Source organism: Bactrocera tryoni, chromosome 4, assembly GCF_016617805.1.
Source record: "Bactrocera tryoni isolate S06 chromosome 4, CSIRO_BtryS06_freeze2, whole genome shotgun sequence".
NCBI lineage: Eukaryota > Metazoa > Arthropoda > Insecta > Diptera > Tephritidae > Bactrocera > Bactrocera tryoni.
In genome coordinates this window covers 45572402-45716580 of record NC_052502.1, presented here as the reverse complement: position 1 = coordinate 45716580, position 144179 = coordinate 45572402, and the positions used below count along the sequence as shown (strand labels likewise).

Sequence of the window (144179 nt, the reverse complement as noted above, 5' to 3'; positions counted from 1 at the left end):
GTTTTGCCTCCCACGCCTTATAGCCCAGACCTTGCCCTTCCTGATTATCATTTGTTCCGGTCGATGCAGAACGCCCTCTCTGAATTCTTCGCTGTCAAGCCACGCATTTCTTTTGGAATGGAAATTCATAAATTGCCAGTTGGATTGCGAAAAAGTTATAGCTTTTGGTGGACAGTACTTTGAATAATACTATTCTACGCTCACGCATATACTCGTAGTTATAGGCTCGACTAACTTACAGAGATCGTAATACTCTACCATCAATAACCTACCACTTATTTGCTTGCTTTGTTTGAGTTCTGCTCTCTTGTGAAAAATTAACACGTGAAAGCAAAGCCGAAGTTGTCCAGTTATATTCAATATAACAATATTCAATATTGGCTGTTCTATCTCCATTTGATTTCTAATAGTTATCTGTTCGTTTCGACACTCTCCGAACAAAGGTTAATATTATATAACGGCTGATATTCATATCAGTTAGCCGAAAAGCAGTAGCTTTAACCCCTTACAGACAAAGCTTTACTCGTTTTTATTGTTGTTGTTATTCGACCATCAGTGTGACCAAGTCTGCTGCTGACAGCGGCAAATTAAAACGTTCTACTCGATTTGGTCGAAACGGAAGTGTCAGCACACAGACAACAACAACAACGGCAACCGCAGTTGCAGAGGCGAAATTTCTGCTTGGCCACTGTCAACGCCAATTTTCGTCCCGCTGAGTGTTCGGTGTCAACATTTAATGACCAATTTCGCCACAACATCGAGTCGAACAGCCGGTCACAGCCAGTTATCCTGCATACCCTTGATTAGATGAGTCAAACCTTGCGAGTGGGGGTACTACTCCAACGAGTTTTGCATATGTGTGTGAGTGTTTCGGGTAGCAGGACTTAGTAGCATTTGCGAGGGCAATTTTTCACTGCTTTACAGAGTGTGTGTGTGTGTGTGTGTGAGTTAGCAAGCATTAGGCTTCTGTATTCCCCTCGTGCTGCCACATTTTGCCGACTGCCGCACGCACTTTTTGATGTGGCATCATAAATCTTAACGGTCTCATAGCAAATCAGATAAAACAGATAACAAACTTTTGCTGTGTACCGATACGCGAACAACAATAACCACAACAACAACAACAGGCGAAGTAATGAGACGACAGCGGAGAGGCATAAACAACAAAATGTCGCGATTTGTTGCAAATACAATTTGAATAATTTGCTTTTTTAATGGCTGTCGACTTTAGCGACGACGAAGCATGAACGCGAACGCAAAAATCTCTCGCTGTAGCCAAGGGGGTGTGGCAAGTCACACACACAGGGTGGTTGCTTGTTTGCGAAACTCTTTGTTGCTTGCGGTTTTGCCATTTTGTTGTTGTTGCTTCATTATTGCTAATGTTGCGGTTGTTGTTGCAACACTGTGTTTGTTGTTGTTGTAACTGCCATAGCTGTTTGCTTCAATTAAGTTTTAAGTACATCGCGACAAAGATAAACGCCGCGGCAAATACAAATACACAAGCAAACAAGGAGAGACTTCAAGGATTGACAAAATGCAGAATTCAAACAAAAGTCGAGGCCTCGAATGGCTTCCCCCAACCGTTGGCTGCTGCTATGCACGGGTGTTTGTGCTTTGAGCGCGTCACAAGCATGCCACACAATGCTGCTGTGGCAAGAATAATTTGCAGTAATTTATCATGTCACCCTGGCAGCGCGGCGGCAGAGTCTGTGGCAGCCACTTGCCTTCAATTTTTGTCAATTTCATTTCGCAAAGCGTGTAATAACGATGGCAACAACAACAACAACAGAATAAGCAGCAATATGCAAACAATCGAGCGGATAACCGCCGCCAACCGTGTGGCTTCCGTTTCCTGAGGCCAAGCGACACAGATAGCAACGCAGCTAAGAACGCCCAGTTGCAACATGTTGTGGCACTTTGCATACTCTTTAGCGTGACCACGTAATGCGCGTGGATTTTTGCATATAAGCCACACATACCAACCCACTCACAAGCACGCGCACACACATGTACACACACACTTACATAAGCTCACGCTCGATTGCCGCTATAAATCGTCCTTCATTTATCATATTTAATGAAAATCGCCAGCGCTACCAACTCCAACCTCAGCCAATCACCACCACCGAATGCAACACTCACAAGTGGCTCACGCTTGTTTTTGTTGCTTTGTTGTTGTTGTGCATTACCGTACACAAGTGCATATTCCCATACGCTTTGCATGCTGCTGCTTAGCAATTTTCATCATCAATCGTCCAGCTACTCCTCTTCTTCTCTACTCCTCACTTTCCACTTTTATCATCACAACATCTCGCTCTCTCCCACGCTCAATCTGACTCTCGCTCGATTTCATCAGTGCGGCTTTGTCACAGCTGTCACGTGCGTAATTAAATTGACGCATTAAAATGATTTCATTCAAAACGCTCAGCATTCGCCGCACAATGCTTGCATAAACGGTGTCTGGGGGATTAAGTGCACCAAAGCTACGGCCGGACAAGCGAGGAAGCCAATTTTCACTGATTTTTCACACCACCCAATGTAGGTATGAGTGTTTTGTATTTAATGTAAAATTGGAAACGTCATTAATCAAGAGGTGCGATGAGCAGGGATTTCGTGGCATTTGTGTTGCTTCATTTTTTACACGAGCGCTCCATGTGCAGCACTTCGTAAGTGTTTCTCTCTTAACAGCCGAAATCTACTGTGCAGTAAATGTTCTTGCCATTTCCATTAACATTTTATTCATTAGTTGAAAGTTCTATGTGGATTAAGGCAATAGTTTTTAGTCAATAATGGGTTTAGCTTAAAATGTAGAAAAGTAATTGGTGATCCAAGTAGAGGTACCTTTTTCAATAGCTGAGAATGTACACGAAGACCTGGCAGAGTCCATTCTGGGCCGTTCGCAGCAACTATGGAACGACTTAAGCATTTTGCTTCGAGATCTTAAATTGAAAGCGTACAAAATACAGTTTGTGAAGGAACTGAAACCGCTCGACCTTCCCAAGAGACATCACTTCTCTCCATGGGCTCTTGAAAAGTTCCATGAAGATCCCACGTTTTCAATCCAAGAAGCAAAATTGCCGCGTTTGGGACGAAGAGCAACCTGAAGAGGTTCAAGAGCTGCTATTTCCTCCAGAAAAAACAACGGATAACCGACTATTTGATACCTGAATTGATCTCGGTGACGTTTGGTTTCAACCAGACGGCGTTACTTCGCACTCATCGCATCAAGTATTGAATTTATTGAGAGAACACTCGGTGAGTAGATAATTTCAATTTTTGGACCGGTTGATTGGCCACAAAAAAAATATGATATCACACCGTTAGACTTTTCTGGCCTTGGAGCAAAACATCACACATCCAATTCGCTAGTTATCCCGCAAAATGCTCAAACAAGTCATTGAAAATAGGATTCAACGGATGGATCATCTTAGACGTAGCCGCGGCCAATATTTGAAAGAGATAATCAATGATACCAATGAATGTTCTTTCGAAAGATAATAAGTATTCCCCATTTAAATTGAAATGTCTATGTATTTCTTTTAAAAATTAAGTAATCTCAAAACGGATCATCCTTTCTTTATATGTTACAGAAATGTATTATGTGTATGTGCAATTTTGGTTTCGTAGGTTTATTTTCCTGGTATATCTGTCCATGTTAGATATATTTACGATACATTTCTGGCAATCCGAATTAATTTTCGGCGTAGCCGTTACATCGAAAAGTTCCATATACCATAGAGAATGACCCGAAGAGCTTTTGTGTATATATGATGTCTTGTTATAACAATCCTTTAACGTTTACATACCGATTCTATCAAATTTAAAAAAAAGGTTATTTTCACCTTGAACTTTTTAATTGAGTGAATATTTCTTCAACGAATCACTGTTTGAGCCTGGAAATGCGGAAATAATTGGTAGCGATCGCGATAGGCGTTGGACTAGTTCATAGAATTCCTTTACTACCGATCGTATCATAAGCAGGATGGGCTCATATTTTTTGGTATTACTACCTCTTGTGGTCTTCCTGAACTACTTCTTTGTACAAAACTACTTTCGAGATTAGAGAACAAATACAAATTATCGAAAATTGCCCTATTATTTTTCGAAATATTCTCCTTTAAGATCTACAAGGTGCATTCCAAAGTAAACAGGACTTTTTGAATGTAGCGCCCCCTGGTGGCGCCATCTATATGTCGACTGGTGCGTTAAAATCTGCTGTTTTTATCGATTGTCCAGTGAGAATTTCATGACATTTCATTGATCGGAAGTGAAGTTATTGCGTTTTAAGTGTCAGTATGTTTGTGTTATCGGTGCGAAAATGAGCTTCAAACAAAGAGCCAACATTAAATATTGTTTGAAAATTGGTAAAACTTTTACCAAAACGTTTCAACTGATGAAACAAGACCAAAAATTGCTCAGAATCTAACATTCGACGGACGATTATCTGACCAAAAATCACATTTTAACCATTAACCACTCCCCGTATTCACCTGATATGGCACGGTGCGACTTCTTCCTTTTCGAAAAAATGGATTTACCCATGAAACGAAAGCGTTATGCAGACGTAGAGGCAATTCAAAAGGCTTGCACCGGCATACTGGCGGCCATACCGGCCAACGAGCTAAAACCCTCGTTCGACATGCTTTTGTAGCCTGCAAAAAGTTGTATTGAAGCAGAAGAAGACTATTTTAAATAAAATAAATTGATTTTGCCGAAAAAACCATTTTACTTGTTTTTTTTTAAGTCCTGTTTACTTTTGCATGCGTTTGAACAAATTGTCGAAGCACTTTTGCCACTCTGATTGGAGTATCTACTCGTACAAGGCATGCATTCTGAATACATTAATAGCCTCTTCAGGTGTCGAAAAACGTTGATTTCGTAGATTATTTCTTAAGTACAGGAATAAAAAGAAGTCAGTCGGCGCCAAGTAAAGACTATACGGGTGTGAGAGCTCGCATTATCGTTGGCTTCGGCGGTTGGCTTATTTTTTTAAAAACAACAGGCAAACAAGCAGAATTTACTGTTCTGTGACATGTCCAGTTTCTCAAAAAACAGGCAACCATTTCTATGAAAGATCTTAGGGCGTGAACTTTTTTGGATTAGGCTCATCTGGACTGCTCTGTACTTTCGGGTACGTATGTTTAAATCCACATTTCAGCTTCTGTCACGATTTCATACACAGCTAACGTAGTTTTGTTTTTACATTTCTCTCGACCAATCGACACGATCTCTTTTGAGCGATTGACGGGAACACAATGTTCTTGCAATATTACATTTACGTCCCATTAATGCCTGTAGCGGTCTTAGGATAGGGCACATGACGATCAGCTTGCGCACAGCAACAATAGTTTCCGGAACAACAACTGATTTTGGACGACTTTCATTATTGTTCTTCGAGTGATAAATGACCTTGATTGAATTCAACATACCATCCATAAACACTGGCCCATGTTATTGTTGTTGTAATGATTATCTAGCCCTCGTTAGTATGGTGAGTTGTCATCGAGGTCATCCAATGGAAGACCCAGGAAACGTGCTGTTTTGACGGTGTCGGACCATTAGGATAGGGGTGTCAGATATGTAGGGCTAGCTGGGCATGCAAAGAGGTGGTTAGTGTCATGCGGAGACTCATTGTTCGCTGGACATATATTTCATATGCCGTGGTTGATTCTGGATAAGTAGGAGTTTAACTTGCCACAGTATCCAGAACAAAGTTGCGCATTCACTGAGGGGGAGTCGGTGAAGGTGTTAATGGCTCCACTCTGAGTGGCGGTCAGGGCATGTCTGAAGTTATTTGCGTCCGAAGTCTGGTTGGTGTATTGTCTTATGTCGTCGGCGTAGTTGAGGAAGGACCTCTTGATGACGGTTCCGCTTCAAGCAGGTGAAAGCGCTATGAAAGCACTCCAGCAGAAACTCTTTGGAGAGGTGTTCATTATGCTCCTTAACTGGGAACATACGGCACTCATTGTGCAGATGTTCGATGGGTGACATCAAGAGGCGTTGTAGTCTGGAATGCAGTGTTCTGACATGTCTGTAGTTTCCTAGACTGCATTTCACTGCAACCAGGCGACCATATTGGTGCAACGTAGTTAAGGACCGGCTGGCCGATTGCCTTGCATGTTGCCCTCGATTGAACTTCATCGGCAAAAATTTAATTAATTTCATTGATGCACTGTTGTTGACCAAATCCACGTTAAAAGTCATTAAAAATAATCACGTGAAAATGTTTAATTGCATTTTTTGGACGAGATGAACATTTTAAGTTACTGTAAATAACACAAATAACGTTCGTATGTCAAAACGTTATGAGCATGGATAACATCAAAAATGTCAAACTTTACGATAAAGATAAAAGAGCAACCCGCGTAATGAGGTTAGTTATTTATCTTTCTGCGGATGTTTCCTGTTGTTAAACCTGATTACTTGATGATTAGTGAGTCGAAATGAAGTGAATGAGTTAATAATCTACCATTTCCCCGACGATCGGGTATACATAATTGGATTAGATTCGGCTTTGTATTCGACAAAGTACTGTGAATTTGACATGATCATTCAACTGGAAATAGTGTAAATCAGTTTCTAAATTTTTAGCTGAAAAATATACCATATGTTTTACTTAAAGTAACTGCTTTATTTATTTATTTAATAGCTTTGGTATTTTGTTAAAGCACGAGACATTTTCCATGAGCATTTCCATCGACTTGCTACACACATATCCATATAAATGTCAATGTATGTACATTAATTTTATATAAGCGACATTATTTCTCCGAATGTATTAAAATGTCACATTTTCCACAAAAGCAACAACATCAACATCAGCACAACAACTTCTCATTGAAGGCAATAAATTCACATATCCTTGCTAATAAATTAGAGTATCAAAGGATAAGTTCACATGGGTATTTAACTCACAACATCAACGTTAGTGGATAGCAACAAAAGCAACAACACTATGCAAAGCTACAGAAGTTAAGTGAGTCAAAGGTGAACATAAAGGGAGAAGGTGCACAAACGCACTTTAACCTGGGAAAATAATACCCAAGGACACAAACGAAACTTTGACATGCTCTCGTGCCCCGGGGACCGACACAGAAGTCAACGTGCGTGCGAATTAACAGTAAGGTAATATATCCGAAATGAAGGCGGCACGCAATTCACTTTTACTATGATGTGGTTAACCCATTAAAAAGGTAAAAATCAAAGAGCAAGCGACGGCAGCAGGCAAGCAGGCAAGGATATGCCAAATATTCAACTCGAATTCCATAAAATTTACTTTAATCAACAATTTTTGTGCGCAAAAATTTAAGAACAAAGCTTTTCGAAAATTATTAAAAGCACAAAGCTGGATAAAAGCGATACACGAGTCTGAAGTGGCATAGAGCGAAAGGATAGCAATAGGCACAAGGGCTATAGCTTGAGGCCGTGTTGACCTTAGAAGGATGCACAAGCAAATAGTTGGCGGAATTGTTTGTTTGCCATTTGTTGGGATTAACGCTGAGATTGGAAGCACATCACAGACGCTGCCAGCGACCAGCTCAAAACAATCACCACAACAACAGCAATACAAATGAAGTTGTTATGTTGGCATTAGTGAATGCCGGTGATGGCTATGATGATGACCACGATAAGCGCCGGCAAATAGAAATGAATGTCACTGAGTAATCAAAATAAATGTGTTGCTGTTGTTGTCGCACTAAAGCGCCAAAGCGCAGAAAAAAAGGTGAAGGCAAAGGCAAAAAATTACCGCTATAAGAACATGATGAAAAATAAATCAACACGCATGACAACAGCGCGATTAAGACACATACATACATATGTGTTGTTGCTCTTATCCTTCGGCCGACGGCTAACAAATTTGCTGAAATGTGCTGGCGTGGCGTGTGTGACGAAGCAGCAACGTTAGGCAGCGCTGATAGTGTCACATTGGTGAGCTTCTAAGCCCTTGAGCATTTATTTTTATTAACTTGCTAGTCGCCTATCTGTAAGGACATACCAGGATATCACATGGATAAATTGCTGGGATTTGTGCAGTTGGAATTACATACATACATATATATCTTCATATATATATATCTATATCTATCATTACCAACTTCAAATAATAATGGGAATCGGGGGCTGGATGTTGAACCAAACTGACCAAAAAAAATCACAATATTTTCACGAAGCGCCTTCACATTAGGCTCCTTTTGGGCTAATATAAGAATGCCAACGCTTATTTCGATTTTCCATACACTTGTTAATAGTCTCGGCAGGGATGAGCTTTAGAGCTTTCAGTGAGCTTTGGCTCCTTTGGTTTTGGCTCAATTTTGGAGCGCCATTCGCTAAATTGTTGGGAAGTTTCGACATCACATTGCGACCTTTACTCGACATTGTTTTTGCAATAAATTCAAACCTAATTGAGAGCGCTGTTTCTTTAACTTTTCCGATTTTTTCGTCATTTATATAAAAATATGGATGGACGGTTGCATGAGGCGTTACGACTGTGTCCTTTGTGCCACTTAAATACCTGTGTTCGCGCTAAGGTAGACTCCCCAAAATACTTCTGCAACATTTTCAAAGCCTCCGAAGTCGTGATTCCATTGGAAGCACAAATTGAATAGCAAGCAGACGACAGTCCAAACTTTACAGACTAGAGGTATTTGTTATGTGAAAACTTCGCTTCCTTCGACCTTGGATAAAATTATCTCCCTATCGATGACTCGTTCGAGCATTTCGACTAGTAACTGACGAATGATACGGGTGATGTTTTGCTACAAGGCCAAAATCGAAGCTTAATTGTCCGCATATACTTTAAATTTTATATATCCTCACAGGAAAAATTCTAACGATGCGATATCGACCGGCTCAAAACGCGAAATTATCTGCTCACCGAAGAGTTTTCTCAATAAATCCATTGATGCGACATGTGAGTTGTTTCTTGTTAAAACCAAATGTAGCCGAGATCACGAGCTTCAATTTTAGGTATCAAATACGATTGCGTTCTCAACGGCATCATTTTTGAAGAAATATGGACCGATGAAATGCTCTTGAATCTCTTCGGGTTGCTCTTCGTCCCAAATGCGGCACTTTTGCTTGTTAACATATCCATTGTGCCAGAAATGAGACCCATCGCTGAACAAAATTTGGCTCGAAAACGTCGGATCTTCTTGGAACTTTTGCAACAGCCGACAGAGCAAGCAATGTCGCTTGGGAAGGTACAAATTTTTCGCTAAAAACCTTGGTTTACAATTTTTAATGAAACTTGCGGAGCTGGTAAACCTTCTTATAAAATTAACAGCGGGTATAGTTGGTTCAAAACTTCTACATATTTTCAATTTCAATTTTCGCGGGTCATTATTTTTTTCTGCTATAACAGACATTTGGAAATCTTTCAAAATATTTCATATTTATATGTATATTCTTACAAAATGCAAGATTGTCTAGCATTCGGTTCTACCCGAGCTTATCTTTCTTTCTTGCTTACTTCAAAAAATATAGCTTTTAATTCTTTACCTATCACTACTAATTGTTATCATAAATTCATTTACCACACGCATACGAATGTTTTACAAAAAATAAGCAAAATGTTTCTAAAATTTTTTATATTCACAAAAAATCGCAAAAATAAATGGTCGCATATTACAAAGCATATAATGGTGGGGGTAGCATAAAATAGCCATAAAGAGTCCTTAAAGATTAATTAATCTTCTGCACATGTTACAACTCCCCTCCCACTGTATTCACTCTCAAATGCTTAGTTGGTTAACTGTCTACCACTTTGCCGACGCCTTCATTACCCTAATCATGCATAGTGACCATTAGACTGAGCAGTGAGTAAGATAAAATAAGCAGGGTTGCCATTTGTACATTGAGATCTTAGGAAGAAAAGCCCGGTCGCGAACTGAAAAAGTAAAAATAGATATGTGACTATGCTTGCTTATATAACCCGAAATTATAATAATCTACATTTACTTTGTTCTACAAAGAAAATAAGAGTTTAAGGACTATCAGAAAGAGGTCCGCCAAAGTATGTTGGACAACCGTTACATTTTCGTCTTCTCAAGAAATAGTTCGTGGTTTAGTGACAGCTTTTCTTTGAGAAGGGATTCTATTCTAAAAATTAAAAAAAAAAATTTTTTTTTGTTATATTTCGATAGTCTAGATTTTCGAAATTGCATCCCTCGTAATTCAAATTAGTTTCAAAGTTATAACTGTTCTTTGTGGTACCGAAAACTCCTGCGAAAGTGATCACAGAGACCTCATAAGTCGACGTAGCGTTTTGAGCCGATTACACATTTGTTGAGGAGGCTAATGACTGTTTCAGTAAGTTTCAGTTATGTCTCTTGGTTCGCCGAAGTTAAGAGCGCCGAAATGTTTCAAGCTCAGTCTGCAAAAGCTGGATAATAGATGAGAAAGTGCCTGGATGTTTCCACCTTACCTTATTCCATACAACTTTAGCAGTTTGCGCCCGACTGGATTTTAATCCTTACATCATGAATGATTCTTGAACAATGGTCAGTAGGAACCTCTAAACTTGCAGCAAGATAAACTTTGCTAATTGAAAGTTGCTCATTAGATCTATTAGGTTCAACTCTAGGCCAGAAGGATCTTGCAGTCGCGAAGAGGCTGGTTGTCAACCCCCGCCTGCTAAGTGCACGTGAGGTCCATCTAGAATGCATTAGGACAAGGGGGGTCCAACTCGTTCCCGTTTTTATGTGCGCGGGACTTATTGGCTATGCGGTTTCCAGCGAATACTACAATACATTAAGCAGAATACTTTTTTTTTATTTTTTACCTCAGCAGGTACTATTCAAAGGAAACTCCAACTTAATCCAAATCATCTGGCAACCCTGCCGTAGCTCAATTATTTACATACTACATTTCCAAGTTACATAAGCTTTTCGACGCTCAACTAATGACACAAAACGACGTAGCCTATCCGCTTGTTTATGTATGTGTGTATAAGCAACAGGGTTAATTTATCTCTTAACTCGTTTAAACACCCGTACATGCCCAACCCCCCTCCAAAACTTTAGCTGTGTTCTACGCTTGTTCAGCTATAACTGTGTGCGGCTGTGCGTGGTGGCCGAAGGTTTGCTTAACTGACCGCTCGGTCGGCTGGTCAACTGAGCGGCTAGCGGTTTTCGGGCTTATCTCTTGGTCGCCTGCGCGTCGTTTCGCGAACGAAAGGCCACTTTGAAGAAATAATTAATGACCATGTTTTTGCCACTGTTGCCCATTGTGGCAACAGCCGCCATTGGACGACCGAGTGCGCGTGTACTCGACAACTTGAGTGTGTGTTTATACATATAAATGAGAGTATATGTGTGCATATGTGTGTGTGTGTTCCATAGCTGGGTGTATTTGTGTCAGGCACGTGGTTGGAATATGTGCGCGGTTGGTAGGACGAAGATCCAGCATTATCCTTTCGACTGCCACATGCAGCGCTAAAGTAGGCATTTAATTGTGGTTCGATGTATGCGTGTGTGTGTGTAAAGCTTTCGCTTGTCTGTGTGTGTTGTCCAGGGAGCTGGGCCATTAAAAATCGTTTATTTCGATTTGATTTAATCCAAAATAGATTGCCGGCGATTTGCTGCGACCGCTTCAATACGCATCGTTAACTACAACAACAACACGCTGCCATACATATGCCCAATATCGGACGATGGAGTGCGCGCTGTGGTATTATTGGCATACGAGTTGCCAATTTATGCAGTCAATTTGCGTGCGACGACAACAGACTTCCAGCTGTGTGGCATAAACTCGCTGCCATATACCACACAGACACACATATAGTGTTTGCCGGGCGTACAATACATTGATAGAATGCAACAGCGAGCGCAATTTCGATATCCTTGCCAGCATAATATGCCGCAATAAACAAAAAACGTTTATAAATTTTGCTTAATCCTTAATTTCCCATTATGGTTCGGCTTCGGCAGTGCAACGTTTGCTGCTGCGCTGTCTATCGCAGGCCATTCTACTCCGTTGCAAGAAGCAATATTTAGCTTTGGCCATTCGGAGCGCCTTTGAACATATCGCAGTGCCTACCGGATCTGGACACACAAATGCAAATCGAAATTCCTGCCAACTTGCCACAAACTAAGCGCTGAATAGCGCGCCGGACCCTGCCGCACGCAATAAATACGCACAATGGGGCATAGTGGCGATAAATCGACACTTTCGCAACAGTCAGAGGCGTGCAGATCTCCATCGATGCAACCCAACAGCTGCGCCTCGTTCGATGCATTTTGCTGGCAAACTCATCGCTAGGCAATTTTTGCGCGTTCCCTGCTCTCTGCCACCAAGCGGCGTGTCTCACTGGCTGCGTTGCCACAAAATGGCAATTAAACTAATCGCGCGCCGGGATTAAAGTGCGATTTTGTGGTGGCTGGCCGTGGCGTTGGTGATTTTCATTTGCGATTTGTTTACAATTTACGAGCGCTGGAGGGGTCTGGCGCATTATGCGCTCTCCACGCGTATGTATCGATGAATGTACCTTTGCAATTTTTGCAAGCGAAACTACACTACTCTGGGCCTATATCAAGTTGCATACTAACAGCCGTGCTGCCTGTGGAAGGGTCTGTTGCCATGTTTACTCTGCGGCAAATTAGGTATTTGTATTTACCTTCATAGTTTAGTTTTAATGTGCGACTTTTCGCACTTGCCCAGGCGGCTCGCGGTCAGGATAAAATCACATTAAAATAGTTAACGGTATAGGTATATAGAGAGAGCTCCAGGGGCGGTTTAAGTTAATGGGCAACTTTGATCACATAATTGCCTTAAATACACAGGATGGGTTAATATTGCACAAATTAACACTAATCGGTAATTATTTTTCGCTAACCGTTCCTTAGAAAAATCATTTCAAAACTGTTGAAGCAACCACTTGGTAAAAAATATTTTTACATATTTTCATGAGTTTCATAAAAATTATGTTAGGTAATCTTGGTCCCGGGATTATTCTATATCCGCTGCCAATTTTAAAATATCAATATTTTTTTACTTTGGCATATCCTGAGTGTACATATATTTGAGAATATACATACAAAGTAGGTGGCATTTGCATGTACGTATGTTAAAAATGCGCTAAATCAAACCTTTGGCCCCCAAACAGTATTGGCCAAAACTAAAGCACCCCCTAATGTAGTTTGTTTCATCTCATATATTTTCCAAAAAATAACATCAAATAGAAGCAAACTTTTGACGTTTTTCATTTAGTTGCTTATGAATGTTTTTTGAAATAAACAAATTTTGTTTCAGTTTTTTAATTTAAAATAGTTTTAACAACAAAGGCATTTTCATTTAAAAACTTAAACGGACAAAACTAAAGCACCCCTTTTATCAGCATCATCATAATACCTAAAACATTAATATTTTGTTGCAAATCCTATATTTTGGATAACTGAAGCGCATCTTTTATGCATAGAAGAAATTAAATTATTTATTATGTCCGTTGGTATACCATTCCAAGCCATTTGTAGCGCTTCAAGTTCATCCTTGGTTTTACAGTTTTCCCTATTTATTTTAGAATTAACTATCTCTCATAGGTTCTCAATGGGGTTGAGCTCAGGTGTTTGCGCCGGACATTCTAAAACATCAACAATGTTTCATCGCATCCAGGTTTTGCAACCTTAAGCTATGCTTAGGATCTTTGTCCTGTTGAAACCTCCATTTTAGTAGCATTTCCTCTTCAGCAAACGGTAACATCAGGTTTTTAAAATGTCAGTGTAAACAAACCGGTCCATTATTCCGGTCCATTATTCTATGAATAGGTCCAATCCCGAGCCCAGAGAAACAGCCCCAGACCATAACATTACCACCTCCATACAATACTTGGTGTTGAGTCTCTGCCCTTTTGGCCTTCTCACACGGCTTATGCCATCTGAAAATTTGAAGTTATTTTTTGATTCGTCTGAGAATATAACTGTATTCCATTTCTCAATGCTCCAATCGAGATGAGTTGTCGCAAATTCAAGTCTGGCCTTTCTACTTTTAGCTGAAATAAAAGGCTTTCTAGCTGGACGACGACAAAACAACTCGACCTCAACAGCTCGTCTTCTAATTGTTGTACTCTGCCAGTTTGCTGAAATTTCTTTATTAATCGCCACACCACTGATCTATTCACCGAATATTAGTTTAGTCTTAAGTTTTGTCCAATACTGGATATCTAATAAAAAAAATTTCGAGCTTCCGCGTGACTTTATACTGCATATAAGGGCCGATATGTAAAGGAACTCTATGAAAATGAGAGAGCGTGTTTTACTCATAACGGTGTATCTTTATACCTAAAATAAATATATTTGGGAGAAAACGTGACCTTGTCCCTATATAACTAATATCAGGGTTTTAGAATATTCGGCTGATTTTACTCTATATGATTTTATTTTTAGTATGTGACATGTTAATAGTAGATAAAATCGGGTCGATACTACCCTAACTTCCATTTAGCCCTATCTAATTTGTTGTTAATAATTTCGTTTTTAAAACCACTCTGAAGTGTGAATTTTTTCAAAAAACGCGTTCTTTCTCTACTCATCCCGATAAAGTTGATTTGTTTTTAAAAAGAGTATCGCAAACAGGTCTCTTTGGACAAGCTTGCTTGTGCGAATTCCAATCGCACATTCATGGAAATTTTGACATGCAGACAAGTCAAAAATCATCGGAATGGAAAGAAATTCAGGGTTTGTCCAATAAGTAATAGAATTGAGTCGATTTAAAAAACATTATTGAACAAATCGTTACAATTCTTTAAAAACTTTCAAAATAGGCTCCATCTGTGTCGATGCAGCGTTGCCAGCGCGATTTTCAAGCATTGAAGGCGTCACGGAAGGTATTCTTCGGAATAGCCTTGAGAGCCGAGGTCATGCTGCTTGGATCTACTCTGTCGTCTCAAAATGTTTGCCTTTGATCGGAATCATACTCAAAGGTCCATGACTCGGCACCTGTGAGTGCGTTATTCAAAAATTCGGGTCACTTTCACACATGTTCAAATTTAAGCTTTCTTTCTTGGCACACTTCCACTCGCCGCAATTTCTGGTCGTCAGTGAGCTCTTTTGGGACCTTCTTCGTGCACACCTTGCGTGTGTTCAAGTGCTCCGTCACAATGTCATGAACCACAGGTTTTGATAAATTTAACACCTGGGCAATGAAACAAATACTTAGTCGACGATCTGAGTTCAAAACTTTGCGCATACGTTTAACATTATCGGTGTTTATTGAAGTCGTAGGTCTCCTAGCACGTTCTTCATCAGCGAACTCTTCCCGGTCCTCCAAAAGGCCTGCTGCCAGAGAAACACACCACTTTTTGCTAAAGCAACATCTAGATAAGCCTGCTCGATCATATCAAACGTCTCTGTCGCAGATTTACCGAGTTTCGTACAGAATTTAGTCGCGTACCTTTGCTCTAACGAACGCTGCATTTGCGTTTTGCACCACTCACAGAAACACGTCGCGCGAAAATATGTATTTGTCCTGACTCTCCAGGTGCTGGGAGACAACTGACCAGCTGCTCGTTCGTTAGCTAAGAACGCTCTCTAGCGAATCCAGTCGGTACGCGTAGTACATTCGCGGCGAAAGAAAATCAGTCCTATTACTTTCCGGACAAACCCTGTAAACCAGCCGAAAAATCAACATGATACTGGAAGAAAAATTCATGGATTTTACACGATGATAATGCACCATCGCTTCGAACCTCGATTCTGACTGAATTTAAAGCCATAAACGCAATGAATTCCATCGTTCAACCACCGTATTCACCAAATTTGGGTCCGTATGATTTTTCCTTGTTCCCCAAACTGAAATTGCCTTCCCGTGAAACCCGTTTTCAGTTGTTTGAAGAGATAAAACAAACTTCACTGACTGAGCTGAAGGCCATTCCAAAAAGGGTTTATGTAAAGTGTTTTCAGGACTGAAAATACCGGTGTCATAAGTGTAATACATCTGGTGGGCATTACTTTGAAAGCGAAAAAATAAATATTGATGAATAATTATATATTTTGCGTTTTTTTTTTAAATTTTTTTAATGTTTGAAAGTGGGCGTGCATTCGTCATTTGACTGGTGGGATGCATGGTTGCCATCGGGATGTACCATTTAAAGCTCTCATATACCGCTTATGAGAATCTCCATGTTTCTGATTGAATTAATATGGAATATATCTGTCAATATGACAGATATCTTAATGATACTAAGTGCGTAAGTTATCCTAAAATATTACTGACTCCAAATACGGCCCTGTGCACACTGTGATTAAATTTAGTGATAAAACAAACTAGACACATTTGTTTGCTAAAATACGCTCATTAGTGGATATGCTATCCTACAATAGAAAACAATTAGGGTAATTAGGAACGCTTGGCTGAAATGTAAATGTTTTGTGTCTGTGGCCAATTTTGGTGGTCAAACAGAATTCCACAAAACATTTTAGTTAAAAAAAGTTTTTTTTTTTTATAAAAACGAAATAAATATTATTCTTTTGTGGTTTAAGCCGTTTCACAAATGCTTAGGCATGCTTTGGGTGAGAAAAAATTAATGAAAAAAGTGTTTAACGATAAATGGTCTGTGGTGGTAAATACTTCTCAGTGAAAACAAGCAATCTCTGCCGCCACAAATGATTAATCATGTGTGATGTAACAGCACGTTGCACAAACACACAGACATAAACGTACGACCGTTCGCAGAAAGGTGCAATCAACGCTTCAAGGAAGCGCCTTCACACATGTCCGCTGAAATTCACGCCGCTTCGCGTTAACTACACCAGACACACAAGCTGTTGAATGCCATAAAAGAAATCACTTCCAAAAGGGTGGGGCGAGAAAGGTGCGCGGCACTGCTTGCCATGTCATAAATAAAAACAACGGTGAAAGCTGGCGAAACTCGCTCGCAGAAGGACCCTTTCCTTCCTATTCCTTGTGGCGCATAAATGTGCTTGTGGGGAGTTGGACGGCACTTACTGCTTTTGCTTGCGAATTTCCTTAACATGTTAATGTATGCACACATCTTGACATATGAACCGTTAACACATATCCACGTTCGTCGTAAATGTATGCGTGTTTGAGGGCATCCCCTGCACCGCGCTCATATGCTGGCAGTCTGTTTAGGCCACATTAGCGTCAAATAATGCGCATAAATTGAGTTAGTTGTGAAAATTTATGAACTTTGGCAGCGCAATGACTTGGTGGCGGAGTAGCTTATGTGTGTATGGAAGTAACCCGTTGGGCGTAAAGAAATGCTTTTAAGGTGGAATTTATGGGTTGTAGCATTTTTCGAATATTTCTAAAATAGTAAAAAATGAATTTGAGGAGGAGGTAAAATAGCACAATTTACAACCAAAAAGTCTTTTGTAATTTTTTTTTGTCTAAACATTAATTTCAATGGAATAAATTTATAAAAAATGTTTGTTAAAAATTATTAATTAGAAATATGTAGATTGTATTCTTCAGCTTCAATTTTCGTTACAAACTCCATCAGTTATCAGTATTAGTTCCAACTAGTGATATTGAGAATTTTAAAATATTATTTTCAATTGTTCAGCTAAAATTCATATATTCTAATCGCCGGGTAAATATGCTTTTGGCCTCCGCTGCTATGTTGTTTTTCAGACGGGCAATTCCTATTCGAACTTCTTCATTCATCGATTGAGGAATCTGGTTTGCCTTCTCCTGGCGTTATGCTTTCACTGCCATTGATCAGGCTGGTGGAGTATTCTCTTCATGATTTTAGTATGCTCTGGGCATTAGTCACTAGATCACCTCTGGCGGATCTATAAGAGTAAGCTCCAGTCTTCAAACCTTCTGTTAGTCGCCGCATCTTCTCGAGCATTTCGTTTGCAGCTGTACGTAAGGAGCTAGAGATGCCGTCTCACCGTTCCCTTATACCGAGTTGTTGATGAGTGCTCTCAGAGAGCAAGTCGAATAGAAAATCTTCTGGCTGTTGTGATTGCAGCTTCTTGACGTCTAACCTTCTTTATGATGGAGAATGTGTATCTTAGCTGCAACAAGGTAGTAGTTCGAGTCGATGTTAGGATCTCGCAGTGTACGAACGTCTAAAACACTGAAGACGTGTCATACGTTTATCACAATATGATCAAGCTGGTTGGTGGCTTTTCGACCCGGAGACAGCCAGGTGGCTTAGTGAACTTTCCTATGTTGGAATCTAGTACCCATTTCATCATACAGGCTGAATTTACCAACCGTAGTGCCAAAGATATCTTCTTTGCCCACACTGGTGTTAAAGTCACCAAGCACGATTTTGATATCGTGACGGGGGTAGCTCTCATAGGTGCTCTCCAACCGCTCATATAAGGTATCTTTGGTAACATCGTTCTTCTATTCCGTCGAGGCGTGGGCGCAAATCAGCGATATGCTGAAGAGCTTCGCCTTGTTGCGGGTTGTGACTAAACGTTCATCCACCGGGATGAATGTTAGAACTCGGTGTGGAGTCTTCTCTTCTGTCACGAATCCTACACCAAACTTGCGTTCCTTTATATGGCCCCTGTATAAATGCTACAAGGACCTACTCGCCTCAATCCTTGTCCCGTTCATCGTATTTCTTGGACAGTTGCGATGTTAGCCTTCACTCTAACGAGGACATCAACAGCTGAGCTGCAGCATCTTCCCAATTAAGGGACCAGACATTCAAAGTGCATTAATCGAAATCCTTAATGCTTTTGCCGTGGTTGTCATAGAGGGGTTTCTCATCCGAGGCTGTTGTGTCCTTTTCATTGCGAAGGGTTTTTTACGTGGCAGCTTCCAAACCGAGACCGGAAGTCGTGAACTGCTTGACCCATATGTAAAATAATCGTTTCTGACCACTCCCATGTGAATGGCACTCAGACAACTTTCTTCACTTGCGTAAACTTTTGCACTTGGCTCCATCCTCCCGTAGCTCAATCTTCCAGTCGAAAAATAATGTTGATGTATTAAGGGAAATAGTGGTCGGTTGTCGGAAAAAGCCGACGGTTGTCAGGTTATTGTGTGTCAACAATTTCCAAGGCTATAGTTATTCATCTATTGAAATGACTAAGTATCTTTTATTGTACACCAGTTAAACATAGAGAAGTGCTAAATATAATGACATACATAGAAATCCACACACCTACATACTTTCCAACTTTTAAGATTTCACACCATCAATATTTACATCGATGGACACGTGAGATTCAGGTTCGTTTTGATGCAGGAACCGTGGTTTGATTTGATTATATCGATGGCTTCTTCATCATAGCAAATATCAGAAGTTCTATAGTAGTTGGCACATTTTTCCTTAAACTCAATGAGAATTGCAAATAAATTTTTAAGTCAAATAAACAAGTCGAATATTATTCCTTGAATAGGGCTATTGGTTAGTTAATTTTCGGATTTGGAAAACAATTAAGAAATCATTTATATGCTTCGAAAAAAGCGTTAACTTTTATGCTCACTAACACCGGGTCATCGAAGAACAATAATGTATTATACACCATCAAAAAAATTCTTCATTTCACTAAATCACACTCTTTTACTCAGCAAACATGGTTTAAATAAATTTTTTCCGAATTTTATTTCTGATACAATGACCTCCGTCGAATTGGATATCTCTCATATATTCGCACTATCATGTTCAATAATATTTTCGCCTCGCACGAACTCCTTTAACCAGACAAATATGCATAAATTGTTTATGGCAGATTAGCGCCATAGAAAGTGTTGAGTTGGCAGTGAAATTGGCAGCAAAAGAATCGGCAATCGAACGAGCTAACGAGCTGCAACCGCACAAGCGGAAGGATGTAAGTCAGTAATACTTGGAAATGAAAAAAGGGTGCATATGAAAAAAATGAAAGGATATAAGAATTGTTGCGAGTGGAGAGGAAAAACTTGCAACATTTACATTTTCGCAACGCACAAGCAATTCAAATGTAGACAGACACTTTCGGTGGTATCATAAAAATTTTAAAATGCTTCGCGCCAAAGTTTGCACAACTAAACGCCAGACAATCACACAATAAGTTGAATGTGAAAGCAGTTTGTAAGTTTCATACGAGAGAGAGAGGGGGGGATAACGAAATTTCGACAGGAGCGTGAGCAAAAGTAAAGGGATTTCGTAGCAGTCAAAAGCCAAACAGCGCCGCAAGGACTTCGAAGCTAACTCACACGCCCTCCGTCTACCTCAGGCAGCCTTAAGAGCTTTTGTGAATGAATGTAAGTTTTATTTAAATTATTGCTATGAATTTATCTTGGTGAATGCGAGCGATGGCAATGAGAAGTCAAAGCGCAATAGCGCGCGAACAATGCCAGCGATTCAAATAATTTCGTAGGCAGGATAAGCGCCTAGGGATTGCGTATCAAGTGGTGGGGCGCTGCGTATTTGAAATGGCTTATGGGAAATGTTTGCTTTTGAGGGTTTGGAATTCGTAGGTACGAGCGCGGCCCGTTATTTATTTGGATTACAGAATGAACACGAACATTTCTCACATATAGTTAAGTGGTTTAATAGCCCCTTTTTTATTCAAAACACTTGACCCAGCGGTGCTCAATAAACACAAAAACTTCCCAAACATAATTAGAGGTCTAAAAGCCTCCTTTTGGCTCGATATACTTCATCTAGTTATACTTCGAATACGTTAACCGCTCTAAAAAAATCGTTACCAGAAATTAGTGAACACGTCATCTTGATATTCCGCTCTGGATATGACCCACGAGGTTTAGACAACACCAAAAGGAACTGTGTGCCGCGGTGTCTGAATTTGGTATCCCCGCAAAAGTAATACGGCTGTGTAAACTGACGTTGAGCCATACCAAAAGTTCCGTCAGGTTCGGGAAGGACCTCTCCGAATCGTTCGACACCAAACGAGGTTTTAGAAAAGGATACTTCCTATCGTGCGACTTCTTTAATCTACTAATTCGAGCTGCAGAGCTGAACAGAGAAGGTACCATTTTCTATAAGAGTGTACAGCTACTGGCGATATCGATATCATTGGCCTCAACAACCGCGCCGTTAGTTCTTCTTTCTCCCGACTGGATAAGGAAGCGAAGCAGATGACTCTGGTAGTGAACGAGGGCAAGACGAAACATCTCCTGTTATCGAACAAACAGTCGTCGCACTCGCTACTTGGCTTCCATTTCACTTTTGACGGATGCTACTTCGGACTGAGTAGGCAATTGAAAAGTAAAGTCCTCTTTTGACGAACAAAGTCGAAACTCTACAAGTCACTCATCATCCCGGTCTTGCTATAAGGTGCAGAGGCATGGACGATGACAACATCTGATGAGTCGGCGTTACAAGATTTCGAGAGGAAGTTTCTGCGGAAGATTTATGGTTATTTACGAATTTGCAACGGCGAATACCGCAGTCTATGGAATGATAAGCTGTTTGAGATATACGATGACATTGACATAGTTCAGCGAATTAAGAGACAGCGGCTGTAGATCATGTCGTCCGAATGTATTCGCCGGGGGAACCAGAGAAAGAGGAAGACCTCCACTCCGTTGGAAAAACGTGCTCTTGTAAATTTAGCTATAACCGCGTAAGCAGGGTCAACGAAAATAAAGAAGGAGACCATCTTTGCTATCTCTAGAAAATTTAATAGACTTTTGTCGCCTTATGTTGTTGTTGTAAAACATTCCTGAAGAAGTTGCGAGGAATGATGCCGAGTTGACAATCCTTGGTTGAATAAAAATTCGGATTCGTTCCGGCTACTTTGACCCGGCTGACGTGGGAACGAATGTCGGATTGTCGCGACTTTTGTGGTAGTCCAATTCTCATCCGCGGACACGCTCGATTCCAAAGGCGACCAAAATAATGTTACGAGTCCGGTTTAGCTGAAATTTTAATCCTAGACATGCGCTGGCCTACACAGTCGAATGGTAAGGCTAAGTGCTTATCGGATCTTCCTCGTATGCAGCCTAGGCGTTTACGTTTGTATTTGAAGCAGGTAATTTTCGGCAGTGCTTCGGTGTTCGACTGTAAAATGCTTTGCGCAAATATTTTGATTTGTTGTAAATGTGTTTGAGTGCTTGCTAAAGGCTTATTTTGTAGTTGAGCCAACAAACCATAGCGGTATTTTTTACATACATACATATATATAGTTAATTTAGTTATCATAATGCCAGGCACGTCTATGATTGCCTCATGAAGCTTGGTCTCGCTCGTTAGCATTTCCACAATCGTTGTTCTTGTTGTTGTGACATGTAGTTGATTTTATTTCGATTTTCGAAAACAGCTTATTGCACACATCAGACGACGTGCCACATGTATGTATGTTCCTCCATAAGTATAAATGATGGGGGCTTCGGAAATGTTACGATATTGACAGGATTTGCTCCATTGACTTACATAACTGTTGTGTGTTTAAATATTATCAAGTGCATATGTTTCAACTGGCTTTGTGGTTATGTTCAGGCACATTAGCGGCGAAATCGTGCGGAAGTTGCGTTACGCCTTTGTGGCATGCCACGCAGTACTGCTGCGACTAGCCTTCGCTATTTGTGGCGCGTAAGCAATTTACGCAAGAAATCCTTTGCTTACTTAAGCGCTGCTCAGTTGGAATTTAAATATTTTATTACCTTATTTCACATTTTTATTTTCTTTCCAATTTTTTTTTTTGCTTTTTTTCACTTTTGTTTCGTTTCGCTTCACATTTGTGCGAATTGTGTGAAATAACGCTACTTACACGCGCATTACGTGCTCGGTTGGTTGCACAAAAGCTCAAGCAAACGTTTGGCAGCAAAGCTATTTGCCTTTTTCCACTCATTCGTGTTTTTCTCAGACCCTCTTAGCGTCCGTGCGCAGGCAGCAAGTGGCCGCGGCGCTTTTTTTTGGTTTGTTGATTAATGTGTGTGTATGTAAGAAGCTTGCATTACATATGTCGTTATTTAAAAAGCGCTACACACTCAGCTTCTTTTTTATATTTTTTCTTTTTCGCTTTTACCTAAAATTACCAACCATATATTAACCCTTCTAAGCCACCTTCCTTTGCTCCTTGTGCATATTTCGCGCTCGCTGCACAATTTCCACATGCTTCGCAATCGTTGAGAACGCAGTGTTGCATAGCAATGCCTCTTAACCAACAATCCTTGAGCTAATCTTTTACGCGTTATGCATTTACAAGCGCATTCAGCGCGAGCAAAGCGAAGTGTGTTCGTGAAGTGCAATGTTTTCTTGTGAGCGATCGTTGGGAAAAAAATTTCGAAAAAAACCAAAATGAGGAGAGGATTTTAAAAAGTTAATTAGCTAAAAACAGCTGATGTGTAGAATATGAATTAGATGAGCAGAAATGTCCTTGTTTCATTGAACAACCAAGACTTGTCGGCCCATAATTTCGGCCTCTTTTTTTACAAATAACTTATCGCAAAAGACCCATAACATTCAAATTGTATTCCTTGTAGACAGTTTGGCCAGTCGGCACGAATTCGGAGTGCACCACATCGCTATAATCGAGGAAAACTATCAACATAACCTTTGTATTTGACCTGCTTTCACGTGGTTTTTTCGGCTTCGGCTCACCTTTGCCACGATATTTGCCGAATTGATAGTATATTTCTATGTCGTGAGCATAGATCGAAAACTCATTGCTAGGAATAACACTTTTCGTTACATCCTGGTAGTCCGAAACCGTTGTTACACAAACGTTAACGCGACGCTGTTTTTCGAAAAAACTTAGTGATTTTTGAACCAATCTTGCTTTCACTTCTCTTAGGTTTAAATGATATTTCAAAATGGTTTTCAGTTATCTAAGTAAGATCTCTGACAGTTAAACGTCGATTCTCAAGTAATAATTCTTTTATGTTATTGACGTTTTGATCAGTTGATGTTGATTGCCGTCCTGGACATGGTTTGTTGTCAACGCGTTCTCTAGTTTTCACGCGAAATATAATATAAATTAAAAAGTCTTACTATTTTTTCCCACAGTATTTTTTCTGGACTTACTTCACTGTTAAAGTGACAAGTAGGCAATACTTTATAATAAATACATTATTTCCTCATCAGCCGAGTGTTCGTCAGCATTACATGTGTATAAAATTGGTGATATATTGGCTGATTGTATGGAAGAAGAGCGAGCACATCCTTCTCCTCCTCCATTTGAATAGAGTGGGTCCGGTTTAATGTTGTGCAAGAAGGCTTATCATTCTTGCTGCTCTTTCGAAAAGTCTGCTTTAAAGAATCCAGAAACGTCGTTGAGTATCTCTTTGAATTGAAATTCATAAGAATGATTTCTTTCAAACCTCTGCCATTTTCCATTAAGCCAGTTATAAACTTTATCCATTGTGCCAGAATTTAAATTTGTCCATAATCTCGAATTCCCCGTCATTAAGCAAGTAGGAATGCCCTTAAACTAAAACCCTTCACAGGTGCATTTCTGTTAGTAACTGTGTGTTCAATTTGTATGGAAACGATATGATATAGTAATCCGTTCTGAACAATTTTTTGGAGATTATATTGTTACCTTCAGCAGTAATACATGTCAAATTTCTTGAAGATATATCGACAAATGAGGCAGTTTCCCATACAAGAACTTTATTCCGACCTTTCAGTTTATATGGCAGCTATATGCTATAGTTAACCGATCTGAACAATTTCTTCGGAGATTACATTGTTACCTTAGAAAGTAATCTATACCAAATTTCGTGAATATATCTCGCCAAATGTGAAAGTTTACCATACAAGAACTTTATTCCGATCGTTCAGATTGTATGGCGGCTATATGTTATAGTAGTCCGATATCGGCAGTTCCGACAAATGAGCAGCTTCTTGAAGAGAAAATGACGTTTGCAAAATTTCAAAACGATATCTTAAAAACTGAGGGACTAATTCGTATATATACAGAGAGACAGTCGGACAGGCAGACAGACATGGCTAAATCGACTCAGCTCGACATACTGATCATTTATATATGTATATACTTTATAGGGTCTCCGACGCTTCCTTCTGGGTGTTAAAAACATCGTGACAAACTTAATATACCCTGTTCAGGGTATAAACATGTGGTCTATGGAGGTTAGACTGGAGGTAACTCGAACTATTGTCCGGGTATGTACAAGGTGTGTTCCAAAGTAAATCTGGGTTACCCTGGTGGCGCAATCTATATGTCGACTGGTACGTTAGATTGTGCTACATATCTTTATCGATGGTCCAGTGAGAATTTCATGACATTTCATGGATTTCAAGTATGTTTGTGTTATCGGTGCGATAATGAGCTTCGAACAAAGAGCCAACATTCAATTTTGAAACGTTTAAATTGATTGCAACAAGTTTATAGCGATGATTGCCTATCCCGTGACAGAGTGCACGAGTGGTTTCAACGTTTTCAAAGTGGTCGTGAGGACATACATAAATGACGATCAACATGTGGGCCAATCAAAATCCGTGATCATCGGAAATTCCATCGAAACTGTGCGTGAAGTCATCAAAATCAGCCGAAATCATCATTGAAATTCATGGAAATGGAATTGAACATCTCCAAAACATCGATTTATCGCATTTCGACTGAACATTTGGGCTTACGAAAGGTGTGTGACCGGTTTGTTCCGCACAAATTAACTGACGACCAAAAATTGCTCAGAATCCGTCTCATCGAATGACGCTTGTGACCGATTATTTGACCAAAAATCACATTTTAATCATTAACCTCTCCCCGTATTCCCCTCATATGGCACCGTGCGACTTCTTCCTTTTCGGAAAAATGCATTTGCCCATGAAAGGAAAGCGTTATGCAGACGTGGAGGCCATTCAAAAGGCTTGCACCGGCATACTGGCGGCCATACTGGCCAACGAGCTAAAACACTCATTCGACATGCTTTTGCACCATGCAAAAAGCTATATTGAAGCAGAAGAAGACTATTTTGAATAAAGTGAATTGATTTTGCCAAAAAACCCATTTGTTCTCTCTTTTTTAAGTCTGTTTCTCTTGGAACGCACCTTTATCAAGCTTTAAAAAGGAAAGGGTGGTCTTAATGTGTCGGATTTTGTTCAGTGTTTCTTACACCATGATGTAGTGATTTTGTGTTACAGCGTCAGTTTTTAAATGTTTTACGGGACAGACTGCAATTACTTGAGACCAAGGCTCTCCATCTATTTCATTCCGGACCTTCATTGAAACATTGTAAACCCAAATTATATAAATACAGATTTCGTTTATAACATGCTACCGAAGTTATTAATTTTGGAAAAGCTCTATTAAATGTAGATCTAGAACAAAAAACAATAGTTTTGCACTAAATTGAAGGTTTTATTTATTTTACTTATATTAATCCGACTTAATTGAAATATGTACCGATTGATATAACTAGGACTGTGTCTGCTACACAATCCGGCACCGCTTATATAGTATTTCTTTAACAAAACTTCGCCACTCGAACATTCTGGCATCTACGAATTTCGCTGTCTATTTGATTCTGGCAATTTATCGTCGTTCCATTTTGTTCCATCATCTCTATTCGTCATAAAATTTTCGTAAGTTGCCTACTTTTCATCACTTCAAAAATAGTTGGTGTTCTTTGCATATCAAGTATGTGAAAAAGGAAATGTTGACGCGATTTTACCTATTTTAGACTTAACTTATAATTCGATTTTGACAGTTTTTGAAGTATCTTGACGGCACTATTTGTGCAAAGTTGTATACTTCAATGATGTTTGATTTGATATTGTAGATGGAATTTAAGAGTTTGATATAGAGGCAGCGGGCTTGGTTGTCTTCTGGTTTCATTAATTTTCACAGTATCTTATAGGATTGTTTGGGTAACAATCTAAATTTGATTAAAATTAATGAAATAAATCGTTCCTGAGATATACATATGCTTTCTCCTAAAGGTGGGCGGTGCCACGTCCATTGTCAAATCCTTGAAGCTGCGCCTGTTAAGCCTTTCCTTATCATCTTGAATGAATGAAATTTAATGCGTTTATTCAATGAGTCATCTACTGATAATTTGCAACCGATATACTTGTAGCAATAAACGTTATATGTGACCTGGTCTACGGAAAGGGGGCTTAGGAGTCAAAAAAGGAGAACAATTAATGAGATAACGAGAAAGTGTCGATTATTTTTAACAGCTTTTCCCAGAAAACTAGCTTTCGCACGTTAGCTCCCTTTTCGTAGACCAGGTCACATATGGAGAGTGGGTGTGGTAATTATCTGGTTTTACCATTAGATAACTCTAGATCTTTCTCCATTAGTTTTAGGTGATACAAACAACTGTTCGGCGAACAAAACTATTTTACACTCTAACAACATGATGCACGAGTATAAAAATAAAAAAAGTAAAATTTTATTAATAATTTTCCTTAGAACTGATTGATGTGTGAAAAAATAGCGACTTCTCAATCTTTCGTTTTCAGAAAGATCCAAAAAGCCATGCTTACATAACTCACGTGATCTGAGTTGGCTTAAAATATTTTCTAACGCCATAATTCCCACAATATATACCTGCACATTAAAATGAACTTCACAAAGTAAATATTTATGCAGAGTATACACAAATTTCACGCCACATCGCGGCAAGTTGCAACAAGTTCCAGCACACTTGATTATGCAGAAAATTAAATTTAATTAAAATTACATTAAATCAATATTTGCGCAATGAATTCCGTTACGGCCGCGTCATAAGCAAATATGTGCATTTGAGATTTTTTACAGCTGCTGTGGAACATGCAGCATGTCAGAAGCATAATTTCACGCATAAGCATTTGCGTATGCAAGTGTGTGTGTGTATGTCATGTGTTTGCTAGTCACACACTCATTACTGACCAGAAAATTAACGCCTGCGTGACCACAAAATCTGCAACTGCCACTGCAACCGCAAACAAAACGCTGCCATTGCATACCAACAGGCGCACCAAACACATACACACACAGAGGCACTCAACTATTTTCGTTTTTGTTGTTTTTCAATTGCCAACTGACCGACTATAGCATACATCAGGGCGTTTGTGCGGGTGGACACTTTTAATCTGCAATTAAGCTCATCTGCTTTGGCGTGCGTGCGGCACGTAGGCGCTGGGCGGGAGTGTGTGGCGGCAAGCAGCAAGCAGCAATTGCAATGTGCCAATATTGATACTATTAATTATAAAAACATTAAGCGTCCGCAATTGCCAATTGCCAATCGAAACACCCGCGCGCCACACCTCAATTCGCCGGCGTTGCAGCACATTAAATGTAATTAAACGCAATCGAAGCAATGTTGCAACAATAATGGCAAAAAGTACATGGCTGCAATAAGCCAAGCCAATAAAATGTGGCAGCCATGAACGGTAAATTGTGACCGTTAAATGACTGCGTTGCAACGGTGAGCCAGCTGTGGCACGCTTGATGGCAGCACGATAAGCACGCCGCTTGGCGGCAATTGATTTTGCGAGCGTGGACAGTTGCAGTTATTCGGCGTGCCACTTGTGTCCACCGTTAATAGCGAAATTATTACGCAAAATGAATTTTGAATTTTTTTTACTTTATTTTCGCTTTTCGCTAATTGCCATTTGATTGAGGCGTTGCATGAAGGGCGCAGTATTTATGCAAATGTTAGAAATTCAAATGCAATCGTGGTCATTAAGCTGAAGGGAATTTGAATAAAGAGTGTGAGAGCAGGTGAACTAGTGTTAAATTCTAGTCTGCGTAATAATAAGAATATTTAATTGCAATGAGTCAAAAAAGTATTCGGAAATATAATAAAAATTAAAATATTTAAAAACTGTATTTCTAATATTAAAAAATTTTTTGCACCCTTACAACATGATGTTGCAGAGTATAGTAGTTTTACTACCGTGCAGTTAACGGTTGTACTTATCACCTAAAAATAGACGTGATCAGAATGACGAGATGACATGAAATCTAGGTGATTCTGTCTTTCATCCATTCGTCCGTCCGTGCAAGCCTGAACCTTTTTAAAATTGACATATGTATCTTGATCAAACTTGGTTTGCGCGTTCCGTTATGATTTCGGTAGCAAGGGGCACCTGTAAGAAAAACTGTTGTAAAAGTGGGCGTGGCTCCACTCTCTAATAATTTTAATGTACATATCTCCTAAATCACTAAAGTTAAAGCAACCAAATTTGAGTAGCACAAATATTACAAGATTTCCGACAGTGTGAAAATTGATGAAATCGTAGGATAAACCCGCTCAATCCTCATATAACCGTACTATTCAAAACTACTAAAAGCGCAATAAATCAATAACTACAAGGTGCGTTCCAAAGTAAACAGGACTTTAAGAAAAAAACAGAACAATTGGTTTTTTCGGTTAAATCAATTTATTTTATTCAAATTAGTCTCCTTCCGCTTCAATACAGTTTTTTGCAGGCTACAAAAGCATGTCGAACGAATGTTTTAGCTCGTTGAAAGGTATGGCCGCCAGTCTGCCGGTGCAAGTCTTTTGAATGGCCTCCACGTCTGCATAACGCTTTCCTTTCATGGGCAAATGCATTTTTCTGAAAAGGAAGAAGTCGCACGGTACCATATCAGGTGAATACGGGGAGTGGTTAATGGTTAAAATGTGATTTTTGGTCAAATGATCGTCCTTCGAATGTTGGAGTCTGAGCAATTTTTGGTCGTCAGTCAATTTGTGCGGAATAATCCGTGCACACACCTTTCGTAAGTCCAAATGTTCGGTCAAAATGCAATAAATCGATGTTTTGAGATGTTAAATTCCATTTCCATGAATTTCAATGATAATTTCGGCTGATTTTTGATGATTTCACGCACGGTTTCGATGGAATTTCCGATGATCACGGATTTTGATTGGCCCACATGTTGATCGTCATGTATGTCCTCACGACCACTTTGAAAACGTTGAAACCACTCGTGCACTTTGCTATGGAATAGGCAATCATCGCCATAAACTTGTTACATCAATTGAAATGTTTCGGTAAAAGTTTTACCAATTTTAAAACAAAATTTAATGTTGGCTCTTTGTTCGAAGCTCATTTTCGCACCGATAACACAAACATACTGACACTTAAAACACAATAACTTCACTTCCAATTAATGAAATGTCATGAAATTCTCACTGGACAATCGATAAAGATAGCCGATTCTAACTCACAAGTCGACATATAGATAGCGCCACCAGAGGGTGCTAGATTCAAAAAGTCTTGTTTACTTTGGGATACACCTTGTACATACGTATATGGAGTTCAGAAGGGGGTTTAGAAAGCTCTAATTCTATGATAACTATATTTTTGAATCTCATTATCTTCATTCATTTACCTCTAGTACCGTCAGAAAGACTAATTTTTTCCGCTTTTATTATGGGAGAATAAAAACAGATCATATCCGATTTTATTGCATATATATTGAGAGGTATTATTGAACTAAAAATTAAAATTATTTTATGTAAAAAAAAAAAAAAAAAAATGGCGGAAATATCAACGGTACCGTTAATTGACATTTTTTGCGGCTATCGACTTCTTATCTGAAACAAAAAAAGATTTTTTTTAATCAAGAAGCTTTTATCAGATGCATAGTAGAGGGGTTTTGAGAATTTCGAAAAATTGGATTTCTAAAAACTGCCATTTTTGCCCTTGGTTTTCGACATCTAAATAGTTAAACCACTGTCAAAATGCCATTTTTCTCGGAAAACCGCTCTATTACGCACTTGAGTATAAAATTGTCTATAAAATGCGCTTTAACTTCAAGTAGTCGGTTAAATAATTCGCTCGCAATTTTGACGGCCAGATAAAAAAAAATTTTCGAAGAAATGATCCTCAAAGTTTTGGGACCTATAAAGCCGCTGCATGAAGTGCAGTGGTTCTGGGGCCTATTTCTTCTTGAAACTTCGGGAGTATATTTTTGAATTGTTTTTCTATTGATTAAGCGAAAAAATTGTTTTTTTTTTAATTCTAGAGGTATCTCCCCCCTTAAGGTGTCTATTCATCTGGTGGGTACTTTAAAGAAAAAACAGTTGACCAAATTTAAAAAATAAACGGCATAAAGAACGTTTTTCGATCATTTTCCGTTTGTTATAATATTTGAGTTTTTCTAATTATTAGACCCTTTTTGCTTCAAAGCAATGTTTATGCAATAGAGACATTTTCATAAGTAACCTGGCTCTTAGTTTTGTATGTAGTTGGACATTCTCGAAACTTTTTTTGGTGATCGCAAGCTAGAAAAGTCCATTTATCTTCTATTTGATGCTCTCAGGTGGATATTGGTATAAGTATATAGTATATAAAATACCAGTAAATAATACAAAAAAAAATAAATAATAAAAAATCTGAAAAATATAATTTTTGACCTACCAGTTTTTTTTATCTGACTATCACGAATTTTGGCACGTTTTGTTAAAAAACCGCCGCTATTTGTCAATTTTTGATTTTTTCTACCGTTGTTCAAGGTTGTTATACGCAAGCTTGTTAAGTGCCATAACTATGCACTAAATGAGGATATAACTCCAATTTGATAAAGGAGATCGCAGTAGCAAGGGGCACCTTGGTCTAAAAATATTTAAAAAAAAAATTGGCATGGACCCGTTCTCTTATAGTAGGTTTAATTTACATAGCTTCTAAACCATTCAAACTATTTAACCAAATTCACTCAGAACAAATCCCATAAGGGGGGAGCCTGCTTTAGAGGCTTAAAAAAATCGATGTTTTTGAGAATTTTTTTGGGAGGGAAAGAAATAATTGATAAAACGAAATTTCTAGGGCTTATAGCAATATATTTGAACATCATTCACAAATTTTTTGGAAGCGAAATCTTTGATATTCTGCCTTTGAGAAGCAATTGCTCGATGCATGTCGGACGGCGGGCAGGATGCAGGTCGCAATTTCTATCGGAAACAAAAAATTCAAAGAGATTCGTATTTTTTTAATAATTTCTCTTCTAGTTAAACTAAAAAAAATCGAAAAAAAAGTGTAAAATTAAAAATAAAAAAAAATAAAAATTAAAAAAAGTGGTTTTTGAACAAAAAAGTTTTACAATATGCTGTTTAAAAATATGTCCAAACTTGACTTTTCTTAGTTTTTTTAGTTTAAATAGAAGATAATTAAATGCCAAAAATAATAAACCTTGCCACAATTCCATACGACGTTCAGTTTTGTTTCTATCCTGCCCGCCAATTAAGAAAAATCGTAAAAACTAAAAACAGAGAAATCACGCGTCAAAGTTTTCGCTTTCTGCCCAAGCGCCAATATACATATCTGCTAGCCGTTGGGTCACTATTTCCGTTCTAGCTTCGAAAATATTTCGAACTCTCATCTATAACTTTGGGGATATATTCTTAGATTATTTTTAAAGAGATTTAAGCAAAAAAAAATCGAATTTTTGAAGCTTCTAAAGCAGACTCCCCCCTTAAGCACCCACACCGCTGTGAAAATGTGTGATACTGGATAATACGCCCACCCCCCATATATTCATTGATTGAGGTACATATGTATATCCAAAACATGCATACTGAACTCATCTACCTCTCTCCAGGTATCGAAATTAAATTGTTTCAGACGATGTGTGAGAGATCGCATCGTCGTGGTAAAGAGTAATTCATCTTCGGGGGTTGGCTTTTCGATTTCTTAAAAGCCAACTGGCAAAGGGTTATGTATCACTAAGAATTGCAGTTCTGCGTTGTTCTAGTGGTATGGTTGCGATATGTTCAGTTTTTCGACAAATAAAGACAACCATTTGCTTGGAAGTGCTTCATAGTCGAAGAGCTTTTGCTAGATTCGGTTCATTTTGAAACCCTTATACAGTCGGCTGCTGTTTTTTGTTTTTTCGAGCTCATTCTCATAAATCTATGACTCATCATCTGTCACGTTGTCATCGACATGTTTCGAGGTACCGTTATGATTATCAGTAAAAATATGGATGCCAATGTTAAACCGAATTAAGTTCCCAAGACATTTATCGCCCAGGCTCGTCGTATTACGTTAATGTCGACTTGACTGCAGCGCGCACGATCTACCACGCCGAATCGAAAGGTGATGTGCGAATTGTGTGTAACGAATTGAGTCTGCCATCCCGATGTCCATCCTTTTTGTTGTGTGAGTTGGCGTATAGATGTGGTGAGTTGCGTTGGAGTATCGAGCTGTGTTTTGTAAGGGTGCGCCAGTTTTTTCCGAGTGGAGTAGAAGGAGGCTTAACTCATTTAAACACTACGTGCAAATTTTTTTATACAATGTATGCTACTCCCACCAATGCCAATAGTTGTCTCAATACCAAGATATCACGACCTTGCAATATCAGTTTGCGCAAAGCATCAATAGTTTCCGGAACAATAAATATTAAATAATATAATAATAATTTTGACGACCTCTACGAAATTCGTCTAGGAGTGATCTATGACCTTGAGCTTCATCACCAAAAGTTGAATTAAGTTGATCAATGCATTGTTGCTGAGATATTCCATGCCGAAAGTTGTAAAAAAAAAACCAAATAATTAAAAATGTCAAACTTTACGATAAAGTAATCAATTCCGATCTTCTGGTTGACTTTTTGAAAATTTCATGAGTTTATGTCAGATATAGCTTATTTGAAGACGATTTTAATATAGTTTGCGCTGACGGGAAGTAAAATATAGTTATAAGAATAACTAAATCTTCTACGAAACGACATTAAACGAAAACCCAGCACTAAATTAAGATGCCTAACCGGAATTCTATACACAAGTACAGTGAATCGCGATAACAAGAGACACCTGTTGACTAATTTTTTTTTTTAACGTAGGCGTGTCTTCGAAGCTAACTCAGCTAAACTTGCTGGAAAGAAATCTCTTAAGCTCTCCTTCATACGCTGTGAGAAATGGTTTAAATCAAATACTAACGACGCCTATTCCTCGTATAACGGTTATGTTGAAAACCAGTAAAAGTCTTAATCATGCTTAATTTCACAACCAAGATGGTAGGGAAGGGCTTTATAGAAGCAGGTATAAATTTGACAATGGGCGTGGCACCGCCCTTGTTTGGATGAAATCTTATATCTCGAGAACTACTTGTCTGATTTCAACTAAATATGGTATGTGTTATCCCTGTTGAAATGAGCAAAATCGTAGGTCATTGCACAAACAGTTACCTCAAGATGTTCCCTCTTTCGTTCAAAAATTGTCGAAACCGACCTATAATTTTTCAAGGTCCTAAGTAGCAAATATGTGGACTCCAGTACAAATGGCTTATCCGTTATCAAACATATCGCACAATATCTGAGGTATATAGTATTGAAAACTAAAATTTCAAAAGCAGAAAATTTTTAAACATTTACTACAATATTTATTATTTACATTATTACTAAATTTTTAAATCATTCCTGTGCAGTAAACTCATTTTAAATGCAAAATTCGTGTGATTTGATGATTGTTGTTTTTATTGTTCATTAATCGTAGTGGTATTTAAATAATTAATTGCCTCTCCATTACTGCCGCTCCACTTGTGCCACATCAACAATTGTTTGGCCGTTGTGGCATATTATCTGTTTATAACAGTAAATGTGTTGCACAATAATCATATGCACACAAATACAGAATTGAATGTGAAATGCTTTGGTGGCTATTGTTGCTATTTTATAACTGTTTATGGCTGTTAGTTGTCAATAAAATTATTATCAAACGCTAACCAAATATCCATTGGCGGCGACACAATGGCAATGTGGTGCAAAATTAATTCAATTGCCACTGTTTATTCATGTAATTAAAATGAGCGCTGTAAAAGTCAGTGTTAGAGTTTGGCGAATTAAATTTGTAATAAATTTAATCGCGTTTGAGCAAAAAAAAATGAAGATGAAATAGCATCCACAGCAGCCTTGCGAAATTCTCACAGAGCTTAGCCAACATTTGCTCACAATTTGTCGTTTATGGCTCAAGTACAGCTCTTCTTAGCCTCTTCTGCTTGGTAATTGTTGGTTGCTTGGCAATCAACCACTTGAGCAGCGAAAATATTTCATTATCTTCATTAACAAGTGAGTGCAGAAAAATCCATTAAATCCTTTTTTGCTTGAAATCGAATATCCGTCGCTTAAGTTGCACACGCACACACATCCTCTCGGCAACAATTAAACTTGACACCTCCGGCGCAGCTAGCAGTTCTAAAATACCACTACTTAAGTACTTATGCTTTTGTTGCTACAGTTGTGCTTTTAGTCTCGCATATCCCATGCCAACACTTCTACTTGCTCTTCCCGCACCATCAATACAATTCAGATTCCCCACAGTTGAGTTGAAAATTTTCGTACTTCTTGCATAAATTATGAGCTTCTTAAAATATCTGCTTCATCCGCATCTTCCAACTTATTTCGGGTGTACTTCATCTGCTTTTGTTTGTTTTTGGAAAAATTTTATCCTTCTTCTGTCTCATCATTTCGCACATATTGCCCTTTCTCACCATAATCAACCAGGAAGCTCACTCTGCAGCTCATCAATGACTTCCCAAGGCATGTTTTCTTACTAGTGCTGCTCAGCTTTGACTTGCAAGCTTCTTTTCCTTCTCACTCCCTAACTTATCTTCCAAACACTTTTAGCTTTTCATATTCTTGCAACATGTGTCGGTAATAATTGACTTTACTTGACTTAAGTGGCAAATTGAAATACCATGTTCGTTACTTATTTCATATCTTCGGGCAACCACACTGCAGCTACTTGAGTCGATATCCTTTCGGTAGCTCTTAACCCGGTGTGGTGAGGTTAAATTTATTTTTTGGCTACTGCTATTTTTGGTAATATTAAATTCATCCTTAAATTTGTTTAAGTAATATATAAATTGAATTATATATGTAATATATTAAGGAGGAGATGAGACAATTTTCGTAAATTAATTATGTAGAAATAAGTACATGACTTTAAACAACCTTAATTTTCATCATAGCAAAGTCACCTAGCAACTAAACAATATGAATATTATAACTCTCTAAAAGCAAATCGGTTTCCTTTCGTCAAAATTGATACTTTTTCACAACGTGATTTTTCACAGAATTGTTGGAGGAAAGAAAAGTCGACCAGCAGAGTTAAATCGGGAAGAACAACTAATAATATATTACAGTCACATATAATACGAATGTCCTTCCTTAAAAAAAGATCTTTTCGTTGCATTGTAGCACTTTCGCTATCTTGACAATTCTTTTTATTGTTTAACCTAAATGGAAGATGAAAATTTTAGAAGACTTATGCCTATTTACCAAATATCCAAAAATTTAATTTTTTGGTTTTGAAACATACCTTATTTTTAAGTGTCCCACAACCTTACCTTGCCCTTGTTATCTTATTGAAAAGCTGCTTCTAGAATTGAAGGGCTTATGTCCAATGTAACAATGTGGCCTAGTCACTGCGGCATATTTTTATTAAAAATAAATATAATATTTCTCCTTCCTGACACTGTGACCATCACATTTCTAGTCGATAGAAAAACGAAGACTTTCCTTCGGCGCAAGTTTCACTATTGTACCATTCTTATAATAGACATTTTTAGACTGATTCCAATTGTTTCAAAAATTAATAATTTTAGCTTGCTCTTCCGAATAATCTTCAATATTATCTTTAAATTTATCTGAATAAGACATTCGGCATCTGATGATGGATAAATTCGTCAATCAGTGATCAGCTCGTCATAATTGTAAGCTCTATGGATCACAAGAAAATCCTGCACTACTGATTTAAAACTTTTACAGGCTTTTTTATCCCCCTTGCTAAGTAACTTCAGGAAAATATGGCATTCATAGTTTTTTACTAGAAAGCGTAAAAAGAAAACTTCTATTTTCTCCTCTGAAAACTTTGGAAACAAATTCTTTAAAGATTTCGAAGATTATCACCTGGTTATCTCCAAATTCTAGGCACTGCAAAATCCATTGCATTTTTCACCTAGGTATTAGCCTATAATAAAACGTAACATATTATAACCTAATCCATATTAGAAAAATAGTTAATAAATATTTAGAAAAGAGAAAATGACGCCACCATCCAAAATATATCTGCAAGAATTACATCACACATGCAGAGCTCGACTTTTGTCCTAATTCTTAAGGGGGTACTCTCATGTCAACGCATACATTTTACCACTTTTTAGGAAAATTTTTTTCATGCGCCAACAAAATTCAATCATTTTAATTTTTTAATATATTTTTATTTGTATTTTGAAATGTACAAAATTTTTTTTTGCGTTTTTTACATTTTTAATACATATTTTTTTTTTAAATGAAAGTAGTCCCCAACAAAAAAAATAGTTCACTGGTCATGGTGATAGCGGCTGTTCATGTTGTCTGAAATAAAAAAATCGAATGGATTATTATTCAGTAGTTCTGCGACTATCGTCCCTACCAAATATAATCAACTTCATTAAAAAAAATGTCGAATTTCAAAAAAAAAGTCCCGAAAATCTTGCTTTTTTTGTTAAAAATCGTTTAAAAAAAATGAAAATATTTTCGAAAATAAACAATTCTGGTAGGGACGGTAACTATAAATGAGTAGAAGACCATATGTAAATTTTATAGCAATCGGTTGAATAGTTTTTTTTTAGGACCATGACAGTTTCAGAAAATGATGATTCGAGAAAAATGCGTTTAGAAAGCAGCAGACTTGTCATGGCGCCTGGTAGACAGTCGCTTACGACACGTTGGCGACTATGAGCTGTAACTTATCAAATACTATGAATTTCGGTCTAAATTTTTCACAGCATGTTTTCAATAGGTTTTACTGTCAAAATATAAAAAAAAAATCATTTTTCGAAGTGATTACATGAGAATACCCGCTTAACAGGTACATTGAAGTAAGCTTTTATTTTTACTTCAATTATACTTTTTATCTCTCATTTTAATGAAAACTAGTCAGGGTTTCATTTACAACTTCTCGAAGTCATTTTGTACTGGAAACAAATTATGAAACACGTTATTTTTCTCCAATTAGCAAATACATTATGTCCTACACAACGAACGATGCAAGCCACACTCTTGTGATCTTCCCTCGTTACCTTTATCGTACTTTGGTACATACATATATGGACGTGAGAATCAAAACTTGTCAATCGCTATAATACTATTTACTTACTTACTTGAAAAGCAAATATTTTCAAATTGTAATCGTTCTTTCCCGCATAAATTTGCTTATAAAGAGTGATCCATTTCGAGGTTCCCTACTTTTTTAAAGAAAAAACACAGAAACTTCAAATTTAAAGGGAAATGTTTATTATCAATCGAAGGCACTTTTTTAGAAATAATTCTTGAAGAGTATCGTTTTTCAAATGTTGGCCGCGGCTAAGTCTCAGTTGGTCTATTCGCTGAATCCAATTTTCGAAGACTTGTTCGAGCATTTCCACTGGTAACTGGCGAATGACAAGCGTGATGTTTTGCTCCAAGGCCTGAATCGAAGCAGTCCGCATAGACTTTAGACTTTACACATCCCGACAGGAAAAAATCTAACTATGTGATATAGACCGGCCCATAAACCCATTGATTGATGCGATATGAGGGAAGTGGCGCCTTCTTGTTGAAACCAAATGTCGCCGAGATCACGAGCTTCAATTTAAGGCATTAAATAGTCGGTTATCAGGCGGGATAACGGTCGCCATTGACGGTTACGTTCTCATCGGCATCAATTGTGATGAAATGTGGTTCGATGATTCCACCGTCCCACAAACCGCACCAAAGCTTTGTTTCTTCTGAGTAAAATGACAGCTCATGAATCTCTTCAGGTTTCTCTTCGTCCAAAATGCGCCAATTTTTCTTTTTTACATACCCATTGAGCCTGAATAGACCTCATCGCTGAATAAAATTTGCCTCGAAAACGTCGGATATTCCTGGGAATTTTGAAGAGTCCATAGAGCGAAGCAATGTCGCTTAGGAAGGTCGAGCATCTTCAGTTCTTGCACAAGCTGTGGTTTATACGCGTTCAATTTAAGATCTCGACGTAAAATGCCGACTCACCACGGTCTTCATGTACACTCTCAGCTACGGCTGCTATATTTTCTTCACTGCCTGATGGACGTGGTCTACTTGGTCGAATATTATCCAATAATGAATGCTGGGTCTCAAGATGGGTGATAGTGTTGCGAAAAGTGCCCCCAGTATGCCAATTATGTTCAACATAAGTTGAGCTAAAAACACATTCTTTACAGAACGTGAATTTTCGTAATATACAAGGTGCGTTCCAAGGTAAACAGGACTTTGAAAAAAAAAAACGGAACAAATAGTTTTTTTCGGAAAAATCAATATATTTTATTCAAAGTAGTCTCCTTCTGCTTTTGGTTTTTGCATAGTCTAAAAGCATGTCGAACGTGTGTTTTAGCTTGTTGGCCGGTATGGCCGCCAGTATGCCGGTGCAAGCCTTTTGAATGGCCTCCACGTCTGCATAACGCTTTCCTTTCATGGGCAAATGCATTTTTCCGATAAGGAAGAAGTCGCACGATGCCATATTAGGTGAATACGGGGAGTGGTTAATGGTTAAAATGTGATTTTTAGTCAAATAATCGTCCTCCGAATGTTGGATTCTGAGCAATTTTTGGTCGTCAGTCAATTTGTGCGCAACCTCTCGTAAGCCCAAATGTTTGGTCAAAATGCGATGTTTTGGAGATGTTCAATTCCATTTCTGTGAATTTCAATGATGAAATCGGCTGATTTTTGATGAATTCACACACAGTTTCGATGGAATTGCCGGTGATCACGGATTTTAATTGGCCCACATGTTGATCGTCACTTATGTCCTCACGACCACCTTCCAAACGTTGAAACCACTCGTGCACTCTGCTACGGGATAGGCAATCATCGCCATAAGCTTGTTTCAACAATTTAAATGTTTCGGTAAAAGTTTTACCAATTTTAAAACAAAATTTTAATGCTGGCTCTTTGTTCGAAGCTCATTTTCGCACTGATGACACAAACATACTGACACTTAAAACGCAATAACTTCACTTCCAATAGATGAAATGTCATGAAATTCTCACTGGACAATCGATGAAGATAGCAGATTCTAACGCACCAGTCGACATATAGATGGCGCCATCAGGAGGCGCGTGATTCAAAAAGTCCTGTTTACTTTGGAACTCATCTTGTATACTAGCCCCTTTAGATTCGCAGTTAATATGTACAGTTAGTTCATGCAACACACAATTTAAAGCACCAGTCGACATATAGATGGCGCCATCAGGGGGTTTTTGATTCAAAAAGTCCTGTTTACTTTGGAACGCACCTTGTAGTTGAACGATTTGTAAACGTTGTTAAGTCTTTTCATAAGGAAATGCCAAACAATATGAGCAAAAAAAGATATGACTTGACGCGACTCACGCGTGATCTGTCAAAAGGAGAGTGTTGAAAAAAGTACCTATGTATACCTGGATCACCGTAAATAACAGGAATATATCACCTAAACCCCAAGCTCAAAACAATTTTTTTCCCCTGTGTTATTGTTTAAGGCAACGCCGCAATCGCCGAACAAATTTATTAAATTGAATCATAGCTTTCATTTAAACTCATCGATCAAAATTAACGCAAATTCGGAATGAAGATGGCTAGAAAGGACTAGCAAAACGTTGTTCGTGTAATGTGCGGGGTAACTTCTATCAAAAATATTACAACAAAAAATCAAAAGAATAATTTGAGTGAAGTCGTTGTTGTATTATGATTATGTGGTTGGAAGGACGGTATTGTAATTCGAAATTATTCATAAATGCTTCGGAATATTAAGTACAAATGTTTACAAAAAAAAAGCTTAAAAAGGTATTTCCCTCGACGGCTTCATTTCATCTGGACCATTGCTGTTGCCAAGCAGCATAAATGGCAATAAAATGGACATTCGATAGCTGGTTGTCAGGTTACAAATTCAAGTTAATATACAATCTTTTTTCAAAAATTTCATATGAAATGCTACCGTTACTTGAGATATGTAAAAAATGCCGTTGGATATTTATTCATATAAAATTAATGTTGCAAACATACCTTTGCATATTATTGAGATAATCAAATGTAGCATGTAATGGAAAAAATATGTCAGCATTTGTGAAAAACACTTCGACGAGTTGTGTGGGAGATGAGAGAAGAAACTTCAACATAGCTAAGTATGCACATTCTGAGATATTTATGACATATACTTATGTACATATCAACGTTTGTGTGTATGAGTATTTATAAGGACTGCTTTCAGCTGCTGGACATTGGTCAAAGCAATTGACAAATTACTTAAATGCCACACGAAGTTATGAACGTTACTAAGTTATTGTCATGTTGACAATTCAAAGCCAGCAAATCAGGCACAAACACATTCCCAGTGTTGCATATGTGAAGGGGGCACGTATGAAGGTGGAGGAGTGTTGAAAGTGGCATTTGCCCGCCTACACTTCACAAATCGACAGCTTGGCTGAGCTTGTGGCACATATGTGTGCCCGCCGGCGCTGCTTTGTTGCAAGAAAAAAATCGCTTTCAGCAATTTCTCATAAAAATGTTGCCATGACAGGGAACGCTGCACACACAGAAACATACATATTAGTGTTGCATGAATATGAGGCACTTATGAAAGTAGTCGAGGTAAAAAATCACGTATTTTTCTCTATTTTGCCTTACAAAGTACATTCTTGCATTTTTCGCTTTTGCTCCGTAGTTTGCGGCAAGAAGTTTGATTTGATTTGTGGCATGCAACTTTGCCGACAGTCATATCAACAACACAATATTTTCATTTTCCTCTTTATATACCCTGCACAGTGTATATCAAGTCTGCCATTAAGTTTGTAAGACCTAAAAGGAAACTTTGGGAACCCTATAAAGTAAATATTGGGTAGTCGAAAAAGTCTTTTCGCATTTTGTCGAACTATCGTTGAAAAAGTCGATGAAATTATGGAAAAGATTGACCAGATATTCAGCCATGACATCGCTAAGGAACTTAACATTAATCATCAAACGGTTTTGAACCATTTAAAAAAGCTGGCTACAAAAAGAAACTCGATGTTTGAGTACCACATGAATTGTCTGTGAAAAATTTATTGGACCGAATCAACATCTGCAATTCTTTGCTGAAACGAAATGAAACCGAACAATTTCTGAAGCAAATGGTAAGCGGAGACGAAACGTAGATCGAATACGACAATAATGTGCGAAAAAGATCATGGTCCAAGCGTGGTGAAGCTCAACAAATGGTCGCAAGGCCAGGATTGACGCCTCGGAAGTTTATGCTGATGTTTGGTGGGATTGGAAAGGAATCATCCACTATAAGCTGCTCCAGCCTGGTCGAACGATTGGTTCTACATTGTACTGTCAACAACTGATGAGAATGAAGCACGCAACCGAAAAACACGGTCAGAACTGATCAACAGAAAGGACAACGCTAGACCACACATATCTTTGATGACTCGGCAAAAACTGCGAGAGCTTGGCTGGGAAGTTTTGATAGCCCTGACCTTGTACCAACGGATTACTATTTGTTTCGGTCAATGCAAAACTCCCTTAATGCAATAAAGTTGGCTTTAAGAGAAGCCTGTGAGAATTACTTGTCGCAGTTTTTCGCCGAGAAACCAGAAAAGTTTTACACTGATAGAATAATGTCGATAGCAGAAAAATGGCAAAGAGTGGTCGACCAAAATGGTACATATTTGGTTCATTAAAGTTCATTATAAATATAAAAAAAATAAGTTAGAAATACGAAAAGACTCTTTCGACTACCCAACATATAAATGATCAGCGGGACGAGCTGTGTCGATTTAGCCATGTTTGTCTGTCTGTTTGTCTACATAAACGCGAACTAGTTCATCAGCTTTTGAGATATGGATCTGAAATTTCGCACACGTTCTTTTCTTCCTAAGAAGCTGCTCACTTTACGGAAATGCCGATATCGGAGCACTATTGCATATGGCTGCAATACAAACTGACCAAGTCTTTATATGGAAAACTTTTTTATTTGATGAGATATCTTCTCGAAATTCGGCACAGATTATTGTTCAAGGCAAAGTTGCAATCTCCGAACTTTGTTTTTTAAATCGGTCTACTATACAGCTATATGCTAAGCTGCCATACAAAACGATCAATCAAAATCCAGCGCTTATATGGACAACATTTTTATTGGATAAAATATCTTTGTGAAATTTGGTATGGATTAATGTTTTATGTAACGGAACAATTTCCAACCATATAGTTCAGATCGGACTGCTATAGTATATAGCTGCCATACAAACTAACCGATCAAAATCAAGTCTTTATATGGGAAACTTTTTTATTTGACGAGATATCTTCACCATAATTAACACGGATTAATATTATAGATAACGGTACAATCCTATAATAAATTGTTTAAATCGGACCACTATTACATATGGCTGCCATATAAAACAACCGCTCCTCTCTTTGTACGGAAAACTTTTTTTATTCGTGAAGGGTATTATAGCCTCGGTACAGCCGAAGGCAGACATTTTTTTTTTATTTTGTAGTTTGCTTAGCACGTTCATTACGATTCGCTATGCTTGCTTTGTTTTCGACTCTCCCAGCACAGCTGCCGCTACGCGTGCAACACTTTTGCCAATTGCAGCAAAAACGCACGATTGTTACGCAAGTTGCCGGTTGTAAGTTGCAAGTTCTTTCGCAGCTACTAAAATGATTTGATAGTTATGACGTGTTTGCTTTCAGCAAGATTAAAAAACTTTTCTTTCCAGCGCCGCCACACCCATTGTGGCACATGTGGCACGCAGCAGCTACTTGAGTAGCACTTAATAGATGTTAGTATGTGCAACCTGCAGCAGCATCCACGCGCAAACATATGTATATTATGTGCGCACATTAATCCCCATTTAAGGACGCGTCATTCGCCACACCTACCGGTTAAATAGCCGGTAAATAATCGATCCCCATTGAGTCATTAAATGACTCTGCAACGCTGGCGGTCAGCACTGGCAGTGTCATCATAATTTAAAATCTCGTAAAGGCACATACTCACTGACGCTTATGCAACTACAGACACATATGTACATGCCATTTTTATGTATGCGTATGTGTATGTGTATGTGTGTGTTGGGTTAATGGCTGAAAATCGCATTTAAGTTCATAACTACCGACGCTCTCGCTCATAAAGCAATTATCTGCATGCGGTTAGCGGTCAGCAGTGGCCGGCAACGCTCATATCTCGGCTAACGGTTGTTCGCTTGCATGCCACATCCCTGCTTTGGCCAGCTAGCGGACAGCAACGAGCCAGCAAAGTTCTGCATGTTGCAAGGTGGAGATATGCTCGAAAGGTTGATGTATGTATGTTTCTCAGTTCGGAAAATGCTAAAAATAAAACAATATAAAATAAAAGTCTGCAAAAGGCAAACATGAATGAGACATGCCCTCAAATATGCAAAAATTCCAGCCGACCGTAAAACATACATTTTCCTACATACAAATCGCCCGCTTTATCCCTTTATTAATTGCTGTGGCCCACACTTTTGATTTGATTTAGCGTTTTAATTGAAACTATTACTGTTATGAGATTCTGTGTACCTACGCTGTAATCTCTTTTTGGCCATTTTCGAAAGCAAGAAAATAATTAATTTGTTTGAGTTTCATTTTAAGGATGTGTGTGGTCATGGGGGATGGGGTCATGTGTAGTAGTTACGCAAGTGAGGAAAGTTCTCTGATCGCCATTCACTTCGGAGCGGCTAGAAACGATTCTTTTACATATGGCTCAAGCAGCTCACGACTTCCGATCTTTGACCAAGTATCCCCTACATAAGGTTGTGCGCTGGGTTTGGACCTCGCCACGTAAGAAACCACCCCTAATGAAAAGAAGCCAAACTCTATAAGTCGCCTCGGATGAGTAATTCAACGCAGGATAATTCTTGCCAACAGGTGCTACTTCGGACTGAGTAGGCAATTGAAAAGTAAAGTTCTCTCTCGACGAACAAAAACCAAACTCTATAAGTCACTCATAATTCCCCTCCTGCTATATGGTGCAGAGGCTTGGACGATGCCAGCAACCGATGAGTCGACGATACGAATTTTCAAGAGAAAGGTTCTGCGAAAGATTTATGGTCCTTTGCGTCGATGCATTCGATGGAACGATGACCTGTATGAGTTATACGACGACATTGACATAGTTCAGCGAATTAAAAGACAGCGCCTACGCTGGCTAGGTCATGTTGTCCGGATGGACGAAAACACTCCAAGTGGAGAAGGACCTGGCTACGTTTGGAATATCCAATTGATGCCACGTAGCGAAAAGAAGAAACGACTGGCGCGCTGTTGTTAACTCGGCTATAATTGTGTAAGCGGTGTCTACGCCAATTAAGAAGAAGAATATTTATTAAAGTTTTTCAATATTTCCACCTAATTTTAAAATTTTTTATAAAATACCGCTTTGTCTAACCAGCCGGCATGTGAAAGGTGATCCATTTCGAGGTAGCCTTTTTTTTTTTAAGAAAAAACACAGAAACTTCAAATTTAATGGGGATTGTTTACTATCATTCGAAAGAACATTTTTTGGCATTTATTTTTTGAAGATTATCTCTTTTAAATGTTGGCCGCGGCTACGTCTCACATGATCCGTCCGTAGAGTCCAACTTTCGATGACTCGTTCGAGCATTTCGACTGGTACCTGACGAATGACACGCGTGATGTTTTGCTTCAAGGTCTGTATCCCCACAGGAAAAAGTCTAACGGTGTGATATCACACGATCTTGGTAGCCAATCGGCCGGCCCAAAACTTGAAATTGTCTGCACACCGAAGTGTTCTCACAATTAATCATGGCGCGATAACGCTCGCCATTGACGGTTATGTTGTCACCGGCATCATGTTTGAAGAAATATGGACCGATGATTTCACCAGCCCACAAACAACAACAAACTTTTGTTTTTTTTTTGTTTAAATACTCGTTGAGCAAAATTTTGCTCGGAAACGTCGGATCTTCATGGAACTTTTCAAGAGCCCATAGAGTGAAGCGAAGTCGCTTGGGAAGGTCGAGCGGCTTCAGTTCGCTTTCAATTTAAGATCCCGACGTAAAATACGCCAACTCGTTTCTTACGCCAGTCTAAGTTGCCGCGAAAATTCAGGAAAAAATGGACCATCATTTATTTTCAAAATATTTATATTTACTTATATTGACTTAAGACCGATTCACTGACCTACTATAAAGGAGGATATCCTCTTATTCGATACAAGAGTACTCACTTGTCAGGAATGTTATTTGTGGTAACTTACTTATTAATGTCGAAACTATTATTGGACGAAATAATAAATCCTATTTCATTTAATGACTAAAAAAACTCTTACGGAAAGTATGAAACGGTTATGGTCCTTATTACAGTAATCCAATCTTTATTTAGAAACGTTTGAGCGCAAAGATTAAATGTCGATCCATATAAAAAATTGTTTTACAAATTAAGAGTCAAATAAGAGGTAAACGATTTCAAAACTATTCTCTATTTAAATCCGATATTATTTCAAAAATTCTTTTATCATAGATCATCGGATGGAGCAATATTTTGCAGCTAAGTGCTTAGGAAAGCTTCGGTTTTAATTTTTGATGTGAGTATATACTACAATGTTACTGAAGAACAGCAAAAACCAAGCTCGTTTTATGGTGTATTTAATTTAGCTTTGCGAAATTACTATTGAAACCCACTTACTCTCATACATGCATACTACTCATACATGCAAATACACACATCTATTTGGTTTTCCGTTGTGGCGCAGTTTGCGCACTGATAATTTCCTGCACTCGACTGATAACATTTAATTTAATGCCCGAGGTCAGAAATATTCCATTTGTTATTGGATTAAGTGTGGCAAGCAAAGTTTTTTGTATGAACTCACGCTGAAGCGATGAGACGAGTCGTTGGATGGCGAGTATTTTGAAGAGATTTGTCGGCAGGATAGCGCTGGGTACTGGTGGAAACATATACAGACTGAAGGAATAAGGGCTAGAAACACAATTGTATACGCAAAATACAAAAGAACACTCGGAATTTTAATATAGCTTCTGCATACCCCTTTACTCCTCCAGAACTGACTTCTGAATGTCTTATTTTGCGCGTATTTAACATAGAAATTCATTTTAGGCGCAATCCATCTAAATATTTTGCATACAAATGGCCACATTGTTACGCTTGTGCAAATTTTCGTATGCATGTTGCATGCCACACATCCGACGGTCAACTACAGCAAATAAAATTAAGCAAAAAGAATTGCACACAGCCCTCCCCGCTTGCAATAAAACACATGAAAAATCTATTTTACTGTATGTTCATCTGTAAGTCCAGCAGTTACCTCGTCGGTCAGCTTCAGCCTGTCGTTCAATTGGCCTCACCGCTTTTGCCTTCTGGTTAGTCTAGCTGAGAAGAAATGTTTTTTAGTATGTTAATCCCACGAAAAAGGATAAAAACGCAAGCAATGTAGGATGTGAAGCTGAAATTTGCATGAGTTGTGATGCTGTCACTGATGCCACTCCCACCAGCGGCCCATATAAACACACACACCGTCACAGACATTTACAGCGACGTGTTGCTTTTCGTTCGTGTTCATCTGATGGCCAGTTGGTGGCAATAAATTTAGCACGAGGAAAAAATCTGGCTACAAAATGCCCATAAGGGATTAACTGTAAATCGTTTTTTATGCTCCCCACACAGGCGCTTGCCGGCGGTAAATTGTCGGAGTACCAGCAAGTCAACCAGTCAACCAGCCAGTTGTTTCCACATTCCGCTCCACACATTCATACACATACTCATATATTCCGTAGAGCCTGGCGTTTAGCTTTTCGGTTTTCGCCGCTGCGCTCGCATTTCACCGATGATTTGTATTTAGCCGCTGTCACTTTGCCGCCTTTTTATTTTGCATTATTTATTGGTGTTGTTGTTGTTAGCTTGTAAATTGTTACAAAACTCGTTTAACTCGTTGAAGTTGGCTCTTATGGCACACATTCTCACATTTACATATACGGTGCATATACAAGTACATGTGTTTCCTTCTCGCATGAGCGGCGTATGTAAATTGTTTTCAAGCGCTCGCAAATATCATCCGTTGGCAGTAAGGCGCAACAACCACCACTCCGTCCGAGATTTACTGACCCATGTCCACTTGTTTTGTTTATGTTTTGCTTGTAGTCAAATGTAGTTATGCGAGAATGTATGTGTTTGTAGGTAGTTATTTGCTTACATCGAGCTGTGTGGTTAACCGGTAGCCCCGGGCGTATGAGTGATTGTGCTTTTTAATGATTTCTTAATTGTTTTAGACGAAAATTATTTAGCCCCGATAATAATAATTTGAATACTTTAATCTCTTTTTTTAATATATTTATGGTATATTTATTCATAAATATTGAATAAATCGTCTTTACCACCAATTTAAGTATGAAAATGCTTATGTCAAGTCGAGTGAAATACTTATTGAATATCAAAAAGTCACAATTTTATAACCCGGGCAGGTTATATTAAGCTTGCCTCGAAGCTTTTAACACCATATATAAAAGAACAACGTGGTGAGCTGAGTCGATGTCCATTTGCTTAGCTTATATAAGCGAACTAGTCCCTCAGTTCTTAAAATATTGATTTTTATCTTTGCTTATATCCTTTTCTCTTCATGAACCTATCCATTTGTCGGATTGACCGATATCGAGATAAGTGGCGGAGACCTAATCTGTTAAAAACGTGTCAGTTTTGTCATTATGAATCCTGCCGATTCGCTAACAGTTTTGCATTTCTCAGTCGACTATCGTTTAATTATCGACCATGAAACTACCACCGAGTCTTGTTTTTAGTTTTTGTCTTGTATTTGAAAAGCTATATACTCCGTACAAGGCGGACAGTTCGGACTAATGTAATTGTGGCATTTGTAAAGGTAACTTCTAGGGCAGCCATGTCCACTTAGTATTTGGGCCAGATACAAATCCAGTTCCCCCTGTCGTCTGTCTATCCACGAGTGGATGTCTGTGGTCCAGCGTTCTTTGGATGAGGAATTCCACCGCCGCTGCCACATTTTGATGGGCTGGTTGCTCTCCTCTGTCTTTGCCGATTTTTTTCATATTCTTATATAACGGTGTGAAAATGGCCGAAATCAGACTACAACCACGCCTACTTCCCATATAACACAATATATATATATATTGTTTTAGTGACCTGCAAGTGGCACATACCGCTGCTGTGACGATAGCACCGATGATGCGGAAGGCAAAAAAAAAAGGCCAAAATTTGTCCAAATCCAAACAGAACTGTTCAAGCCCCTAGGTACCGAATATGGGGACCACAGTATCTATAGTTGACTTTTGACCAAAAATATCGGTCAATGTGTGATCTATACAATTGAAATTCAGACAAAATTCTTTCCTGTCAATAGTATTTATGTCTATCAAAAATGGCTTGACTCGGGTCAATACTTCCATGAGCCCCCATATACCTAACATTAACATTTTCCAAATTTCGGGTGACTTTAACCTGCCCCGACCAATATTTGAGTTATCTCTATAAAAATGAGTGAACTTGTTTTACTCATAACAGTATTTCTTTGTGCATAAAATAGATAAAATGTGGCGAAAATTTGACCTAGCCCCCATACAACTAATATCAGGAATTTCTGAGGTATTTCTGAGGTACCTTAGTGAAAGCCAGCCAAATTCCATATAACACATATAATTATTTTCGTTTTTCTGACAAATTTTATGCCGAATTTGTCGGTCAGTGTATGAGTTGTATAGGACGTGTATACATATATAAAAAGATCTCGATCTCGATGCTGGTATTAGGGATCTCGATGCTGATATTAGGGATCTTAGGGTATTTCCGTGGCGCTGATTCAAGTTGCAAGAGTATAAAACGTTCGGTTGAACACGAACTTAACCCTTACTATACTTACTTGTTTCTATTGTTTCCATATTTTCCATATATTATATTATATAGTATGTATATTAAAATATGAACCGACGTTTCTTCGCAAGTATTACTCTTTTGACTCTATAAGAAAAAGTTATGAATACATGAGATTTAAACACTCTCGGCTAGACCCGAGATCACCTGGGTTAAAATTATTATCAAATAAAGGGTGATTTATTTCGAGGTTCCCACTTTATTGAAAAAACACCGAAACTTCAAATTTAATGGGCCAAGCCCTGAATTGAAGCATGATTGTCCGCATAGACTTTAGACTTTACATTTTCCCACAGAAAAAAGTCTAACGGTGTGATATCACACGATCTTGGTGACCAATCGACCGTTCCAAAACGTGACTTTTTAAAAACCAAATGACGCCGAGATCACGAGCTTCAATTTCAGGTATCAAATAGTCGGTTATCATGTCGCGATAACGGTTCCCATTGACGGTTACGTTCTCGCCGACATTATTTTCGAAGAACAAACCACACTAAACATCTGGTTTTTTCTGGATGAAATGGCAGCTCTTGAATCTCTTCAGGCTGCTTTTCAATCCAAATACGGCAATTTTGCTTGTTGCATACCCATTGAGCCAGAAATGAACAAAATTTAGCTCGGAAATGTTTGATCTTCTTGGAACTTTTCAATAGCGCATAGAGCGAAGCAATGTTGCTCGGGAAAGTCGAGCGGCTACAGTTCTTGCACAAGCAGTATTTTGTACGCTTTTAATTTAAGATCTCGGCTTAAAATGTCCATACGTCAGTCCGAGTTGCTGCGAACGATGCCGAATAGACTCCCACGGCCTTTGTGTACACTCTCAGCTGGAGCTGCTATATTTTCTTCTGCTGGACGTGATCTATTCAGTCGAATATGAAATAAAATAATATACATATATCTGGCATAACTAAATTTCATTTTCACTTGTGACACTGTTTTTATATTTATAATATTCAATAAAGTCAGTCGCCATTTTACATTGAAACAGCGTCTATTTAATTCCACTCAAAAATAAAACTTAACTGAAATGAATTTAAACACACAAAAAATAAGTATTTTTCAACAATACTCCCACAGCAATCAAAGCAAGTAAAGCACGAGGAAATTTTATTCAAATGTGACTAAACCATAACAACTATCAGATTACAAAACTAAACCCCAAACAGTAGTGATATCAGCAGGAAAGTAATAATTTCGCCGAAGGATAAACACAGAAAAGAATGAATTTGAATTACAAGCGAGGCGTCAGGCAGCAAAAGGAACATTTACAGTTATCCTTACTGTACATTACAACATTTGCAACAAAAGCAAACTAACAACAGCGGCAAAACTGATAGCCCCAAATGATATGTGTGCTAAGAAGGAAGGACACTCACGCTCGCCGCTTGTGGTGTAAATGCCAAACAAACCATAAATGCTTAATTCAATCATCTTTGTTTCAACACTGTTTACAGTTCAGGCTACTCAGTGCTACATATGTATGCATGTATGTGTTTATGTGTGTATGGCTTGCATGTGTGTTTGCATGCCGAGTGTTCGGACTGTTTGACTGGTTAATATGCGGGTTGAATTACGTTGGCATATCGGCATTTACGGTGAATGGGGTGGCAGCATGCCTTACAGTTACACACACACACTCTACGCATACATACATACATAGTTGTATCAGTATCCATATGTAACTGCGCCTTTGATTGCTTTCACACTCAATCAGATAAGAACTTTAAATGGCGAAAGAAAGTTGGCATGCCTCAGAAATGTGTGTTTGGTTGCATTGCTACATATATACGTGTGTGTGTGTGTTTGCTTGTGTGATATATACTAGGCATAAGAGGTTGTATTGTTCACCAAACAACTGTTGGACTGTGAAAATATCAGTTGAACGTCATTTATGCGGGCTTCACATACTAGCATATGAGTACATATGTATATATGTATGTACATTTGTGCGTGATTTCGCCACAGTGATTCTTCTGAATGCTTACAGGCCACAACCTATCGATGTCTGGCATAATTTCACTGTTTTAACCACATTTATTTATCGGTTCAAAGAACATTGAGACTCACAGTGGCAATGCGGCAATGGCAATGTCAGTAATAAGACTTTGCAGAGTTCTTGCACTGCTGGCATGCGGGGTGAATGCATTTAAATTGGTTGAAATTTTAATTGAGTCAGTTGTATGCCGAGAATGCTAAACTGTGTACACTTCAACGCCAAGGCAAATAGAAATTCATTAATTTTATTAAAGACTTGAGCTGAAATTTGCTTTTGCTCAAGAATCGGAGTGTTTTAATTAAGGCTAGCGTACTACGAGTATAACGGTACATATGAAATCAATAACGGCGCGCTCTAGTGAAGCCATACTCTAACCCTTTGATAGTAATTGTGTAGCGAGTTATCTCAATTAAACTTGTGTGCAACAAATTAGTTACAGATTAGTGGTTCGCATGTCTGAGCAGCGCAGGAGTTTGGCGCTCACTGATATGTAGCGCCACGCTACTCGTTTGCCGACAGTGGTGTATCCAAATAGCTAAGTGTAGAGGCCCAGAATTTTGTGGCGCATAATTAGGTATAACAGTTCTTCTCTTTGGAATAATTTTCTTTGCTTTTGACAGATTCAAAGCGCTGCGACGATGGAGAAGGGGAAGAGGGATCCATACATTAGATGGATTTGACATCGCAAAGAACTGATGTTTGAAATATTCCAAGCCTAACCTAACCTAAAATTTTAAATATTAAATGTAAACTATTTTTGTTTCCGTTCTTGTTACATGTGTAGGTAACGAAAACAAGTAAGGAAGCGCTAAGTTCGAGCGTAACCTAATAATTTATAGTCTCTCAATTTTCAAGTATTAAAATCAGGGGCATATTTTCAAATACATATTTCGGTGGTTCATTGGAATTTCGAATAACTTTATTTTAAGTACATTGGGCTAGGAAAAGTAAAAGTAAAAAAAAGGATTGACCCACTTTTATCCATTTTTGATATGGTCGCAAAGGCCCAGCACTCTGAATAATTCTAGATAGGGCCCGACTGAGGTGATATGATCCCTCTCCGCGTAGATGAAACGTGGGGCATTGAGCCTACTTCTACAAATTGTTGGGCAATCTAGAATCAGGTGTTCTGGAGTTTCCTGTTCCATGTCGCAAAACCGGCAGTTTGCGCAAGAGAATATGCTACCTATATTGGACAAGAGCTTCCTGAGCCTGCAGTACCCTGTACAGAGCGCGACAAGGAGACGGAATTTGTCTCGGGGAAGGTTGATCACATCTCTAAACCTATCTAGGTTGTAACCTCCCAAAAGCAGCTTGGCATGGCGCATTCCTTTTGTCTGCTGGCAGTGCACTCTCTCCTCCGTTCAGAGCAACTCTTTTATGGTATGGAGTCCCACCGCAATGCATGGTTCTGGCCCCCTCATCCTGGAAGCTGTCACAGAGTGGGCTGGTTCTGAACTTCTGCTTGAAAGATGCTCGGAATACGTCTCATTGGTATGCGATCCTGCAATGCCTACTCCAATGTCTCTTTTCTGCCGATAGTAACTCTAAATTTATTTGTAAAGTTTACCCTCTTCGTAACCCTGACTTTTGGAAGAAGGCCAGTGATGTGTCTTCCCCTAAGGACTTCATTTGTTGAGACGACATTATCTTCCCTTTACCGAAAACTCTGTTACCATGAGCAGCATGATATGTTGATCACTAGATGCAGCGGTGTGATCTCCAGCTTGACTTCAAGTGCTGCGGTTGGACAAGTGCGCATTGCACCTGAAGCGCAGACGAGCCTTTGCATCTGAAGGCATTCCAAGCAACCGCTCCATAAGTAACAATAGGTCTTACAATCATGGTATACAGCCTCCTGATGATACCTGGCTTGCAGCCCCGGGATCTTACGGCTAAGCGTCTGCATATCATAAGTGCCTTTCTGGCTGTGGACAGTATTAATTCCACGTGCCTATTCCACCGTAAGGCTGAGTCTAAAGTGAGCCCTGGGAACTTGACCTCTTTAGACTCCTCCAACTCTCTGACACGAAGTGTTAGGGGTCTCAAGGCCGGTAGAGATCGTCGCTTTTTAAAAGGGACAACGGGCGGACGATTTAGGAGTTACTATGGACCATAAGCTTTTGTTAAATGCTGGTCTAAAGAATTCAAAGAATCGTTTAGTACTTAAACTATTTTTACAACTTTGGTTAAGCCAATATTGGAATATGGCTCTATGGTGTGGAATCCAAGTTTCCAACTCGATTCTGACAAGAAAGAATATGTTCAGAAACAATTTGTACTTTTAGACTTATGCCCTTTTCAATGGGATGCTGGATTAAATCTTCCTCCATACTGTAGTCGTTTAAAAGTTATAAATCTACATAATCTTATTAACCGTAAGGAAATGTTTGACATATTATTTTTAAAAAATGAAAGTCCGCGCAGTTCTTTTCTCCTTTCCGAAGTAAAATTTAATATCCGACTCGCTTGTCGAGCCACTTAAGACTCTTACTGTAAAAATGTTGTGAATTTAGATCGCTTATTGTGTCCATTGATGGACCCAGGTCCCGAAATCCATTTACAAACATATTAATTGTACCAAGAAATATGTCTTTGAGAGTGTCGGTTGCGAATTATTCATTTTTGTATGATTTTGCGATTTATATTTTGATAATTGTTTTAATTATTTGAACCTTTACACAATTTTACTGGAATCCGCACCTGCATTTCCCCTTCAAAACTCCAACTACTGCCTAGCCGCGACTAAATCAGTTAAAAGCGCCATTTTCTAACTACTTGTTAAGCTTATTTATGTCTTCTGTCCAACTTGGAACGAATTTCATCTCCACCCTTCGCCACACATGGTTCGGCGCAACTATCGCATATTGTGCTAAAGACAAAGGCCCGTTATACGCGCCGTAACCCTTTTCTGTCTGACACGTCCATTCAGGCGCAAAGCATTAAATCGCACACAACACATTTGTTTTGTCAGCTGTAACAACGGCGATCCACTTCCGTCGTCCCTTACCACACAACCCACCAACAAGCGAACTTCGTAAGCGACGCACTGATAACATCGCGCCACATACACGCACACATCGCTCCCCACCAACGGGCGCAGCCTTACAAAGTCACTAATTCAACAAGCTTTCGCACTTGTGCCGTTTCTTGCTCGAGCGTTTATTATCTTGCGACCAGCGTCACAAACTTTCCGAGCATAAGAAAAGCAAATTTGTTGCATTCGAAGAACATAAAGGTTACTTGTAATCATCCTCACATGTTTCTGCCAACGGTGGGGGTACCGTATGTGACTGTCGGTTGAGTGTAGTTGTTGTGAGCTGCAAACTTCTTAATCGACAGCGGCAGTGAACCCGCACGTCTTTTGGTGTGTCGTGTAACTGTTGTTTGCATTTCGGTCGAGCGGCCGAAAGAGTTGTAAGCTGCTTAAATTTGTACAGCCCTCTCTACTTCGCTGTCTTTTTTTGGTAGCGAGTGAACGTCTTGATTTTGCGTCCAGAAAGTTTGCGCCACATTTGCTTCCGAGTTGCGGTGTGCTTTTACCCGCTGTCACACTTGATTTAGTGCTCTCTGACCTCAGTTTAAATATAAACAGTTTCGGCTAAGAAATCTCAGCCTCGGCCGAAACTTTGTCAAGAGAAGCTGCTGGTTGGAAAGTGCACACAAAATCGGACTGCAAAGTAAGCCTGAGGTGAAGCGGTGGGTTGGTCATCTTATTGCGTGCGAACGCTTTTATGTGGCGTAAATTTGTAAGAGTTTTTCACCAGTAACGCTTCTAAACCTCATAAACCATAAGACACGTTTTTAACAACGAAGACGGCTTAAATGGCCAAACAGACCAAATTTTTTAATTTTACGATTTCCAGTATAATATGACTCTTTGGACACATATTACGTTTTTATTTCGAGTTAATCTCGTATTGTCTAGGTTTACTCACCGTAGTGCAACCTCCTTCAAAGAACGGCCATCCACTTATATAACAGCGGGCGATACTAACCTTAAATTTATCAACAGTGTGTTCAGGGTTGGTCAAGGAATGCCTAACCTCGTTATCAATAACATCAAGTCTCTTTGTGATAAGACTGGCTTGAGTGCCAGGCCACAGCGGCATCGCAGGCCATTGTAAAGCCGTTGAGCTAACAAGGAAAGGCACCCCTGACCCGCTATCACTAGAATGGGAGCTGATCGGTGCTCCCTTCCTCTTGTATCCTACTTTAGATAGCTGTGCTTCGCGGAAGCTTGAGAGGCGCTGGGCCACCATCGGTACAAGCGCTACCGCAAAATGCTTTTAGCCCAAGATCAATCGCAAGACATCTTGTGATCTCTTTGTCCTCAGTAAAGCTAGCCTCTCCCTAGTTGTGAGGGTTTTAATAGGCCATTGACCCATTGGCGTCCATGCTGTAAAGCTTACCAGACGCCATCTGCAGAAGCTGTGTGGAAGAAGACGAGAAAGAAGACGAAACAACACAACACTTAACACTTGACTGTTCCGCGATTGGGAGGTCAAGGTTTAAACACTTGGGAGCGCATATCTTCAGACATCCTACCAAACTGGCGGGAATGGAAATTAAACGTCTGTGCAAGCGTTCTGCTATTTTATGAGTTCGAACACACAAGTTCTTCTTTTCTATGGCTTCAAAAGGACTACATATAACAGTTATAGATCAGCCGTCTAACCTAACCTAATCCTAACCTAGTTTTACTTAAGTATATAGCCATCTGATGGAATTAACTCGGACTGAAAAATATAATATTTTCAGCTATTTTACTACAAATCTTTATGATTGCATTCAAATATGCTCTTGCTCCAATACAAGCATGCCAGTGCTTAATCCAATTTTTCGTATTCTTGTTGTAAGCCTGAGTACCTTCAGTACCTTCAGCAAAATTATTTTTTTTGGTTTCGGCTCATTTTTGGAAACTTCAAAACACCAAAGCTAGTCATCAGTAATGGGGCATTGGATGAATGTAGGATCCACAGCGACTTCTACTCGCCGTCGTTCTTGCAACGATACAGGTCTTTCGGAATGAGTCTACCATTGACACGTCTTCTACCCAAAATATTAATCAAAATGTGTTGAGTCGATCTAAAATTATGTGAACTTTGCATGAGGTCGATGACTTCACGACCTTTCGCCTCGTGCCATTCAAATAGTTGTGTTGGTGTTCTCTAAAATACTTCTGCAATATTTTTAAAGATTCCGAAGCCGTGAAAAAGAAAAATACTCCCGTAGTTTTAAAGGACCAGTCCGGGTCATTTTTGATCTTGAGTGAATAACCAGTAAAGAGTCCAGAGTATTAGTACTCGTATTGGGCATTATGTTTGTATGAAATTATTTGTACTTTCCAATGTTTTCATATTTCGCTATAAAAGACATTTAACTCACATCACATTTTGGCTCACTGGGTTATTTGTTATAATGACTTAGTTGTCACAAGCCGAAGTAGACCCATACTTCAAAGGCGACTATATATTTGTGACTCCTTTGAAAGAGGAAGTTTTTAGTCAAAAAAGACATAAATGGGATTATGATCTTATCACATGGTGAGCAGACAAAATACTGAAATTGTTAAGGGCAAAAAATAAATACATTCTGTATATGTAGTATGTCCTGTACAAAAACACCTTCGGAGAAAATTGTTTGTACCGAAAGACAAATAAGCCCACAAAGTCTCACTAGTTGGCTGCTGCTCTGTCAAGATTTATTTCTTAAGTTTAAACGCCAGCAGCTATGGCGGCTGGCTACGTCCACTAATTGATGGAGGAAAGGGTTATCAGCACAGACCAACCAATATTTACCCTGCAGCACACACTACCAACCACTAGACATAACAAAAACCAAACTATCGAACTAACAACTTAAGTCTAAGAAGTCATAGTAAAATTTTCAATAAGTTTTTGGAGCTTGTACGCGTATGAAAGGGGGAATGTTTGCTCTAGCCTAAGCATATTAAAACCAACCATTAGCTACTCACGCTGGTTTTTGTGCATACTTTAATTAAGAGCGGATTAGTTGGACATGGGTTCACTATGGCCAACTTGTGTGTCTCACCAACTCTATATACTTCTTATATACATACATACGTTTATTATAAGAAGATTTCTAACCGCACTTTTAGTGTTGCCCGCGCTCACTCCCACTCCATCTCTCGTTCTCTCACTCTCTCTCCAGTCTTGCCTTGTCGCTGATTTGCATCTGTGGTTTTTGGCATTAACTGAACTTTGTGCATTTATTTTCCCTCGACCACAATCCGACGCTCTGCATCTACATATCTCTGCAGTTGCTTTAGAGGTTTTGTCGCCAACCTTATCGACGTAATGTTCGATTCCGATGTAGACATTTGCCGTTATCCATAATTTCTATTGCTTGCTCTCTCCCCACCCGGCCGCCGTTGCGACCATTGAAGCACTTTTCCGTGTCATTCGCTGCCAACTAGAGAATCTCATTAAATTTTAATGTTTTTCATTTTCTTGCAAAGTATTCGTGAGAATGAATGGTACATGTAGGAGGGGTGAGCAGAGAGTGTGTGGTTGGTGTAGATCAAAGATTAGAATGTCGATTTTTCTTTGGAAATCACCGCCTCGAATCCGCTGGCGTCTGATTTCCACTCACTTTCTTCTTCATCATTTTTGATGTTTGTTGAAAATGTGTTTCTTAATGACATGCGGAAGTTTCTTGGCATTCTCTTGATTGAATCAACTTTCAAATGGTTGTTATTAAATTTTTGCTGAGCGTTGGTACGGTTTTATTATAATAAAAAGAAAAGGAGTAAAAGAAATAAGCTTTCATAGTGGAACTTGTTTCCCCAACTTCCAGGCGAGGATACTTTCTAGACGTTCAGTATCGTAGGAGAGGATAATACAGTTTCTATCTATACCGATGACCCCATAATAGGTTGCGGAGTAAGTGCGGGTGTACTGCTGTGATCAAATTGAAGGGTGAATTTTGTCCATTTCATTTCCTTCAAAGTAATCCCTTCGCGCTGTAATACACTTATGGCAACGAATTTTCCAGTCATCATAGCACTTGGAAAAGTCCTCCGTCGTGAGAGCCTTCCATCAGAGCCTTCTTCGATTCAGCTTTTATATCCTCAATTGAGTCAAAACGGTGTCCTCGGAGTGGTCATTTGAATTTGCTGAGTAGCCAGAAGTTACACGAAGGTGAATCAGGCAAATGCGATGGTTGCGGCACGATATTAGTTGAAAATATGGAGAAATGATCACGAATAACCAATGCACTATGAGATGTTGCATTATAACACTTCTTTGTTCAATAAATTCAGACATAGTAAAAATCAAAGAATTCACTTTTAGGGTCTCACAAATCGACGCGTATCTCATATACTAATAAATATTTTGACGTGAAATTTAGCATAGATGTCACTACTAATTTACAGAATTTTACCGATTCGAAAAACACGCGAAGTATAAACTAAAAATTCACCCTTCAATTTCATAATCTCTCGCTAACTGACTACCAAACTTAGCCAGCATCTTCCAAGCGGAAATACCAGGTATATAGAGGTTCCTGTGGTGATCTATTGAATAACTAAGAGAGGATACAGAAAGCAACCATATATGTACCTGTCCTTAATGTGGGTTTCTGCCCACAAGAACATTTAAGACGTTAACGAAAAAGCAAATGAGTTGGACAAACTAGAAGCCTCTTTAGATGAATCCATAAGTCACATTGCTAATGACCAATTATCATTACGACCGCAATTAGCAGTTGCACAATGCCTTGGTAATTACGAGCCGTCAAACGAATGCATATGCACACACACACATCCGATATTCTTTTGTAAATATGTTTAACTAATTGGCGGCGTAAAAATTTGCATTTCCTGTTGTGAAAGATCGTGTATCGAATAAATTTTTATGTTTTGGATTAATTCTAGATAAAATATTTGATTTAATACTTTGGGCAAAAAATAGTAAGACTTTGTTCACAATTTTAAAATTCTTAAAAATTTCTTCAAAATCTATGTTTTTCTACCTCAAAGTAAAATATGGTATTCCATAGAATTTATGAACTGAACATTTGCCAACTTCTAATCATTATTTATTATTTTTCTCTTTGCAGGTAAGCAATATTCAATACTCATTCACTGAATATCAGTTTGTGGTTATTAAATCCGAAGTAGAAGGTGTATGCTCCAAACAAGAGGTAAAATTATTATTCATAACCTCAAAAGTACATATATATAGATAGTACAAGAGTACATACTTGTACCATATTTGCATTTGACTGCTTCGGTGGCAAAAGTATCATAATACACACGTGGACAGATAAACCGATAAATAGAGGCGACTTTATTTTGCTAGATACTAGATCATATTATTTATTATAGAACAAGTAAGGAAGGGCTAAGTTCGGGTGTCACCGAACATTTTATACTCTCGCATGATAAAGTGATAATCGAGATTTCATTATCCGTCATTTACATATTTTGCTGTAAAATTAATTAGATTAGTAGTTCCTGAGATATGGTTTTTGATCCATAAATGGGCGAAGCCACGCCCATTTTCAACTTTAAAAAAAGCCTGGGTGCAGCTTCCCTCTGCCATTTCTTCCGTGTAATTTAGTGTTTCTGACGATTTTTGTTAGTCGGTTAACGCACTTTTAGTGATTTTCAACATAACCTTTGTATGGGAGGTGGGCGTGGTTATTATCCGATTTCTTCCATTTTTGAACTGTATATGGAAATGCCTGAAGAAAACGACTTTGTAGAGTTTGGTTGACATAGCTATAGTAGTTTCCGAGATATGTACAAAAAACTTAGTAGGGGCGCCGCCACGCCCGCTTTTCCAAAAAAATTGCGTCCACATATACCCCTCCCTAATGAGATCCTTTGTGCCAAATTTCACTTTAATATCTTTATTTATGGCTTAGTTATGACACTTTATAGGTTTTCGGTTTTCGCCATTTTGTGGGCGTGGCAGTGGGCCGATTTTGCCCATCTTCGAACTTAACTTCTACTTCTTATGGAGCCAAGAAATACGTGTACCAAGTTTCATCATGATATCTCAATTTTGACTCGAGTTACAGCTTGCACGAACGGACGGACAGACGAACGGACGGACAGACAGACATCCGGATTTCAACTCTACTCGTCACCCTGATCACTTTGGTATATATAACCCTATATCTGACTCTCTTAGTTTTAGGACTTACAAACAACTGTTATGTGAACAAAACTATAATACTCTCCTTCGCAAATTTGTTGCGAGAGTATAAAAATATATTTAAGAAGATCGTGTTAAAATTGTAGACTAATCGGTGTAGCCTTTTTCGAGTAATGCTAATGCTTCTTCCAAGAACTCAGAAACGCATTTTCATATCTGCGTATAACTTCGAAAATAGTCTCCGGAACAATATGAAATTTTCTGTGCATATTCTTAAATATGTATATACATACATATGTACACTTAAATAAGTAAATTATATATTTTTTTTTTTGAAAATTCTAACTGTATATAACACCTTAAAGTAAACTGTACGGTTTAAAATTAGGTGGAAAGTCGGAAGTCGAAAATCTTTATATTAATTGTAAAAGGGCTGGGGCAAGTGTTTAACTGATTTTATACATTTTAGGCAACAAGATGCATTGTTATTATCAAAACACGCTTTCTAGTCTTCACTAGAAGTAAACTGGCAGTTTGAAAACCTTTGTATTAGGTATATGACGGCCAAGAGAAATCCTCCTCCGATTCAACCCATTTTTCACATACAGGATATCCGAATGTTTGTAATATATCTCACACATTGACATATTCGCTATCTAGTATAGTTGTGGCCCGATTTGGACAATTTTTTATCATAAGGTGACATATTTCAAAGGCATTATTTTGTTTATCCGGATTGTTGATTGGTTTTTTGACTCGTATAAATGCTTAAAGTTTTGTTATATATGAATTAGGTGTCATTTAATTATGGTTTCCTTCCGTTTTGCACTGAAATAAAATAATGTTAATATAATAATACATATGAAATTTAGTCGATCTAGTAAGTCCTGAGCTATGACTTTTCTCCTGAATCTGGGCGGTTCCACTTTATTTAACGACGTTTTGAGAACGTGACAGTGGTCCGTGGACCTGTATTCATTTTCATAACAATATTTAAATTTTTACTCAAGTTACAGGTTGCACAGACCTACAGACAGACAGACAGTCACTCGAAACGTAGTGATACGTACAACCGTTAGGTTAACAAAACTTATTCTCTGTAGCAACATGTTGTAAGAGTATTGACTTCGGTTCCACTGAAGCTTTAAGGGGCTATACCAGTGTGACACTTTCAAAAAAAAATTTAATTTTTTTTTTTGCTTTTTCGATAGTTTTATATTCAAAAATATCCTGTGAAATCGGCGAGGTCTTATCTTCAATAGTTTTTGAATGGCAGCGTTCTAAATAGCGACCGCTCAGAGGTGCAAACATATACATACATATACGTGAAACTTTAAACGCGTTTTTCTAGAAACGACATTTTTCCAAATTGCTGACATCATAACTCAACGAGAAATTGACCGATCGACTTCAAATTAAAACTGGATATAGTTGAATACATTTGCGATACAATAGACTTCGATCTTTTTGATTGGTTGAAAATTGTCAATTTGGCATTAAAAAAACCACCATTTTTTCATAAAAAAACGATTTTTCTTTCAAAATTACGCCATTTTCTTAATTTTTGATATTTTTCAAAGATCGTAGTTCATTGTATAGAAAATATATTTAAGTTTAATAAACATTTTGAATTTTTTTGATTCAGCTACTCATTCGACCGGAATCATGCCAGCAGTTGAGGCACTTTTTTTTCGGCACTTCCGCAGACAGCACATAACTCCGTTATTTTTCAATATTTTTGTAAAAACAATTTTTTTCATATAGCTAAAAATATACTTTATTACGTCCATAGAACGTCGAAACATTCAATCTAGTACTTTCTTTTAAAAAAATTCACGAAAATCGCCTAATTTTTCATGCGTCACACTGCTATAGCCCCTTAATATATTTCACAAATAAAAAAGTTTCCATACAATGACTTGATTTTGAATCGCCATATTGTATGGTAGCTATATACTATAGGACCACTGATCTGAGCAATTTATTCCGAGATTATAGTGTTTCTTTGAATAGTAATCCAAATTGTTTAGCTTTTAGTGTCGATCATTACACAGAACTATTCATTGATGAATATGATTTCCATATGATTTCCCAACAAGACTTTTAGAAAGATATAAATTTTGGTACTAAGTAGTAGTCCTTAATCTATTTCTTTTTTATGAGAACTCCCATCTCTTTCAAAAACATTTTTATATATTTTATTTTGGTAAACGCAATAAAAAAGTCCAAAATTCACTCAATTAATTTCTAATGTCAATCAACCATATCTCGAATGCGCACATACTTTTTAAAATCCGTTTCTTTTACATTCACTTAATTTATTTCTATATTTTCGAGTTCTTTCGAAGGCAATATCTCCAGGTGAGTGGCATTTGTTTACCAACTTATCGCATAACATAAATTCAAAAAACTCACAATACAAACACATTCCCACCCACACACTGACGCACTTATCTACATTAACAAAACAAACCGTTAAATCCTCCAGCACACACACACATACATACACCCACACAGCCTTCTAAGTCTGACCATTGCTTTGGGCCGTCGGAGCGCACGCTTTGGTCAGTGATTTATGCAATGCCTCCACAACTGGCCATAAATATGCCAAAACTGCTCGGTTTGTGGAATAGCACTTGAGCGCCATTGCTGGCTCCGCTTGTTTGCGCAAACAGCAGCAGTGGAGCAGTAACACGTAACACCTGCCAGAGTTGTTGCAAAACACACTCATACACATATACGCCATAAGTATTTAAGTAAAATGTTAAGTAAAGGTAAGCGAGCGAGCGAGCGAGTGTGTGAGTTAATAGATGGAGTGGTCCCCTAGGAGTAACTGACGACCACAAAAAGATCAAGCATGGCAAATATTTAACCCATAAAATACAGGCTTACACACCAACATGGCTTCTGGTATGCCTGTGTGTGTGTGGTCTGCCCAAAGCTTGCAATTTCGTATGCAGACAACTCAATTAATTTGAGTTGTTTTTCCTTTTTGCTTAGTTTTTGGTAAACCAACTGACCAACTCGCATCACACGCTTATTTACAGCTATGTTTATCTATTATTGTTGTTATTGCTGTATCACTTTAATGTGCGATATCTTCTGTCGTATACAAGCATATACATAAATGTAATGCGCTCATAACAAAAAGTTTCGCTATCAAGAAGTTTTTCTTTATCCTTTTAATGGCGCTCATTGATATGCCTGCGCTGCTTAATGTCCTTTGTTCACTAGCACTAGCTAAGATATCATGAAGTTTATTTTAGTATCACTGTGGAGTGTGCCATTCCAATTCATTTAACCCCCGCAAATCCTGTGGCATCAACACGCGTTATTATCATTATCCTTCGGCAGATGAATGAGCATTATTTCTATTATGATTACAAAGGAGAGCGAGAGGGCAGTAATGCAAAGAGAAGCCGCAGCTGAACATGATTTTGCGGAACTGTTGCTGAAATAATAACTATAAAATGAGGCAAAATAAAAAATAAGTGATGATAAAGTTGTGATGAGTTGGCAAACAGAATGTTTTCATTGGAATATATGATATATGTATAACAGGTTCCATGTCGCAAAACCGGCAGTGCTCATGTTGGACAAGTGTTTCTTGAACCTGCAGTTGCCGACTACCCCATTATGCTCCGGCACCCAGATCAGGTGTATACGGTTGCAAACTAATAGGCGATTCCTTCCTATACACTCCTCGACTAATAGAGATTTGACTTCATTACCAGAAACTATCGCTAAGTATGAGGATACGCAGGTTGTAATAGTTGCGTTGTAGATAAAATTCTACACACTGACTTAGTGCAAAGACTTCTGCTTAAAAGATGCTCGGAAAACATCCCTTTGGTATGGATAGTTTGGTAGGCGATCCCGCATGCCCGCAAAGCTATCCGGTGTTTTCGAGCCTTTTGTGTACCACTGGATAGTACTGCCTGTCAGTAGTAGGTCGAGCTTGGAATCACTCCCCTCTGCCTTACTGCCGAGAGTAACTTTAAACTTCTTTGTAAAGTTTACCCTCTCCGTAACGCAGTTTCTTGGAAGAAGGGCCAGTTATGTGTCTTCCCCTAAGGCCTTTATTTGCTGAGACGACATTATCTTCCCTTTGCCGAAACCCTCTGCTGCCATAAGCAGCATGGTATGCTTCGGTGCCTGTTCGATCACTTGATGCAGCGGTGTGAGCTCTACCATGACTTCAAGTACTGCCGTTGGTCAAGTGCGTATTGCGCCTGAAGCGTAGACGCAGGTGTGTCGTTGCAGCTTCGATAGTTGAAGGCTTACCGAAGATTGCGCTGCTTTCGATCATAGTATACAGACCTGATGGTGTCTCAGCATCTACCGGCTAGGCGTTTGCATATCATGAGTGTCTTGGTAACTCTGGACGGTGTTAATTCCTCAAACCCATTCCACCGTAAGGTTGAGTCTAATATGAGGCTTAGGAATTTGACCTCTTTAGACACTTCCAACCCTCTTTCACCTTGCATTGTAAAAAAGATGATGGTTGTTTTTGACGGGTTGATATTTAACCAACCGTTTTGCACCATCCCCTTGCTAGATTTAAGTCCCTTTGGACTATGTGAATATCTTTAAACTGGTTAGGTTTACGAAAGAATCGTAAAAGACGTTTTAGTAGATCATTCAATATTTTAGGAAATCTATGAGCCAGATATTTTTCAAGTAGTTGGAAGCCAATTTTTAATATTTATACCCTGAACAGAGTATATGTATTAAGTTTGTCACGAAGTTTGTAACACCCAGAAGGAATCGCCCCAATAAAGTATATATATAAATGATCAGTATGTTGAGCTGAGTCGATTTAGCCATGTCTGTCTCTCTGTCCGTCTGTCTGTCTGTATATATACGAACTAGTCCCTCAGTTTTTAAGATATCGTTTCGAAATTTTGCAAACGTCATTTTCTCTTCAAGAAGCTGCTCATTTGTCGGAACGGCCGATATCGGCCCACTATTACATATAGCTGCCATACAAACTGAACGATCGGAATCAAATGCTTGTATGGAAAACTTTCACATTTGACAAGATTTATTAACGAAATTTGGTATATGTTATTTTCTAAGACAACAATGTAATCTCCGAAGAAATTGTTCAGATCGGTTAACTATAGCATATAGCTGCCATACAAACTGAACGATCGGAAACATGTTTTTGTATGGACAACTTTCACATTTGACAAGATATATTAACGAAATTTAGTATATATTATTTTCTAGAGCAATAATGTAATCTCTGAAGATATTGATCAGATCGGTTAACTATAGCATATAGCTTCCATACAAAGTGAACACATAGTTACTAACGGAAATGCACCTGTGAAAGGTATTTCGCTTCGGTGCAACCCAAGTTAACGTTTTTTCTTGTTTTATCTGATAATAAGATAAATAGAAAAGGTGGGGGGACTTTCTTATAGGTATCTACGAACCTATTTTTCTGAGTACCAAGCAAAAAACAAATACATATTAGGTTGGTTTTGGCAACCCTAGTACATATGCGTGTATATTTGAGATCGCTTTAGATTAAATGGTCCGTGGATTAATATTGCACTCACTAGATGCTGATGAATAGAATTATAATAACGATACTAACTCACCAACTCTATATTCAAGAAGAAAGCAACTACATATATGTAGTATGTATTCCTTTTGTTTCGCTCACCTGTCTTTGATACGTATAGTAGGTATATACCAAATTTCTAGATAATGAAAGGTCATTTGGAACACTACTAAATATCGTTGGATAGGTGAATCTTTATCTATGACAACGACCAACAGAAATTCGAAAGTATATTTGGAAACCATTCTTATCCAGCGTAGAATTTCTTGGTTTAAATTGGATATGGAGGATGTAAATTGTTGGAATATAGATAGTGTTTATAACATCTGATCAAATTTTATTTATTTTCATTTTTTATTTTGGTTTGTGTGAAATATAATCTCCCTTCGTCGATTTTTTTTAATAATTTTTACAATTAAGTACGAGTTTGCTTGAAATTTTATGTTTGAAATAGAATCGTGGCTATCTTTGAAAATGTTGCAGAAGTATTCTGGGCAAAAGTACTACTTTGTTACTTACACAAGTACGAGGGTTGCTATTTATATTTCAGGATTAGGAAACAAAAAAAATATTAATCGTCGATTTATTGTTTTTCAAAATATTCTCCATTAACATCTATACACTTTTGCTGGGGTTAGAACCATTTTTCAAAGCACTTTTATTGTTTGATTGAGGTATCTCCAAAAAAAACAAAAAATGCAGCTGTTTCAGGCGACGCAGAAATTACTGTTCTGCGTTGCTCACTATACCACAGGTTTCGACATGTCCAGTTTTTCGACAAGAGCGATTGATAAATGGTGTAGGGTACGACGAGAACAAATTTTTTTACAGTAAAATGTTCATGCATCTTTGAATGTATGCTGGTTCCACTATTGCCCATAATTGTCTCCATCAGTCACACATGACGGTCTTGTAATATATCAGTTTGCCCAAAAATTAATAATTTTTTGTTCGAGAAGAATATTTTCAGTTACTGTAAAAAGCGCAAAGCGCTCGCATGTCAAATGTCAACATTTACGATAAAGTTTTGAGTTGCCAGATTGCAACACTAGGATTGCCAAATCTCCAAATATAGTAAAAGGCAACTTACTTATTAAAGTGACACAAAGAATTCATTGAAAGTCGTCATCGAAAACATGCCTCATACAAGTCGTTCATCGTCAAAGAGATAATATTGAAATTAAGAAATAACGTAGGATCTACATAAATATCTCTTGTGGATTAACTTAACACATTTTGGTTAATGTTTAGGGTATGAAACGCGACAATGCTAACTTGTACCCAAAGATCTGAATCTTTTGCAAAAATTACTTCGAGCAAAAGCGATGCTTGACAATGTTGCAGAGGGGCATACAATCAGGAAATACATCACCATTGGTGCCGAGAGGTGAGTTTATGAATATAACCTCTAAACTAATCAACAGTGAATGCCAGTCCAAAAAAGAGCCGAAACTAAAAGAATAAAAATTGAAAGTCAGCCCAACTGCGGTCTATAACAAATGTATGGAAAGTATTGGCCCAAAAGAAGCCGAGTTGGCGATAAGAAGATTGTTTGTGATATACTATATGTACGTGAAAGTGTTGTTTTATTGTCTGTCAGTGAATCTGTTTGCATTTTTGGGAAGCCATCATTAACACTTTTCGCTTTAATGCACATTCCGATATTGCAATTATGGCACAAAAATTGCCAAACTATTTTCGCACTTGAAGCAATTTCAGGTCTATGATATCCAGCGCTGCTTCCCCATACCCCCAACTCACCTTTAGGGAAGTACATCATTACCGTATTTGTCGCCCATGGCCAATGGACGCTAACTGCCAAGTCCATCGTTTTAGCGCGTTGATGGTAGTTACAAGCTCATTAAACGATTTGCAGCATTCGTTGGACAAATGCGAGTTACAGAGACTCGGTCTGAGCATGGAAAGCTTATAAAAGTTCCGGCAAGTAAACTAAGAAGAGCCGTTAATTTCTTTTTATGAACCAGCTGGGAAACATTTTGCTGCAGCCAATTCGCACGCAACTTAAGAAAGAAAAAGTAAAACGGAAAATCCAAGAAAAATGTAGTTAGCAACCCAAAAAATACCGTAAGATAAATATCATCAACCCCGCTGGCACCCACATCACCCGAAGCAACAAATGTGCTGTAATCAGCAGTTAACAAAATATAAAAACAACAAAATAGATAATCCTTGGGAAAAAAAATAACGAGATAGTAAAGGGACAGTCTAACGAGCAATTAGATTTCATTCCATGCTGGGGAATTAATTGCCTTTCCTGCTAATGTGCCTCGGCGTGGCCGCACGAAGATGCTGCTTATTTGAAACAGCTTGTGTCTGCTGATTCATTGACAATTGCCCAATTGTTATGGCCTCCATTCGTGCCTGTAGCTGCCCAATTAAATACATGGGGCAAGTAGACACTTTGTGGGTATGAGTGGCACTTCTAGAGGAATGTTGGCGCTCAGTTAATTTTCTCTCTACTTGGCGAGCTAATATCGACTACAACTGTTGCAATAATATGCAACTTCACAGCAATTGACAACGTAAGCACCTTCTCGAGCTTCGAGGCAATTAAAGTCAACGACCGCAGGCGCTCCTTCCGGTAGACAGTTATTTATATAAATATGTATGTTCTAGTATAGTTTGGACGAGCTTCGTGATTAATTTTTTATTGGAAAACGTGTTGGCATGTGAATAGCTTGGGTGGCACAAGCTTAAGAAACAATATTTGCTTTATTTAATATATTTTACTGATAGGTTTTTGGCTTTGAAGCACTCTTTTTGAGTTTTTTTTTGTTCGTCAACATAAATGTGGGAGGTTGGTGGAGGGGTTTACAACTAGGAGCTCTCCATCAACTCCAGCTTCTGAGTATTGCAATGTCTTCCAAGCCAAGGTTGTAGCCATTAAGGTAGCAGTAGATTCGCTGCTCCGGAGTGCAGCCTCCTTCAGAGAAGTGACCATTAACTCAAATAACAGAGCGAAACTCATTTACAGTGCCTTCACGGTTGGTCGAAGAGTGTCTAACCTCGTTATCAATGGCATCGAGTGTCTTTGTGATAAGACTGGTATGGGTGCCGCGGCATAGCGTAGTCGAAGGGAATTGTAAAGCGTGTCGATGATCCCGTATCCCCTTGTGTTCTACTATTAGATAGCCTTTTTGCGCGAGATTGATCGCAGGAGATCTAGTCATCTCTTTGCCCCCAGTAATGCTAGTCTCTCCCTAGTTGTGGGACTTTTATCAGGCCATTGCCCAATAGGCATCTATGCTGTAAGCTTGAGAATCTTATCAGACGCGATTCGCAGAAGTTTTATGGAATGGAAGATGATGAGCTCGAAACAACTCAACACTTCCTTCCTGACTGTCCCGCGTTTGGTGCGTCAAGACGTAAACACTTGGCACCGCATACTTTCAGACATACCACCGAACTGCCGGGAGTTAAAATCAAACAGCTGTGCAAATTTTTATTGGTCACTAAGCGATTTGTTAATTTATAAAATCGAACAAAGGACTTCTAACCTAACATAATGCACATCTCACGTTTTTATACTCTCGCAACAAAGTTGCTAAGGAGAGTATTATAGTTTTGTTCACATAACGGTTGTTTGTAAGTCCTAAAACTAAAAGAGTCAGATATAGGGTTATATATACCAAAGTGATCAGGGTGACGAGTAGAGTTGAAATCCGGATGTTTGTCTGTCCGTCCGTCCGTGCAAACTGTAACTTGAGTAAAAATTGAGATATCATGATGAAACTTGGTACACGTATTTCTTGGCTCCATAAACAGGTTAAGTTCGAAGATGGGCAAAATCGGCTCACTGCCACGCCCACAAAATGGCGAAAACCGAAAACCTATAAAGTTTCATAACTAAGTCATAAATAAAGATATTAAAGTGAAATTTGGCACAAAGAATCGCATTAGAGAAGGGCATATTTGGACGTAATTTTTTTGGAAAAGTAGGCGTGGCCCCGCCCCCTACTTACTTTTTTGTACATATCTCGGAAACTACTATAGCTATGTCAACCAAAGTCGTTTCTTTCAGGCATTTCCATATACAGTTCAAAAATGAAAGAAATCGGATAATAACCACGCCCACCTCCCATACAAGGGTTATGTTGAAAATCTCAGAAACACTAAATTTTACGGAAGAAATGGCAAAAGGAAGCTGCACCCAGGCTTTTTTTAAAAATTGAAAATGGGCGTGGCGTCGCCCACTTATGGACCGAAAACCATATCTCGGGAACTACTAGACCGATTTCAATGAAAATCGGTATATAATATGTTCTTAACACCCTGATGACATGTACGAAATATGGGTGAAATCGGTTCACAACCACGCCTTCTTCCAATATAACGCTATTTTGAATTCCATTTGATGCCTTTTCTGTATAATACGAGTATATACATTAGGAACCAATGATGATAGCGGAATAAAACTTTACAAAAATACGGTATTTGAAAAATATGTAAATGACGGATGATGAAATCTCGATTATCACTTTATCATGCGAGAGTATAAAATGTTTGGTGACATCCGAACTTAGCTCTTCCTTACTTGTTTTTTTTAGCTAACATCTAACACCTGTTTGACGCTGCCATCTAACAACTGTGATCTGATATACCCGGTTTCTTGATCATTCAAGTGATTGGATTATCTTCGGAGAGCTACGAAGCCTGACTGAATTTTTCATGTCGAAATCGCCAATATGTTGTAATTTTCGAACTCCTTTTGTATAGAGCCATCTTTTGAGTAATTACAAATACGATTTCTGTTACCAAGTGATGCTTAAAGCACCCTTAAACTTCGGGAAATGAAGTGTTAATAAGCCAGATGCTCGAGTTACGGTAGTTTGTTTCGGCGCTTAACTTGAAAGTTCTGATATGCGAAAGCAAAAATTTTTCTGACATTTTTAAGGTATCCTGGAACTCGTCGCTGTTACCTTAAATTTTGAATTAGAAATAAAATATGTTTATTCAATGCATAGGAGATATTGGGATCCTCGGCCATCTCTCTGATACCAACAATATGAGTCTCAAGCACTTATTTATTTTCGATGTTATCAGCATTAATGGAGGCTGATTTCACGACCTTCACTGAATGCTTCTTATCCCTCAAATATTTTTGTTCGTGATAAAGCAGAAACACTTCTACCAGATTTTCAGTGTTCCATAGACGAGATTTTATTAGATAAAAATTTCGGAAAACTTCTTGTTAAATGTTTTCTGTGGGAAACATCGCTAGACAAACTTTTCACGTCGAACGCAAAAACATAAAAAAGGTTTATTTATCGGTTAAGTTTGGGCATGTGGTTAAAATGGATCAGTCCAGGTCATTTTTGATCACATGTCATGAGACAATAGTACAATGAAAAAACCGGCTACTCTACGATACACACCCCCATATGTTGCTAGTAGAACCACAGAACGAATATCATCCACTATGTTCTCATGAGCTTCATGAAAGTTTCGACTGAAGTATATTTGAAATTTTTGAATAATTAACAGTTGAAATTAATTCAGAAAAATTTACATAAATTGGCGACTTAAAAACTTTTTAGACAGTACAACATGGTCGCGCATGTACTTGCATGAGAGTAAAGATAGCAAAACAAGTATTCCCCCACCGTTGAAATGCCAGAACGCTACGCTTAATTATATTCTTATTTTGCCTGTGAGTCTTATGCACAAAATTTAAATAAAACGATGTTTTTAACACTAATTATGCCAGTAACACCCACACTGAGGGACGAGGGAGTACAGGACGCACAGTCTTTTAAAAGAAACTCATGTCGGACGAAGCAGTTAAAATTCCACTTGGCATAAATATCACAGCGGTAAAGTGGGTTTCTATGAGTGCCACACGAACACAGTTTGGCTAACATACATACTTTTTATATGTGTCTTATTTACATTAAAAGGGTAGTTGGATAAGTAAGACTGAGAATCAGAAAAAATCATAATTTTACCTATGAAATGTTATTGGACAAGCAGAGATCTAAAGCTGTTTGGTAATACTTTAGTGACCACCGCCCAGTAGGAGATTGGTAAGATGTGGCTCTCGATAACCATGCACTCAGAGAAAGTTGCTTTGAGCTTGGGTCGCCTCAAATGTCTGTGGTATCAATGGATCATCTGCGCCAGGAATATCCGCCTTGGCAAAGCTTAGATTCAAGTACAGCTCACATTTCAATTGCATGCGTTTCTTATTAATATTGTACATGGGAAGATTTTTTTTTTATAAAACATAATCTAAGGATCAAAAACTTTTAGTTGTGCACTCTTATCCAAGGTGCATTCCAAAGTAAACAGGATTTTTTGAATTTATCGCGCCCTGGTGGCGCCATCTATATGTCGACTGGTGCGCTAGATTTTGCTATCTTTATCGATTGTCCAGTGAGAATTTCATGACATTCCATTGATTGGAAGTGAAGTTATTGCGTTTTAAGTGGCAGTATGTTTGTGTTATCGGTGCGAAAATCAGCTTTGAACAAAGAGCCAACATTCAATTTTGTTTTAAAATTAGTAAAACTTTTACCGAAACATTTCAATTGATGAAACAAGTTTATGGCGATGATTGCCTATCCCGAGGTAGAGTGTACGAGTGGTTTCAACGTTTTCAAAGTGGTCGTGAGGACATAAATGACCGAAAATTGCTCAGAATCCAACATTCGATCGACGCTTATGACCGATTATTTGACCAAAAATCACATTTTAACCATTAATCACTCCCCGTATTCACGTGATATGGCACCATGTGACTTCTTCTTTTTCGGAAAAATGCATTTGCCCATGAAAAGAATGCGTTATGCAGGCGTAGAGGCCATTCAAAAAGCTTGCACCGGCATACTGGCGGCCATACCGGACAACGAGCTAAAACACTCGTTCGACGTGCATTTGGACCGTGCAAAAAGCTATATTGAAGCAGAAGGAGACTATTTTGAATGAAATAAATTGATTTTGCCGAAAAAATTATTTGTTCTGTTTTTTTTTAAACTCTGTTTACTTTGAAAATCACCTTATAGAGGATTGTACCTTCTTTATTTACCTTCGCAGCTTGAATTATTTTCTCCAGGAGGAAATTGAAGAGGTCGCACGATAGCGAGTCGCCTTGTATGAAACCTCGTTTGCTTTCGAATAACTCGAAGTGGTCCTTCCCGATCCTGAGCAGCTTTGAAATCGACGAAAAGGTGGTGTGTCCTTTCATTGGGGTGTTTTTTACGTGGCGGGACCCAAACCTAACGCGCAACTTTAGCTCGCCTTCAAACGGCTGTTTTTTGGCTACCCAGAGAATATTTGGTCTAAAACCGGAAGTCGTGAGCTGCTTGAGCCATATGTAAAAGAATCGTTTCTAGCCATTCCCAAGAGAATGGCGCTCAGAGGACTTTCCTGACTTGCGTTTACTTCTACACATGACTCCATTCTCCAAGGTGCGACTACCTCGAATCAATTCCGAGAAGCCTAATTTTCCGCCACCTTCTGCAGCAATTGAGGCTGTATAGCAGCAATAGCGAGATGAATTCTCTTTCATGGCGTCACTCGTTGCGGGCTTTTCTTCAATAAATTGACGGTTTCGTTGGCCGTATGGCAAGTTGCATCTTTTTGGAAGGTTGTTCATGTCAACATCCTTCAATCCATGTACGAAAAAGTCTTTAACCCTAGCTCTATTGCGTTACCCCTTGACTGTGACTTTATAGCCGCCTCGGTAACCATTCTGCCAAGCAGTGACTCTTTTGAGGATGTAGTCTTTGAACGAGTTGAATTTTGTAAGCCCGCAAACCAAGATCCTTTTGCAAAATCTTCCATAAAGTGGACTGGCACAGCTCCAATTGTTGCGCTTATTAATAATGGCTTCTGTGCGCACTAGAGTAAACGTGGTGCCAAATCGATTTAAGGTTGCTCGAATTATAGACTCTACTGGGCGATTATATCGACCGCATATTGGACGCAGCTTGCGATGTTTCGCGTGAACCGAACCATTATATTGCAAACGGTGTTATGGAGTATGGAGGTGGCATTATGAAATGGCAAGCCAAACTGAGTGTAAATCAAGCCACAGATGAAGTCAAACTCCGAAAAAGTATTGCCTTAAACTACGCGTCTAAAGAAAACACCCTATATTTATGACTTGCCAAAACTCTTAATACGTGTATATTCCTTCATCGGAGGGAAGGGAGTGTTCTTTGTTTCAAAAGTTGGGATATATTTAGTATCGAAACATCGAGAAAAGCTCCCGATTCCCTTGAATTGATTGAAAAGTATTGAATACTCGGACGTGGAGTTTAGCCGTTTATCGTGGTAGTTGTTAGAAGACTCTAAAAAACTATGAAAAGAAGATTTATCTAGCACCGCTCGTTAATTTACAACAATTAGTATGTAAGTCTCTAAAAAAGTTGAAACTGTTTGGCAGAGATTGTCATTGCTGGGATTAACATGCATAAAAATAAGTTAAAAGTTGTGCTGATGAGCAGCACCAAAAAAGCAGCAACAATAAACTGAACTCAACAGGAACAACAACTTGAAGACAACAGGAAGCCAACGTAGAGGAGAAGACTACACCAAATGAGAACGCAAGCACTAATACGAAATTGGTGTCACCACACAAACAACTATTTCCGCTTCCTACGCACGTTCCGTCAGCTAAAACCGGTGAAGAGTTAAACGAGAGACACTCTCGAACTCGGAGTGGGGCGACGGAGACAAGTCGGAAGAGTTCATGTTAATCAAGTTATGATAATTATTTGTAACAAATTTGTGCGACTAACTGGATGGTGGCACGTGGTTTGATGAGGTTGCATGATGGGGTTGCCGGAGCACCACACAAATTCGTATAAGCACTGATGATAAGAGCAGAGCGCGAGGCTTTAAAGTGTTTAAATTAACATGCAAAACAGCTTTGTGTCAGCGGAAGAAGGGGTTGTGCGACACAAACAGGACATCGGCCCATATACAGACAGCACAGGAAGTGTAGCGAGTTCCAGCAATTTCACTGAACGCCAGTCATTTTACATTTAAACAATTAAAATTTAAACTGGCGTTAAATTAAGCAGACATTAATGTTGTTCATGCGAGCGCTGAGTGTAATAGGAGGGGGAGGAATATACATATATATGCTATACTATACTTGTATATATATGTATATGCGTATGTCAGTGGCTCGATAGTTAAATTTTCGTACTCCGCTTCCACTTTCTTTGCTTATCGCCTGCGTCAGTCAGTTGGAAAGACAACTTTCATGACAAATTCAGTTTCATTTCGTGTCGCTTTGTTCCAAAACTGAGAAACTTTTTCTTATCACTCAAGCGAGTCTGCGAAACTTGCTAGTTTTGTGCGTATACTTAGCTCTCTGATATTCTTCGTTGCATATTGAATTATTTATGAAACAAGGTTACCGTAATGGACACCTTACTTGTTTAAGTTGCCGAATTTTCTTGTGATACTCGTAAAGGGAATATTTATAGTGCACAGTGTTTAAATTCACTGGTAAATGCTCACTAACTTAAATAAATAGATATACTTGTATCTTGCAATAACTTCCAAGAAAACGAAATGACTTAATTCTGGAAAACCGTTCTTAAGGGGAAGTAGTTTTTTACTTCGAGATACTCTAAAATATGTCTTAGTATCTTAAGCGTTTTAATCAGTCTCTGTGACAAGAGTCTTAAATGCTTCAGTATTTGATCTACAATTAAAACACTATGAACGTTGAAAGTTAGTAGTAGCTTCCTTTGGTTATAGCAGGTTGTAAAAGTGGTTCCATCCTCATAACCATAATTTCTCGTAATAATTACAACGAACTGAATTTTGAAGTCAGTAAATGTACCACCCGAATTTAAAAAATGAAGGAAGTCGCAAGTTCCATGAACCAGATATGCAGTTGCATATCTATTCTATGAAATAAACAACAACAACACTTCTATTCCTATGAAATAAACAAGGATCAGTATTGTAGTCGGTTATGCTTAAGCTTACTTCAAGTTCAAGTGACATAAGGCTTGTAATATTTTCATAAGAACCACTTAGGTTAATGACCTCATTAAATGTCGAACATACAAGGTCTGTCGCAAAAGAAACAGGACTGTTAAAAAAACAACAAAAAATTAATATTTTTCAAAAGTTATATTTTTTTTTATTCAAAGTAGTTTCCTTGTTCTTCGATACAGCCTTTAGCCTGTTCAATTAGCATTTCAAATTAGTGTTTTAGGTCATTTTTCCAAATGCTCTTGAGAATATCTGTCGTCGCCTTTTGGATAGCTGAAATGTCCTGAAACCAGTGTCCTTTCATGAGCAAATGAAGTTTTCCAAATAGGTAAAAATCACAGGGTGCCAGATCAGGTGAGTAGGGTGAGTGATTAATGGTTAATATGGAGTTTTTTGTCAAAAAATCAGTGACAAGCGTCGACCGATGACACGGCGCATTATCGTGCAACAGGCGCCAGGACCCTGACTCACGGTATCGTGGTCGAGCACGACGAATTCGTGACAAAGGACGCTTCATAACAACAAGGTAAAACACAGCATTAATCGTTTGGCCAAGTGGGACGAACTCTCGGTGTACAATACCCTCGGAATCTTTATTTTTGACTTCCGAAGACGACCGACATCGTCACAGAGGTCCTCACGACCTTCTTGGAATCGCTTAAACCACTCATGCACATTACTACGGAATAAGCACTGCTCACCATAAATTTTTTCATCATTTGAAATGTTTCAGTAAACGTTTTCCCAAGTTTAAAAGAAAATTTAATATTTGCTCTTTGCATTTTACGACCGATGCCCAAAAACTGCTGTCACTTTTTGATCGATAACATCGATTTTAGTTATCCAATTATCTTAAAATTTTTACGAAATGTCAACAAGAAATCAAACTTTTTATTTCATATACCCACCAATAGGTGGCGCCACCAGAAACAGTTATGTTTAAAAAGTTCTGTTTCTTTTGCGACAGACCTTGTATAAATGATAAGCGTGACGATCTGAGTCAGTAACGCATGTCCATCTGGGTCTTGGTATGTCTGTAGAAATTTAAGCGAACTTGTATCTCATTTATTTACATACCGATCTGCAATTCAAGACACCTTCTGTTCTCCCAAAGGAGCTACTCATTTATCGGAAAAGCCGTTATGGAAAAACTGTAGCATGTAGCTGTAGTAGAAACTGAACGATTTGGCGAGGTATCTTCAAGAAATTTGGCAGATATTATCACAAAAAACATTGCTATAATATTTTGAGAAATTGTTTGAGTCGGATCACTATAGCATATAGCTGCCATACAAACTGACCAATGAAAATTAAGTCCTAGTATGGAAAACTTTTTAATTTGTCAAGATATCTTCAGGTAATTTTAATAATTAAAAGGAAATTGTTCAATCTCCAAACATATTGTTCGGATCGGACTAGTATAGAATATGTGGTATATAAACTAACCGATCAGACTCGAGATAGAGATCATTTTATACCCTTTTATGTAATAAGAAATGCACCAGAGGAGATTTTTGATAACTATTTATATCGGTTCAACATCAAACATAAAAAGAAGCTCTTAGAAAAAATCATTACATATTATTGAAAATCAGCAAACCATTTATGTTCTCCATACTTTGTAGTACATAAACATTCCTCGAGAATAAAATTTCAATAAAAGACATATACTTTTCGACACACTGTACACTGGAACGAGTAGTAAATTTATTTTGACACTTTCTTAAGACTTATTACCACACGATTTTTCGTCTTATTTACTTGTGCCACTCAAAGATAAGTTAGCAATTTAGCTGCGGCTGTAGCGTATTTGAATGGAAATTAACGCCGCAAACCAAACGTTGACGGCGGCATAAAGAAACCGAAATTTGACTTTTCACCCCCAAAAGACACACAACCGCGCTGAGGCCCCGCCGTACACTTTGTCATTTAAGATAGTTGATAGTTTACAAAAGTTTCACGCCATAAAACTTTACCTTTACGCACACACACATTGACAATTAAAGAAATTAAGTTGCCACTTAAGCGAGCTGTCAGTTTGATGGGCAGACATCTTGTTTAATGTTTGCATTATCAACAGTCTAACACCTTAGCGTCCTCCGCGTCCACCCTCCTTCAACGCGAGAGCACTATACATACTACTTACGGCCACATATGCTTCTTTGTAAGTGTGTGTGCATATGTGTTGGTGGCAGCACATCCTTAGCGCTCATTGTTGTTGTTTTGTTGTCGTGGCAGGATATGTACCTGCCACATTATAAATGCCACTCATAATTAAATCAAATGTTTGCCTGCCTCCAAAGCGATAGCACACAACTCGCTCTCATACGCTAGGCTACTCGCAGCTCGGCTCGAAAAGGTAAAGTTTGCTGTCAGTTGCGTCGCGTGAAAAGCTGGCATTCATTTCGCAAAGCGGAAAACTATTCACAACCCGCATACCGCACCACCCCATACAAATACAACACGCAGGCAGTGAAACAAAAAACGTTTCACTCGCACACACACACACATATACATGAGCCGTGATCCTTTGGGAGTTCTGTGCATTTAAGCACTAACGCAAGTAAGCATATCGCTGACTGTATGAAAATATGCTTAGCTTCGCAGCATATTCGCTCACATTTCACGGACTCACACACACATACATAAATGTATATATGTATAGTATGCATCCATATATCTAGAACTTTATTCATTTCAAATTGTGGCATTATTATTGTATTTCGCCAGTTGTTTGCTGTTTGGTATCATTATCACTTGTGGCACGGCAGCGCCGTTATGCCAAAGTGATGCGCTTATACGCACACAAACATACAAATTAATATATGTTGATGATACTTTTGACTTCCATATAAAGCACATACATATGTACATGCCCTGCATCATTTCGTGCCGCCTCGGGCGTTCCATGCCAAATGCACATTAGTCAAACATTAAGTGAGTTTCGTTGAAATTCATTTCGTAATTTTGGCGCAGCACTTCAGCTGCTTAACTGTTTAATACGCACAACTATCTGATAATAAACATATTTAGATAAGTATGCTCATAAGCTTATGTTTAAGCCGCCATGCAAGAATACTTAATTAAAGATATGTACGTTTGTATGTGTGTGTGAACCCACGAGCATGAAATCAAAAATATATACGAATCTAACACTGAACACATGATTTCTGCTAATGTTTAGCTAATGAGGGTTATTTAAACGTTAGAAATATGTGGTATCTCTTGAAGAGATTAATTATTTAAATCCTATAATGTAATTGTAATATACTTGAGGCTAATTACGATAAAAGCTTTAAAGGGTAAAAAGCATGAAAGACAGCCGTGTTGCAGATTTATTTATTTTGTTTTTTTAGAGAATTGCTGCCAACTACAACAAACTTTTTCAAATATAAGGGATTTCAAAACAGAAAAAATAATACCCTTCGTTGGTGCTTTTCCACCCAGAAAGAGATGTCGGAGACCCTTTCAAATAAAGTGGGATGCATTTCGAGGTTCCCTGCTTTGTTAAAGAAAAAACTTAGAAACTTCAAATTCGATGAGGAATGTTTATTATCATTCCAAAGAACATTTTTATACTCTCGCAACAATGTTGCTAAGGATAGTATTATAGTTTTGTTCACATAACGGTTGTTTGTAAGTCCTAAAACTAATCATATAGTCAGATATAGGGTTATATATACCAAAGTGATCTGGGTGACGAGTAGAGTCGAAATCCGGATGTCTGTCTGTCCGTCCGTCCGTCCGTCTGTCCGTCCGTCCGTCCGTGCAAGCTGTAACTTGAGTAAAAATTGAGATATCATGATGAAACTTGGTACACGTATTCCTTGGCTCCATAAGAAGGTTAAGTTCGAAGATGGGCAAAATCGGCCTACTGTCACGCCCACAAAATGGCGGAAACCGAAAACCCATAAAGTGTCATAACTAAGCCATAAACAAAGATATTAAAGTGAAATTTGGCACAAAGGATCGCATTAGGGAGGGGCATATTTGGACGCAATTTTTTTAGAAAAGTGGGCGTGGCCCCGCCCCCTACTAAGTTTTTTGTACATATCTCGGAAACTACTACAGCTATGTCAACCAAACTCTACACAGTTATTTTCTTCAGGCATTTCCATATACAGTTCAAAAATGGAAGAAATCGGATAATAACCACACCCACCTCCCATACAAAGGTTATGTTGAAAATCACTAAAAGTGCGTTAACCGACTAACAAAAAACGTCAGAAAACTAAATTTTACGGAAGAAACTGCAGAAGGCAGCTACACCCAGGCTTTTTTTAAAAATTGAAAATGTGTGTGTTCAATGAAATTCGGTATATAATATTTTCTTAACACCCTGATGACATGTACAAAATATGGGTGAAATCGATTTACAACCACGCTTTCTTCCAATATAACACTATTTTGAATTCCATCTGATGCCTTGGATGGATAATGAAATCTCGATTATCACTTTATCATGCGAGAGTATAAAATGTTCGGTGACACCCGAACTTAGCTCTTCCTTACTTGTTTGACATACATTTTTTGAGGATTATCTCTTTCAAATGTTGGCCGCGGCTACGTCCATCCATGGTCCATCCGTTGAGCCCAATTTTCGTTCGCGCATTTCGACTAGTTACTGGCGAAAGACTGCGTGATGTTTTGCTCCAAGGCCTTACTCGAAGCGGGATTGTTCGCATTGATTTTAGACTTTACATACACCTATAGGAAAAAGTGTAACCACACGCTATTGGTGGCCAATCAACTGCCCCAAAACGTGAATTTGTCTGCTCACCGAAGTGTTCTCTCAATAACACTTACTATTGAGATTTCCATGTAAAATGCGCCAAGTCGCTCCATGCGTCAGTCCGAGTTGCTGCGAACAACGCCATGTCGACTCTCCACGGTCTTCGTTTACATACTCAACTACGACTGCTACATTTTCTTCACTGTGTGCTGGGCATGGTCTATACGGTGCAATATTATCCAATAATGAATGATGGGTCTTCAGATCGGTGATTGTGTTGCGAAGAGTATGCTCAGTATACCAATTATTTTGACCATAAGTTAAGCGAAGCGCGCGAAACAAATTCTTTACAGAACGTGAATTTTCTTAACGATATGTAAACATTGTTCGGGAGTTAGTCTTTCCATGATGAAATGCTAAACAATACTGAACAAAAATATCAAAAACATCTACATACATTTACTTGAAACATGAAGATTATTATATCAAATATAATAGTCTATACAGCTTAATATCATGATGGAAAAATTTCACATTGATCTTCTAATATCAAATCCAACTAAATTGATAAAAACTCGTTATGAATCGTAGACGGCGAAGAATCCAAAAAGAGCGTTCAGAGCGAAGAAAACTATGAGTTATGGTGTATAGCTATACTTCGCAGTTCTTCAATGTTTTCAATGAAGGAGTCGGTAACTTGTTGTCTTTTGACTTTTGCTTCTACCCCCCATGGCACTGCCAGTGATCAGGTTCAATTTTGAGCTTCGAACGTCGCATAACGTGTTCATTATACAAAAGGCCTTTGAATTTAGTCAATAATATTTTCCATTTATTTGGTTTTCAATGCACATACTTTTTCTGGAAGCAGCCAACTCTGTTGAAATTCGTTCAATACTTCTCTAGAAGTATCTTTGCGTCTTCAAAGCTTTGCCAATTGTATCCAACAGCGTACATGTACACTGACACCCTGTATTATTCTTCGCAAGTTCTCACAGAAATTCATCCAGAAATTTTCGCGTTCTGTTTGTCGGCCGCAGATTCTTTGTTTTTCTCCGACAACTTTCAGTTCTGCCGCTATTTTTTCGTGTCTGAATAAATGGATCGAAAATCTTCCTCAGTTTTTTGTCTTCGATTTCGGCACGTTACAAGCAGCGTATCCATCATATTTAATGCGTATTATGTTGGAAAACCGGGAGGATAAACCACGGAAAATGTATCAATCGAACAGCAGCATCTATATCAAGCTATTTCAAGTTCTCTATCGTGCCGCAGTGCTCAAAATTTAGCACTTTCAGTTCAAATCTGATTGGATTTATTAACAATTTAATCTGCATACGTTTCTACATTTTTTAAAACGTGTTCTTGCTCGATTCGTCCAGATAAAGCTGAGTTTTTTTTTCAAAAAGAGTACCGTAAACCTATCTCTTTGGAGATGCTTTTGTTACTTCAATTGTGCATGCGTCAGTTGACATGTGGTATTATCTCAATGTTGCAACGCAAGTGTCGCCAGTCTGTTTAAGCAGCTGGTAGTGTTTGTTCGATTCGCTACTTTCCAAAGCCTTGCTTATCGAAACTAATATTTTTTAGTATTTTCTAAAACAATATTTCGAAGAACTCTTAGCTCGAGATTTAGTGATATTAAGATATTTTATTAAACGTTTCTTATAGTGAATGTAGTAAGATAATATGTACTTTTAGATATTCAGTTTTCTTTTAGATGGAATTGTGGGCCAACAACCCATTAAGTAGTAATGTGACATTCGTCTGAAGTAGCCACTAAACAAAACAGAATAAAACTGCGATTCAAACTATTAACCAAAAATAATCGTTCAATAAACCTATAAACACTTGTATCAAACAACATTTTTTATCTTTACATACTCTCTGCTTATCTGCATCCTCCAAAAGAGACAACGAGATTCCCATATGCTCATAAACTTGCAGATTTATGTATATAAATGCATTGGCGAAAAGCAATCGTGTAGAACAGTTTACAAAAACAAAGAATAATCAAAATAGAGCAATGAAGTAAAAGCTTTGGCCTTCCCAAAGCGGCGCAGCGGCGGATGCGATAACCATGGTCAAATGGTCAAATGTGGCAATGGCCATGCATTGATTTCCGCCTTGACCGACCAAGGCTATAAAATATGCCGACTGCACACACATAAATGCAAAGCCTATACTCATTGTGCATGTGTGTATGTATGTATGTATGTGTACTACGATACTTGCCATCAAAAGTCGGCTGTTCGGCGGACGGTAGCTGGTAGGCCGCACTGCCTGGGAAATCGCGATTTTCATGGTCGCAGTCATGCCCTCTGGGACCATTAAATGGGAAATCTGGACATTTGCAATTTATGAGTAGGCAAACATAGCGGCCAGATAGAGTGAGCGATAGTATTTAAATATTTGACGGTGGTTGGGGCGCTGACTGAGCTAAATGGATGAGTCTTTCGGTTGGCACTCGCATTTCCGGTCGACGCCGCTGATGCGTACAATTGGAAGTTCCGAATTTGTGCGCTTTAAAAAAAATGAGAGTATTTTGTCTTTTGCACTTTTATTGTCATCTATTATTGACTGAATGCAAAAATTTATAGAAACGCGCATGAATGAAGAATATGGCATGGGGTTTGAGGCATGCCGCGTGAAGTTGCCTGGCGTTGCAGCACAGCTGTCGCATATTACGTGCACAGGACATTAAGCAGAATGATTTTTTTTTGCTCACACAAATATTTACTCTTGCAATTTTCACATATTTTTGCATTTTTAATTTCGCCGACAACATTTCCATGCAATTTCCTCTGCGTCAATATTAAGAATATGAAAAAAGTGAAAACAGAAAAAATAGAAAAAATAGAAAAAATGCCTCACATGCAAGGCAGCAGCTGCCGCAATGGTCATTGACTTTGCGCTGTTAACACAAACCTAAAAAATGGAAAAAGTGCGACAAAAAAATAGAAAAACATCACAGTTATGTAAGCCAAGGCGCGTCCCTAAGGAGCTCAACAAGTGCGTTCAAACAAAAAAGCACATAAATAGAGCCCATAATACAGGGTTTGTAAGGCTTCAGTCGAGCGTCCGGAGTGCTGAGTGCCAGCAATCGAAAGAAGCAAATCCCGGAAATATTTAACGGTACATAGCTCAGCTGACGACGAGCGGAAATAACAAAATAAGCAAATTGTCTGGCGAAATAAAAATTACTTCCGTGCGTAAGTAAACACTGAGAAATAAGAAAATAGGAAAAAATGCGCAAAATCCACACAGAAAATTACAAAAAAAATTTGCTAAAAGTTGTACCCAAGAAGAAGCTCTTATGTAAGTGCTTTTTAAATATGAACTGCTCTCCCGTCCTTAATGGAGAATTTCATGCAAATAAATCACAGCAAGTGAAAGCCTAACGCTTGTTAGCCACTTGCAGCGTTTGCTTTTCCTGCGCCGCCTTCCTTCCTCTCAAAATCAATATACTTAAAGGACACCACAACTAAAGCACTTGCCTCGCGCCATGCTGCAACCTGTTGATTTGTCACTTTTAATGTCTGTTTGAAAAAAAAGAAAAATAAAACAGAAAAGGGACAAATTTTTATGGTTCTTTTCTCAATCGCCAGCCTTGAAGACAGTGTGTGGGGGTTGGCGATAAATTATGCAGGATTAAATGGGTATTAGGAAACACACAAATTTCATTCAATATTTTAGCGGCAATTTTTCTACAGATTTTTAAGGTGTCGTTCGGTAAATATTTGCCTCAAACAATTTTCTGTAATGAATTATGATAATTGTGGGTCAAGTAATTTATTGCTCCATTAGATGCTTGTTTTACTTCAATATAAATTATGCTAATAAAATTCATCGATGATCTATGCGGTGCTTGGGCATAAAAAATAGGTCGGATGATTTATTTATGAGCTGCAAGGTCAGAAAATGCACGAGGGGCTAGGCTTGAATTTTTTGTTATATTAAACAGAAAAAGTAATTAACTAAAATTATAAAAAATCTTATGAAACCAAAAGCAGAAAAAATATATAGTTATATATATATATTTTTAATAAAATAAATTGTAATACTTTCCTATATCTAAACATTTTTAAATATTTTTTGTTTATAATTTCAGATATAAAAAGTGAACTATATTTAGAAGCTGGTGAGTGAAATATTTAATAATATACATTTATATTTAATTATATGCATTTAAGATTGCAGCAATTTAAATAGAGTCCAATTAGCATATTCTTCTATGGAAAATCAAGACTACGTCATCGACTTACGCAATTAATTAAGTAATACGTAATTTTTGATCAATAGAACAACCCAAACTTGGTTAATACATATCATGCATATCTTTATTTTTATATTGTGACAATATATGAAAGACATTAGGTTGGTGTAGACTTCTTTACAATTCTGTCATAAATAAATATGTATGTACATATATTGGAGAGATAGTTATTGTAATATCAAAAAATCGTTCTCACCGTTTCTTTTCTCGGAGTTTTGGAATCGTACATTTGACATTTGTCTATGTAGAAGATCTTCATCGTCTTAGCCGTTTCGACATTCATCTTTACTATATGCTTTCATATGCGAAGCCTTAGCTTTTCTTTTTGAACACAATGACATTTTTTATATATAATTGCTCGACATCTGAATATTGGCTTTTTTTTTGCTTAGAAATGTTACAAAGATTGTTTTTTTGAATCTCTTAATTCGGCAGCAACTATGTATGTAAGCCTCTAGGGTCTTGTTTCGCAATTTCTAGAAAGCTTCATGCATTTTTCTGAATGTTTCTATACTTGGTAGTTTGCGAATTCGGAGTCTCTCTCCCACCACGAATCCCATACCGAATTTGCGCTCCTTTATATGGTTACTGTAGTAAATGCCACAGGGACCTACTCGCCTCAGTCCATGTCCGGTCCATCGCATTTCTTGGACGGCTGTGATGTCAGCCTTTATTTTTGTGAGGACACCAACCAGCTGGACAGCGGCATCTCCCCAATTAAGGGACAGGACATTTCAGGCGCATGCCGTTAAATCGTTATCCTTAGTGCATTTGCCATGATCGTCATCAAAAAGGGAGTCTCTCATTATGCATTTTCATTGGTAGTCGTTTTTTACGTGGCGGGTCCCAAACCCAGCGCTCAATCCTGCGGAGGGAATGTTTCGCCTTCTCACTTTAGCTCGCCTTTAAACGGATGTTTTCTGGCTACCCAGAGGATACTTGGTCAAAGACTGGACGTGGTGAGCCGCTTGAAACTTATGTAAAAGAATCATTTCTGGGCATTCGCAAGTGATTAGCAATTAGAGAACTTTCCTCATTTGCGTGAACTTCTACGCATGGCTCCATCCTATTATAAATACTTATTATTATTTTTTATAGTAGGAGGAAGCATCGAAAGCGGGAGGTCAAGACTTTAATCCGCTAAACTTAACCTACTCCCATCTCATGTCTCTCCCACCGGACCACTGGTCAAAGTATTACTTCATGGGAGAGAAGAAGACATTTACTTACTGACGAATAAACTGTTGTTAATATCTCAATCTTGTCATAATTAGAGGACTCGCACATAAGTGCAGTCAAATTTTCCGCCATGAGACTACCCCCAAGTGTGGTTTTCTCTTATACTTAAAACCCGAGTGCAGTGTTAGAGAACGTTTTCAGAGTTCTATATACACTACAAAATGGACTAAAGTCATGACAATATTTGTATACGTAGCTTCTAAAGCACTCATTGCCACTGAGTATTTGGATCAGGTGTAAATATATCTTGTCTATTTATACAGGAATGTATGTCCGGAATCAGTCTGTTGGTTCACATTTCTTTGGATGTTGTTTGCCATCATCGCGATGCTTTTGACTCTCTCCACCCTTTTTGCTGTGGTAGACGTCTTTGACAAGTTATACCTGTATATTCGAGCGAATTCGTTTCCCTGATCTAATTTCTTTCGCTTTTAAAAGTTGTGGAATATATTTTATTTGCTTTACATGTCGTCTTTTCCCAAGTGCTTCTTGAATTTGAGACTTGAGTTCACTATTACAGCAAGGTTCTTCAACTGTGGCTGTGAAGTAATCTCACATTCACCTATGGTGAGGGATATCTTTTCTTCAATTTTCCTTGAGGTTATAAGCAAGACATCTGTTTTCTGCTCAGCCAGCTCTAGATTCATGGTTGCAAACCATCGGCGCAAACCTGATATGTAGTCATTGCATTTGATCCGGTTGTCATTCAGATGTTTAGCCACTGCTACCACCGACATATGCGATTGTGGCTGATGTATTCTTAGCACCCCGTCGTGCATCAGGTTTTTAAAGTCATATATTTTATTGAATTTTATCTACCTATTTAGCAATTTACATGTAAAGTTTAGCAATTGAATTCAGAGACACAAAAGCGCTTGCTAAACCATTCAATTAAATCAACCTAGTTGCTAAAAGGCTTCCTTTATCATTGCGAAATGCGAAATAATATTTTCTAATGACATCGAAACCATTTCAACGACTTTGATGTGCGAAAATGTGCAAAAAACAAACAACAAACAGCAATAGTAAATATAATGACTGAACGAGCACAGCTATTTACAAGGATATCCATTTTTTGAAACACACACACTCATACATATGCACACATGCGCCTCTAATTTCCAATTAAATATTATTCATTTTTACACTCGTTGTACTCGATGTTGCTACATACTTAAATATACATATGTATGTATGTTTGTATGAATGTGTAATTTTGTTCAATTTTGTCACATTGAAATCTACTACCCTTATTTACATACATACATACAATACTTGGTAATGAGCAGTAGCTTTGTTAGGCCAAATAAGCATCTGCATGTGTATGAGTATCTGTGTGTATGTGTATCATTTCGATAATGCCAATTCATGTGCAAAAATCCCAGCGCTTTTGAAAAATACACGCATATACATATGTATTTATGACGCCTAGATGTTTGTGCTAATGACAGTATGTACAAGGTCTGTCGCAAAAGAAACAGGATTGCTAAAAAAACAACAAAAAATTAATATTTTTCAAAAGTTATATTTTTTTTATTCAAAGTGGTTTCCTTGAGCGTCGATACAGCGTTTAGCCCGGTCAATTAGCATTTCAAATGAGTGTTTAAGGTAATTTTTCGGAATGCTCTTGAGAATATCGGTCCTCGCCTTTTGGATAGCTGAAATGTCCTGAAACCAGTGTCCTTTCATGGGCAAATGAAGTTTTCCAAATAGGTAAAAATCACAGGGTGCCAGATCAAGTGAGTAGGGTGCGTGATTAATGGTTAATATGAAGTTTTTTGTCAAAAAATCAGTGATAAGCGTCGACCGATGACATGGCGCATTATCGTGCAACAGACGCCAGCACCCTGCCTCACGGTATTGTGGTCGAGCACGACGAATGCGTGACAAAAGACGCTTCATAACACCAAGGTAAAACACAGCATTAATCGTTTGGACAGGTGGGACGAACTCTCGGTGTACAGTACCCTCGGAATCGTAAAAACAAATCTGCATTGTCTTTATTTTTGACTTCTAAAGACGACCGACTTCTGATCATCACAGCGATCCTCACGATCTTCTTGGAATCGCTTAAACCACTCATGCACATTACTACGGGATAGGCACTGATCACCACAAACTTTTTTCATCATTTGAAATGTTTCAGTAAACGTCTTCCCAAGTTTAAAACATAATTTAATATTTGCTCTTTGTTCAAAATGCATTTTACGACCGATGACCAAAAGCTGCTATCACTTTTTTATCGATAACATCGATTGTAGTTATCCAATTATCTTAAAATTTTTACGAAATATCAACAAGTGATCAAACTTTTTATTTCATATACCCATCAATAGGTGGCGCCACCAGAAACAGTTATATTTAAAAAGTTCTGTTTCTATTGCGACAGACATATTGTACATACATACGTATGTGTGTCTAACAGTGCGCAAATAGAGTCATTTGTAGCTAAGTGTGTTTGCAGGGCGAAATTGCTTTGGTTTCCAATTATATTCGTGGTTTTGCGGCTGAGCGATGGCATTGGCAATTCGGTCAAATAGAACATAAAAACGCTTACAGCTCATTGCCGTACGCTTGAATGCCTGTGGATACCACAAAAGTATGGCATGCCTTTGTAAGTACACAGTTATACACATATATGTATATAAATATCTATACGTATGTGTAAAAGTGTGTGTTTAAACACCGATATCGACCAGTAAGGATATGTAAATGAATTCATGGGCACACGCCCGCCCCGCCTCTCAACACAAGCTGCAACAATTGGGGAGTATCATTATCCACCTACACATGTACATATATGCATCGGCGTGTGCGTGCGTATATCGAAGTGTTTACAAATGTGTCTTTTTGTGTTATTTTTCTGGTTTATTGGGCTAATTCAATAACCAACAAAGCCAGAAATGGCTACCACAAAAGCGAAAAATAACAACAGCAACAACTCACATATAACCGAATATCCTTGAATACCGATGAAGCATACACCAAATTACAATAGATACACATGTGTGTGTATGTGTGTTAGATATATCAGTTATCAGCAGCCGGAATAAACAAGAACAACAAACAACTCACAACCGGAAGGGGCGAAAGCGTTTAGGCTAAGCAGGCGATATGAATATTTTGACCACCTCTATACATGTGTGTAAGTATGTACGTCTGTATGATATGCATGTGTTGGTTCGCCCACAGGATATCCGTAGTAGATCAACACGACACGACAGAATGCTAGGCAGGCGAGCGAAATGAATGAAGCGGCATTACGCAGAACCTTCGACCATTTATTCATGAATGACTGCGCCAAAAAAACACAATGCGTATGTGTCCGTGTGTGTATGTGTGTAAGTAGAGTTTATGCATGTATGCAAGATTCGGTTTTCGCATGCGAACTTGTTAGACAGTTCACACTCAATCAGATAACTTTGTTGTGGTGTTGCAAGCGGAAGGAATTTCATGCCGGTGCGAATGAATAGCCTTGCAAGGGACACTGCAATAGATAAAGCAAAGAATAGACTACAGAGGTACTGTATAAGTTACGGAATGGGTGAAAAAGATATTTGCAAAACCGCACTCAACAGTTAAAGCGTGGAACTTTGTAGGCATAGTTCTTCGGTATAAAGCTTAAACTGCAATATTTCATATTATGACTTTGGTGGTTGTGGAATCGAACGATTTATTGAATCTTTAACCAAATTTTGACTTCAAAGATTCAAAAGAATTGATATTTTCTAAGTAATTTCTACTTCTTTTCAATCAAGAGTGAGGTTATTGAGTAAGAAAGCTCAAATTCAAACTTAACCCAACTTTAGGAGCCCTCGTCGGTTGCAACAATATAAGAAAAGTGAAATATATAGAGACATAAGAAATTGGTCTTGCCGGTTAACTTACTTTTTATCGAAGGCAAGACAAAAATACATTCAAATAGTTCATCCATTGAGTCCATTTCGACTGCTAACTGGCGAAAGGCAGGCGTGACGTTTTGCTCTAAGGTCGGAATTGACCGCATAAACCTTAGACTTTACATATACCCACAGGAAAATGTGATATCATATGATCTTGGTGCTCAATCCGGCCGAAAATATGAAATTATCATCTCACCGAAATGTTCCCTCAATAAATCCATTGAGTAATGCGATGTGTGAGAAGTGGCAAGAGCTTGCATATCAGGCATCAAATAGTCGGTTATAATAGCGCGATGACGGTTGTTGTTGTTGTAGCGGTAGAATTATGCCGAGTTGACAGTCCTTGGCCGAATAAAAATCCGGGTCCGTTTCGGTTACGTAGGCTCGACTGTCGCGGGAAACACCAGCATAATTTTTGAACAAATATAGATGATTCCACCGGCCCACAAACCACACCCAACCGTTGTTTTTTCTGGATTTCTTGAATCTCTTAAGGTTGCTCTTCGTACCAAATGCGGCTATTTTGCTTCTTTACATACCCATTGCGTAAGAAATAGGCCTCATCGCTGAACAAAATTTGGCATGAAAACGTCAGATTTTCTTGGAACTTTTCAAGACGATGTCGCTTGAGAAGGTCGAGCGACTTCAGTTCTTCCACAAGCTATATTTTGTACGCTTTCAATTTAAGATCTCGACGGAAAATGCGCCAAGTCTTTTCATATGTCACTCCGAGTGTCTGCGAATGGCGCCGAATCGCCTCTCCACGCTCTTCGTGTACACTTTCAGCTACGGCTGCTGTATTTTCATCACCGCGGGCTGAAGGTGGTCTATTCGGTCGAATATTATCCAATAATGAATGCTGGGCTTGAAGATGGGTCATGGTGTTGTGAATAATACGCTCAGTAGACCAATTATGTTAACCATTAGTACAGAGGAACTCGCAAAGCACATTGTTTACAGAACGTGAATAGTTGAACGATTTGTAAATTTTTTCCAGGCGTAAGTCTTTCCATAATGAAATGCCAACCAACACTGAGCAAAAATAATATGACAACTTGACACAGCTCACGCGTGATCAGTCAAAAAAAAGGCTATTGAGAAAAGTACCTCTACCTTAGATATGTTTACTTAGTTGTTACTTATCAGAAAGGATCTTGACATTTATCCGACAAAGACTGTCAGTTGACTTTCTCAAAATCATTTAGGGAATGTTTTTGCTACTTACAACAACAACATAATTAAGATGTACTCTTTCATAACAACAAGAACAATATGATTAAAACCAATTCTGGAAAAGGGTTGCCACATGTCTTAAGTTTTCCTTGGAAGTTTTTGCACAAATTTTAAAGATTTTTCATCAGCTTTAAAAATCTAATAAGGTGAGTTACAAATAGATATATGAAACCAATTTCGACTTTTCATAAACCAAAAGGTGACGCAATTAGGTTAACATCCCTAGGTTACAAAATTTTTAACTGATCCAGAAGTAGACCAGTTGTGTTTCTTACACTATTTGGAGACTTACGACATTCTAGTGACTTTGGGAACCGATATTTGAAAGATGGGTGTGAGTCCGATATTTTTGTCGAGTTGAGTGATTAGGATGATATTAGGTTGTCAAAAAAAGTCTTGCGGTATTTTCGCTAGTTGGCGCGTAGTTCTAGTTTTATTCGTCGCATCGGGTCATGCTATACCTTTTTGGAAAGCTCATTTCACGCGCTAACATGTGTTTGATTGATTGTTGTTTCTTTTAGGTCGTTCGTGAGTTATAGCGTCGCAAACATGGAGCAAAATAAAGAGAAAATACGGCATATTTTACAGTACTACTACGATAAAGGCAAAAATGCATCTCAAGCCGCCAATAAAATTTGTGGAGTTTATGGACCCGATACAGTTTCCATTTCCACCGCACAACGATGGTTTCAACGTTTTCGTTCTGGTGTAGAGGGGCTCCGGAAGGCCTGTCGTCGAAAATTGCGATAAAATCGTTGAATTGGTCGAAAGAGACCGGCATAGTAGCAGCCGTAGCATCGGTCAAGAGCTGGGCATGAGTCATCAAAAATTCATTTCAATAAAAAAAAAAATTCAACAAAAATACCGCAAGACTTTTTTGACAACCCATTATAAAAATTAAATAATGGGGAATGGTCCGCTTACATTTCTCGAAATGTTCTAAGATAATTGCCTACAAATTAACATCTGTATGTTGTATATAAGTTCCTTTATATGTGTGATAGTGGTTCAAAAAAAATTCGTTGAAATATTTAAAAACTAGATCCATTTTTGGTTTTGCGAGAACGGATGAAAGGCCGTTTAGTCGATCTGATCATAAAACTATTTAAGTTTCTACAAAATAGTATTTTGGTGGACAAACTTATTAGACCTGTGCGCAACATGAAAAAGTGCACAAAATATAGTACTCAAAAAATACGGTTCAAATTTTTCTTTAAATAAAAAAATATTCTTAAAAAATTGATCAAATCAACAACTTTACAACATCCATATGTGGACAAATAAAACAAACCATACTACATACCCACCTCTTCGCCTAACAACTAACCACAAATGTGCCGTTATCTAACCACTGTCATCGCGCTTTTGTAGTCGCACACCTGCGTGAGCCCAACCACCATTTCGTCTCCCTGCTACAATTGTGAGACTAACTGAGACTAACCGTAAAAGCCGATACACAGACTAATCGACTGCTCGTTAAATATCCACCGCCCCACCAGCCTCATAGGCTCACCCACCCCACGATACTTGGCCTACTTGCACTCAGGCATTCACAGCGTCCGCATTGCTAAATGGTTTCAACGTGAGTTTATAACTTTATCAGCATAACGACTCCATTATCCTGTCTTTGCTGCTGTTATGCTATTTAAGGATATATCGCTACACTAACCGGAGCGAAGCGCCGTATGAGAATTCCTTTGTTCCTACCTCTCCTCAACCTCTGAATGCCTCGTTGGTTGGCCTGTTTTTGTGGCATTTAAAAATAACTTTAATGGGAAATTTATCGATCATATTTTTGCAAAAGGCAAACGCAAGTCACACACACCCACAGCGCCATAGCCACTTTGCCGGAGAGCGTACGAAGGCTCGTTTGCAGAAGGCGATGATCCGAACAGGCAGATAAGATGAAGCGACAAGCGTAGACAAACCAGGAAAGAAAGGATATCACTTGCCCTGTTATGTGTCTCCCTCCTCCTGCCTCCTTAATGCGCACAGCAAGGGATAAGTGTTAAGAAAACGAGGGTAGTCTAAGCACAAGGATGGCACAACCGACGGCACAATGTAAGGGAGAAAATTTGAACACAAGCATATTAAATGTGTTTGCACACGACAAAAGGATATTAAGACACTTTATAGACGTTTTCACTTCATTAGTTTTGATTTAAAGTAGCCGAGAGCCTGGCACAGCGTCGGCGTAAGTGCATGAGCAGTCAGCTATGTGCCGTTGGAGATATTCAATTTTTAAATACGATTTTGCAATTTCCCCGCAAATTCACAAATTCACCTAATGTAATTAAGTTAATGCACTTGACTGGCTGTTGCGCAAAATATGGAAATTGCAAATTATATTTGATTCGCAGCTTTAGCCACTTGCCTGCGTCATTTAATCGGATATGACATGAGGGAATATGAAATTTAAGGTAAAGAAAGAAGACAGCGAAAGTTAATCAAGAAAGCTTGCAAAACCGTCAGTTTAAAGAAAAACACAACGAAAAGAATAAATTTATGATACTAAAATTTTTTCTCAAAACTATAATTCTTTTTGTCTGAAATATAAGAAAACAGTCGAAGGTATGGTCAACTCAACAACCAAAATATATAACATAATTAGTTGATATATCAATACGTGAAATCTCCCACATTAAATTATCAAATGAGAGAAAAGATCAGTGATGGAATACTGATGGAAATACTGATTACATCTTAAAGAGCTCAAAATGTAAAGGATTATATTTGCAGTGCCTTACAAAAGTATTCGTAAACAAATAAGAAAGAGCTAAGTTCGGATATAACAAAATTTGTGATTGGAGTTTGGGAAGACATTTTTACAAACAAAAATAAAATTTCTGCGAGAATTTCGCCACATTCCGGGTGCATGCCCTTAAATCGTAATCCTCAATACGTTTGCAGAAGTCGTCATCAAAAAAGGGTCTCTCATCCGAAGCTGCTTTTTTCTTTTCAGGTAGTGTTTTTACCTGGCGGGACCCAAACTCATCACACAATTTTTCGGAAACCAAGGTAGTATTATTAGAACATTAAAGTGATTTTTTTATGGCTGTTGAAATGATATTGAATGAGCCCATATATTGGCTTCCATCAGTTCATGCATATTTAATACAATTTCATTTTGAAATTCGAAATTCGACAATAATCCCTCGCCGAAACCTTAGCCTGGGTGCCGACTAGTAATAGATACCACAGTATCACGAGATGGCGGGGATAGACCGGTAACGTTCGCCGCTATTGCAGTTGAAAGCTATAGAACTGATGTCTGACTTCTTATTTGGGAATTAGTTGCTCCTCAATAGAACAGCACTCACATAAGAAGTCTTACAATGGTTGTGGGATGGGTCATGAGACCTGCGATCAAATCAATCTGCCGGGGGGCCCTTAAATAGCCGAATCTCGAACGAAGTTTACGGCTAACTGGCGCCCTCCGTAATATGATATCCTGATAACGTAGCGGGGCGTACGGCACGCAAAATATAGCAACAAAAAAAGGAGGGTTAGATATGACAAAAGTGAGCCTGCCAGTAGTGCATTTATAAAATAACGGTTTATTTTAAGGTCCATGACCCAGCGAAGGCAAGATATGCCCAGAAGCGTCGTGCTGCCCAGCTGCCCAGGAAGGTACAACTGCAACCGGTAACCAATGTGGAGCTGCAAAGAAGCTTCTGGACTCCGTTGATCGCCCGGAAACGGTTCTACCCAAGTTTAAGCTTGAACCGCCAGGAGTGGTAGTCAAAAAGCGGAAGACGATGGGTATGACACCCGCTAAATCATTTGCTGATGTGGCCAGGTGTTCTGGATGAGGAAGATCCAAAAGGAAAAATTTCTACAACCAAGTGGAAATGAGTGCAAGCTACTAAGCTACGAAGTTGCTACTAAGCTATTCGGATACGCCACTATCATGCACAGTTGCCGTCTAGTACCACATCAAAATGATTGCTTGCGACGACGTGAAATCGGTCGATGTTTACAAAGCCGAAATAACCAAGTGATAGTTTACCCCTGAGCTAAGCTGATATCAGTAGACAAAGAAGACATTCCGTTCAGGCCAAGAGCAAGGGTCTTAATCGCAGCTGGAACATCGCAGCTGCACCAGATAATGCATCTAACTAGAGCCTGTAAGGCAAATTCAGAGAGCAGAGAATGAAATTGGTTAAGGTCTTCGAGGACCCCGTAGCTGAATCTGGCATGAAGACCAAAAGATTCACAAGGTAGATCCTGGTGCTGCTAATGAAGGAGTCCATCGAACCCCTGGCGAAAAGTTGGAGCGGGAAGATTAATGATGGGTTTACAAAGGTGAGAATCGTAACCTTCAAGTCCGATGCCGATGCCGCAGACCCCTTACTTCCGAAAACGAGATGGATGAAGTTGAGGAAGATCATGTGGTATCCTCGAAAGATATTGAAAGCATTGAGCAAGGTGAGCGTTATTCAGGGTCTGAGCTTGCATACAGACTTTCAGAACTTTACTCTGAGTGAGAGCTCTTGAGCCACTCTCAGAAAGATGCAAATATCACAGCAACCTACTTTCAATAGCCCTAGTTAACCGGTTGGCCATACAACAGCCTGATTTCGTCCTTATTCAAGAGCCATGGATTAAAGAAGGGGAGTATCTGCGGACTGAGGACATTGAGCTACAAGTTGTACTTATGTCTAATGGCACAGAAAAGCTCTACACCTTCTCTAGGGCTAAATGCGTTCTACTACTGATATCATCGAATCTCTAAACATACTTAAAGATATTAATCTCAGATATGTATATATTTTTTGAATGAAACAACCGGGACTGCTCGCTAAATATGAAAATTAAGTTGGGCTCAAGGCGCAAATACGTTTCGCTATTAAAAAGTCTCTTCAGCGTCATTGAAAGTGATCAAGTAGGATTCACAGTTTGTAAAATAACATTTATTGGCTTAAGTAATGCTTAAAAGGCAGCAAAAACACAAATAACAACAACAACAAAGGTTGACAAGCAGCACAGAGGGGAGAATAAACAAAATTTCGCTTTTGCAACACGCGCACAAAAGCGAAGTCAAAAGGACAAACCAGCGCAGAAGAATAGCTCAGGGCGTTCATGTCTTTTCTTACATCGCAAAAAAAACGGCAAAGTAAGAAAAGAAAGCAGTCCATGCTGGCGCGCGACGACCGTCAAAGTGAACAAATCACACCCCATTATTCCCAAATGCCGCACAGAAAGATTGCGGCCCTTACCACCATAGCTTCGCCACCGGCAGCAAGCTGAAAATCTTCGTCTGCGAAGAAAGGAACTGCTTTGTGGCAGTGCGAACAGGGGGCAGGAGCTGCAGAGAAGGGCAGCTGTAAGTAAAATACCGCTACGTCACTTTTTCACACAGATTTTCAGCGGCTTATCGCGACTTCATTTGAATATTGCGCCGTTTTTTTCTTCTTTGCACACCATTCGGTCGGTGTCTTTCGTGGGGGCCAGCGCTGCTTAAGGATTTTTTATGTGTTTGTTAATGTTGTAACGGAGATTTGTGTCGAGTATCTTTTAAATAAATGAAAATGGCAATAACAACAAGTAAGGAAGGGCTAAGTTCGGGTGTCACCGAACATTTTATACTCTCGCATGATAAAGTGATAATCGAGATTTCATTATACGTCATTTACATGTTTTTCAAATACCGTATTTTTGTAAAGTTTTATTCCGCTATCATCATTGGTTCCTAATGTATGTATATATTATACAGAGGAGGCATCAGATGGAATTCAAAATAGCGTTATATTGGAAGAAGGCGTGGTTGTGAACCGATTTCACCTATATTTCGTACATGTCATCAGGGTGTTAAGAAAATATTATATACCGAATTTCATTGAAATCGGTCTAGTAGTTCCTGAGATATGGTTTTTGGTCCATAAGTGGGCGAGGCCACGCCCATTTTCAATTTTTAAAAAAGCCTGGATGCAGCTTCCTGCTGCAATTTCTTCCGTAAAATTTAGTGTTTCTGACGTTTTTTGTTAGTCGGTTAACGCACTTTTAGTGATTTTCAACATAACCTTTGTATGGGAGGTGGGCGTGGTTATTATCCGATTTCTTCCATTTTTGAACTGTATATGGAAATGCCTGAAGAAAACGACTGTGTAGAGTTTGGTTGACATAGCTATAGTAGTTTCCGAGATATGTACAAAAACTTAGTAGGGGCGGGGCCACGCCCACTTTTCCAAAAAAATTGCGTCCAAACATGCCCCTCCCTAATGCGATCCTTTGTTTCAAATTTCGCTTTAATATCTTTGTTTATGGCTTAGTTATGACACTTTATAGGTTTTCGGTTTCCGCCATTTTGTGGGCGTGGCAGTGGGCCGATTTTGCCCATCTTCGAACTTAACCTTCTTATGGAGCCAAGGAATACGTGTACCAAGTTTCATCAAGATATCTCAATTTTTACTCAAGTTACAGCTTGCACGGACGGACAGACAGACATCCGGATTTCGACTCTACTCGTCACCCTGATCACTTTGGTATATATAACCCTATATCTGACTCTTTTAGTTTTAGGACTTACAAACAACCGTTATGTGAACAAAACTATAATACTCTCCTTAGCAACATTGTTGCAAGAGTATAAAAACAATAATAATAATATGAGGTGGAGGGGGAGAAAGGAGGGGTGCGCAGTTATGTCATAGGAGGTGTACAACAAGCAGTAAACAAGCAACATAATAACAATAATGAAAAGCTATTATGACGCTATGAAAGTCGAGAGCGTTCGCCGTTATCCTTGTGGCATGGCAAGGACCTGCTGACGCGCGCAGTGAAAAATTATGGGCATTCGAAAAGCTGGCACTTTTATTAAGCTACTATTGACGCATTACAAGCACTTTTAAGCCGCTGATCTAATTCTTAGGCGATTTTATTTCGGTATTTCCTGCGCATTAGTAACGCCACTTGCGTCCTATTTTTCAGCTAATACTTATTTTATGCGATTACAAAATGGCGAATAACTCTGAGTAAGCTGAGGACTTAATTTTACTAACTGCTTTCTTTGGAAGTACATAAATGAACTGCAGTTTTTTATGTCTAAATGATAACACTTAAGTCAAGGTCTCGCTCATCATTGAGTGTATCCAAAAGACAGCCAGTTGTTAGTAAAAAGTACTTAGGAAAATTCTACAATAGTTCTTACAAACCAAGTTCTGGATATTTTTCTTCTTTACTGGCGTAGACACCGCTTATGCGATTATAGCCGAGTTAACAACAGCGCGCCAGTCATTTCTTCTTTTCGCTACGTGGCGCCATTTGGATATTCTAAGCGAAGCCAGGTCCTTCTCCACTTGGTCCTTCCAACGGAGTGGAGGTCTTCCTTTTCCTCTGCTTCCCCCGACGTACTGCGTCGAATACTTTCAGAGCTGGAGTGTTTTCGCCCATCCGGACAACATGACCTAGCCGCTGTCTTTTAATTCGATGAACTACTATGTCAATGTCGTCATATATCTCATACAGCTCATCGTTCCATCGAATGCGATATTCGCCGTGGCAAATGCGCAAAGGACCATAAATCCTTCGCAGAACCTTTCTCTCGAAAACTCGCAACGTCGACTCATCAGTTGTTGTCATTGACCATGCCTCTGCACCATATAGCACGACGGGAATAATGAGTGACTTATAGAGCTTGGTTTTTGTTCGTCGAGAGAGGACTTTACTTCACAATTGCCTACTCAGTGCGATGTAGTAGCTGTTGTTAAGAATTATTCTGGCTTGGATTTCCAGGCTGACATTGTTGGTGATGTTTATACTGGTTCCGAGATAAACGAAATTATCTACGACTTCAAAGTTATGACTGTCAACAGTGACGTGGGAGCCAAGTCGCGAATGCAATTTACTGCTTGTTTGATGGCAGGTGATATTTCGTCTTACCCTGGACCAGACCATGTGCTTTGCTTCTTTGTCCAAACTGGAGAAAGCAGATATAACGGATCGGTTCTATACGCCAGCAGTTGTACACTCTTGTGGAAAATTCTACCCTCTCCATTCAGCTCTCAAGCTCGAATTATTTTCCTCAGCAGTACATTGAAAAAGTCGCACGAAAGGGAGTCGCGTTGTCTGAAACCTCTTTTGGTATCGAACGGCTCGGAGGGATCGTTCCCGATCATGACGGAGCTTTTGGTACTAATCGCTCAACTTCTGTTTACACAGCCGCTCCTTTTCGTGCTGCTTTAAAATCGACAAAGAGGTGGTTTATGTCGATCTTCTTTTCATGAGTATTTTCCAGTTGTTGATTTTAGACTCCTGAAGCCACACTGATAAGGTCCAATCAGTTTGCTGACGGTGGGCTTTAATATTTTATACAGTAAGCTCGATAAATCCCTATATGCGATATTGAGGAGGCTTATACCACCGTAGTTGGCGCAGATTGTGAGGTCTCCCTTTTTGGATTGGTTCAATCGTCGGACATGCCTTCACCCGACCATATTCTGCAAAGAATCTGAGACATGTACGCTATCAGTTCTTTAATATCGTATTTGAAAAGTTCGGCCGGCAATCCATCGGTCTCCGGGTTTTGCACTGGGTTTGGGACCCGTCAAGTAAAAAACACCCCATTGAAAAAGACGCAACAGTCTCAGATGAGAGACGCGCCTGATAATGAATTAGCTTGATGTTAATTGTAGTGAGGACAGACACTTCTTAACTAGCTTTAGCGAGCGCTAGTATCGCCGCTCTCCTGTCACATCCCGGAAAGAAGCTGAATTTCATGGCAATCTGCCGCCAGCTTGATAGCAGCCACTTTTACTGAAAAACACTACAGTGGTCCGGGAGAATAAAGCTAGTATTGACGAAGAGAGCCTTGCAAAAAACTGCGCCTACAAGCTTTTCTCCTAACTTCGACCCATCCGTGAAAAAGCTCGCTGTGCTTCTTGTTCAGCGACTTTTCCCCATCATAAATATGCTTTTAGAAATATGTTGACAACTGAAGTCAAAAGTCTATAAGTATTTGAACTTTCCTATGAAAGTATATCACCTTTTATTGAAAAAATGTTTTGGTTTTTTGAACGAAACCGAGTGAGTTTTAAATCATCATGGCTTTAAAATATCATTACTTCATTTTTATTTGCCTAAATTTAAAATAAAAACGGTAAACAATTAAAACCTCTTTCTCCAACCCATCAAACCAAAAAGTTAAACACTTGAACCTTAACCGCTGAAATAAAGCAGAAGAACAATGCAAACAAGCAGAAAGGAAAACAGGAGAAGAACAACCGCTGAGTTCCACTACTTGGATGTGGCAACTTCCATAAAAAACAAAGGACTTACTCGCAAGAGTAGCCAGAAACAAGCAAGCAGGAAAAGGAACAGGAACAGGAAACAGTGACTTCACGCGAAAAGTAGCAAAAAACAACAAAGCAATGTCGATGAAAGAAAACAAAAGAGGAAAGAACAAAATTCAGCTCGAGAACTAACAAACATTAAAATATTTATATCCAGTCGCTCCACCGCAAGCAAACGAAAGGAAACAAACGAATGCGACTAAGGAGCAAACGCAAAAAACGAAAACAAAAACAAATAGTAAAAATGTTAAATCTGCAAAAACAACAAGGCGAGCAAAACAAATTAGACAACTTAATTATGAATGAAGTGGAAAAGTGCGGAAAAGCGCTCACGAAATAAGGAAACCGCTTATGCTCCAGCTGTCGTCCGTCGCGGAGTGATGCCAATTGCAAACAAAAGCAGTCAAAGCAAATAAAATGCAGTAATAACAAAAACAATGTTCTCAGCCGATTGCTAGCAAACCAAAGCTAAGCAGGATGTCTATAATAATGAGGTTAATACTGACAAAGACAAAAAACAAAAGAAAACGAATTATTTACTTGCTTAAATGGCTTTTGTCGCGTGTAAGGGTGTGTGTGTGTTTGTGTGGGTGTTTGTGCTGCTTTAGCCAGAAAGAGTTTGAGGTTCTCACTTATTTACTCTTTTTAATTTCATTTGGCTTTTGTTTCTGTTGACGCGTCTTTGACAAACACAGCGAGAATATAAAACAGATTATCAGCCGTCTTAACGGAACGCAGTGGCGGCACTTAACCCCTTCTCTGCCTCCTTTTTAGTAGATTTGTGTATCAAATTAGGCATAAAAGTCTGCCTTCGCGTTTAATTGAACGTCTATTCGGCGCACTTTACTCGGTGCAACAACAATAAAAAATACTCATACAATGCACAAAACGAATGGTAACGAAGAGAGCACAGAGCAGGCTTCCGCGAAAGGCTAGAAACAATGAAATTTTCCAATTACTTTGGCGCTTATTAAAAACTTTTTAATTTCAATGCGCCCCGAGAAGACAATGAAAAATGTTTGCTGCTATTGTTTTCGGTCTAAGTGCTAGTTCTGGTTTTGTTGTAGACAAACCGCACACTTGATCTTGCACAATGAAAGTTGCTGGGGCTTGTGTGGAAGATTTGGGAATATTGCGGAACGACTGAATTAAAGCTTAAATAAAATATGTATAGGTATGAGCTCTGATGAAAAATAGGTCTAATGAAATAAAAAAAAAAAAACAATTTAGCTATTTTTTCCAGATAAAGGAGTTTCTAAAGCGTGATCCACTTCGAGGTGCTCTACTTTTTCACGAAAAGACATATAAATTCAAATTTAATGAGAAATGTTTATTATCATTCGAAAGAACATGCTTTGGCATTTATTTTTTTACAATTATCTTTTTCAAAAGTTGGCTGCCTTTACGTCTCAGATGGTCCATCCATTGGTCTAAGTTTCGAAGACTCCTTCGAGCATTTCGACTGGTATCTGAGGAATTTGTGCTTAGCTCTACTGTCTTAGTCAAAGCGAAACTGTTCACATAGACTATAGATTTTACATATTCCAATAGGAAAAGGTCTAACGGTGCGATACCGCACCATCTTGGTGGGCAATCTACCGGCCCAAACAAAAAAAATTATCTGTTCACCGAAGTGGAAGTGGCGCCATCTTGTTGAAGCCAAATGTCGCCAAGATCACGAGCTTCAATTTCAGGCATCACATAATCGGTTACATGGCGCTGTAACGGTCGCTATTAACGATTACGTTCTCAACGGCATCATTTTTGAAGAAATATGGATCGATGATTCCACCGACCCACAAACCACACCAATCCGTTGTTTTTTCTGGATGATATGGCTGCTCTTGAATCTATACACATTGCTCCTTGTCCCAAATGCAGCAATTTTGCTTGTTTACATGCCCACTGAGCCAGAAATAAACCTCATCGCTGAACAAAATTTGGCTCGAAACGATCTTTTCGAATCGATGTTGCTTAGGAAGAGCGGCTTCAGTTCTTACCAAAGCTGTACTTTGTATGTTTAAAATTTAAGATCTCGACATAAAATGCGCCGTCGTTCCATACGTCAATCCGAGTTGCTGCGGACGGCGCCGAATCGAGTCTCCATGGATTTCCTGTACACTCCCAGATAGTTTTACCACTGCGTACGTTCGATCGAATATAATTTAATAATGAATGTTGGGTCTCAAGATGGATGATGGTGTTAGGAATAGTAGGCTCAGTGAACCGATTATGTTGACCATAAGTGGAACGAAGCGTGCGAAACACATTCTTTACAGAACGTGAATTTTCGTAGTAAAGTAACGGGGTTTTCAATAAGAGAACTACAAAGGTTGTTTTAAAATCAAACAAAAAAGATTTGGGATACCAATGAAATTCTTTATTCCTGTGATATTTTGCTGGGCCATCACGTACACGCTTGCATAAGTCCAGACGCTTAACCCAATTTTCGACGGTTTTCAAGCATAAATCGGCCGATACTGATGAAATTTCACGTTTCACATTCGTATGAAGTTCATAGACCATAAACTTAACGTAGCCCTACAGGAAATAGTCTAACGCCATCAAGGCGTCAAGTCGCACGACCGTGTCGGCCAATTGATTGGGCCATTTCGTGAGATATCACCTTCACCAAACTTGGTTTTCAAATAATCAATATTGTGACATTCGCTGTGTGGCCTGTAGCGCCGTCCTGCTGGAACCACTTATTATCCAAGTCCATATCGTCCAATTCGGACCAAAAATATTCGGTTTTCATTGAGCAGTAGCCATTCCCATTCATAGTAAGGTGCCGGTCTTGATCAACACGGAAGAAGTACGGCTCAGTGACTCCGCCGGGCCATAAAGCGCACCAAATCGTACTTTTTTCGGGTTGTAATGGTGAATCATGGAGTCTGTGTGGATTACTGTCTGACCAATAACACGTATTACGCTTATTGTAGTTGCCATTCAGCTAGAATTGAGCCTCATCGCTGAAGATGATTTTTTGATGAAAATCAGGATCATTTTCAAGTTGTTGCTCAGCCCAATTCACGAACATACAACGATTCTGGTGGTCAAGCGGCTTCAGTTCTTGCGTCAATTTGATCTTGTAGGAATGTAGGCCAAGATCTTATCACAAAATTCGCTACAACGACATCACAGAGATGTCAAACGCTTGAGAACGACGTGTAGGAAACTAATTTGGGTCTTCTTCATTTGAAGCGCTAGCGGCAACAATATTCTCTACACTACGGACACTTCTTTGCCTCACTGGCACAGGAAAATTTTGTACTGTGCCTGTGGATTCAAATTTTTCCACTAGACTCAATTTTTGACCTGACAGGAAGATTATGAGGACCATAAATTGGACGGAGTGCTCTTAAAGTTGAGGGCACTGACTACGAATTTCGGTAAATTAAATTGTAATAATTTCGACTCGTTGTTGGGCCGTCTTCCTATGATGAAATGGAAAATCTTACTGAAGAGAAATGTTTAAAGAGTGGGAAAAAATATGGAGTTTTTTGCTACCCTTTTCGGCCAACTTTTGTAGATTCCCTATGAAAAACCCTTTACAAGCTAAAATGTGTTTAGTCTATCCATAAAAGATGATGAGATCCTTTGCTATCTCCTTGATTATCTATCTTCTCTATCACTGTCCTCATTATCATTTATCTCTATTATTAATTCACGATATGTCAATTAGGTATTTATTGTATAAGAATTTGAATTCTTGTGTGGTTTCAATACAGTAAATATTCCAAGCTAAAAATTTAGTTTTTGAATAATCATAATTTTTGGTATGACTAACTTTCCCAACGTTTTTTCTTTATTTTCTGATCACTATCAGTATTATTGAAAATTGCATTAATAAATGAAAATTAGATCGACTATTCTCAGAATTAGTAAAAATGGATATCCAAGCAATAGGATGAAAGAGGTCACAGATTTTTGTATTTTGTTTTCACTTTCCTTATAATCAGCATTATAAATGTTTATTTTTCATATGCAAGCCATAATTTTTCATATACAATCCAATTTATCAAAGTCAGTTATTGATATCTAAAAAGTAAAGTTTCAACATAATCTCTATAAAAAAATAGTTCTAAACATTAAAGCTCGCTAGTTCAACTTTGTCGACATTTTTTCATATGTCGCATTAAAAATATATATTTACTTTATATGGCACTCCTGTTTACCAGTTTACTTATATTCATTCACCAACCTCATCGTATCCACAGCTTATGTACAATTATGTACTGCAAAAGAGATACATAAGTACATTTAGTTGGGCGGAGCCTCGTTTAGCGAATGGCGACGCCTACACGATGTTTTGTTGTTGCAGCAGGTAAAGTGTGACACGAGTGCCTAGCAAAAGCTTTAAAGCGTAGGCGGAGCTTTTTAATGCTCATAGTTAGGTTTGCTAGGAAAACTTTCACACATACAACCAGCTATGGTGGCGTGTGTGTTACTGCAACAAGATAAAATATTTGTAGGTGGTTACAATTTGTGTGTTAGCAGTAAAAAATATATATAATGAGGGAATAATGGGTAAAACATAGAGCAAAAATAAAGCAAAAATTAAATTTTCTATCTGTGTGTTAGACAAAAAAGTGTGGGATATTTGGTATATATGTATGTATAACTACATGAATATAAACTTAGCTACCTGACTAAAACTAACACATAACATAACACATAAATAGTTATGTGCAAATGCTTGCATTTTATAAATATGTCTGTACAAAGGCATGACATCATTTATTATTTGTTCTTTTGAGCTTACTCTCTCATGGTTGCGTATACGCCCTGCTGCACAAAGAAGTATGAAAACATTTTAAATGGCACTTTTGTGTAATGCTGCTTGGGTAAACTTAACTTGGAACATATTTAAATATTTCTAAGCGGCATACATTAATATTAATTTGTTTTGTAACATTATTTGAAGTAGTTAATGCATGGCCAAGTCATATTTATCAAATTATGCTTAAAAATTATTTCCATGGACTTTTAGCGCATTTGGACTCATAGTAAATATTTTCAAATATTAAATATTTTACATATTTTCTAAACTCCTCTTTGTTCAGACATACCTGGACTTCAATGGTTGAAAACTTATTCAAAAAGGTTGTCTAGTAAATAAATTCGGCCGTAGTATTAAATCTCACAACCAAAATGGTATGGAGAGGTTGCATAAAACTCATGGTAAAACTTGCCAATGGGTGTGTTACTACCTACTTTTAGTAGAAATTTGATATCGCAGGAACTTCTCAACCAATATCAACTAAATTTGGTGCATAATATTATTTTAACATTTGTTCGGTCGAATGAATGGTCGAAATTTGAAATTATACTGCAATATTAAGCACATGTTAACTACAACTGATTTCTTCACTATACAGTATAGATACATATAATGGGTTGTCAAAAAAGTCTTGCGGTATTTGTATTGAATTTTTTTTTTTTATTGAAATTGAAATGAATTTTTGATGACTCATGCCCAGCTCTTGACCGATGCTGCGGCTGCTACTATTCCGGTCTCTTTCGACCAATTCAGCGATTTTATCGCAATTTTCGACGGCAGGCCTTCCGGAGCGTGGCGTATCTTCGATCACCTCTACACCAGAACGAAAACGTTGAAACCATATCCGTATCGATGCATTTTTGCCTTTATCGTAGTAGTACTGTAGAATATGCCGTATTTTCTCTTTATTTTGCTCCACGTTTGCGACGCTATAACTCACGAACGACTTAAAAGAAACGACAATCAATCAAACACGAGTTAGCGCGTGAAATGAGCTTTCCAAAAAGGTATAGCATGACCCGATGCGACGAATAAAACTAGAACTACGCGCTTTCAGCGCCAACTAGCGAAAATACCGCAAGACTTTTTTGACAACCTATTATAAAATCGTAAAACAAGTTTTCAAGCTTCAGATGCCTAACATATGGTCCTCAGTGTATATATTTGACTTTATGCAGAAAATATCTATCAATGTCTGTGATATATTAAAGAAATTCACAGAGCATATTTTCCTCAAATTAATGTGCCTTGAGTTAAAAATCAATAAAAAAGTACCCCGATTCCCCATCTTTAGGGCTAATATAATAATTTTCAAACTTCGGGTTGACCAGTGGATCCACTAAAAATATTTCTCCGTCTTTGATCTATGAAAATTACGATAATTTAAAATATTCGTCCTTTCTTACATGCTATTTATTGCCATTTTGTCAGCTTGACAATGAACTAATTTGTTTAAAGTTTAAGTAAATTATCTAATTTCTATTCAAGTTATCCTCTTTAAAATATGTTGAGTTATTCTGGCAGACTTAGCAAACCCAAATGGATTCGTCATACATGACGGCAACGCTTTTTGCGAACTTTAAGAGCGACTTGATATATAAGTTTGATATCCCGTCTAGTCCTTTGAACTGCGAAGGTACTAGATATTTAAGACGGGTTCTACACAGTGCTAACCAAGGCACAGGAGGTGTTCTAGCGTCCTTCTCATGCCTAGTTTTTTGCACTTTCCATATGTATCGTCCTCGCATTTGATGCCAGTAGTTTGCGACCTGTCAAGAGGCTATCAACCGCAAGCTAGTGCTTTCGAGATGTTTCATGTAAAAATCATGAAATTTTTCGTACGGAGCTCTTGTACATTGCCTTGGAGATCCTGTTTGATCCTGATTCTTTCGTTTTTTCTGTATTTGTTCGGTAGCCAAACGGATGGTGGTTTTGGCAATCTCATCAGTTAATTAATTTCCAGAAGTTCCTTTGTGGAGTGGAATCCTGTACATATGCAGCCAACTTCCGACAGTCGCTACATCTACTGTTTCTAAGCACAGTTTCCGACGTAATTCGTTGAAAACTTATCTCCTTGATTGCCGACTGGCTTCTACTTCTTCTTTGTTGGCGTAGACATGGAGTGTAAGTTGGAGTGCAAGACGAGCACATCCAGCACGATCCGGAAGCAGCCAGATACCTTACTGAATTTTCCTATGCTGGTATTTAGTGGGGATGTGTCATCATGGAGGCTGTATTTAGCTACCGTTGTGCCAAATATACTTTTTTACCCTGCCGCATGGCTATTTTTAGCTATTTCCGTCGCTTTCCTAACTTCAAATACTTCCGCTTGCAAGATACTGCAATCTTCCGGTAACTTGAATTGTTGAAGATTCAGCTCCGTGCAGAAGATTAATGTGACCAGGTACCTTCTCTCCCAAATAAATCGCGAGGGTATGTGGTCCAATTTGTCCATCTACCCCCTGTTTATTGAGCTATGCCCGAATCTTCTTATAGCGAATTCCCCTAATACCTCTAGCCTTGCAGCTGATTTTCCTCCAGAGCTTTCCACTGCAATTTTGATTGGTGGTAGATTAAGTAGCCTTTCTAATGCATACTTGGAAGTAATTCTTAGCGCTTATGCTTTGAATAATGAGTATTTATATCTACTCCAATGGTATTCTATATTTTGTTAGCAGCGGTCCACCACCACAAAGCACCGTAAAGCAAGTCAAGCCAAACTTCATATAGGTGCTTTAAATTTAGAACGTTGGCCTTCGCGTTACCGATTGTATATAAAAACTCTCATCACTAGTGTACTATGTCGTCTGAAAAGGCTATCATTTTAGCTACTTTCCTTTAAAGTTTTTTCAGAAGCTCATTAGCTCCAAAGGACCATAGGTCACTGGTAACAGTACACCTCCATGTTTGCGCTAATCTGAGCAGTCTTGGTTTCATTCCGCCTTAATCCTCCGTTTCTCAGTGGATATTTTATTTGTATCTGGCCCTATGCGGGTTGCTTCCAGTCAATAAACGATTGCGCTATTAAAGACATTGTTAAATGCAACCTATTATGGTAGGGATTATTTTGCGAAAATATCACTATTATTTTATCATAAATTTTATTTTCCAAAAATATATTTAAATAGATAAACAAATGCAAAACACTGCACGAGTCGGTGACAACAATGTCAAAACAATTCCGAGTTACACAAGCATCTTTAAGACTCAGACAACCATAATAAAGCGACTCTGACAGCAATGACTGAAAATGTCTGCAACCAACATGAATGATTTAATAAACAAATAAAGCAAATAAACACATCCATTAAATGTGACTATATATCTACAAGTATGTAGTTATATAACACATAGCACTAGCACTTATACATACACACCCACATGTGAGCTGAGTACTTGCAAGTCACATTATGACTTAAACGCCACAAGAACAAGAACAAAAGCGCTTAGGCCGACCACAAGATGCCTTCGCAATCAAGTGAGACTACATCATTCTTAAACTCAAACAACAAACTTACAATACCCACTTACACACATACACACATGCACCCAAACAATGTCGGCATAAGTTGAGGCCACAACTAGAGAAGACAACTGGCAAAGCAAACATTGCCGACTTCACTTGGCCAAGAATAATCGGAATGTCAGGCTTGAATGACTGAAGTGCTGCAGTAAACACAGACGAATTCGCACATACAAACATATGTATTTATGGGAGGATACACATGTGCTATGATGACTTAATCTCTGCTCTTGATGACATCGTCATCGTCTTGTTGAAGTCTTCTTGCGCACGCAGAAGATTCTCCTGTTGCATAACGCCTAAAACTGTTGCACAAGACTGAAATTACTTGTTAATACAAGTATATATCTATGTACTAACATTGATACATATGCACATTGTATATGTATGTATGTGAAGTACTAGGCATCCTAAGAAACCTGCAAAACCAAAGTGACTTGAATCCATTGTTATTTACATAAGTGACTTGATTTGATTGTGATGCCGATTATGTCTTGTATACGAGGTGTTTATTACGGTAAATTACAATTGTGGAAATAAAATGTTCCACATTCCGAAATTCCAAATGCCTGCTCGGATCAATTTTGCTCGGACTGGTTCATTTAAAATGAGCGCACAAAATAATTCTACAAGATTTCTCAAACTATGTAACCTAAGTTCGAATTTTCGAAATCCGATTTTAATGTATGTTTGTAAGTTGGTAGATTGCCAGAACTCCAAATGAAGGTTTGTGAAATAGCTAGGCAATAGGTATCCCAAAATACAGTATCATATTTTGTTAGAAATATTGAACATGACAAAGTTGAGGTAGCAGCAGATCACAACAAAGTTGGACGCGGCTTAAGAGAATCGGATCATTTATTCTATATTTAAAAAACAATTGATTCATTTTTTCTTTTTTTTTCTTAATCTTTCTAATCTAAAATGATTTTTTTAAACCCGCTTATTCGTAAAGAAAATCAAATGTTTTTGTTTTTTATTTAATGTGTAATCGAAACAATTAAGTTCTGAATAGAGCATCATTAGGTAAATGTAGCTACCAAAGCATCCATGTCCACTAAGTATTTGGAACCAATGACTTCAAATAACCAAATAACCCCACAAAATGGTCTAATTGTTTTATATCACAACATCTTGGAGGACAATTTCTTGAAATAATCTAAATTCCAAACTTCTCGGTCTTCTTGGAACCAGATGTTGTCAAGAAAAACTCATTCAACTGCGGTCATAAAAAGTTGGTTATCATGAATCTATATCGCTTACCGTTGACAATAATGGTCTCAACGGCTTCAATTCGAAAGAAATTCGGAGCGGTGATTCTAGCAAACCAAAAACATGAATAATTTGTAATTTTTTCGCACCAGAATCGACAGTTGTATTTATTTACCGCACCACTTAGTTGAAAGTGAGCCTCATCGGAGCAGACGATTTGCTTGAAAAATAGTTATCATTTTCAATTTGTTCCAAAGCAAAATCAGCAAATTCTAGACTTATGCGATGGTTCAATGGTTTCAGTTCTTGAGAGAGAATAATTTTATACGAATGCAAGCCCAAATCCCTTCTAAAAATCCACCAGGTTGCGCTTAGAAGCGACAAATTGCGCTCTTCAGATATACTTCCCTGAACGGTAGCAATATTTTCATTTCTTCGAGTTCTTTGTCCTATTGGCTCTTGAAAATTATGTAATTAAAAATGACCGAAACGACACTTAGATCATCCCTATTGAAAAAGCTGATGTTAACTTTGATTTTGAAGTGGTTCAACATATACTTCAGGACGAGGGCGTCGACCACGTGTCAGTCGTATATTCGAACTTTGATATGTTTGCTGAAACCCACCTAAATACATGGTGGGCCATATAAAGTTTTAAATGTAAAAAGTCAATAAAAAAAACGACTTGATATTTTTCAAAGGTCTAACATACAATTAAAAGGTTGTTTTATGAAATTTATTTGTGGAAAACAATTTCGGACAAATGACTACCACGGCTGAGTTTACAGTAGCTTATCCGATCCTCCCAATTTTGGAGTACTTTCTCGATGGTTTCAGGCCTTATGGCAGCTACAGCAGCTTGAATCGCGTACTTTAGATCTTGAATTGTTTCTGGATGGTTGGCGTAACATTTATCTTTAACAGCTCTCCACAGAAAATAGTCCAACGGAGTTAAATCGCAGCTTCTGGAAGGCCAATTCACATCACCTCTTTTGCTGATTATGCGATTTTCGAAAATAGGGCGTAAAAGATTGAGTGTAGCGTTTGCTGTATGGCACGTAGCGCCGTTCTGCTGGAACCAAATGTTGTCCAAGTCTTCCTTTTCAATTTGCTTGAAGAAAAATTCGGTTAACAGTGCGCGATATCGCTCCCCATTGATGGTTACGGCGGTTCCTTATTCATTTTCGAAGAAACATAGGCCGATGATTCCACCAGACCAAAATCCGCACCATACAGTGATTCGTGCTGGGTGCATTGGCTTCTCGACGATTATGTGCGTATTTTCTGTGCTCCAAATGCGACAATTCTGCTTGTTAACGTAACCATCGAGGTGGAAATGAGCCTCGTCCGAAAAGAAGATTTTTCGGTAAAATTGACCATGCTCGCTCAAACGATCTTCTGCCCAACTTGGGAACTGTAGTTTTCAATATTTCCCAGTTTTCTTCTAGTGAATAGCGACCCATTTCGTAAATTTTAGACTTTTTACTGAATATCTGTCACTTTCCGAGTGGTATTTGACGTTTCCAATGTCGAAATATAGATAATTCAAAATTAAAACGTTAGATGGCCCACCCGTTATAAATATCATAATTATATTGTGTTTTGAAATTTTTTAAAAATGATTTCACAGTTCAAATATTGGTAGATTTATTAACTACCAAATACTTTTCAGTTTTCATTATTTTTTTGAGGTGCATATAGAGTCAAATTTAGAAGATATTTATATTCATTCTTACAGTAAAAAAGGAACGTTAACTTCGGCTACTTCGAGGTATTATCATCTGTTATAGCATATAAAGGTATGCAATTATTTTTATGCTTAGTTTTTGTGGCAGCTATCTGTTATAGTAGTCGGATTTGAGCGATTTCTTCGGAGATTGTAGCGATGCCTTGAAAAGTATTCGGTGCGGGTTTTGAAGAATAATTAAAGAACAGCTCATATACGCATTAAAATATAATCTCAAAACGATTTGTTGACAGCGTTTCTTACTCTAAAAATAAGAACATAAAAACTAAAATTTTTTTGGCTCTAAAGATTCCAACGCCTTAAGCGCAAACCAAATAAGTTTTTGTGTTATTCCATAATCGCCTACGAAGCATAAATCCAATGTTACAATTAATGAACAGTCAAAATAGTCGGACTAAAAATCAATAAATAGAGTAGTTCCCATTGAATCTTATCTGAGACGCATCCGTAACATTATACTTAGGACTGATTTTGAAGACTATTGGTAAAAGTCCAAAATCCGTTGCAAATCCTTCTGTCACCAGTCCTGATGTGGATAGTGAACGATATAATAAAAGAGCAGAAAAGCTATTACTTATTGTAATGTTTAAGGCTAACTATTTAACTAGATTACAATCAGATGACGAAGAGACGATAAAGTGATGGAAATCGTTGGATTCGACTTGGAGCTAACCATTGCACAAACAATTGCTTGGAACTACTTAAAGAAGGATGGATACAAAACAAAGCTGCTGGGTGCAACAGAGCTCAAAATGGCAGAGGAATTGTGTTCGGCAGTAATTGCGGAAGCAAAGATTCTTAAACTTCCAGCTTATAGTCGGGATGTGGAACCAAGAAAATCGTTCACCGTTTTTGTGTAATAGTGACAAAAGAGAGTATAAGAGTGCATTATGAAGTTACCTTAAAATGACAAAAAGTTATCGAAAACATATGGTAATGGATTTCTTTTTACTCACTACTTTTAGCACAAAATCTCTCTCATCGGAGTATTATATTATATTTAACATAAATTGTTCATTTAATTAAAGAAATGCCAACTAACGTAATTGTCTTTTGCAACGAAGCGCGTAATAACAAATAAATAACATTTATCTAAGCAAACCCCACATCTTCAACGCCGGCCCTATACGAGTTCATGTGCCACAATTAAACACAGAGTATATGTACGTATGTATGTACTCATAGAATCACATCATGCAAATGAGACCACTGAAAACGGTGGTGGATTTTTAATTGTCAAAGCATTGATTGTGAAAATGAAAATGTTGCTCGCGTCGAATTAACCCCTTCGCTGTGTCGCAGAAGATCAACGTATGCCCCGAGCGTCCTGCACACTCAGGCATTCGACATACCTAGGAATATATATGTACATAGGTACGAGGTACGAGTATGTGGGTTTAGCTGTGTAAGTCAGATTAAGCTGATTGCGAGGTAGGCCAGTAATCTCCTTTGGAAAATCTCTGCCGTGCGACGCAAATTAATGAAGAAATAAAGGCACTGGAAAAACAGGTTGGAATGCTTTCGCTCGCTAGCTGTCGGGACTGATGGGTGGTGGCATTAGGCATTTCTTCTTCATCGTTCTTTTTCGGATTACATTAAATTTCAAAAGCCACATGATGACTCTCTGGGGTGCAATAAAAATCGAATTAATAAGGAAATTCAGGTTAAATGAACGCTACAAATGTCGCTTTAGCTGGCGGCTTGGAAATGATGCGTAATGAACGCAAGCTGGCGGAGAATAAGACGCTGTATACAGATTTTTACTTATAGATATACAAAAATATGATTAATTTCAGGACTTTTACTCAATTATCTATAAATGTTGTAATAAAATATGGCATTAAATTTGCTTACACAATCGGAAAGTACCCCATTTATTTTTGCGCCTATGATAGGTCAGCTTGAAGGTAATTAAAAGATTTGAGTGTTTCTGACACTTCTATGCCACAGGTGCGTGATATGGTTAAAATCCCACACAAACAAAAGCATGAAATGATGAAAGATAATGTTTTTATGTTTATATAGACGTATATGTATATGTACAGATATACAGATAACATCTAGATATGATTGTACTCGTGTGAGTGTTCGCTGTTGCTCACAAGTCCTGTTGCTGTTGCTCACAAATCCTGCATGCAGAGATAACTGTTCTTAATATAAGTAAATTATGTGTAATGTCCTTGACAGCCACTCAAACCGCTGTCAAATAGACAAAGGTATGCATGAAGGCAAATTTTATAAAGGGTTCATCAAGCTGAGCGTTTGAATAATTGAAAAAAGTGAAACTTAATTTGAATTCCATAAATGCATATAGGGACACATATGGTTAAAATAGCTGCGTAAGAATGCTCTTAATTGGTTAAAAGTTATATTTCAAGTAGCAAGCTTTTGGGAATTACATTTACTATGTGATCAAATTTGAACCGGACTGTTGAACATGAATTTTCAGGTTTATTGAAAGAAATCTTTAATATCGCCTTCAAAGTGGACTCCTTTTGAGCCAACACATGTACATATGTAATACACTTGTTAAAGGTCCCGACTGGGATGGCCTGAGATGTCTTCAGCGAATCCAGATGCTTTTGGCTTCGGTTAATTTTTGCGCGCCATTCGCGTAATTGATGGGTAGTTTCGACATCATATTCATTTTATGAATGTAAGGTCCTCAGTTACACGACGTCTAGTTTTGTGAAAGGTTCATCTCCTTTGGTACTAATCTAGCATTGGCTACATACCCGAAACCTTAACCAAAATGTGTTGAGGGGATCAACACAACATGTTGAGATCTGCTGTTGTCTATCTCATGCCAACATGACCATATTGAAACAGCGTATCTTCAACTTCTTTGATATTATTGTCATTAGGAGAAGCTGGATAAATCTGCAGCATTTTCAACAATTTCATTGTGATTCCATTTGAAACACAAATGTTAAGCAAATGCGTTGTAGAAGTTTTTTCCATGATAAAAGTTGACAGACAAACTTTCCGAGACGTAAACACACAATACCAGGTTGTTCAACAAGTTTTGTCGTTTTATAAAAAAAAACACAGTTGTATGATTCAAACTACACTTTATTATTCAGTATAATCTCCCTGAACATTAATACACTTATTCCAACGATCCACCAATCTGTGGAATCCTGAAGTGAGAATTCGGAAGGTCTGCAAAAAATGCTTCAACAGCCGTTATGACCTCTTCATTTACTGAAAAACGCTTGCCACGCATCAATTTTTTGTCAAAGTGCTCTTGTGACACGGTGCATTGTCCTGATGAAGAAAGATTTTTTTCTTCTGCAAACCGGGTCTTTTTTCACGAAGTTTTTCCTTCCACAGGTCCAAAAAGTTACAATAATATTCAGAATTAATTGCTTTACCAGTTTGCAAGTAATCCACAAACAACATTACTCTCGCATCCCAAAAACTGATGCCATATCCTTCTTGGCCGATTTTCGGGCACGTACTCGTTTCGAAGCCGAACAACCAGGTTCACACCGCTCTTTACCCTCTTGTTTTGATTCAGGATCATGCTGATAGACCCAAGTCTCATCCATAGTGATGAATCGACGCGCAAAATCCACTTTATCCTTTTTAAAACGTTCCAAATGTTACTGAGGAAATCGCATTCGAATGGGTTTTTGTTCCATTGTTAGCAAATGCGGCACCCATTGTGCACACAACATTCTAAAACCCAAATTTCACTTAAAATATGGCTCACACTGCCTAATGAGATGGGTAGAGCCTCTACTAAATTTCTCTCAGTCAATCGACGATCTTCCAAAACCATATTCTGTATTTTGGCTATGATTTCTGATGTTGATGCGCTTTTTGGACGTCCTTCACGTGGATCGTCTTCAAGGCTTGTACGACCACGTTTAAGTTCAGCAACCAATTTTTCTACTCTTCTAATTGTAGGACAATGATTATACACTTTTAACATTCGCTGGTGGATTTCTTTTGGTACTACAGCTTCTAAAAATAAGAATTTTATCACTGCACGATATTCAATTTTTTCAAAATACTGTGACACGGCGACACTCAATGGATTGTAAACAAAGAATGAATTGACAGATTGAAATGAAACTTCACATATGTATATTCACATGAAGAGTGTACCAACAAGACAAAATTAAGCAACCCGTTACTTCTATATTTGTTGCTGGTTGGGTTTTACCTACAAGGAAAACTCTTTACAAGTGAATATATAGCTGACTTCGAGCGCTCAAATTTTCATGGCTGTATCTGCAAAACTATTACGCGGATACACTTGAGCATTCAGGACAATATTGACTGATTCTAGAGACGGTATAAAATTAAATACAACAAAAAAATCGATTTTTTTTGGCCGTGAAATCCATATAACCCCATAACTGACTCATAAGACCACATCTGAGACTTCATTTTTTAATTTAATTATTTTTTATTCAAATATAACATTGCAGTTTTTACTGTTTCTACTAACCGCATCTGATCTCTTATCAAGCCTCCAAAAATTTCGTACATTTTTTTAGAATTCAATTCCACAACCTCATTCTATAGTACACTTTTTGGTATTGAGGACGCTGTTGTTGTTGTAGCGGCAGAAAAGATTCTTTGCCGGATAAAGGTCCGGGGCTGTTCCGGTTACTTAGACCCGACTGTCGTGGTAACGGAGGTTAAGGACGAACCAAAAATTTGCAAATTTTCAACAAATAAAGAAATCAGTTATTACTAAACTTCCCATTCAAGACCTTTGCTTTTTACATCTTTATAGTATAAATAAATATTCTGAAAGTGTGTTTGTAATTGAACTGCTCCTAAACGGCTGGACCGATTTTGATGAAATTTTTTGTGAGTGTTTAAGGAGATTCGAGGATGGTTTATATTCACAATTTGGTCCACTGGAAAATGTTTTTTTTTAATTAATTTTTCATTTGTAATTAATTGCTAATTTTGGAATGTTTTACATTGGATCCGATAGATTGCGCTACCATCGCAGTATCCAATATTCAAACCTTAAATTGGCGTAAACGTGCAATAAACAAAACAATGCAAAAGTAAAAGGCGACTTCTGCAGACAAGTTTTTATAAGGTGGATAGAGTTGTTCGTTCTTAAGTAAAAAATTGGGTGATTCAATACATCTCTGGGTAGCTATATCTATATATAAAAGAGAAAGTTGTGTTAGTTGCACCATTCAACTCAAGAACGGTTAAAACGATTTGGCTGAAAATTGGTGGAGAAGTAGCTTAGAACCAGGGTAAGGACATGGAATACCATTTATCTCTTTATATCAAAATTTAATACAACTCATAAATACAAAAATTATATTTCAAATCATAAGCATTTGTTCCAAACTCATATTTGCAGGAATCATTTGAATATATGCCTACAATTTTATACAGATTCTTCCTCAAAAATAATACAATTTCAAAGTATGTATTTGTAATAGTAGAAAGGAACTGCAACTAAATAGACAGTTCATTGGATTAAAACTGGCACAGTAATCAGTCGTTGAGTATGTATTATATCACGTGCATCCCAACGTGCATCCCAAAAGACTGATGTTAAAACCTTTTCAGCCGACTTTTTCGTCTTTCCACGCCTGAGAACCGGTTCATCATATGCAGTCCACTAGAATGACAGTCGATTGGACTTCAGTGGGAAATGATGGAGTTATGTTTCTATTGTCACACACCGACGCAAAAATTCGGTTTTATTACGATTAAAGAGCACTCAAACACTTCTCAGAATCAGTTATTCGTTGTGTTTGTTGGATTATGAACTTGCGAGGCACCCACTTTGCACAGAGCTTTCGCCTCTTTAAGCTTAGTAAATATCTTTTCATCAGTGGATTTCCCTGAGCCCAAATTCAACAGTATTTTCCATCAAAAAGCAATGCTTTATTAACACTCGAAATGCTTTATGATCCATTTTTTTTAAACTAACACAAGTTGCTTCATAAAAATGCTATATCTCATTAACTAATAGTTATAATCCAACTAATAGAAATCATATAGATGGTAGTAGTAGTATTATCCATGTATCAGGACGGGTCCTCTAGTCAATTTATATATTTTAATAAAGCTCCGATGGAACATCCTTAGCCGGATAACTACATACAAGTATGTACGTATGTGTTAAATGTCTCGCTCTAATGGGTGAAATCGTGTTGAAGATCCGACACTAAATCCGTGCCTGAATTGATGTGAGCTTTTCTGAGCTGTATACATACATATAAGCTATATGCTATATACATATGTATGTATGTATGTTTGTATATGTCGTATGTATGACATTTGTATGTACGCATATGACAGCTGCAACTAACAGCAACAAATGAGTTTACAAATTCAAACATGCGTATAGAGCAAAACAAATTAGCCATTTAACACAGCAGAAACAACAACAACAACAACAAAAACTACAATAACATATTATGTGAGGAAACAAATGACCATAACACGATAACATGTTATGTTGCAGCAAGTGTTGCCAAAATAACGGATTCATGTCGTTGCTGTTATTGTTGTTATTGCTGGCATAACTGCTGTTTGCCTTGTGTTGTTACAAATTTGCAAGGCTCGTTAAGTGGCAAGAACTGTGTAGCCTTTTGCTCTAGTTGTTGTGGCAGCTTCTACTGTTTTTGTTGCTGTTGTTGTAGTTGTGTTGTAGCCGCTACTGTTTGTGTCTGTGTCGCTCTGCCATTCTGGTCAGCATCTGCGTAATTATTCAATTCAATTAATCCCTTTTACGCCTTCATCGCCGTTCCTCTTTCCGCACTCTCCCATTCGAAGGGGCAAAAGTCCTTTCTGCCTTAATTCTTCTTCATGTCACTTCGCAGTATCACGTTGTAACATCCTCCAACTCAGCTGCTTGTCTGCCTTGCTAACTGGTTGGATAACTGTCATTCGGGTCGGTTGACTGCCAGTAGCCATGTCCATCTCCGTTTCCGCTTCCGGTTATGAGTGTAGTGTGGCAAGTGCGCAAAACTGTTGGGTTGGTTATGGAAAGTTAAGGATTCATATCTATTTAGAGCTTAATTTATCTCGTAAAATCAATGTCTTTATTATACTTTTTTTGAATCTTTGTTTTGTTTCGAGTTTGTGGTGAGTTTAGCTAACTTGTAAGAAAATAAGTGAGAGAGGACTTGATTTCTAGCGTTCAGTTTCTATGACACCTATATCTTATAATGGTTGGATATCAGCGAATGCTACAAATGGGGAACTTCTTGTGGTGAAAAGGACGCTTACGTACAGACATCGACTCAGCTCGACCCGCTGATCATTTATACACATGTGTGTCTATAGGGTCTCCAGTCTTTCCTTCAAGATTTTACAAATTTCTTATCAGACCTAATGTACCTTATATGGTAGAGTACACAAAAATCCCAAGTAAATAAGAGAGAGCAAATATTATTTTATTTTCATGTGAAATATTTGATATCTGGACTGGACTATTTGAATTGAAGTTGAATCAAGGGAATTGTTTAAACGAGAAATGAAAATAGTTCACTTCAGTTATTGCTCATCAAAAGGTGACAAAATAATAAAATGAATACGATATCATACGTATGATATGGATTCGTGACCACTCAACTCCCATAGAACCTTATAACAATAAGTAAGGCAAAGTTTTAGTTTCGACAATTAAATGGTTTTTACATAAGGCTTGTTGCTGATTCTTCTTCTTTTCTGGCGTATAGAGTTTGGTCTTTGTTCGTCGAGAGAGGACTTTACTTCTCAATTTACTACTCAGGCCGAAGTAGCACCGGTTGGCAAGAGCCGCGTTCGATTTCGAAGCTGGTATTGTTGCTGGTGTTAATACTGGTTCCAAGATAGACGAAATTGTCTACGATTTCGTAGTTATGCTTTCCATTTGCTTTGATTCTTTATTTAGTTTGGAGAAAGCAGAACTTACGGCGCGCATGTTGAGGCTAATCATATCAACAGCATACGCCAGCAACTGTGCACTCTTATAGAAGATTGTACCTGCTCGATTTGGTATCGCGCCGCTCAAAAAGGTCCTTCCCGCTCCTGTAGGAGTGTTTGGTATTGCTCAACGTCATTTTACACAGCCGTGTTAATTTTTCAGGGATAACAAATTCAGACTTCGCGGAATAAAAGCAGCTTCTGGTCGTGTTGCTATAAAGTCGAATGGAGATTATCTGATCACTTATTTATTTTCCAGGCCTAAAGCCATAGTCATAAGGTCCAATCAATTTGTTGACGGTGGGCTTTAATATATCAAACAATTCGCTGGATAGAACCTTATATCCGATATTTAGGAGACTTATCCCAAGCTAGTTGGCGTAGATTGTGGCGCTCCCTTTTTGTGGATTGAGTAAAGCACGCTTAAATTCCAATCGTCGGACATGCTTTCGTCCGACCATATTCTACAAAGAGGCCATGCATGCTTCTTATCAGTACTTCACCGTCATATTTGAATAGCTTGGCCGGCAATCTATCTGCCCAGCCGCTTTGATGTTCTTCAGACTGGTTATTGCTATTCGAACTTCTTCATGGTTGGGCAACGGAACGTCTACTCTATCGTTACCGATTCGGGAATCGGATTCGCCTGCTCCTGGCGTTACAAGATTATAAACGTTATAAATGCTGTGTTATTTCGAGAAGAAATGCATAGTTGAAATTAAAAACACTTTTGTGACTCATAGAAGGATTAAGAAACCTACTACTTGTCATCATTAACTGTCAACGATAAAAGTATTTTTCTTTCTGAAAATTGTCATGTAAGTAATATCGGTAGAGAAAATACTTTTAGCACCTCTTATGAATAAACTGTAACAATACTGTAGCAATGTATTAAATACGGTTGTATCTGGGAAGATCGCTTTGATAATAATTTCGACTACTGTGGACTAAAAATAGTAAGACTTCTATTTAAATTTCGCCCGAAAACCCATTCGTCGAAATGTTTTTTCTAGGTTAGTATAACTAACAGTGCGAAATTTCTCATCATGTGAAACAATGCTTTCCGACTACCAGGATGTCATGAAACGTATGTCGATTACTTTGAGGGGAGCAACAAAGATTTTGAGAATAAGTTAAGAATATTAAGATTATGAACAAATTATTACTATTTTTTGCTCATATTTGGAAGTAGGTTTACCTTTCTTTCTTAAACTTTTGCTACAGACATGACGGAACTTCTTCCCAGAGCTGTTAAAACTGTTTTTATACTCTCGCAACAAAGTTGCTAAGGAGAGTATTATAGTTTTATTCACATAACGGTTGTTTGTAAGTCCTAAAACTAAAAGAGTCAGATATAGGGTTATATATACCAAAGTGATCAGGGTGACGAGTAGAGTTGAAATCCGGATGTCTGTCTGTCCGTCCGTCCGTCCGTCTGTCCGCCCGTCCGTCCGTGCAAGCTGTAACTTGAGTAAAAATTGAGATATCATGATGAAACTTGGTACACGTATTTCTTGGCTCCATAAGAAGGTTAAGTTCAAAGATGGGCAAAATCGGCCCACTGCCACGCCCACAAAATGGCGGAAACCGAAAACCTATAAAGTGTCATAACTAAGCCATAAATAAAGATATTAAAGTGAAATTTGGCACAAAGGATCGCATTAGGGAGGGGCATATTTGTACGTAATTTTTTTGGAAAAATGGGCGTGGCCCCGCCCCCTACTAAGTTTTTTGTACATATCTCGGAAACTACTATAGCTATGTCAATCAAACTCTATAGCGTCATTTCCTTCAGGCATTTCCATATACAGTTAAAAAATGGAAGAAATAGGATAATAACCACGCCCACCTCCCATACAAAGGTTATGTTGAAAATCACTAAAAGTGCGTTAACCGACTAACAAAAACGTCAGAAACACTAAATTTTACGGAAGAAATTGCAGAAGGAAGCTGCACCCACTTATGGACCAAAAACCATATATCAGGAACTACTAGACCGATTTCAATGAAATTCGGTATATAATATTTTCTTAACACCCTGATGACATGTACGAAATATGGGTGAAATCGGTTCACAACCACGCCTTCTTCCAATATAACGCTATTTCGAATTCCATCTGATGCCTTCTCTGTATAATATATACATTAGGAACCAATGATGATAACGGAATAAAACTTTACACAAATACGGTATTTGAAAAATATGTAAATGACTGATAATGAAATCTCGATTATCACTTTATCGTGCGAGAGTATAAAATGTTCGGTGACACCCGAACTTAGCCCTTCCTTACTTGTTATATTAAAGACTTGTAACTGGACATCAAACTTGAGCCGAAGATACATCATTTTCACAATTTCTGATATAAACTACACAAGCATTACAACGCTTAATCTAATTTTTCATAAAATTCTTATAAGCGTAGGCTGGGATGACCTTCAGCGTCTACTACGAAAACTTCCATTGGCGTTCCCCGAAGCAGATTTTTAATTTCGGACTTAATAAAACTTAAAAAAGTCACAGGGAGCTAACTGTCAAAGACGGTGACTGAGCGATGACTATCGTTTCGTGTTTGGAAAAAAAGTTTGTCACAGTCAGGCTGGAATGTGACGGCGCATTATCGTTGTGAAATACTAATTATATTTCTGTCCAAAAATTCGATCGTTTGCTACGAACTGGTTTGCGTACACACCTCAAAACCGCCAAGTTTTATTCCTTATTGAAGGTTTGACCCTGTGGAATAAAATTATGTTGAATCAATGGTTTTTCACCGACTTTAAAGTGTTTTTTTTTCGGCTTAAACTTATTTTCGGGGTCAGTGAAATTCTAATAAAAATGTCAGAGAACCCTTCCGGTTAATGAACTGGACCACGAAATATTCATGGTTGGATCATATGCCTGTTTTAACCTTAGTCTCGAGTCGAGGTGAAAGTGTACAGATATATCGTCCTCGTCTTCTCCCAGGCAACTCTAACAATTGGCGTTCCTCAGAGTATTTAGTCTGACTGAACTCAACTTCGCTCTGAACATTTAGTTCATTGTACTCTTGGTTGGACCATGCCCATCAAACTCGTACGAGGTCAAGAGTTAATGCTAGACTACAACAAGATAACGAAGCCACACGTTAGTAGTCTGAGTATGTTTTGGTCAGAAAAGGTGATCCTTTTCGAAGTTCTCTTCTTTTTTAAAGAAAAAACACAAAAACTTCAAATTTAGTGGGGAAGGTTTATTATCATTAGAGAAACATTCTTTACAACTCAGATGGGCCACCCGTTGAGTCCAATTTTCGATGACTCGTTCCAGCATTTCGACTGGTAAGTGGCGCATGATAATCGTGATGTTTTGCTCCAAGATCTCAATCGGAGCGGGATTATCCACATAGACCTTAGACTCTACATATCCCCCTAAAAAATGTCTAACGGTAAAATTAATTGTTTACCGAAGTGTTCTCTCAATAAATCCATTGATTGATGAGATATGTGGGAAGTGGTGCCATCTTGTTGAAACCAAATGTCGCCGAGATCCCGAGCTTCAATTTAAGCCATCAAATGGTCAGATATCATGGCGCGAGAACGATCACCATTGACCGACCGATGATTCCACCACCACGAGGAAATTGCAGTTCTTCAATCTCTTCAGGTTGCTCTTCGTCCCAAATGTGGCAATTTTATTTGTTTACATAACAATGGACCTCATCGCTGAACGAAATTTTGTCAGAAACGTCGGATTTTCTTGGAACCTTTTAAGAGCCCAAAGAACGAAACGATGTCGCTCGGAAAAGTCGAGCGGCTTCAGTTCTTGCATAAGCTATATTTTGTATGCTTTCATTTTAAGATCTCGACGTAAAATGCGCCAATGTCGTTCCATATGTCAGTTCGAGTTGCTGCGAACGGCGACGAATCGACTCTTCACGGTCTTCGTATACACTCTCTGCTACGGCTTCGACCGTAAGTTAGTTCTAAATACAAAGAGACTAAATTTATATGAACGAAAGCCTCAGTGATACCAGTTTCCTGCAACATTTTATAATCACTTCTTATATATGTAAGTTGTCTCGTTTGTGTTTTTTATACTCTCGCAACAAAGTTGCTAAGGAGAGTATTATAGTTTTGTTCACTTAACGGTTGTTTCTAAGTCCTAAAACTAAAAGAGTCAGATATAGGGTTATATATACCAAAGTGATCAGGGTGACGAGTAGAGTTGAAATCCGGATGTCTGTCTGTCCGTCCGTCCGTGCAAGCTGTAACTTGAGTAAAAATTGAGATATCATGTTGAAACATGTATCATGGTGTACGTATTTCTTGGCTCCATAAGAAGGTTAAGTTCGAAGATGGGCAAAATCGGCCCACTGCCACGCCCACAAAAGTATAAAGTGTCATAACTAAGCCATAAATAAAGATATTAAAGTGAAATTTGGCACAAAGGATCGCATTAGGGAGGGGCATATTTGGACGTAATTTTTTTGGAAAAGTGGGTGTGACCCCGACCCCCACTAAGTTTTTTGTACATATCTCGGAAACTACTATAGCTATGTCAACCAAACTCTATAGAGTCGTTTCCTTCAGCCATTTCCATATACAGTTCAAAAATGGAAAAAATCGGATAATAACCACGCCCACCTCCCATACATAGGTTATGTTGAAAATCACTAAAAGTGCGTTAACCGACTAACAAAAAACGTCAGAAACACTAAAGTTTACGGAAGAAATGGCAGAAGGAAGCTACACAGGCTTTTATTAAAAATTGAAAATTAACTTCCTCTTGTTTTGTTTCAAGTTATACCTTGCAATGTATTTACGTCATATAACTCACCATTCAAAGGCAAATAATACAAACTATACGTTTTGTTTTAATATTTATTTTACGACTCTTCCGCATTCATATTTATTAAATCAGAGCCAATTTAATGTTTGCAAGTTTTGTCTCTAAGAACCGTTATGGCAGCATGTACACAGTTGTTTAATAATTTCATTTTAATTCACTTTTAAATATCCGCTCACATTTCACTTCCGTTTCCGGTTGTCCCTTGTCAACTTTGTCCCAACTCAAATAAGCAACCGTAGAGGAGAACTAGAAGTCTATGACTATAAGTAATTGAGCGTTTGTATGTATGTATGGGTATATATTTGCACATTCAATTACACGCTTTGTCTCTTGATCAAAAATTTCTTGCGAACGGAAATAAAGGAAAGCGTGTTTTTTGGGGTAAAACAACTGTCAGTTTCCTTGCAAAAATTATAACCGATTAAAGAGCTTTCAGAAAAGAAACTACTGAAATAATTTCTGAATGTGTTTGTATGTAAGTGTGTGTGTGTGCTTATTTCAGCAAATGTTTGTTGTTTGCGCAATCGCCTTATCATTTCGACAATAAATTTAATTTTAGTTTACTTTTCAAACAAAATTTTTTTATATGGTACTGTGATATACACACGTCTCTTTATATGGAATTAAAAAACAAACATTTCTGCACCGTGCCACGAAGCAGGCACACATCATAAATCAAAAATAAATAATATAACAAATAGAAAATGCCTTCCGTATCCCCAGTGCAGCGCAAACCAAGAAAAATATACAAAACACCGCTTTGTGTAATGGCGCATGAATAGCAAAAAGGATATCAGTCGGACACACATACACACAAATATGTATGACTACATGCATGCGCATCCTTTGAGACTCGCTCACATCCTCATTTCATCTATTGCGTGCGTCCAGAGCGCAAGCTGCGTCAAGCGGCCGAATACGTGCCACAAAAGCATGCAAATGTGACTACATTAGCTATGCCAACAACAATCAGAAAAAATTACAACAAAAATTGTCAGTGAAAACCGCAATAAACTCATTTTTTATCTTTTGCATTTTTTAAGCGTATTCCCCTTACGCCGCCGTCGCCAAGACACCCAAACCTTAAGCCTCAAACCTCGAGCTGCTTCGTATGCCTTTACGTGCGCGTGTTAACCTTTGACTTGCCACCGTGCCCAGTGCGATTCTCCAGTAAACTCTATGCTTTATATATCTTTTATGCGCATTTTCGCACGATTTTGACTCTTGTTTGCATTGGAATCGTTTGTCATTATTTAAATTCCACTGTGACAGTTATCGCTGGCATGCGCGCATCTTAAATGATATTATCAGCTGTCATGTCTTCATATCGCTGGCATTTTTTCTCCAACTTGAGCGCCGTCAAATACTCAGCAAAGCACTCATATGTGGAAGTAGTATATTCTGTGCATGTGTTAGTGTTAGTGTGTATATGTTTGCGTATTTATGCAGGGTATTCTGAGTCGGCTATGCCTACCGGGTTGCGTCCAGGGGGTAGATTAAATTAAATAGCTACTTCAACAGATCCAGTTGTGATAAATGATGCGTTGCGGTTATGCTAAAAAGGCTCACATATGAATGCAAACATACACACATAGTACATTATGTAGAAACCCATAGGCTCATGATAGAAATATCGTTCTTATGCCATAGTTTCATTTACTGTTTAAATATTGAAAAATGAGGTGAAAATTCTCTAAAGTTTTTTTGTCTCAATAAATATAAAGATTTGTGAATATTCTGAAATAAATTTGAATAACAGTAATAATTTATTACATTATTGCATACAGATTAGACATAACTGAAACTGAACCGCATCTATATCCGGCCATGAACTGTCAATTCGGCAATATTCCGTGCAATTATTCGGTGTCATTTCCTTAATATTCCCCATAATCTCTACATATTATATATAGATTAAGTTAGATAGATAATGCAACGCCAAGGCGGCACTCAGCTTGTGTTATACAGCTCATTAAGAAGCCATACGAAAAATTACTATATATGGACATCAGCTAACCGCAAAAACGTCTTATCACAAATATGATCTACTTAAAGGTTTTTTTCTTATTTCCGCTACTTGTATTTCATCTGGATGTCTAAAAATATGAGATGCATGATGTTTTTGCTTTGATCCCGGCAAAAGTGGGACGTTCAAGCATTCGATAAATGTTGAGATGATTCCATCTCATCTTCTTCGTGAAGATATCTAGGCATGCGGTAAAATGTTCAATCTTAAGCATGAATCCCCATCGGACAGTGGGCAATGTCTAGTCGAATTAGCCAAGTCCGTCTGCATATACGCGAACTAGTAACTCATTTTTTGATATATCATTCCGAAATTTTGCACACGCCATTTCCTCCCCAAGAAACTGCACATTTGTTGGAACCGATATCCTACTAAACGAACTGAACGATTGGAAATTTTTTTAATTTTACGAGATATTTTCAAGAATTTTTGCGTGGGTTATTTTCCAAGAAAAATATGTAATCTCTGAAGAAATTGTTCAGATCGAATCACAATAGATTATAGTCTTACAAACTGAACAATCGGAATCAAATGCTTGTAAGGAATTTTTTATATCTGTTTTTTTTAAGGGTATTATAGCTTCGGTGCAACCAAAGTTGGCGTTTTTTCTCAATTGTAATACTGTAAAGAGAGAGAGAGGAGAATATCAAAATTTCTATCTAAAATGTTCGTTCGTCTTTATTTCTTCGATGTACAAAACCAAAATTCTTGCTTATTACCTTTCTCTGGAACATCTCAGACCACTTCAGTTTACGTTATTGTTATTGTTCTTGTAGCGCTATAAAATAGTATTGAGACTTTTCATTATACAACGATAGTTACAGTTTAACAATCTTCCAGGAATTCATTAGTTGCGTGAAAGCGGTTCAACACAATTTTAAGCTTAAACCAACAGCAGCGGCAACTAATACATAGACGAAATCAGCTGGAATGCCAAAACACCCAAAACGAAGGGCGTAACGCCCGCTAAATCATTTGCTGAAGTTGCCCGATGCCGCACTAGCATTAGTATGCTGGATGAGGGTGATCGCGAAAGTAAAATTTTTAGAGCCAAATGAAAATACATACAATGAAAACGTTTCGCTGAAAATGCAATTACGTAATCCCGGCCGACATCATCGTGCACAGTACCATGGTTAGGTCAAAATGATGGTGGTTATGACCAGAGATCAATCCAACACTAAAAGTCAGCAAGCCCAAGTTGGGGATATATACTCCAGAACCATACTCATAGCGATTGACTAGAAACTATTGCCATCCAGGTCAAGAGCAAGGGCATGAATGCCGGCTAAACCGTCACAGCTGAACCAGATAATGCAGCTCATCAAAGCCAGCAACGCAAATCCTCAAACTGAGGGGTGGAGATTCGTAAAGATCTTCGAGGAACACGATTCAGATCCAATAGAGTTAGGGGGTTTTAGTATCGATGGTATCATAATGGATCTCCTAAAGGCCTAGGTGCTTTGTCAGATAGCCACTCAACCTACCTATTGGCAAAAATAATGGATTTATTTATACTAAACCTTATATTTATCGAATGGAAAATAATTCTTTCTTGTTTCACTGAATACTTTGCGCCAGCTGCTTTGCCGAACAAGTGCACATTCGCATTTTACAAAATCCGCTTGTGCGGCACGTAGAGCAATTTCAAATATTTATGAGGCTATATGGCGATTTAGTAGACTAACAGCACGCTGCGAGTACAATGGTAACAGCTGGTCCAAGACAATTGCGAAAATGCGGCACATGGAAGGGGCAGTGTGGCATGTAATAAGTGCCAAAAATATGCTGCCACGGAACTTTGTGCGTTTCTACTTATTTACAGTATTACTTGTAACGAAACATGAAGCAGAAGGCGGTTATACTTGATATATGAACCGATTGTCAATAACACTTACAAGGAATACGAAACAGAAACACACGCCTGGCGCGCAACATTGGGTGGTAATAATTTTATCGGCGCTGCGAGAGCAATCAGCAGAAGTCATTATTCATAATGAAGGCATTTTTGCAATATTAAAAAAAAGAAACAGCAAACTTTGCTTCGTAATGCGCGAAATGTGCCTTGCTTTCGGTAACTCTTACTTAGAGAAATTGAGAAAAAAAGAGAGAGAGCGCAAGACAGGGCAGCCGGAAGGGTGTGTACGCTTCAGTACGATTTGCGACGATCTAAAATGCAATAAAAATGAAATTGTGAAATAAAATGTTTTGCGAAATGTATTTCTTTATGGCCTGTGAAATTAGTATTTATGGAAGGCAAGAAGATGATTTGCAGCGGCGCAACGCAAAGCAACGCGAAATGCCGAAAATCAAGGAAGGAAGTCAGGTGATGGGAAACAGTTCGCCGATAGCGCCGCTTCGACTTTATGTGCTGTGATAACACGTGCCAACTTGGACGCGACCAACACAGCCGCAAAACGACAAGCAATTGAAAGCTCCCTTTCTTCCAAAACTTTAATGGAACAGGCGGATATTAGTAGAGATAACAACAGTACCTGTAATGATAGCAATAAAATTGAATTATGACTATGAACACAACAAATAACATGAATATTTCGTATGATTACGCGGTCGCGGGGAGCAGCTGAGTTGAAAAAACTTCACCGAAAGTTGTAAACATGTTCGCGAAACAACATTTTAATATTCATAATGTGCACTGGAGACTCAATTACGTCAGCTACTATAACGCTATTACTTGTCTAAATGGCACACAGCGGGTTAATGCGCCAAATGGCCCATTCGGCTTTTACAGCGTTGCTTTTCGTATAACCCAAGTACAAATGGGTATTTTCACAACTAATTGAAGATGAACTCGCCATAAAATGACCGAACTTTAAGCGAACTCGCTATTAATTTGCATTTTAAAACATCCACTCACTTCTCAATATGCAAAGGGTTAATAAAGGTGGTTGTTAGAAAGTATAAAGTATCGAAATAAAGTAACAGATTGCAATAATTACACATTTTAGTTAAAAGCTTAGCGTAACGCGTCCCACAATGGAACAGTGATATCAGTTGTGGGCTTAAAATGTATTTGAGTTTTTGCAATTGTTGTTGTTTTGAGAGTTATCTCAATTTTCAGACAGGCTGCTAGAGCATGTCCATGTACTTGGAACATTTTTTGTGATATCTGGTAAAGCCTAAGTTATTCTTCACTTTTTATTTTCAAAGCAGAGAAAACTTTGCTTTCTTATAAAATGATATGGACTTAACAACTTGAACTCATTTAGACTATAAATTCTTCAAACTAATTTGTCATAAGACTGGTATATAATTCACTATATCTCCTACATAAGTACGAAAGTACCTCTTTCTTAAATTATTATCGTCTGCTGAGGATCGTACTCACTTAAAATTTACTTTTCAGTCTGTAAGTAAATATAGTTTGATTTTTTCGTCATCAAACCAAACCCTTACCCTACGTTATCCAATTAATGTCCCGCCCTAAAAGCATAGACTCGCTATATCTTTTTCTTTATTAGCGTAGACACCGAGTTTACAACCGCGCGCCAATCGTTCTTCCTTTTCGCTGTTTGGCGCCAATTGAGGATTTCAAGTGAAGCCGGGTCTTTCCCCACTTGGTCTTTCCAACGGAGTGGAGATCTTTCTCTTCCTCTGCTTTCCCCGGCGGGTACTGCGTCGAATATTCTCAGTTGTGGAGTGTTTTCAACTATTCGGACAACACGACCCGATTTTTAGGAGACTTTTCCCATGGTAATTAGCGTAGATTGTGTGATCTTCCTTTTTGTAGATTGGGCAAAGCACACTTAAATTCCAATTGTGAGGCATTCGTCCGACCATATTCTACAAAGAAGTTAATGCATGCTCCTCTACAGCTCTTAGTCGTCGTATTGGAATATCTCGACCGGCAATCCATCGGTCCCCGCCGCTTTATTGTTTTTCAGACGGTTTGTTGCTATTCGAGTCCCATGGTCGGGAAATGGCAATCTCCTGGTGTTATACTTTCACAGCCATTCAGCAGGCTGGAGAAGTGTTCCCTCCATAATCTAAGTATGCTCTGGGCATCAGTCACTAGACCTCTTCTGGGAGTTCTACAAGAGCATGCTCCGGTATTGAAACCTTCTGTTATTCTTTTCGTAGAAATTTTAAACATTACCTCTGTCGGCAGCTTGTCAAGCTCTTCGTACTCACGCATTTCGGACCCTCTTTGCTTGTCTGCAAATTCGTCTCGTTTCCCGCTTCAACTCTTGGTATCTATGTATCCCATCCCGCACATGTTGTGGTCGATTGTAACGTTTCGAGGTTAGTGTTTTCTCTCCACTAAGAGACTGCACTCCTCCTCTTACCAGCTGTTATTTGCCTTTTCCGGAAACGAATGGTTTCGTTTGCAGCTGTACGTAAGGAATTTTAAACTCCTTACGTCCGTCCCATAGTTCCCTTATACCAAGTTGCTGATGAGTGCTCTCAGAGAGCAGGAGTGCAAGTCAAGTAGAAAACGTTGTGATTGCAACTCTTCGACGATGAACCTTCCTTGTGTTTGTGCGTTTTTTGCTGCACAGAGGCGGGTGTGTCTTCGATGCAACAAGATAGTGGTCCGAGTCGATTTTAGGACCTCGGAGCGAAAGCACGTCTAAACCACTGAAGACGTGTCTTCCGTCTGGTTGGTGGCTTTTTCGGTCCAACCAGGTAACGTGATGAATAACTTGATATATACTCTGAAAACTCAGAAATTAAGGTGAGTTTGTTTATAAAATATAAATATTCTTCCAAATCAATTTCATCCCCTTCAAAGTAATCCTTGTCCGATAAAGCACACTTTTGCCAACACCCTTTCCAGTCTTTGAAAGAGTCGAAAAATATTTTTCCGATTCCGCCTTCAAGACCTTCCTCTATTCGGTTTTTATCTCCTCAATCGCGTAAAAAGGCATTCTTTTGTGTTTCCAGAATAGGCAGAAGTCGTACGGAGCCAAATCAGGCGAAAACGGTGGTTGCGGGAGGATATGAGTCGAGTTTTTGGCAAAAAAGTCGCGAAGAACTAATGCAGTATGACAAGATGCATTAAGATGCATAAAGAAACCTGGAGTTGTTCGCCCATTATTCCAGCAATTTCAGACGAGTAACTTGACGCAAATATCGCATAAAATGTCGCTCAAATAATATTCTTGTTGATATTTTGCCTCGGCGGAAGGAATTCATAGTGCACTACGAGGATCACCTCACCTCACTTTTAGGTTTGGCATAGAACGCCAAAAGGAGTATCGATCCATTGTACTATATATGTATCTATGTAAGTTGGATGTTCAAAGAAACAGTTTTTTCTAAAGTGATCATCATCTCTCAAAAGACAATATAGAAAGAGATAAAGCGAGGTTATGCTTAGTTCATCGACGGTTGGAGGGGCCAATATAAGCTCTTTTCTCTCTCTCCATTCTCTCGTTGCAAATACTGGAACTCATATAAATTACATATGTACTCAGTTTCAACAACTTTTCCATTTTTTAGCCAAACATTTTTCTTCCACAGACACCGTACGACACGGAAGATACAGTATTACGGTCTTAAAAGTTTTGTTGGAGCACTAAGAAGGCGTAGCAAATACTTCATATAAGAGTTTGTTTTTCAAATTGCCATTAAACAAATGGCGAGATTTTTTTTGTTATTTTAATTCTGTTAATTTAGTTCAAGAGCTTCCCAAAAGACTTATTTCCTGCGACGCAGCAAACGGCGTTGCGTTTGGCATACTTAATGACATTCGCAGCTACTTAAGCACATAAAAGACAGGCGAAAAAAGTGCACGGAAAAAGGATTGTCTTACGAAACCAAAGGGTTAAGCAGACGCCACGTTCCGCACGCATTTAAAAAATTAATGAAAATAAATTGTTATTTTTTCCACATCAGCGCGCTAATTTGGGGGTTGTTGAAGACAGTATTCCGCTACAGAGCATTAAATACATTTTTCCACTTATTATAAGAGAAGAGTTTGAAAAAATGAAAAAAGCGCGAAATGAGAAAAAATAAATCGTTGAAAAATAAGAGCATCAAATAAATCACATTTCCAGCGACACAGCGAGTTCTTAAATAACCGCAGTTGTTGGTCGGACAGTTGAAAAGCTTCAAAAGTAATTTCCATAATTAATTTCACTGCTTTCCGCGCATTTTAGCGCATTTCCATAATTCAAGCGGATTCGCGCGTAAAATCTATGGGAAATAAAGAAAAAATACGTTGCAGCAGGAACCAGGCCAAGCGCGGGTAGAAAGCAAACAACGCGCATCCATTAATAATCAATTTAATTTTTTCTTAATAGCAAAGGAAAATTGCCCAAAAAAATAGAAAATCACCGCTGAGTGGCGGCAACACCCAACAAGCCGGGAAACCGTAGCGCGCAACAGCCGCGAAAGAAAGCGCGAGGCTCACCAAGCAACAGCCGTCAAAACTGCGCGCCGCCTTCGGGGGTGGTGAGCAAAACGCGGCGCTTTAATTAACCGCAATTATGTGGGGGCGCACGCAGCATTAAAAAGTAGCAACAAAATCAACAAAAAATCACAAAATAGAAAAAAATATGCTCAAAACCACCTTCCACAAACAACCCTTGAGATTTTTTTTTTTAGTTTTTTCCATTTTTCTTTATTTTTAATCCCAGGCTCCGTGAGTCAATAAAACGCCAAGTCAAATTGTGTGCTTATGGGCTGCCAGAAGCGCTATTCTTCACTCATCTTCATTCATTCAGTCCATTGTGCAATTGTGCGTCGGCTGTTGATGGGCCATCAGACGTCGTTGGTCCGCGTGGGTCGGCGGCTGGTCCGCTCAAATGTCGAAATGATTTACCGTGTCTAATCGCCAACTGTAGAGGCTTTAGAGTGTTTGTTAAAGAAACGCAAGTACCACTGTAGAACCGAAGCCACTGTTTACTTTGTGGTTTGTTGGAAATTCTGACGCAATAAAACAAGATTTTAGTATTTTTCTTTCGCTTTCAGTTTTGTGATAAATTCTTAATATTTTTTTCTTAATATATTTGATTGTGCAGTAGCGCACCCGTCATCTTACACCTATTCCAATTTAAAGATATGTCCTTCTTCAGCACTTAGAGCACTTTTCGTAACCTTTGTGCCGTGGCTTATATTTAATCAGGTATATGTATAGGTGTGTTTTCTAGTCCACATTTGATTGCTGTCTTTAGAATGCCAGCAACGTATATCTCACAGTATTTCTTCTTATGAATTGTTGAAGCTTCTTCTCTTCTTCTTTATTGGCTTAAGTGGTTATAGCCGAATTTGCAACAGCGCGTCAATCGTTCTTCCTTCCCGCTGTTGGGCGCCAATTGAAGATTCCAAGTGTAACCAGGTCCTTCTCTACTTGATCTTTCCAACGGAGTAGAGGTCTTCCTCTTCCTTTGCTTACCTCGGCTGGTACTGTGTCGAGCTGGAGTGGTTTTGTCCTTTCGGACGACATGTTCTACCCAGCGTAGCCGCTGTTTCTTAATTCGCTGAACTATGTACAATTCATCGTTGTATCGATTGCGGCCTTCGCCGTCGCCAATGCGCAAAGAACCATAAATCTTCCGTATAAGCTTTCTCTCGAAAACACGTAACGCCGTCTCATCAAATGTTATCATCGTCCATGTCTCTGCACCATATAGCAAGACGGAAAAATGAATGACGTATAAAGTTTGGTCTTTGTTCGACGAGAGAGGACTTTACTTCTCAATTGCCTACTCAGTCCGAAGTAGAACCTGTTGGCAAAAGTTATTCTGCGTTGAATTTCGAGGCTGACATTGTTGTTGGTGTTAACACTGGTAGATGAAATAATGTACGACTACGAAGAGCCATTTGCTTCGCTTCCTCATCCAGTCTAGCAGAACTAACGGCGCGGATGTTGTGACCAATGATATCGATATCATCTGCGTACGCCAGCAGCTGTACCCTCTTATAGGAGATTGTACCTTCTCGATTAAGTTCTGCAGTTCGAATTATTTTCTCCAGGTATAGAATGAAGATTGATAGGCAGTCACCTTATCTGAAACCTCGTTTAGTATCGAACGGCTCGGAGAGGTCCTTTCCAGAGCTTTTGGTATTGCTCAACGTCACTTTACATAGCCGTATTAGCTTTGCGGGGATACCAAATTCAGACGTAGTGGCAAAGAGGCAGCCTCTTTTCGTGCTATCAAAAGCAGCTTTAAAATCGACGAAGAGGTGGTGTGTGTCGATCCTCCTTTCACGGGTCTTTTCCAAGATTTGGTTCATGGTGAATATCTAGTCAGTTGTTGGATTTTCTAGCCTAAAACCACAGTGATAAGGTTCAATCAGTTAGTTGACGGTGGGCTTTAATTTTTCACACAGAACGTTTGGTAGAACCTTATATGTGATGTTGAGCAGGCTTATCTCACGGTAGCTGAAGGAGATTGTGGTCTCCCTTTGTGTGGATTGGGCAGAGCACACTTAGGTGATGGATGGTCCTGATCAGTTCTTCGCCACCGGCAATCCATTTCTCTCGCCGCTTTGTTGTTCTTCAGGCGAGTAATTTCATTCGAATTTTTTCGTTGTCGGGCGTTCCATTGCCCATCGTAATCGATTGGGGAAACTATAACTTATTATACTGAAAAAGTTTAAATATGCTGACATTTGAACGGTTTGGGAATTAAAAAACGCTCAAGTAGACAGGATATATTAATTTATATAAAAGAACAAGTAAAAAAGGGCATAGTTCGGGTGCAACCAAAAATTTTAGCTCTAGCGTCTTGCAAGAACCAAATTCAGGTCACTTTAAGGTGCAAAACGTTAACCAAAGGATTGGAATCCAAGCAATTAAGTAAAGTTTTTCCGCCTGAATCAGTTTATGCCATTAAAATTAGAAAAAGGAAAGCCTTACTAAGGACGAGACTACTAAAACTCTTACGAATTACTTCACCTATTCATGTGCTAGTTGTTGATCAGTGCTCCCCAAGCTCATGTAAGATCAAGAACAGGCTCTCTACTGGCAGTGAAATTGAAGTGCCTATCTGTGCAAGCTCATCAGCTTTAAAATATCTTGCGATTCCTATGGCCTTGTTGGTAACCATAATACTCATAAGTTCATAACTCGAAGCCATTGATAATTAAATCAGCCATTTTTAACTAATCATGATTGCTTCGTCACTCAGCTAAAGGCTTGTATTACCAACCTGCTACCGAAATGGATAGTTAGTTGTTTTAAGGAGGCTGGGTTCCGGACCATGAGATTTACTGTTGCCGTATTTAATCAGCGCTTTATGAAAACTTATTCAAATTACTTAGAACCCACGATTAATACGCAGTTAATCATAAATTTGGATCTACAGATATATCTACCCTCTTTCTGGGGGTACGACCTATTGCTCAAATCGCTTACCTGTAAAAGTCAAAAAATATTATTCTGTTATGTTATCCGTTTCCAACGTCTCTCGTGCTTAAATTTGCTCTCTCAAATGACACAAAAACCCGAACGAGCATATATTCGCATAAATATACATATGTGTGTTGCATGCAAATTGTATCATATGCAAGATTTCCATGATTAATGTCTGCACATACACACACTCACACACATACCTGCAGTTGTACAAGCTGGTCGCCACGCCGCCATATCACGCGTAATTCACATTCATAAGCGACAAATGTGGGCGGACACGAGCGCGCAATTGCTGGGCCCTGTCATCAGGTGCATTTAATTGCGCGTACTTCGCTTAACAATCTCGCTTCGGCGGTGTTGACTTGGCTTCGGTTGTTGTTGCTGCAAATTGGTGGCATGGCCGTAATGCATCTAATTGGCATAATGCGTATGCACATAAATACATAAATAACGCTAGCAAAGGATTAATTGTGTAATTTGGAAGGTGGGAGGAGAGCGTGCACATATGTAAGGAGTTTTCACTGCTCGCGAGAGCCGCTTACAAATGAGTGGAGTGTGCGCTGCTTGGCCTAAAAGGTTAAATCACTAATTTATGTCGTCTTATAATGACAATTAACGCTGATTTATGATAAGGCATTGCTATAATTCGCGGACATTCATTAAGAAAATTTATGGAAAATTACTGTTAATGGCTGGGTATGAGTTATTATGCAAGAAAATTATTAGAAGGCGCCTTCAAGATGAATGCGTTGAAAAGTATGAAGAGAGAAATACAAGGTCTGTCGCAAAAAAAACAGAACTTTCTAAATATAACTGTTTCTGGTGGCGCCACCTATTGGTGGGTATATGAAATAAAAAGTTTGATCTCTTGCTGACATTTTGTAAAAATTTTAAGACAATTGGATAACTACAATCGATGTTATCGATCAAAAAGTGACAGCAGCTTTTGGTCATCGGTCGTAAAATGCAAAGAGCAAATATTAAATTTTGTTTTAAACTTGGGAAAAGGTTTCTATCCCGTAGTTATGTGCATGAGTGGTTTAAGCGATTCCAAGAAGGTCGTGAGACCTCTGTGACGATCAGAAGTCGGTCGTCTTCAGAAGTCAAAAATAAAGGCAATGCTGATTTGTTTTTACGATTCCGAGGGTGTTTTACCTTGGTGCATTCGTCGTGCTCGACCATAATACCGTGAGGCAGGGTCCTGGCGCCTATTGCACGAGAATGCGCCGTGTCATCGGTCGACGCTTGTCACTGATATTTTGACAAAAAAATCCATATTAACCATTAATCACTCACCCTACTCACCTGATCTGGCACCCTGTGATTACCCTGTGTACCTATTTGGAAAACTTCATTTGCCCATGATAGGACACTGGTTTCAGGACATTTCAGCTATCCAAAAGGCGAGGACCGATATTCTCAAGAGCATTCCGAAAAATGACCTTAAACACTCATTTGAAATGCTAATTGACCGGGCTAAACGCTGTATCGAAGCACAAGGAAACTACTTTGAATAAAAAAATATAACTTTTGAAAAATATTAATTTTTTGTTGCTTTTTTTTTTAACAGTCCTGTTCTTTTGCGACAGACCTTGTAGAAAAATGTATAGAGTCGATTATATCCATATACATACGTATATGTATGTAAATCTATTATACAGCGTATTTTTTATATTATATAGTCTTTCATTTTAAGCTATTTATTTTCTTTGCTGTCCGTTGGTGAAATTAACTCTACATTTCTAAGAAAAATCTTATTAATTTGAAAAACTTTTGTCTTGTTTCATCGTCATCATCATTATTTTCCAACTTTAAGTGTATTTGAACATAGTCAATGTTTTCAACTACAAAAATTTATAGATGAGCTCGATAGACTTATAAACTTTGGTTTAATCAACTGTTTCAAAACCGTGAGACCCCTTTTTAATTTTATGACAAAATAGGTCAGTTTCGCCCCAACAAACTTTCTCTGAAGATTGCAACGTTGGCTTTCGTGAAGATATCACGTAAACTTAAAAAGTTTTCCATACAAGAACTTGATCTTGATCGTTCGATTTGTATTGTAGTTGAGTATATAATATACTGTAGTGGCGTTCCCGACGAAAATGTGAGTATCTCCCAAACTTCTACTATTTGCAAGCCATAATTACTTTATGATATCGTACATTTCAATAATAGTACATAATCTATAACAATAATCTATTAATAGAACACTTATCAATAATGTCAGAAGAATCTTTTGGGATTTCCTCACTTTAGTTGATCTATGAAAAAAACGAACATACTCAGCGTCTACAAATAGAGGTGACGTGATTTTGAAAACTCGTGGGGGGCACTTTTGTTTACGGATTTGTGTCAAAGTGTTCAGTAAGGTTTTCCATATTTTCAAGTCACGTTTCACTTTGGTACAGCGTTTGGAAATTGCTTGAGATTATGACGCAAATTCACGCTTTTCGAAAAATAAACAAATTCACTTTCATCGAAAAATTATATTCTGAGATGAGGGCTATTTCTAGCTCAATAGCTTCGTCCACAAACAATTGTCGGAATTGGGATGAGACAAATTCACGTGTAGTTCCAGAAAAGCGATTGCATCCCCAAAAATTTACCGTTTGGTTCTTTTTTCTGGTATGTGGATATCAATGGGCCTTATTTCTTACGAAATGGGGCAAGGAATACCGTTACCACCAACTTTTTTTCTTGAATCGATCTCCTTTTCTGGAGGCCACCTGAACATAGACATATTACGCGCGAAGTTTGGAGACTCGAAATGGCCCCGCTAGGATCATGCGGTTTGATTGTTTCATTGCATTTTAACATGACGTTATCCTTATTGATAGACCCTTAATATGCTTCAGGGAAGATGTTCAAGCAAAACTCAATATACAGTAGACGGTCAAGTCAATTGACAAAGTAAAACCGAGTAATCACACTTTCTTATTAATATGAAAAGGCTTTTTGGGCTGAAAAAAGCAATGAAGAGTCTCAACTTATAATAATTTTTAAGTTGTCTTTCCTGACTTACCTTTATTGAGTTCAATTAATAAGAGTTTTAAGGTGAGTGTACTTCCTTTACAAAGCCTAAACAAAACCCATCCAAAAACTGTATTTGAGAACTTAGAAACCTTTTGTTTTGAACCCCACTACCTATAATTGACTTTTTTACCGCAAAATCGGTCAATGTGCGTGATATATACTATAAGTGAACTTCAGGGAAAATTTTTTTCTGACAATGGTACGTCTGTGTGTCAAAAACGGGTTGAATCGTGTTACTACTTCCCTGAGTCCCCATATATCTAACACAACTATTTTCGAACTTTCAGGTGACTTTATAGCGCATATATTAGTCAAATGTGAGTTATCTCTATAAAAATTAGGGAACGTGTTTTTCTGCCAACATCAACCAACATGAACCTCAGAGAACATTTTATGAGTATTACAGTAGGTAGTGTTGGCGAAAAGAGATAAAATCGATACTACCCTTAACTCCCATATACTACCTACATACAGGTATCCCTCGAATAGCACGGTACTTGAGTTGCACGAAATCTCGAATAGCACTGTTAAAAATTGCGACAACCCTCGAATAACACGGAGTTCGAATTACACGAAGTCCCGAAAATTCCTGTTAAAAACTGAGTATAATTTTCCTTCGAACGACTGTTTGTAGTATGACGCAATAATGCATTTGAATCAGTGGTTGAACATATGTAATTTAAAAATTATTGCGTTTATAAAATTTTTCCTTTTAAATTTTTAAGTTTCACTTTTCTAAATTGAATGAATTAATCGTTGGAACCAAATGTACAAATTTGTATGGATCTCGAGTTCCGAGTTGCACGGTTTTAAATAGCACGGAACGGAATCTCCAAAATTGTATGATTTATTAGTATCAAATAACACGATTTCGATTAACACGGAACCAATTAACCGTGTTATTCAGTGTATGTGTAACATATATTTTATATATACATACATTACTACTGCTGTGATCAAATTTAAATGTGAATTTTGTACATTTCGTCTCCTTCAAAGTAATTCACTCCCGCTGGAATACATTTATGCCAACGAATTTTCAGTAATCATAACACTTGGAAAAATTCTCCGTCGTGATAGCCATCAGAGCTTTCTGCGATTCAGTTTATATCCTCATTTGAGTCAAAACGGTGTCCTCGGAGTGGTCATGTGAACTTGCTGGTAGCCAGAAGTTACACGAAGGTAAATCAGGCGAATGCGGTGGTTGCGGCACGATATTACTTGAAAATATGGTGAAATGATCACGGCTAACCAATGCAGTACGAGATGTTGCATTATAACACTTCTTTGTTCAATAAATTCAGACAGTAAAAATCGAAGAATTCACTTTTAGAGTCTCACAAATCGACGCGTATCTCAAATACTAATTAATATTTTGACGTGAAATTTAGCAAAGATGTCACTTACAGTACTACCAATTTACAGAAAAAGACACCGATTCGAAAAACATGCGAAGTATAAATTAAAAATTCAATTTGAATTTAATCACATCGAACTCTTGAGTTAACAATAGAAGTAAAATTTCATATAAACTTCCTTCCATAACTCGAAGTCTCACTAAGTTTTTTTGTGCATTTTGGTGATTCGAGTTAGGGAAGTTCAACTGTACATATATACATATATGTATATATAATAGCTTGGATTCCGATCCTTTCGTTAACGGTTTGCAACCTTAAGGTATTTCCCTGACATAGATTCTTGCATGTTGAAAGAGTATAAAATGTTCGGTTGCACCCGAAATCGCTCTTCCCTACTTGTTATATCTTTTTTTAAAATACTTTTATAAATTTATATGTAAGTCATCATAACATCCAGTTACACCTTTGTCGTAATTTAATCGTTTTCTCAACCATGAAAATTGCATATGCATTTACGCAGTTTTCCCTTCATTTAACGGCACTCATTTCCACTATCTTGCCGCAATGAAAATGGAATGTGACCGAAAAGCCTTACATCTGAAATGCCAACAATTGCTGTATATAAAAAATGATAAGAAAATCCCATTTACACAATATGAATATTCACAAGTGCAAATGACTCGTGCAATGATACCGAAAGACACGAACATCGTCGAATCTACCACCAACATGCAACGCACTTGCCGCCGAACCAACCAACCACACGGACAGCCGACAGGATATCTTGCCGCCCAGCACACGGATATACCAACGGGCCAAGGCAGCACTGAATTGCTGTCATTAAAAATGTTGACAAACGTCAACAAAAGGTGTAACGGTAAACACAAAAGCCATTTAACGGCATATCTTCATGCAAATAATAACTTCCTTTCATTGTGGCACATTGTTGTTGCACTTGATACGCATCCTTCTTTTTTTTGTTATCTTAACTGTCAGTTTTAAGTTTGTCTGGCTCATAATTGCTGGTTTAATGACTGCCGTAGCGAATGTGTTAATATCAGTCGCTTTTTTTTATTAAAGGATCATATTATTTTAAGTTCTTCGGATGCGTTGGCAAATATAAATACTGATTTTGATATTATCTCAATGTTAAAGAAATTGGGTTGAAATCAAAAACGTTTGCTGAAATTATATCCTTTTGATGACTCTCAATAAGAGTACGAAAGCTTTTTTCGCAATAAAAAATCGGAACAACTTCCAGGAAAGTGCTTCAAGAGACAGCGGCTTCGCTGGTATAGGTCATACCGTCCCAATGGATAAAAAGACTCCATCTCTGAAAGTATTCGACGCAGTAGCCGCAGGGATAAGCAGAGAAAGAGGAAGACCTCCACTCCGTTGGAACGATCAGGTAGAGAAGGATCCGGCTACACTAGGAATCTCCTATTGGCGCCAAACAGCGAAAAGGAATAACGACTGGCGCGTTGTTGTAAACTCGGCGAGATCCGCGTAACTCTTTGAGTGGCTCTGGAGAAAGCAGAACTAACGGCGTGAATGTTGAGGCCAATGACATCGATTTCATCGGCAGCTGTACACTCTTATAGGGCATTGTACCTTCGGGTATGCTTTCGTCCGACCATATTCTACAAAGAAGCTTCGCCAAAGCAATATCGCTAATTCTCAAGATTTTTTGAGGCTAATTTTCATCAGCAAAATAGTTCGCCATGGAGAGAAACAGTTAGTAATCACTTGGTGGCAGATCTGGACTATAAGGTGGATTATAAGAATCATTTTACCAACCGCGTGGAACCTCTAGCCAATTATTATCGATGTATGTGACCTGAAGTTGTCCTGATGAAACACATTTCCTTTCCTATTGGCTAAACCTCGCCGTTTGTAGAACGTATCTTCTTTCAGGTAGTACATTTGTTGTTAGTACAGGTCGAATTTAGAGTTCGGCCGTATTTTGTGCTTCGCCAATCCCACCAAATACATAGCAAAGCAATCCTGGCTATCGATCCTAGATTAACTCTAATCTCCGTCGACCCACCCGTATGCTATCTCGACCGTTTTCGCTTGATTATGCCTTAGTTACACAATAAATCGTTGATGAAAATTCAATCAATTTGCTTTTTTGTTTTTTGTGTTTTTTACTCGTCTAGCATCCATACATCGAACTTCTCTATCCTTATTTAAATGGTCGACAACCATCACCTCTGCGACTGCGATATCCTTTTGACCTAACGCAGAAGATCTACTGAACTATATGCCCTCAGCAAAGTTCATCTTGCCATCATCCTAGGAGTTTTTACTGAACAATTTCCAAGTAGACATTCATGCGGTAAGAATGAAAATCTTGTCGGACGCTAGTTGTCAGACTTGTATGGAGGAGGGTGACGTGAAAACATTCAGGCATTTTCTTCTCCATTGTCCAGTCTTTCAAGTCTTTGTTCAAAACTAAGGCTGAAACATCTCGGTAGTTTAATCTTCGGCGAACCAGAAGATATAGCCGAAATGGTCATAATCGAAAATGTCCGTTTATAAGGATTTATAATCCCGTATATAAGAACTTTTATGTACCACAACGAATCGGCGTTCTAAGCTGTCAAAGTTAGATCTTTCTTCGGATCCACTTTTTAACCTAACCTAACCTAACCTAACCTATTTAACGGTTTCAAATAGTTTTTTGCACAACATTTATAGTAACTTCTGAGCAATAAAAACCGTGCTTACATGACGGTCAGTCTCCATTATTTCCAAGATTTTACCGATATTTTCGAAAAGAGACAATCCAGAGACATCTTCGGCATTAAAATTACTGGAACGGAATCGACGAAAGTAAAATTTAGCGTGGTTGCCTGTTAGAGTCTTAGAAATCTCTACAATATGGTTCAAGCTAACACAAAACTGTCCGAAATATTTTTAGTTCGAAATCTTATCTTTTTTATGCCATAAAGCGCGTGGCACTGATTACTAAAGCTCTCTGTTAGAAAGTAAATTTTTTTTTTACTAGGCCTGATACTTCTGAGGCATCTAGGGCGAAAACAGGTTTATATTTACAAGTTGTAACCAATATCCGATTGAAGATCATATACTTGTATACATATGTATTTATATATACAATGATAAGTGTATCCGAGTAATCAACTACCCGCCAACAACACTTGATTTCACATTCCTCTTCATAATTACACGACATTATGCATGGCAATATTTTAGCACCATTTATTCGTTAAAATTTCCACAATTATAATTGCAAGCACTTAAATTTCATACAAGCACACACACATCTACATATATGCTCGCTATCTGCTTATTTGGTGTAAAAATCTCACACCAAATTTTATATATATTTGTACGATTTTACAAATTAGCTCTCATTTGTACATGTGTGGTTGAGTCCATAATTTGCTTACCAGCGCCATTCACACTCACTCAAGCACC

At 38.3% G+C, this 144179-nt stretch overlaps 1 pseudogene; it reads right to left on the bottom strand.

Moving 5' to 3' along the window:
- Positions 1-23306: 23306 nt before the first annotated feature.
- LOC120774572 lies at positions 23307-134430 on the bottom strand (annotated as a pseudogene).
- Positions 134431-144179: the final 9749 nt, after the last annotated feature.